Source organism: Scleropages formosus, chromosome 15 (genome assembly GCF_900964775.1).
Source record: "Scleropages formosus chromosome 15, fSclFor1.1, whole genome shotgun sequence".
Classification (NCBI taxonomy): Eukaryota; Metazoa; Chordata; class Actinopteri; order Osteoglossiformes; family Osteoglossidae; genus Scleropages; species Scleropages formosus.
Window position 1 is genome coordinate 9799558 of NC_041820.1, and position 144179 is coordinate 9943736.

Consider the following 144179-nt stretch of genomic DNA (forward strand, 5'->3'; position numbering starts at 1 on the left):
ATTTGAGGAATACCAGTTGTAAGCTGGATCAAGCTCTTGCCCCTGTTCAAGGTAATTGTAAACATGGTGATGTGCATTAGGTCAGAAAGTAAATTAACAGCCTTCTCTCTGAAGAGGCATAGTAATATTCCTTGTTCGTTCCAAGTCTGCAAACAACTACCTGTCCACTTTATTTGACAGAAGAGCAGAAATCCAATTAGACCAAAATTAATCTTATGCAAGAAGACATACCACAGGTAATGTGAAAAAGTTAATTTTAAATTGCTAGCTATTTTAACACACACACACACATTTTCAGAACCGCTTGCCCCATACGGGGTCGCAGGGAACCAGAGCCTACCCAGCAACACAGGGCGTTAGCAAATAAGCCATGGGGGAATGACAGAATTAAGACTGAAGTTCAGAAATATGAAGGCTTTCCACAAAAGGAACAAGACACACTACATATGTATATACTATATATCATACTGTATTTCAAAAACAATGTACACAATTTTACCGAACACATTTAAAAAATGCACTTTAAGAGGTAAATTCATGCCATCAACACCTTCCGAATGCAGTACTCAACGTGGCTGTGCAAAAACACATTACATGTGCTGTCTTATGACATTTTGTACAGGACTAATTTGAGAATTGATTTACACATGGCAACACGCCTACTGAAAAATGTTGTGGGATTGTCAAAAAAATAGTGCAAACCATTTTTGAGGTCAAACAAAACGCTACTGAAGGTGAAAGCATCCTCTTTGTGTCCCGAGTTCTGCTAACCAACAGAGAGACTTGGGCTGGAACTCACTGGCCATATCTCATAGCAAAAAAACAGGGTATGCAGAAAATACAGCGTAGTTGTGCCACATGTGGCACGTTGGCTTCACCAATAAAATCCTATTCACTGAAAAAACATATTCCATGCAATTAAAGTAACAATTGCATGTATTAAATACAACCTGCAACAAAAGTTCCTTCAAACATGATTTACAGTACTGTCTGAAATAAGTGCTACAAAACTTTTACAAGAATAATTACAAAAATTGGCTATATTTTCAGGGCATACAATATATATAATTTATGTTCTGATTTACATAACATTCTAATGGTAATATAAAACTGTATAATTGCTACTTCTGCTCCTAAATTTATTTAAAAAATTAAAATAATTTGACATTTTAGTGTTAAATTAACATGAGATTATCAATGAGATTTAAAAAATTCATACACTGTATCTCTTATTAAGCCTGGGTTTGCTAACATGAGGACTGTCTCTCAGCGATTCCCTAGTTAGTGTTAACATCAAAATTTCTTACAATAAACCATGCATAGATTGCTTCAGTCCTAAAAGTACCATATAGACTGCATTTCAAAACAGAAGAATCAAGTCAACACCAAACACAAAAAATTGATGGACAAAATCAAAAAGCAAAGAGCACTGTCAGTAAGCAAAACAAAGTTAAAAACTAAAGACCAGAACATGATTGTGGACAAAAGCAAAATACAACTTATGGTTCAGAGAAAATGGTACAAATACACATTTTTTCCACCTCCATGCTTTCATAGAACATTTTATATTCAAGCATACATGTACTATCATCATCAGTTATTGTAATTAATTGGCTACTTGCTGACATCATAATAGTTTCAGTGACTGCTGTGTTGAAGTCATATACTGTATATGTAAGGGTTGCTGTTGCTTTTAGCCCATTAAATTAAACTCTTCATATGTGAATAGACTTCAAAAAGGCAGACATGGGCAATTAACTTTGTTTCAACAACCATAGAAGCTGCTAGATGATAAAAATATGCTAACATGCAAACTTTCGCCAGGGAACAATATATTTTTTCTCCCTCTCTCTCTCACACACACATACAAACACACAATTCTTAACATATTTTCTCTTTGATGTTTTGCTAATATGTGCACTCATTAATTGTTTATCCTTTTATCCTTACATTAGTGGGTAACTATTTCAAAAGTGGAAGAGGCAGCAGCAACACTATTACAGAGGAATATTAAAAACAGTCTGTCAGGTGTTTTTGAAGTGCTGGAAATGGGATTTCAAATAATACAGGGGGTTATTCCTGATCTCTTGTTACCCAACACAGCTGGTAGGTTTCATACAGTTACTGTCCAAGATCATATCTTCTGTTAATTCCCCATCCAAAATGCAACATACTGCTTCAGGACCTAATCACAATGAATTCAGGTGGACAGCAGACCAGTACAAGAGTGTATAGAACCCAGTGTAGCACTGGGTGTAAACTTAGTTTGGGAACGTGACTTACAATTTCAGCCAAATTAATTACAACACAAATAGGCATTTAAATAACATATAAATGATAATCTTTTTTTATTTAAACAAATGGCAAAAAATTAAAAATATATTAACAAAATAAATAACTCAAAACAACTGTAAACAGTATTATCGAGCTGCACGATATCAGTGACCAGTGGTCAAAACTCCACAAGGCGGCTGCATAAGATTTCACCTCGTTTTCAATACTGGAGTTCAATGACAATATTTCCATGGTAGAAAAGAGTGACTGGGGTAACGGCTTGGGGGAAACTCTGCTGGACATCCTACTTGATGTTCTTAAGCAGTGCGGTGCGAGCATTAACCACTGCCTTGAAGGCATCTTCACTGCCTGGTGCCACGCACTTGTCTGGGTGAAGGAGTACGGCCAACTTCCTGTACGCCTTATTGATCTCCTCTCTGCAACACAAACCCACCAAAAATTCAATCTTACAAAAATTCCCCAACAATGGAACACTAAAACCTTGCTTTAACTCCTAGAAGCAGATCCAACAAATAATTTAAAACACTGATAATTTGTAATATAGCATACTGTACCCAAGACCAAGTCAGCCTCTTTATGAGATGTGAGCTAGTCCTGCATTTGAAGATGAGGGCATGATTAGCCTGGGAGTTGGACGTTAATGAGATTCTCACTGTTTTATAATCCACTAATTCACATGATTAGCCCCATGCGTCCCAGGATCACCCCTGCCTCATGCAGCAATGCACCCTGGGTGACACCTATCATCCAGCTATGTGACTAGAGGAAACTATGCAGAAACACAAAAACACAGACCTGTGTATCTTAGCCAGTCTGTCTGTTACTGAGTATTTCATTTAACTTACTTTCTCAAGCATACAGGACTTAGTTATAAGAAATCCTTACTACCAAAAGCTACCTACTGCCGTGTTTATGGACAAATTTCACTTACTGGTTAAGAAAACTGATGCTATAAAAATAGGTGAGATAATGAAACAAAAATGTCTAAAGTGCTTATATGCAGTCTTGCTAAAGACAAAAAGCAGTGAGTCTCGGTGGATAACATTCAAAAATTATAACTGAAGCTGTCCTAAATTTACATAGTAATCTCTAGCTGTTTGACACAAAAACATCTGGATAATGGAAAAAATGAAGAGCTTTTTATATATGCATGCCTGATATATATAATATGCACACACATCTCACTCTAATATCCAAAGTATTTTTGTATGTAGTTATAATATTGTACAATACTATTTTAAAGAAGTGCATTTTAGAGTTGAAATAAAGAGTGTTTTACAGAATTTTAGATAAAAAAATATATATATGCATAAAATAATGAAGCCCAAAATTATCTAGATACTGAAAGGCGTGTCCCACACAATCACTCACTTGGTGGCACCAGGCTTAACCCCGAGCATATCCCAGCTATCTTTGCTGCTCCGGATCCTGCGGATGGTGTCTGCTTGTTCCTTGGTGAACCCCAGGTTGACCTCCGCTATTGGCCGCTTGCCTCCATTCTCACACATATCCGCGATGGAGGAGAAGAAAACCTAAGAAAAAAAGACATCCCCACACACAAAACCACTGAACTTCAAGGTTGCTTTTAGTTTACATGTGTCTCACCTACACAAACAACCCAGAGAGTCAATATTCAAATTAACATCTTGTTATTTTCAGCAGTACCCATTAAATCTGAATACAGAAGATGGTTATTTTTTTATCCATATTTTCATTTTCTACCACTACTTTTCCAGTGAGGGTCATAGAACCAATCACAGGAAACACAACATCTATTACAAAAACAGGGCTGAAACAAAACCCTCAAATATGGACAGTGCCCAGATGTAAGATGATACTGTGTACCCTGATGAGCGGTGTTTATTTTTAAAGACCAAGAAGCCAATACAGGAAACTTAAGACCTGGTTGTGTGCAAGGCAGCTACTGTATCCAAGCGCACCTCAAACATCAGGGTTTACCTGGAACATTTCATTGATGCCCTCTCCGCTCTGTGCTGAGGTCTCAAAGTAGAAGAAGCCCCTGCTTTCTGCCCAGAGCCTGCCCTCACTCTCATCCACCACTCGCCGCTTTGTGAGGTCCACCTGTGGAAGAGTTAGCTGTTCACTTAGATCTGTGGTGGGCACCCAGATCGCTGTGGGTCACAGGATATGCCTTCTTAATAACCCTGCAGAACCTGACCATCCCCTACACTCCAGCAAGAGCACTGTGCTGCTCTTTCTCTGGCCACTTGGTGTTCTTACTCACATGGGGTCTAAACTCTAGTCTTCTAGAGTTCTTGGTTTTGGATCTAATGTGGTGAAATGAGCTCCCTCACACCCTCAAAGCTGCTGAATTCCTTCCAGCATTCAAGAAAGATCTCTAAAACATCTCTATTAGACCCACTTTCTTCAGGAGCTCCTAACAACGACATAAATTTACATCACTCCATCTGTTACGACCCTCATTGTATTTCTGACTTAGTTATATAAACAGATGCACGTGTAATGCGAATTGGCAAAAATGGTGGTAGCAGACACATTGAATTTTTACAGTTATGTGCCTGTATCTAAAGCGCTTTATTGGAAAATCCAGTTTTATGCATCCTGCATTGTATATTGCTTTGAAGAAAAGTGTCTGCTATTTGAATAAATGTGAAGATAAACAGATTTCATTGAATACACTACAGGATTCAAACAACATTCAAGGAAACACACTAGTTGAGGACTTGCAAATCTTTAAAGCTATTTTTGAAACAACATCAAAGAAATTAATTTTTAGTTTATCGGTCTTTGATATTCAGTTGTTCAATGTTTACGGACAATGAAATAATCACTGAGTGATTCAGTTCATAATCAATGATTCATTTTAAGTGACAAAGACACATCTGGTCATGACATAAACATACTACAGAGAAACACTTGAGACAGTGTCTGGGAGTAAAGGTTTCAGTGTAAGTTGAAGTGAGAGCTACACCCTGGAATAAAGTATGTTGGTGCTGAGGAGAGAATTCAGTGAGGATCAAACACTGATCTTCCACGCTGAAAGGTTGAGAGTTATATCAGCACCAATACATCAAGGTCTCTTAGCAAGACAGGACCACTAGGCTATTAATCTGAATTACTCTTTGAATCCATGAAGATGGATTAGTTAATAGTTATTCTAGTTAATCACCCTTCTAACCGTGGCCACATTGGTAAATGCATGCATCAAATGCAACAATCTAATGCAGGTTAACAGGATTAAGGAAAATACACATTTTCTGCTTTATACTGTACTGTTTCTGCTTTATATTGTACTGAAACTTACTGTTTGATCCACTACAGCTATGCAGGTCACTCTGGGCAAGTGAAAAATGCAAAATTCATAAGTAAATTTAGACCTTAGCTGTTACTATAAAGGGGAGCACGGTGGCATGGTTGGTTTGGCTTGTGCCTGCTCTTTGGGTGGTCTAGGGTTCACGTCCTTCTTTGGGTGTCTTGTGACGGACTGGCGTCCCGTTCTGGGTGTGTCCCTTCCCCCTCTAGCCTTGCGCCCTACGTTGCCGGGTTAGGCTCCGGTACAAGTGGTGTGTGTGTTGCTATGAATAGAGGAGGACCTTGTTAGCACACACAACGAAGACAATGCTCTCCATGTTGGAAATGGAGCCCAGCTCTTGCTTCATTTCATCCAGCCAGCCGTCCAGGGAGTCAAAGCTCTCCTTCTGGCCGACATCATAAACCAGGATCACGCCCTGGGAGTCTTTGTAGAATTCATTCCGCACCTGAGCAGGAGAAAGGATACTCAGACAAGGTATGTGTGAATCCAACAGGGATATGAATTTAAGCCTAAATCTGCAAGAAGCCTGTGAGTTTGTGAATTTCTGTGTGCACAGTAGTAAGTTTGCAGTTCTCTGAAATGTAAATTCATACGAAGTGCAAGAACAATAAAGAACTGGAGTACAATGATATACATACAGCTTGCCCCCAAATTTGTCTTAAATACACTAAAACAAAGCTCATTAGGACTGCCCTTAATTATAAACCCTTAGTAAAGAAAGTCACAATAATACCAGTTTAATTTTTCAGTTGATTTTAATCCTTTTGTTTTTTTCTGTTAAATAACTTGGCAGGAACTCTTTCAAGAAGTGTCTCAAAATCTCCTTCAGACCCGCTTCTCTCTCAGTTTCCTTAAGGCAATATAAATTTGTTCAGTTCCATCTGCTATGATATACAGAGCTAATCAAACTTTTGAGTATATTTGCTGGAAACTTGTTTTTGTCACAAACATACAGACAGGTTTGAGCAAGACATCTAACTGATATCTCTTCCTGGCTCTTCTGTAGCCGTTTCCAAAGATGTAGAAACTTGTAGGTTGCTTTGCTATTACTCTTCCATTAAATTCATCACATACGAATACTGCCCAGGTTGGCCACATGTACTCAGACTTCTTTTAATGTGCATTTGAATATCACGTCAGACAAAAACTGTATTTGTAATCATGTGCCTGTACTTGAAACTGTGCCTATTTTTTTGTGTCTTCAGAATTGTTTGCCTTTTAGAGGAAGCACAGCAAATAGCGTCGCTGTCTTACAGCAACCGGGGAGTGCAAGAGGACATCAATTCAACCTCTGCTCAGTATGTATGGAGTTTGCATGTTCTCCCCATGTCTGTGTGGGTTTCCTCCAGGTGCTCCAGCTTCCTTCCACAGTCTAAAGACATGCTTATCAGGTGGATTTTTGTGTATCCAGCAGTCCAAGTAACCTTGGGTGGATAAGGTGTGGACTGATAACACTACGTAGTGTTCAGTGGATATGTCACTTTGGAGAAAAGAATCTGCTAAATGACATAATGTAACATAACAGAGAAAAGCCTGCCAGGAGAACAGATGAAAATGTAACTCACCTCATAAAAGAAGGGATGTCCTGCCATGTCAAAAATATTCACTTTCATCTCCCTGTCGCGAACTTGAACTCTATCATTTGGGGGGGAAAGAAAAAAGACAATAACCCCTTGAAAGAAGATATTACATTGTTACAACATGAGTTACATTTAATGAATATTAGTAAACAGACTTAAGCAACACTGTACATCAACTGCATGGTCAATACATCTTAATGTTGTTACTGATCCATCAATTCATTATCAATAACCACTTGTCCAGTGTAAGGGTAGTAGGCTGGAGCCTATCCCAAAAGCATAAGGTGTGAAGCAGTGTACACCTTAAATGGGACCCCAGTTCATTGCAGCGCAATCTCTTGGACCCACTTACTCTCGCTTTCCTTCTTTTACACACACACACACACACACACACACACACACACACACACACACACACAATTTGTTTTCTCACCCAACCAAATATTAAGGGCAAGTCAGAGTCACTTGTCTGCTTGAAACATCTTTGGACTGTGAGGGGACACCCATTTGAACATAGAGAACACGCAAACTCCACAGTCTGAGCTGGATTTGAACCCACGATCCTAGAGCTGAGAGCCAATAGCGCTACCCAACATGCTGCTATAATGTTATGAAATAAAATGTATTACCTTAATGCAAAAAATATTCTAGTTTATCTTTGATCACACTCCGGAGCAGCTAAAGTCACAGATTTGTAACCCAAAGGCTGTCAGTCAGTTCAAACCCTACTCACTGCTTCTAGAACTTTAGTGTGAAATAGTACAGAAAAAAAGATGGCTGTATAAATGAGTGAAAGACTTCGGATGGGAAAACTAAAAAATGCAAAGTGAGCACATTTACAAATTTAATCATGTTAACGTGCACAACAACACAACAGACTAGACTGCGTGTGTGTGACCTTCCTGGATGGGCACCAGGCAGACTCAATTTCTCAATTTAATCATTAACATCCACTTACTTGGTAACGCCATAGTCTATTCCTATGGTGGCCAAGTACTTGGGGACAAACCTCTTCTCACAGTAGCGCTTGATAATACAGCTCTGAGGAGAGGAATACACAAATTAAATAAAATAGCTACCACAAGTTCAAAACCACGACCTTATATTAAAGCTGAAGTTCGGAGAAGTTTTATTTAAGTTTGACTCAGTTCTCGACTGCAGTGGTGCTTGTTTAATTGTGTCAAGAAATAAAACGGAATGGAAAAACGGACGGTACAACCGACCCACCTTTCCCACCTCAGCGTTCCCCAGACTTATCACTTTCACTCGCAGGGAGCGGGTTTCGCGTCTTTTCTGTACATTTGTCTCCATGGCCCAAAATAAAAACGTAATTAAAGCTTTTTTTTTTCCAACCAAGTATTGGCTATTTTTGTTCTGTAACTGTAAGTAGAAGACAGGAGGCGACGACGGACGGACGCCGGGGCAGCTGCGCGCGCCAAGCAAGTAGTACCGACCGAGTCCTCAGCGATCCAGATAGACTAAGACTGCCATCCCGAACACAGTGCGGGTGAGGCAGATGGCCAATAAAGCGGCTGGTGTGAACTACACAAAGTGTTTACATCTCCCCGCAATTACTTTTTTTCCACAGAGAAATCGCCTATCGAGTGTTTCCAGGTCCTTCACATTTTCAGGAATTTTCCTCTTCTCCTATTGACATCCCTTTTCACGATTCAAAATAGCAGATTCGTCGGGAAATCTCGTGAGATAAAACCGAAAGTCCACCAAAAAGTTACGAGAAAAAAAAATATTATACGCGTCTCTGTTTCTCATCATAGACGGAAAAATTGTGTATGCGATTAAAAGCGTACTAAAAACACGACGCTTATATGCATCCCGGAAATTTCGATCAGTTTCTATGGTAACTGAAAAATGGAACAAAATGAATTAGAAGATCAGGAACCGCAGATTCGTCACTTAAATATTTTCCAGCTAAAACACACGGTGCGCACAAATTATTTACGCTGTTACTGGAAAAATAAGAACATTTCAAAATGAGTAAATAGAGAATACAATGGGACTTAATAGTTGCATTCGGATAACGAAATGTTTTAAAGAAGAATAGAGTCGAGGGTTTACCCAAATTAAATGTTTAGGCTGAGATTTACAGTGTTGTTGCATAAGTTTAGACTTAAAAAACAAAGCGACAGACAAATTTTCAGTAACTTTTAATGTCTGTAAATTATTTGCCTGATAAAGTTGCCAAAACATGACAAAAATGCTTATTGGGTGAATTGATCAACCACTGGGATTGATTAGGAGGCTGTGGAAATGGTAGATTTTTGCTCAGTAGTCTTACATTGGTTTTAAAGTTATTTAAAGACAAATAAAGTGAAAAAAAATGAAATGGCTTTAACAGGGAATGTTCATTTATTAATGCTTTATCTGAGATTTTTACAGAACCTAACCAGTGAATAATGCCACTGAGGGACATCTGTATTATTAACCTTGTATTTATTGTAAATTAGTGGTAAAAGTGAGTGTGGACTGATGGAAAAAAAAAAAAAAAAAAAAACAGCCACAGTTGTGTTTGTAAGTTGAGGAACCAGTGCAGTATGTATAATTTTTATGGGAAATATAAAAACTAATAAGATTTAAAAGCATTTAATCAGCTTATATTTTTCCTTTCAGCTGAATGTAAAATTATGGGACTGGCTAAACTGTGCTGAGGGAATCTTTGTTTGCTCAGCAATTACGCTTATCCATCCTATTAGGTTTCTCCTCTTTTAAAAGCTGGGTTAACTGCCTTTCGGCTGTGTCTCATAATGGCACGTTAATCAAATGTGGAACTGCAAACAGTCAAAGGTTGAACTGCAACAGCACCATAAAATAAGGGTTGTACTTTAGATTTCAGTTAATCTTTCAATGTCACTCCATTTTTAAAACATTTTGACAACATTACATCTTTGTTGCCTGATGGAAATTTCACCATTGTTATCTTTTTTTACTTGTACTTTGCTCTCGCCTAGCTAATATACGGCACTTCTACAGCTATAAACATCTATAAATGTTGCCTTTCTTCCCATATGAGGTGTTAATGACATTTTTTTCTCAGTTTCTCCGAATGCTGGTTTTTTAAATCTAATCTTGTGCATTTCTATTGTGCGACACTGTTGTTGGCCCGGAGGGTCACACTGACTTTGTATGGTGAATCGATAATAAGCCAGGCTGTCACAGGCCTATGTACCCTGTCAGGCCGAGACAGCGAGGGCAATAGGGTGGGATGGGGCCGGGGGGCGTTGAGGGCGGGAGGGGCTCACACCATCTGTGTGAGGGAGACTTTGTCAGAAGCGTACGCCCACCATCCCATGAGTCTCCTGCTGTTTGAAACGGTGTGCCGCACCCTGGTCCCGAGCTGTCACGCACACCCCCAGAAAAGTCCCATCAGCCTCGCTGGAGCCAAGCTCCAGAGTGCGGGAATGCCCACCCTGTCGGTACCCAACCTGTCCGTGCCCCGCCTGCCGGGCCCTCGCACACTGGCACGGGACTGCAGCGCTCTGCTGGATCACCGCGTTGGCAGAGGTGAGCGGCTGACACACTCCTCTTCTTTTTCCAAAATTCGAGCGCATAGTTATTCAGATCGATACAGGAGAAAGTACCGGGCGTACAACTCCTCCTTTTTCACAGAGGCAGGCCAGTCTCTTCATCCATCTACTCACAGGTTCACTACTTTACAGATAAATAAACAAATAAAAATGTACATTTACGGTATTAAAAAAAATCAGTTATCCAATTTCCCTGAGAATGAAATGTTATTTCACTATATCATAGCATTTTTATGTCTACAGTAGCCATATTAATGCTCCTACTAATGATAATGTGTGTTTTCTTCTGGTACTTGATCACTAAATGGAATTATCACAGCATTTGGATTCTGCTTCACAAAGAAGTACTTATGCTTATATTAGGTCATTTAGGTCCATTTGACCATTATTTCTGGCGATGAGCTGTAAAATAATTCTTTCTACAAGGATTTTGGAGTACTGGTGTGATATTGTTGTTAAGTCATTGCAGATTTGTTATCATTTTTGCAAACCCTCGTACTTTAGCTTCCGATTTGCTCACACCCATTTCACAGACCAGAGCAGCTGCCTTCCCCATTCTCAACATGCCTACGAGTGAATTTGAATGCAGACCTGACTTTTAACATTTTTTCACTTAGTTGTCCCTTTCTGAATTTGCAAGAATGGTTTGTGATCATTGCTGTTCGGGACAAAATGGTAAGTTTCATCTGAACAATAATCTTGAAGTTTCGAATGCTACAAAACATGCTGGTAAAGTTTTTGGGTTATTTTTGAAAACCAAAGTGATCCTGTCTGAATCCGGAAAAGTTGGCAGACCTGCCCTAACTGGTTGGTAGCTTTCATTTCTGGTTTGCGTGGCAACGACTGACAGCGAGCACATGGCACGTAGAGACACTGTAGCCAAGATCATCCCAGTCAACTGCTTGTCGCGATCATTGTAAGAACAGACAAATGTGTTTGCCAAGCATTTTCCAGAACTTTGAGGACCGTCGCTGCTTCTTATTGATGCGTGTTGTCCGTTTGCTCTTTTATTATTTGGACCAAGGCAGCCAGCTGAGGTTTGGTGGGAAACAGGTTGATGGAAGAGCAGCAAGGATAGATGACTCATTTTGTTCACGATTTCTCCTCCTGATGAAGAAATTCTTCTCTTCCATGCTCCCTTATTTCCTGGCTGCATCAAAGCGATTGGGGGAGGTGGTGGTGACGGGATGGCAGCAAGCGCCTCTGTGTGTGTGTGTGTGTGTGCGCGCTTCATGTCGGAGAGGCAGAGAGGAAGAGAGAGAGACAGAGGGAGAGCCTGTGTGTGCATCTGTGTGTGAAATCACTGCCGTCCTTTGAAGGTTAAGCTCTCCACAGTGCAAACTGCGAAAATCCAAGGGCATTCAAGTCTGACCACATGCATCGTGTGTGAGTGTGTCTCTGTGTGTGTGCGTGTGGGTCCGAGCGCGCGCAGATGTAAAAATCTCTCTGGCTGCGACAGAAAAGCTCCAGGCAAGAGAGAGGGGTAACTTCATCTGCGTTTCCATCGATGTATGGTAAGCACAGTTTTTTTATCTGTGTCCGTCGCTTAATGCCTGTGTGTGTGTGCCACTGGGAGTGCTCAAAACTCTTTGATGATTTTCTCCATGTGCATTCAGCTCTGGACCACAATTAGGATGAGTTTTTTTTTTTTTTTTTTTTAATAAGCCTGCTTCTTTGTCTTTCTGATAGAACAGGTGCATGTGTTGGTACTGAAGGTACATGCTGAGAACAGTAATGAAGACAGTGTGCTGAATGATGAGATGCTGTCAAAGCAGGCAGTTGTAGTGAACTGTAGTACTCGAACACGCTGTGATCAGTTTTTAACCCTGTGTTACCCAAACAAGTGTAGGCACATGTCCATTTTTGTCAGGACAGTGACAGGATGCAAAGATAAAAAGATCAGAATCATCACGCATCAAAATCACCCAGCTCCTTGGGGGGTGTAACACTATCTTCTCCTTTTTAACTGCATTTTTGTCTGTTAATCTCAGCCAGTGGGAACAAATAACTTTGCAGTTTCTCTGAGAAGTGTTTTTTTTCTTGTGTCATAAAATATAAAATATCGATTTTGCCTTTTGTGCCAACATTCATACAGCACAATCCATCTCAAGTGGTTTGAGTCTTTGCACTTGAAAAATGACTTGCTCTCATGGTGAGATTTTTATGCTCCTTGGATGTGCCAGCTGGAATGACTAAACACCTTTTTTTTTTTTTCTTGGTTTGAAAATGTTCAGGGGATTTTTACAGAAAATTAATTATCCTGCTGTATTTAAGTTGTTCTTTCAAGTTAATATGTTCTATGGAGGGCAGGGGGATGTACACTTAATGCTCTCTCAAAGCCTTGTGATCATGTGGGCTGTGTGAGACCTCTTCTCTCTCACCTGTCACAGCTCTTTCTCCACTAAAAAGGAAGATGCGCACAATCTCCTTCATCAGATAATTTAACTGGAGAGCAGGGTGTTCTTTGATATGTGGATCACCTATCCGTTCATTCTGTGCTTTGGGTTTTACGTGCACTTGCTGTCATTGGCTTCTTGTGATTTGGGTCACTTTGTGTTGATGGAATCGCAGGGAGAGGCGGCAAGGAGGCTGGCATGCATACTGTTTAACTGGTGGGCAACCCCTTTCCCCCCACCACTGGACCCCCACTCACCCATTTGAAGGAAACAAAAACATTGTGTTGACAGTCAAAGCCCCAGCAAATTCCTGGGATATAACTGTGCTCCCGGGTGCCGAAAGCGACAGACACGCTCACTTAGACACCATCTTTCTCAAGACACAAGGGCACTGATGATGAAGTCACCTCACCCAGCCCTTTTCACCTGTCTGGACTGTTAGATTGTTCACACATAATTTGCATCACATTAACTATGGTTGAAACATATATACAGAAAGCAGTAAAGAAATGCAATGTGTTGATCAAGGAATTATGATAATTGTTAATATGATTTCGGTAGTGTTGTAGTCTGCACCTGTTAGTTCTGCTTTTTTTTGTTCAGTTTCAGCAGCAAGCAGCAGGTGGAGCAGTGGTTAGAGCAATTCGAATCCCTGCTCCTGCTAAAGGACCCTTGATGAAGGGACTTACCATGAACTGATAGTAAAAATTACTGACAGTAAAAATTAGCCAGTGCTATAAATGAGTAAATCATTGTACGGAGCTTAACATTGTAGGAATGAAAAGTGTCATGCACCATTTGGAAAAAGATGACCATATTTTATTCTGTGAAATAAATCAGAGTTCAGTTTTGCAGGGAGCTTCTTTTGACTCTGAGAGGGGGGCGATTAATTCATGCAGAGCTTTCTCTGTCACACGGAGGTCCAGAATTTACTGTCATATGAACCTCTTCCCATGCATTTAATCAAAGCTGGAATAACCTGTAATTGATTCCCTGCCTTGCAGTTCCTATTTCTGCAGAGTTTAAGGTCTTTATTTATTTAACTGGATAACTGCAAATGACCCATTTTTAATAAGCAAAGGTTAATTCACAGGGGAGCAAATTCACCTAGCGATAAAAGAGACTGTGACACACTCATTAGTCACAAGGTCCAAATGTGATGCGAGCACCATTACTGCCGCTGATGGATGATTTGTTTAAAATGGGCATTTCTACATTGTAATTTAAAATAAGTAGTAAAGTATTTTTATTGAATTATCATTAATCAAATAAACTATCATGTGTTAACCAATGGGCTTCCATGAGTACGACAAAGTCAATGTAATGGGAATTTTACACGTTTGAAGGGGTGCCACGAACCTCAAAGCAGGGACATGGTTTTAATTTTACCATGGGTGCTGGTAACTCCCATCACTCAACAGAAAAGTAAAAGATATTTGTTGGTTTTAAGAGACTAAGGTGGTAAAACTTGTATTTTGATTATATTTAGATTTTAGAAAGGATTGTCTCAGCCCTCTCTCTGTACCTCCTATTTAGTTCCCAATGTGTAAAACAAAGGGTTACTTGGACATGATTCAAAGAATGACCCCCTCACCCAGTCCGACCACTCCCGTCAGCACATTCCGGATTCAGGCGCCTGACTCCCATCGGATGGCTCCAATAATCTGCTCCTACACCGAGGGATAACTTTAACCGGTCTCTCCATGGCTACCTCGGGAGCCCGCAGAACCTGTCCTTTTCTCTGTGCCCTAAAACACCCTCTACTCCCTCCAACTCCAAATTCAGCCATTCCCAGATCAAAAAGAACTGCCACAACACATCAGGGTAACTTATAATTGGATGATAACAATACACAGGATTTGATCTGGTCATCTGTGGCTGATATATTTTGACAGTGTGACGTGCTGGGGGCATGTTCAGCATGGGAGAGATCAGGTGCGGGGAAACAGATGCCAATTTAAGGTTGTTATTTATATATTTTATACAGCCTTTAATTAGTTCCACCTGAGTAATTCACTTTAAATATGACCTCATCCGGGTGCAGCTGCCTGTAAACATTTCCATTTACGTTTACATTTATTCATTTAGCAGATGCTTTTCTCCAAAGCGACGTACATCTCAGAGATGTCGCTGGTGTCCCAGTTTCGCAGATTTTGCTCAGTCATACAAAAGTGGAACATAGTGATTAAGCTTGCTTGATGTGAACATGCTTTGATTAAGCATATACACTGATTTTAATTTGTCTATCAGTGTGGACTTGTGGATTTTGAAAGGTTTTCTCACAGGTGCAACAGAAGATCTTATTAGGACTTGATCCTTTGTCAGCAGTGGATACCCATCTGTTAAAGATAGCGGAATCCGATAATATGCATACTGAGGGATTTCAGAATGTGGGATAATTATTATACTGTATTAATAACCATTCTGATGCTCTACAAAAGCTGACATTTTCCAATAAATAAGACATAACTGATTCAAGGCATCCACTAGTGAATGAAGCCAAATGACATACTGAGTCAGCTCAGTAAGCTGTGCCAGTGGGGAAATGTCAGAATGCATAGAGAACAGACAGCTTTAATACAGTGAATGTCAACCATGCGCAAAAAACCTGTCCAGTGAGACCAAGAGACTGTTAGAGGGTGAGGCTTTATACCGACAGGAGGCAAAAAGGAAGCCAACTCGAAAACAGCCAAAAACCCGATATGACTGACACTGGAAAGGAGAGTGACCAGCAGCTCTATTTAAGGAGTGATGGCTACTATAAATACCATAGAAACATCACTCGTCCAGTGGTCTGTGGAATCTACTGCAATTATGATTTTAATGTCTATAAACTGTTGCTTGCTCCCTCATAAATGATAGATATGGACAAAACAGCCACACTGATATGGATATAAATACATGTTGCTTGCAGTACTTTAGGTTTACCTGTTTCATGTGTCAAACTGTACAGTAAGTAAATTGTGGCAGTGGCAGAGTAAAAAACAGTGAAATGCAAGACAATATTCTTAAAGAGCGTAGCCTTGTTGCTACATGCCTTTTTATGGGAGAATGGGGGGTTTTATTGTAAATTCAATTACATAAGTCCTTTACAAAATTTAAAGGAAGAAGTAAGGATTAAAAAATAAAGCACACCATTGGAGAACAGAGCAGTTACTCATAATGCCTAAAATAAAGAAAAAGGGTCCAAAATATCCATATTGAAAAAGAGAAATCTATCCTGTTATTCCAGAAACATTAATATTTTACTACCATGTTAAGTTTCATAACTAGTCAAACTTTCATCTCAGCTAAAAATAATAAAATTAATATTGGCAGACAAGCGCTGCAGTCATTTTTAATAGATTGCACTGTAATTATTCTGAAATTAACTGTTTCCAAGTAATGTATTCATAAATCATTTTTTTTTTCACAACATACAAAGATTCTTCTCTAAATCAGAGGTAATAACTGACATAAGAAAATTGTCATATGCCAATGTGCACGTAAAAATGTCAGATTTTTAACAAGAATTCTAGCATCAGAGCCACATGCTAAACTCCGCTGTAGTTTATTGGTACCGAGAAACAATACGCAGCCTAGGACATTTTTCTCATTTGGGAAACTGCACCAAAATATGCTCTGAATTGTGAAATGGAAAAAAAATATGGTGGCTGAGTAGTCCTTTTAATGGCTATAAATACCGAACAGGGATCCGGTGCATGCGCACCATCCTGGCACCCAAGTCCAAATATGCCCTACGGGATTATGTCGACCCAACTTCTTGAAACCAGCCAATGATATCATCCTACGCATTCTACCAAGATGCTATACCAGAGCCAAGATAACAGCCAGAGTTTGTTCTAAAAGTTGCTCTTAAGCATCCACTCATGTTTGATGCACAGCAATGTCAGAAAGGATGAACGTCTTTCCCTCTCTCTTTCACTCTCTTTGTTCTTATCCAGGCCATTTTTTTTTTCAATTTTTTCAATTTTCGGACAGCTACAGGAATCTAATTAGCAGCCTGAAGTTTTGCGATATGTCCTCCCATCCCAGAGATAATTTTCAGTTAGACAGTAATATTGACACATTCTAAAAAAAATTCCTACTTTGAAAAGACAACAAACTACCCATCAACACAGTACAGTCATCTCCTGGCTTTCTCTTTTATAAGCATCACCCCAGAGAACATATAACCATGGCATGGCCCTCCTGGGGGCTTAAACATATAGACTAAAGGCGGTTTCCTTAACCACTAAGTTCTCTCTATTGCCTCTTTATTATTATTCTATGTATTTACAAATCAACATCTATGAAAGCACTGTTCTTCTTTCATAGTAATACAACACTGTGAGATGTGAACCAGCAGTCTGAAATCTACACAGAAAATAAAGCCCTACAATACTGCAGCACTACAGTACCGCAAAGTTTATCCTCATGCCATCTGGAAGAAATGTCTGTATTCCTATGTTTGTATATTCATAAACAGGTCACAGGGTTGCTTGAGTGGAAGTAGGTGGCAGACTCTTGTATCAGGCCAACTCAGCTTGTAGACAATGCATACTGTATCTAACTGCGAGAATTAATTGCTTAATCACACTTTCTGCTAGAGGCGTATAAAAATCTATAAGGCGCTGCAGCCTCTTAAACCCCATTGGTGTGTTTCATAGGCTTAGCTGAATAATCCCGTGTCTTCTTCGATTTTGACAAATCCCCCTCCCCCATTACACAGAGGGAGTGGAGGAGATTAAGGAGGAGGGGGAAAACAAAGTGTCTGGACCTGCTGCCACTACACCCCCACCCCAAGGCCCCAGGGTTTGCACAGAACCATCTGAACACAGTCGGCCCCTTGCTGACTTGCTGACTCACACATACCACCCGCTCACTGGCCCAGGCCTCCCCTCCCACCCTTGGAGCCTGCCTAAGTATTATTAATGCACTAAAGACTCTTATCTTGAGGCTTGAGGGAGATCCTGCTGCTGTTTGAAGTGCAGAGACAGCGGAACAGAGCTGTTATTTGGAACACGTAACCCTCGACTTAGGATGAGAGCAACCCCCATCCTTACCTGTCACCGTCTTCTACAGTGAGAAACATTTTCTTTGCAGTAAGAATGGTCTGAGCACTAAATCCCTTGAGACAGTGTATTCAGTGTTGGCTTGATATAAATTTTGACTACATTTCATGAGAGAGGGATGTAACTGTAACCCTCAACTGAGTTTGTCACAACAAACTTAAGTGTTACACCATAACACATGATCATTCCTTACACCCCAGTAAGGTCACTGTGCTTCTTCTGCTCCGGTTGCTTAGTGGTCCCACTTACAAGGGGTCCACAATAAAAGTCTTTAGGCCTGTCTGCAGTGTGGTGGAATGACCTCCTTCAATCCCTCAGAACTGCTGAATCCCTCCCAATGTTCCACAAATGTGTTTTGGACCCACTCAACCTCTAATCTCCTATAATGCTGCATCACATCAGTCACAGTCATCTTTGTATTTCTTATATGGCTTTCAATTCTATAAGCAGCTGGTCACGTAATGTGTGCTGGCAAAAACAGTGGTATCAGATGAACAAACCGTGTTTTGATAATCATGTGTCTGAATCTAAAACGGTCTATTGCATGAGAAATGTGAGCTGCACTGTTGCACATCCTAAATTGAATGTTGCTATGAACAACATCGGCTCAATCGATAAATGTTCATTTTGACATGGTATTCAAACAGCCTTGATGCATTTCTCCAGCATTTCTGAGAAGTAGACTTCTGCACGGCCATGTCTCAATGCCCGTAATGCCCAGTGTTCAGCAGACAGTTTGTACACAACCATTATCTACTCCTTGGCTCAGAATGTGTTGGCAGGAATTCAACCGACTACTGTCCGCAGTCCATCTAGATACGTGAGAAAACCAAATTATCGTGACCATAAAATCGTTTGCACTGTGCCCTAAAGTGGGAAACGATGTATGTTTATGACTGTGGAATATCAAACGAAGCAAGGACATGCCGTAATAGACGTTTATTCCATTACTTGGCTGTCACACAATGCGCTGTAAACATGTGGTCTGCAAGGAATACCGTCTGTTCCCTGCTGCATATCACCACATACAGATCCAAGGCTGCGGTTCTAGGGTGTTTTACCCAATGCTACATTACATAATTTGCTTGGAAAGCAGATGCTTTTATCTAAACTGATTTACATCGATTTGTACGTTGATGCACCTCATTTGTGCATCCAAGAGATTCTACTGCAATGATTCAATTCAGGAGCTGGACCCATAGAGAGGGCACAAGTGCAGTTCCTTACTTGAGGACTGACCTTGATTTAGGTGCTTTCTGAGGTCCAGATCCTTGTGACATATATATATATATATATATACACACAGTATGTTACTGGAAATTGTACGAAAGAACATTTTTCATAGTAAAACTATGGCTCGATGTGCCTTGTAGCTTCCACATTTTCTGTTGCAGATTTTTTTGAGGGTATCCTGGAGACTGTGCGGCGAGTGTTACCTGACTGTGGCTCACCGGAGTTTTGGCAATTGTGTCTCTGAGTTCAAATATAAATATAGCTATCAAGCTGGTTGAGCCAGAGGCTTCTGGGAAAGAGGGAGGCTTCAGAAAAAATGCACAGTGCAGTTTGGACACCTGCCCAAAAGACCAACAGAGCAGGATTTGACAGCAGGATAGATGCGTAACTGGACATCCTGGTCCTTGGGTTCCTGCTCAGACAGGCCTGCAGGCACTGGACTCACGCCACGGGTGATGAGCTTCATGTAGTCTGCTTCTGCAGGCTTGTGAGTCATCGTTACAGAGGGCTGAGGATGTTAGGTTTCTGTGGGACGAGGCTCGGGGAGTGCTGCCTTTGGAGCTGTCAGACCAGATGGACATTTCCAGAGGAAAATCTATTTATTTTTTCTCCCCAGAGTTTCCAGAAAGTTAAATCTGGGATCTGACCTTTTTTATTTTCGTTTTCTTCATCACAGATTAATAATACATTTTAAATGCTTCAGAAATAATAAACATGTACAGTAGCCTTACCTTCTGCCATCAAAAGCCAGTTGTCATTTACATTTACATTTACATTTATTCGTTTAGCAGATGCTTTTGTCCAAAGCACATCTCAGCAAAAGTACAATTTATGCATTACATTAAGAGAAGTAGATGTAGCTGCAGACTTGCAAGTCTCAAGCAAACCTAGTTTGTTCCCTACCACTTGCTGCACCGAGGTTCATCGATCGAGTAGGTGCATAAAACACAGGATAGACAAATCCCGATACCCTCCCACCAATTTTTTTATTTTTTTTTAAACATTATAAGATACACAAATAAGCAAATACAATGCCAGAGTAGTGGCTGAATAAAGGTTGTATCTGGGGATGCTTCTTGAGGTACGATGTGTGAACAGTTACACCATAAATGAGCTGGAGAGATCTTGGGAGAAGTGGATCTGGAAAAGGTGAGTTTTCAGGCCCTTCTTGAATGTAGACGGACTTTCAGCAGTTCTGAGTGACAGGGGGAAGTCATTCCACCACAACGGAGGCAGAACCGAAAACCTCCGTGCTTTATCTTTGGTGCGCGGGACCATCAAGCAAGCAGAAGTAGACGAGCGAAGGGGTCTGGGGCTGGGGTGTAGCAGTTGATTAAATCTTGTAAATAGCTGGGAGCAGTTCTATTGATGCTTTTGTACACAGTAACCAGGGTTTCATCAGTATTACAAAGACACTGCAGACACTTGGTGGTGGTAGAAGGATGTGTTTGGGTTAAGTGCAATATGTTTATAGTATATAAAGAAGAAAATGTATGGAAGGGTTAATCATACAATATATAAAGAAGTAAAAATGCCCAAGAGGAAGTAGATGTTGATCCTACCAGCATCACCAGCTTCTCTGTGCATCAGAATATGTACCCTGCCTTTCAATCCCATTTCACAGGACTGTTGTGACACTGTGTGAAATATTACCATATTTTTGTGTTCTCATATTCAGGGATCTGCGGTTGCTGCGGGGCCTTGAGACCCCGATACAAGAGGCTTGTCGATAACATCTTTCCAGAGGACCCAGAGGTAATCCACACTTCTTGCATGTGCGATATCATACCTGCCAAAATAAAGATGCGTTAGGCCACTGCAATACATAAATCCTCTATAAGCTCATACCAGACAAGTTTTCACACATTTCTGTGTTTTGGCATTTTAAATAAAAAAGATCAGTAATTGATTATTATTGCAATTTTTTTTTCATAGACTTAAAAGTTAATGTTGAGAAAACTGAGAAGATTTTATAATATACATGCATACATTATATATACAGGTATGTATGTAACATATATTTAATTCTAGAGCCAAAATTGAAAGTACAAACGGTCATACCAATGTTTGCATGTGTTACACTTTTTCATTTTACCAACACAAATCTTAAAACTGGAAAAAATAAAATAAAATAAAAACACTACATTTTCAATCGTGTTCTTCTGCTGTGTAATGGATTTCTGAAAACTTGAAATCGTATTTGGAAGCACCTGGACATAAAATTTTTTTAAAAAAAGAAAAATTCTAAAAAAATTTAGACAATGTATTCTTGTTTGTTGCAATGCCACCTGTACTCTGGCCCAAGTATACATTTTCAGACTCAGTACATCCCTGTTATTAACACCCTTGTTATTAGTGTCCCTGTTATTAGCATCACAGCCTACACTTTTTCTCTCTTTGTCTTCGTCTTGGACACAGCTTTAGAAAACCGCCTACGCATCCTCATGACTTGACAGAAGAAGTACTTCTCAAATGAAAAAGCTTAAATTTACAGAGGTGGAATGTAATACGCAATGGAAAGCAACAGCACAAAACTTTTTTTTTCCTCAAATTTTTTCACATTTTGCTGCAGCCAGTAATTTACATACAGTTGTACACAAATGTAGAAAAAAAACAAAAACTAGGAAAAGGGTTACCATTTGACTTCATTTTCAATATCCTGCTCATTTTAGCAGACTTGGACATCAGCCAGTTTCCATATTGCTGCTGAACACTGGTATATTATCAGCAATCTTATGGGTTTCAAATGACATATAATAATTTTCCCATTAAATTGTCAAAGAAGTACTAAGTGATTAATTTTCCATGGATGTAGAGTTATAGATTCCACTCTAACTGTGGCTGATGAACCCAGACCATCATTAATCTCCTGTTTCCAGGATGGCCTTGTGAAAGCCAACATGGAAAAGCTGACCTTCTATGCGTTGTCGGCCCCAGAGAAGCTGGACCGCATTGGGGCCTACCTGTCCGAGAGGCTGTCGCGTGATGTGGCCCGACACAGATATGGGTGAGCTGTAGTATTCCCACAGAAACAGGCAATACACAGCTCTACTGCACAAAAACCAAATATCCTTCTATCAGCTGTATAACTGCATATTCTTGAAAAAAACAGACTAGTCAGAGTTATGGAGGTTTATAACCTAATCCACACTTAATTTTTGGGACAAAAATGATCTATCAGTGAGTAAGATGGTTGACTGTTTCAGCCAAGTTATTCAAATGTAATAAATGTAAATATACATTTAACAGACACACCTGTTCTATGCTGTAGGTACGTGTGCATCGCCATGGAGGCCTTAGACCAGCTGCTGATGGCCTGTCACTGCCAAAGCATCAACCTGTTCGTGGAGAGCTTCTTGAAGATGGTGCGGAAGCTGCTGGAGGCCGACAAACCCAACCTGCAGATCCTAGGCACCAACTCGGTGGGCTTCTATCAGCGGGCAAACCCAAACCGACTGCCCCTCTCCCACACCCCCCAGGGGTCCTACTCACACATACACTCTCAGAAGCACGGCGAAGCACGGCGAAGCACGCCTACATTACCACATCCAACTGACGCGCTTAGCAGATCCTTTTATGCAAGCAGCTAACAAAGGAATTATATAAAGGGCAAGGAATCCATAAATTCTAGTGCTGCATTGCATTCACCTGGCACATCGGAGGTGTGCAAAAAAAAAAAAACACACATGAGAAATATATACAAAATGTTCAGTGTTGCGCTAATAGACACTCCATTATATCTGTTAATGTGAGATGATATGAGATGTCAGTGACCTTGACAGTACTTACCTTAAGATATCTGCTCAAAGAGATGAGTAAACTTTCCTGACCTTCTGACTAAGACAGAATACACACCTTGCTTTATAGAGGACCATCACAATATTCTCTGCACATTGACCACATTGAGGACACAGCTGGTGTGTTTCCTTCTTTTTTTCATAATATGGAGAGCAAATAGAAGTTTGGAAGTGCACTAATTTCACCGCATCTTTCACTCCAGCGTGTGAGACACTTACCTCGCATTTCACGCTAAACTAGTCTGATAAATATTGGGCAAATATGACAATGTTGATTTTTCCATGTGCACAAAATCCATGAAGAAATCCATCTGTCATTCATATGTCTCACTCTGTCTTTGTTCTCTCTTGAAAGTGTGAAATTACCAAAGGCTGATAGATTATTCTGGAACAGTTCCTATGCCCTAAAGTGTCTAGAGAAAACCTTTCCGCAGAAGAGGGATTGACATTGTCTGAATTCAGAGTTGCCTCATCTGTCCAAGTCCAGGCACTACTTATCACAAGGGACTAAAATATTAAGGCCTGAAGATTAAAGAGAGATTACGTTTGTGAACCAGCTTTTGGAGAGCTCACAGTTACATTTCCAATAAGTATGAGGATCTGTGTTTTCATGTAAGTAGGCAGTGCATATGTCCTTTTGGAGGGGCACATTCCATTTTGGCAGGGACACTGCTTCATGCTGGTGTTGCAACACCTCTTGATAAAGCATCACCTCATACATACTGTAGTTTGAGCTCTGGAGACATTTTAATCATTCAGTTCAGTTCAATTCACCTTTAATGTCATTCTACAAGTATAATGAAGTTGTTTCTGCAACTCGCTGAGTGTGATGCAATATATAAATACAGAATATGTAGCACTGCACGATACAAAAGAAAATAATAGAATAAATGCAGAAAAAAATTCTATAATAAATTGTAGCAGCGAGTGTAAGTAGATGTTAACTCCAGTGCTTACAGTATATTTTGCAAGTCTACAAGGGTTCAGTTAAAAAGAAAGGACAACAAAATGCAAGAACAGTGCAATGATACCAGGAGTGGAGCAATTACTGCACACAACAGTGAATAAGCAGTGATTGGAGGTATTGCATATGTTAACATAAGAAAACTCTTATCATTTCCAACATTTTAACCAGCACTTTATGATGCATCACTAGCCAGCAAAGAGTTCACTCTGAATGTTGAGAAATATATGTACAATACAATGTAATACGTATCAAATGAGTATTTTCACTACTTGCTTACAACCCACTATTTAAAGAGGAGAAAAACAAATGTGGAAATGTAATAATCCCAGCTCGAGAAAAATATGACTATTTTGTAATGTCTAAACATTTTATAATACAAGTGGCCTTTTGTCTTCACTGCAGAAAAGAAAATAACTCAAACATTGAAGAAATATCTTGAAAAATTAGTTTATAAAATATTTGTGTTACTTGGTTTCAAGATGCTGCTTTATTAAAGAAAATAGGTAATTGAAATTTATTTGGAGTGGTCTATAAAACAATGGACGGGGCTGAAATGCCAGCCTGAATTAATACCAAGAAAATGCTTTGGTGAGCTATATATGCATGCAGGGTTTTATTTGTTTAAACATGGATACTGAGCCACTTAAAATATGGATAGTGGGTCGGTGGGTAGTGTAGCAGTTTGGGACACGGATGTGATTGCTAGTATGTCCCAGGAATGGCTGTGTAAAAATGTTCCTCTATATAAACAGTCAAAACTGTGCATAGTTTTGTGAAAAACACTGATGACACAATGAAACAATACCTTATGCAACACCTTCACTGATGCACATACTCCGGTTGACATGATAACCAAGTAGGGTGTACATTTTTCACTTATCTAGTTCGTGAAGTTCGCCAACATAGAGGAGGACACCCCTTCCTACCATCGCAGCTATGATTTCTTCGTCTCCCGATTCAGTGAAATGTGCCACTCTGGCTACGAAGACCCTGACATTCGGACAAAGTGAGTTGGAAATGAGAATTTGTATTCAGACAAACAGGTTGATGTGAGAATGTGGCTAATAGGAATTACAATCAAATACAGGGGGCTACTGGTGGCGTTAGAGCTGCTGGCATTGGACCCAAAGGTCACAGGTTCAAATCCCACCTCCAGCTGTAGCACCCTTGAGTAAGGTACTTACCCTCAATTGCTCTTGTAAAGTTACCCAGCTGTATAAAATATTTGAAAAGTCACTAGAACAGACTGTGGTCACCTTACAGTGATCCCAAGAAGTAAATGTTTTCTACCTGTAACTTGTTCACTCAGGGTCTTCTGAAGAGTGTGTTTGGGTTGGAGTCAGTGAGGTCTTCCTGCCTGTCTCTCAGGATCCGCATTGCGGGGATCAGGGGCCTGCAGGGTGTAGTGAGGAAGACCGTGAACGACGAGTTGCAGGCTAACATCTGGGACCCACAGCACATGGACAAGATTGTACCTTCCCTGCTTTTCAACCTCCAGGAGGAGGGAGGCAAAGAGAGGTCAGCAGCCGTCACACCATCTTAGCAAAGTCACCCTTACCACCCGTGTCCTTTGATGGAACCTTCAATGCACATCACCATTTTAGACAAATTTCATAAGCATTGCTTGGTGCGTTAGTGTTGCACTCCCCCCAGCCAATAAGTGATGAAAGTCCAGACTAGTCTAGAGTGCTGCACAAGAAGATGTCATTTGGCTCACGGTCCTTAGGGACCAAAATCCAACAGGTTTAAGACTTTTCCCAAACCACGAGAAGCTGAAAGAAGTTGATTAATGAGTTAAACCCGAACAGTAAGTTAAATGATGTTGTTCACTGTCCAGCTGCACTAACCTCATTGAGCTGCCCTCTCATCTATTGTCTCTTCAGTCTGGCATCTTCTCCACTTGTGAATGTAGCTGAATAAATCTGTAGTTAAATATAATGTGCAGACTAAGTGCAATATTATCTTTTCCGCATCCCAGGCCATTCCTCTGAAACTCTTAGCAGGATGCTGTGATATTCAAATAAGTTCGGTAGACTTTTAACCCTGGAAGAGCTGGAAGCATTTTACTGGATATTTTAAAAGGATACAAGAACTTTGCAAAATGTGAACTGCAAAATGTAGGTTTTTGGTTTCCTTATGAGTGGAGAACAGATGCATTCCAAAAATTGCACTGCTTTGATTAATGTACATGGACTTTGTCAGAATGAGTTCATGATGGAAATGGGCATAATTACAGTGAGCATGGTGTTAATACGCAGCATCATTAGTTAACTGTGTCAGTATACCCATGGGGGGAGGGGGGCGGGGGTGTTATACTGACAACGTGACTTTGAAGTGAGGTTTTGAGGGCAGTCAGCTGACACGGTATTTTTGGCTGATCAAAGGAGATGAAATTAAAAAAAAGGCGCTATCAATAATTAATGTTGAGCAAAAAATACCCCAAAATTCAGCACCTCTTAGATGTTTAATAATATATGAGACTAAATTTAGACATACATGTGAACACTGTAGCTGCTTTACATTGCAAGTGTGAATCGGTAAAGAACTGAACAAAGCCTTCCACTTATATAATAAAATTGACCTTTTAATGTTACATTTACATTCACTGTCTTAAGGTTCACGGAAATATCTAGCAATATTATCCCAATAATAACAAACAAAAAATTACCAACCTGTATAAATGGGTAAACAGTTGTTAGTAGATTAACAATGTAAGTTGCTTGGGAGAAAAGCATCAGCTTAATGAATAACTGAAACTAAAATGAAACATGCCAAAGTAACAGGGGTCGGAGATGGGAGTTGGAACTCGACTTACCCTGCTCTTGTAACCACTCGAAGAAAATGAGTACGTGAACGATGCACCATGGTGATGACAATGCCGGCACGCCAAGGGCCTCTCGCACGTGGGCGATCAAATGAGGGTGACTAAGTGCTTGTGATCATGTGACGGCTGCATATTGACACGTGTGTGGGTGGTGTGTATGCATGTCTTCTCTCCATGCCCATGCCCATACCCCGCAGCCAGTCGACCGCCCCGGTGCCACTACAGGGTTCTGAGAGGGAGAAAGAGAAGGACAGCCCGGCTGAGCTAACGGAGCGCTGCTTCCGCGAGTTGCTGGGACGCGCCGGTTATGGCAACATCAAGAATGCACTCACACCTGTGCTCATGTGAGTCTTCAAGGGTGTGTAAAGGAATATGTAGGGTGGGGGGTTTGAGTGTGATGGCAGGGTGAGGGAGGGCTGTTGGGTGGGTTTAAAAACCATTCCAAGGGAATGAAGTTAGTGCAATAGCTGAGAACTCAGACTTGTGACCAGTAGGTTGTTACTTCAATGCCCAGGAGAGACTCTGCTGTTATAATCTTTCATTCAATAGGATATATAATTCATTCTTGAAATTAAACATACAGGTAAAACAGGGAAAGCTATATTCAGTAGTTTCTAAGAAAGGTTTTGTTCGGGTGATACCATAATGGCTATAGCTGTTACTTTGTCATCAAGGGTCCCGTGTTTGAATCCCAGTTCCTGCTGTAGTACTCAAGATCAAGACGCTTATCGTGAATTAATTGCTCAAGTAAAATACCCAGCTGCATAAACAAGTCATTGTGAGTAGCTCTGCATAAAAATGTTTCTTCTGAGAAAAGTTTCACCTAAATGATAATAACGATAAATAGCGCAGCAGCTTGTGTAGTACCTCTCTCGGTGGTATCAAGGAGAATTGGAGACCCTGCTAGACTCATTCATGGTGGATGACAAATCCTGTTGGTTTCTTTCTAGGCATCTTGACAATCATTCACTCTGGGAGGGCAAAACCTTTGCATGTCGTTGCTTCAAAATTATTATGTATTCGATCCAGGTTAGTGGTGCATGTCCTCATATACCTTCTGTAGGTCAGCTACATTGCTGCTTATACTTCACATTTAGGTGGTCTTGGTATCTTCCTGGATTGTTATTGTATGTGTGTGTTCAGATATTGGCTTTTAATATGTTTTTTGCAATTACAAGATCATTTTGCTCTAGACAGATGAACATGGTGCATGCCCCTGTGTGTCCCTTCTTCTCCTCAAGCCAACGGCATTTTCTTTCATGTTCTTTTCCTTTCACTTCCAGTCCCAGCACTCGCACCTGGTCATCCAGCAGCTCCTGGGCCACCTGGATGCTAACAGTAAGAGCCCGGCCACGGTGCGAGCTGGGATAGTGGAGGTGCTCTCTGAAGCTGCTGTCATTGAAGCTAGTGGCTCCATTGGTATGTTGTCCGTGTTCTGGCGTATACACCGAGTACCTTAAGACACCGAACGTGACCGCTATGACGCAATATAAATTTAGTGTGAGAATAAGTCACTTCTTCATGACATTTATTGTGTGACCTTTACCTTTGCCTTGAAGTAAAACCAAAGCAAATGAAATACCAGTGTCATCTGTAACAGTGCAGCAGGAGACTCATCCATCCATAATACTCTTTTCCAGTCGTCCACAGTCCAATATCGTTTCTTTTGCCCATTGTATTCTTTTCTTTTTATTTACCAGTTTCAGATACAGCTTTTTCTTTGAAACCCTGCCTCTAGCAACCCAGAGTTGTCTTTTCACTGCAGATGACACTGGTATTTGGCGTATACTATTTAAGGAAGCAGCCTAGTGAGGACCTGTAAGGCATCTGTTTCTCAAACTACAGACTCTGATGTACTTATCCTCTTGTGCAGTTGTGGATCTGGGTCTTCCACTTCTTTTTCTACCCTAGTTAGATCCAGTTTGCCCTCTTCTCTCAAGACAGTAGTGAACACCTTTGCATGAAAACTTTTTGCAGTTTCGCAAAATAGACTGACATGTTTCTTCAAAAACTTTTTTTGCTTTGGCTGTTTTTGAGCTCTGAAATTAACTTTCCAAAATTCCAGTACCTTGCAACCCAAGAAAAGACAATTTGCTTGCTTGCCTGTTTTAGCTCTGTTAACGCAATTACAAAGGTTTCTCTACAATTAGGACCATTACCATAAGAGTTTGCCAGTAGGACGCTGGAGTAATAGCTGCTGAAAATGGGGCTTTATAGTTCTAAAACAAATTTCCTGGTGATTCCAAACTTTTGGACGGTAGTGTGCATCCCACATCGCATTATTGAACACACCAGCAAGCAACAGAGGAAGCTCACTTTGATTGAATCAACTGATCACGTTTAATGAGCAATCATCTTTTTTTATTCATTTAGCTGACAATTTTCTCTTACAAAGATAAAATACTCACAGTTAAGTACCCATTTATACAGCTTATTCATTTCTATCAAAGCAATGTGAAGCACCTTGCTTAGGGGTACTACAGCGGGATGCTTTATTCTAACCAGGATCCTTCAGAACCAAAGGCAGAGGCTCTACCCACTGTGCTACCTGTCACCCCATAATCATAATTTTTGAAACTCACTTACTGCTTTAGTACCCTTGAGCAAGGTACTTACCCAAAATTGCTCCAGTAAAGACTTTTCCAGCTGCATAAATAGGTAAAAAGTTGTAGGTAGCTTAAAATTGTGAGTTACTTTGGAGAAAAGCACCAGCTAAGCGATTAAATGTAAAGAATTATGCAGAAAGATTTGTGTCAGTCACTTTGTGGTATCCAGCTGTTTGAGTCTCTCAACCTCCGCAGGTCCAACGGTCCTGGAGGTGTTCAACACTTTGCTCAGGCAGTTGCGCCTCAGCGTGGATTACGAACTCACGGGCTTCTACGATTCCTGTGGATGTGCCAGCTCCAAGGTCCAAGAGCATGAGGAGAGGCAGCTGCAGGAGGCCGTCATCAAGACCATCGGTCAGGGAGTGAGCCCTGCGCACGCTATGTGTGTTTGCATGTAACACCCCCACTCCTTTTCTCTGCCACATGCAACTTTGACACTTCACTAATTTATATCTGTCAATATTTGGTAACACAGCGAATAGTGGCTGTACTGCACATCGTGCATGTGTACATTACTTGGAATGCATAGTTTTATGAACAGTGTTACATGCAGTTCATAAACCTATCATATGCAAAATATAAGCCTTACATTAATTATAATCCTGTCATCATAACAAGACATGTCTCCCTCCGGTTCTCTCTTACCAGAGGCACGAATGCTTAATTCATCTTAGTAGCCTTTGACAAGCCTGACTGACAGTGTCCATCACTGTTGTTTTTCCTCATTTACTTTACATCCATCTAACTTTTTCCCACCGCCATCGCTTTTCTGTATCCTACTGTACAGTCCTCTCAATGTCCTTAACAATTCAGATTCAAATGCAACATCTGCGTCAATGCTATGTCAGAACATTTAGTTTTGCCAAAGTAAATCAAATAATTCCTGCCACATTAATAAATTCTAAGAATTAAAATTAAATTTCTTAAAACAACAGTAGCCAACCTTTTTCTAATATATCTTGTATACTGTGTATCTCTTCCTCTCAGTTCAGTTAAATTCAAGGGTTTATTGGCATAACCGTGTAATTTATAGCACTGCCAAAGCAGCTCTCTGAACATAACGTAAAGAATATTTTCTAAATTTACTGTCTCTCCCTCTCTGTCCACAGGGTCGTTTGCCAGCAGGCTGCCTGCCTACCAATGCTCAGAGGTCATGCTATTCATAATGGGCAAGATTCCCATTCCTGGGATGAACCCTACCCTGGGCACAGCCAGCTCAACGTGAGTATCGGAGACTGAATATTAAGCTCTTGGTGACCAGCAGAGCCAAACCGCAGATAATCCACTGATGAAGTAAATGGCAGCGTCCCCATGTTGTTCACAAGGCATCCGAATGCTTATAGTTTTATAATGAGCTGCTTGTCTAGCTGTACAGCTGTAAGCCTCCATGTCTGTTAGTTTCACCTTTAAGTGGTCAAATCCACAAGCGGTTTCTCTATTCACTTTTCACAATGAGTAACACTCACTACGTTTTGACCGTAGGCTGGAAAGTAGCAGAATGATTCAGGTCATGCTGCTGAAGTCCTTGTTGCAGGTGAGAAGTAATGCTTTAAAAAAACTCACAGTATGCATGTTCATAATACAAACAGCACCGTCTGGCTGTTCCGGGACTGCTTCCCGTTTCACACGCAGCCTACCAAATCCACCACACAGCATGTTTCAAGTTTATGAGACTCTAATTTACCTTAGACCCACCAGCAAAAGGCTCTGTTGTTTCCGGTTGAGCGGATTCCTTAAACTCCCTCTAGAACACCACTAGCTTTAAAGACATGATCACACTGGTGGTGAAGTGGTTAGAGCTACTACCTTTGGACCCACAGATTCAATTCCCACTGCCAGTTGTAGTACCCTTAAGCAAAGTAATTACCCTGAATTGCTCTAGTAAAACTACCCAGCTGTATAAATGGGTAAAGAATTGTAAGCATCTTAACATTGTAAGTTGCTTTGGAAAAAAACATTGGACAAACGTCATTTATCTTTACTATAAATGTATATTTTAGCTGCCCAGCCCGTAAGTCCTCTACTAAGAAAATATTGAGTACTTGTTTCAACATTCTCAGCTGTGATGCCACTTCAAAATACAAAAAAGAATGAAGGACTCAATTTAAATTTCATGGTTTTATGTATTCAAACATTAACGCTCATCTGGTCCTCACTAGAAATCAAAACTGATAACACATGAATCAATTTTTCCAACTAAAAGTAACTCAAACTGTCCTTAGAAAGAAGGACAGAATTGTATGGGATGTCTGGTACACACTACTCACGTGTTATAGTCCCCCGTTCACTTCCTTTCTCCTCTGTTCATGGCTTCCTCCAGGTCACCACTGGCTTCAGGACCACCAACATGCTGACTGCACTGCCCAGCTCCTTCCTGGATCCGCTGCTCACCTATACTATGACGGAGGATGCTGAGATTCGCCTGCTGGTCCTGGAGATCCTGGTCAGCCTCATTGATCGGCACGACAACCGGCCCAAGTTCTCCACCGTCAGGTTGAGTTGCACTTCCGTCCGGGAGAACACTCTGCCTGTGTGTTACCTGTGCTCGGCTCTATAGGTGTATCAGCAGCCTGTCAGTGTAAAAAATAAATATTGTCCATTAGCTCAAACATTTAGTATTTTTGACATACACTGAAAAAATAGTTGATCAAAACCTGTTAACTATTAACCCTAAAATAGCGTTCTATGATGTTACTTATACAAAAAAATACTTGTAACAACACGAGCAACAGGGGCTGGATATCTGCACATGGACTGAACATTTTTTTGGACTGCATTGCTCCTTTTTAAGTCTCTTTTAGTCTTGGACTGATTTCCACTTTGTATAAAAGGATGTACCCATCGTAGGGCCTACTGGGGTGTTTAACTGCATGAGTACGGTTCCTTCATGAGATTTTGACCTGTAGTATAAACATGCATTCACGTTTTCTTAACACAGTCACTTTTTTTTTAACACAAAGTGCATCTTCTGGTATCTGAAAGTGTGTGTGTGAGCACTGAGAGCGTAACCACTGGTCCTCGCTCTTTCTCTCTGCAGCATCATTTCTGACATCTCCATCCTGAAGCTCAAGCTGGACAAGTGCTCTCGGCAAGACAACCTGTTCATGAATAAGGTGATCTTTCTCCTCGTATTTTTGTTCCTTACAGGTGTGAACATCATGGCTACGCAGCGTATCAAAAAAAGTTAACTTCACTCCTGATGTAGGAGGCATCATTAGGAGATAGTATCACACAAGAGCAGCTTTCTGTAATAGTAATTCTGGATGTACTTTAGATCTTAATGTGATGATCCATCTGGGCTGTGTTTGCTCCTCAGCACTCCCAGCGCCTGTACCGCCACATTTTCTTCTCCTGCAAAGAGGAGAACAGTACCCAGCCACACTTTGAGGCACTGTATGCTCTGCTGGCACTTCTCAGCATGGAGCTGGCCAACGAAGAGGTGGTGGTGGACCTCATCCGCCTGGCACTGGCCCTGCAGGTAGAAGCTGATGTAGATGCTGGGGCTCCTTCCACCCTGGCCACCTCAACCACAGTCCTCCTTAGTGGCCTTCTGTTGTGCTTGTCTCTTGAAGGACCTTGCCCTGACCAATGAGGAGACACTCCCTACATACAACCGCTGTGCCGTGCATGCCCTCTCTGCTGCCTACCTGAACCTCATCAGCCAGCTAACCACTGTGCCCACGTTCTGCCAGCATGTTAATGAGGTCAGTGTTGGTCCAACAGCCGGGCAGCATCTGAATGTTTGCTGAAGAGCTGGGGATGCGATCAGATTTCAGGACCGAAATCACGCAAGGGGCCACATCTGAATTTCATTGGCAGAACATCCAGTAGTATAAACCGGAGAAAAAGTTAAACAAGTTGTAAAGGTCCTCACGGATCAACATCAGCTAAGTGAAAGACGAGCTAAGGTGTGTGAAAGGCACCACCGTAACAAGGTTGTGATAATATCATTTCTCTCTCGCCAGGTGATTGAGACGCGGCAGAAAGAGACTCCTTTTCTGCTGCCTGAGAACGTGTTCACAGAAGAATCGCGGTCAGCATATTCAAGTCTCTTTTTTTTTTTGGTTGAAACTAGAATTCAAGCACATTTATCTCTTTGGGGTCGTATTCACTTAGTAGACCATATACACAACACTGTGCTATTATCTGTGTGACAGGGACGTGAAACAAAGTACAGGTAGCAGACAGATTGACTCACTGTTCAAGAATCCTTTCTTCAGGTAAAGATGTGACCTTTTTGCTCTTTTTCCTTCATTTACCCACCAACAACAAGGCAGCGATTCAGTTCAGAAGCAGCACCCTTTTGTATTATCTGTAGCGCCTTCTGCAGATACAGAACCGCATGCAGTCCTTTAAATAATCTAAATAAATTCACTCACATTCAGAATCCCTCTTATAAAAAGGCATGACTCACTTGGCTCTTAAAAAACATCACAGTGATTTTTTTTTTCATGCTGGAATTCAGACAAGTTTTCATTCTGACTCATTTCTCTGACACTTGTGCGTTCAGTGATTCGCCTCCTTTATTTTTGTGCTGATTAAAGTGTGTGCATCAGTGCTTCTCAGTAACAGACACTTAGAGATGGTCTTATACACACACACACACACTTTCAGAACCGCTCGTCCCATACGGGGTCACGGGGAACCAGAGCCTACCCGGCAACACAGGGCGTAAGGCCAGAGGGGGAGGGGACACACCCAGGACGGGACGCCAGTCCGTCGCAAGGCACCCCAAGCAGGACTCAAACCCCAGACCTACCGAAGAGCAGGACCCGGTCCAACCCACTGCGCCACCGCGCCCCCCATGATGGTCTTATAGCGTATACAAAATTGTTAACTTACTCTCATGGAGTAATCAGAACATTTTTGAATTTAGCTTTGCTTTCACGTGTGCTAAACAGAAGAAAAATAAAAACATTATATTTTTAATACATTTTTCTATTAAAAAGATATATGAATTTCAGCAATATATATCCATACATATATATATATATATATATATACATGTACATACAGTATATCTATATAATACATATGAACCTGTTTGTGAACACACACAGACACATATATATATCGTTGATCTACATTAAAACTGAACCTCATTTAAAATCACTGAAAATAAAAACACATTGTGCGCACAAACTCTAATTCATTTCTGACTTTGGCCATTTAAATGCATAAGCACCGTTTCTCATCTTGTCTTTGATCACTGACACTTAGGAACCCTGGAAGTGAGGTGAAGTGAGTCAGTCCCATATCTATTCTGTTTGGGTGCATTTTACTGCCAACTAGTGGCTGAGTGTGAAAATGCAGATAGCTTTTTTCACACACACACACACACACACACACACACACACACACACACACACAGAGTAATACCTCGCCTTACGTCGTTTCGTGTTGCATCGATTTCGACTTTACGTTGGTCAGCCGAAAATATTAAAAATTGTTAAAAACTTCAAAATCACTTAAAACAATAAAAAAGTGTAAAATCAAATAAAAATAAATGTTAAAATATATAAAATAATATATTGTGATCTATAAAATCAATGAAAAGTTTACAAATAAAAAAATGGTCTTATTTACCTACCGTTCGGCGCCGATAACATTGAGCTTTTTTTTGTTTTGTTTTTTCTTTACTTTAGCATTAATTGAAGTGTATACACTTAAGGGGAATGCTTATTAGGGGTTTATGGGGGTCTAAATCGGTTTTTTAGTGGTTATTTCGGTTTCCGTCATTTTTTGACTTAAGTCGCGCCCTTTGGAACCAATTAATGACGTAGGATGAGGTATTACTGTATGTACCTGTATATACAGTACATCAGACTAATCTATAGGCATTTTATTGCTGTAAATTTGGCTGTTTTTTGTTCATGCCCCATCGTAGAATCCCTAACAGCTTGGAGAATTTGGAAGAAGGGGTACTTTTTCTCCAGTCGAAAATCACAGAGGTGCTCCGAGGGAGTGGTTACAACACGGAGAGACTGGACATCCCGTACATCCCGGAGTCGACTGGTAACACGGATTTGTCGTAAGATAGGCAGAACTTTAGCCACAGTGTTGCTGATTCACACTAAATTGCATCATGAATGATGCAGAGTGTTTCATACCTGAAATGACTCTTTATCTAAAATCTGCAGATGAGGACAGGCTCTCAAAGAGGAAGAGCATCGGGGACACGGTTTCCCTGCAACTGGAGATGGAGTCCAGGAACAGCCCAGAGAAACAGGAGGTGAGAAAGACAAAAATCAGGAAACCCTTCCCTCTTAGAGCATTAGTCCACGTAACAAATAATCATAGCTGCTCACTTTAACCCTAGATGCCAACTTGCTGAACATTTATTTGTCCTTGATCTGCAATCTGAACAGACTCTTACCTTTTTGGTTCATGTTGCATTTTTTTCTCATTATTTGCAGAGAACTCCTGCAGAGGAAATCACATTTGAAATTTTGAAGAAAGCCATCGGTGAGTTGTAGCGTTCCACAAGAATTATAGAGTAAAAATAGAACTGGTCAATAGTTCAAATTCACTTGGTGGAACCTACTTTTTATTAAGAGACATATGGTTAACAAGTTTCATCATTTAGCTGATGCTTTTCTGCAAAGCAACTTACAGTGTTAGTCTACCTACAACTATTCACTCAGTTGTACAGCTGGGCTATTTTACTGGAGCAACTTAGGGTAAGTACCTTACTCAAGAGTACTACACCCAGGGGTGGGGATCAAACCTGCAACCTTTGGGTCCTAAGGCAGTAGCACTAACCACTATACTACCAGCTGAGCAGGAAATGAGCCCATATCTCCACAGCTGTCCAGCAGCATTTCCAAAGATGTGTGTTGATTTACTCTTCTCTTCAGTTTGTCAGATATAGTTATGGCCCAGGTTTCCCAGGTGTACTCAGACTTTTGACTGATACTGCGTGTACTGTGCAAATGTGGTGTACACTGCTTTCAAAGGGCACCCATCAAGGTCATTGAAACAACAGGACCTATAATGCTCTATGCAATTTTACCTTCTGCTGGTATACTGAATATTTACCACACTTACCATCCCATGTCAACTTTTCTCCAGTGAACAGTGTTGGTATGGAAGAACTGGAACGAGAACGGCGAAAGCAGGTAGTCGAGAAGTTCCAGAAAGCCCCCTTTGAGGAAATAGCTGCTCACTGTGGTGCCAGGGTAGGTTTCTTACCATGTACAAATATTGCAACAAGACACAAAGTCTCTCATAGTTTTTGATATGATGGAATTATGACCAAATTTGTATTCCTACCCTGTAAGGAAACTTCTGTTAAGGAACTTGTAAAGTATGAAAAGTCAGATTATCTTCGTTTATCTACATAGTGCAATTGTTTTCTCGTGATATTTTCACGGTATTGTAAATAATTCTTGTTTTGCAGGCTACGTCACTGCAGAGCAAGCTTAACCAGATCTTTGAGATCACCATTAGGTATATATTAATAATCTACTCAAATCAACATGCAGTATAGCGGCTGCTGGGTCCAGTGCGATGGTGCTGGTTCCAGTTTGTCATCAGAAGAAATGTTTCCTGTCTAAGTGATGTTGGATTCTTTTTTGGACACCCAGGCCTCCTCCCAGCCCCTCCGGCACCGCTGCAGGGAGCCACGGGCAGCTCCAGAGCCGTTCTGTGCCAGTGTATGAGATGAAGTTCCCTGACCTCTGTGTCTACTAATGTTTACGGCAGTGAGACCCCCAGCCAGGAGGTCGGGATGGAGCCAGCAGGTGATGCATGTGTCCGGAGAATTAAAAAAGAGAACATTCCTCCTTCTTTACCCTTTGTTGCACTGCCGATCAGCAGCTTGCATTTCTCTATACATTCCTCTTTACACCGTGTCAAACATACAGGGAAGTCCACAATAATCCGACAGTCCTTTCTCCTAAAAACACAGTAATACTTGTTATACTGGTAACACGGGAATATATAACAAAAGAGTGACCACAAGGGTACATGATAATGCAAGAGGTGGAATAACATTATTTTATAGTAAAAGCATTATATTTTGACTATGTAACAATCCATGCTTCAAATATGAAGAATAACGTCCCTTTATTGTGGGAGGTCTAAACAGATTTTCTCTGAAACTAAAGAGTGACCTTATTTTTCTTGTAATAAAAGTAATTTATATTAAGAAATGAACTTATTTGATGCGGAGCACCCTTTGAAGTATCTTTCTTTTCATAAAAAAACACCTTTATTGGCTCTGCTTTACAGAACAGCTGGTCTTCACTTGAAGAAAATGATTAATTAACTGAATATTTATTCATTTTAAGGAATTTAGCTTGTCACGAACATGTGCCGGATGTAAGTGTCAGGAGGTTTCTTTTGAAATTGTCAAGGTTATCCCGACAGAAGAAGCAGAAAACCATAGAGTAAATATGTGAGACTATGTCTTTCATGCAGGGAGTTTTAAGAACGGAACTTCTCATCAGACGTGAACCTTGTGACGGTTACAGATTAAAGTAACCACCAGGATGTCCTGCGGCCCGGCGGGGCTCCGAGAACCAATAACACATTCATTACTTTTTCTTGGGGTTTCCATCACAGTTAGTGACTTCAGTATGAAGAGCTATATGTTGTTTGTGATTACGTTACTGATGTTATTAAAGTCGTACAGCGTTCCGTCCCCTGACAGTGTTGTTCGTCTTACCTCTATATTTAAGTTATTGTAGCTGGTGCAAAAGTCGAGAAACTGGCCCTAGGCCAAAAGACACTACTTTTCCGAAATCCCAATAAAATGCGCAATGCCAATAAACTCGGTTGGGTACAAGTCATGCTTCTGAATTCGCTGTTCGAAATGTTGCCTTTGGTAAGTGCGCTGTGCTTTCACACAGAAAGTGACTCTGTACTGGGAGGTAAAGTGCTGACATGTGGCAGTACAGCTGGTCCCCGATTTACGATGGGGTTACGTTCCGTGAAACCCGTCGTAAGTCAAAAATGCATTTAATACACCTCACCTGCCGAACATCATATCCTAGCATATGTGCGATGGCCATTACGGGCTTGCCACCTTCATGCTGAGCAATTATCTTGAGTTTCTCCTCAAGAGTAATTGCCTTCCTCTTCTTATTCCCACCGGTAGCAGGAGACACAGATGAGCGTTCCTGTGACATTATGGATGCAGAAAAATAATATAATGTAGAGACAGGGGGGTATCTGTATAGCGACCGCGTGACAGACTGGGAGATGCGGATCACTGCCGCTGCCCAACGTCGCGAGGGAGTATCGCGCGTGTATCGCTTGCCAGGGAAAAAAATTAAAATTCAAAATCTGAAGTACGGTTTCTACCGAATGTCTATTGCCAGCTCGCCGTCGTGAAGTCGAAAAAATCGTAAGCTGAACCATCGTAAATCGGGGAGCGCCTGTAAAAGGAGGCGCATCGCAACCACAGCCCATGAGCGTCATGTTCAGTCTTTTGTGTGGCTTACAGCTGTGTGCTCTACATATTTTGTATACTGAACGTGGAAAACTGAATAGTCCACTCAGTTGCATTGTTATTTATGTTGTGCTGGAAAATGACTGTTTATTTTGTAGTGCCAGTGAAAAATTAAATCTATTTAAACATGCTTGAGAGTGTTATGCATTGTCTCACTTTTTTTTTGGAAAAAATATGTAAAATGCATAGTAAAATGCAGCTGTTTTCATGTGTATACGTCTGTTCCACAAATAACGTTCCAAATTATCCTGTAGACCTTTCGCCTGTCACTAATCCACATTTTCATTATGCTTCTGAGTCATGTATAATCCTCAAAAGTGTTCTAATTATTTGCTTTAACTTTAATAATAATGTCCCGTTTTTTTACTTCTTATGAGAGAAAATTTTTTTTTTCCTTTTTTCAATTTTGTTTTTAGTGTACCTCAGTTTCTATATATTTTTTTTTCAAAAATTCACTCGATGAGGTATCCATACTAGGCGTGTGGAGTATACGAAAATGCGCCAAGCACTTTTCCAGCCGAGAATCACCCACAGCTGATGTGAAGTAAAACATAATAGCAGCAGCTCTAATCCAATTGGAGAGAGAAGGAATCTGTACTCTTGGGGATGACTAGATTTGAACCAGAGACCTCTCGGCCGCTCCATGATTGTCGGACCGTTTTGGAGGATGGTGAGATTGAATCACCCTCCGGCCGTGATGCTCAGCAAGCGGAGCAAAGGTCTCAAAATGCCAGACAGCCGGAGCAAAGCATACATCGCTCCATACACAATAATCAGCATTATGTGGCTTAGAGCTTCAAGACCCAGATTGTTTACTGTGCCAACATGAGCAACGATGACTCCGTTTTACCGGTGTACGTCAACAGGCAGTTCAGTCGTGCCGCAGGGTGCTGAGAACAGTTATTTCATTTTCAGGAAGCGAGCGGATGAAAGAAAGCAAAAACTGTAGATTGCAGAGGCATGAAGAGCTGCACTGAACTAAACAACCTCATTCACATATTTCCAAAGTGCTCCGTTTTGAGCGAGGGCATGAAACATTTTGACAAGACATTCATATAATCTGTGGACTGTTCATGTTTCTCTCATTACATCTAATTTCACAAAAGGGATGGTCGGAAATCAAAGTTAAAAAAAAAGTCTCAGGTTTTATGTGAGTGCGTGCCTGTGGTGTGTGCGTGAGTTTACGAACCCGCAGAAGAGATTGCACCTTGTCCGGTTCTGCAGAAAATGTGCGCGACGTGCAGGACAGCGGGAGGTGTAATGTTTCGAGCCGGATGTTCACCTTATGGAAGAACCTGGGTTTGAACCCCTGCTCAAACAGCAGTGCTCCTGATGAAGATAGTTACCCTGAGCTGGTACAGTGAAAATTGCAAGGCTGTATAAATTTGTAAATTGCTGTAATTAGCTTAGTGTATAAACATAACATTTATTTATTACTTTTATTTACTTAGCAGACGCTTTTCTCCAAAGCGACTTCCAATGAGCTCTATGTAGTGTTATGAGCCCACACACATTATTCACCGCAGTGACTTACACTGCTAGATACACTACTTACAATGGGTCACTCATCCATATATCAGTGGAACACACACACTCTCTCTGTCACTCACGCACTATGGGGGAACCTGACCAGCATGACTTTGACTGTGGGAGGAAACCAGAGCACCCAGAGGAAACCCACGCAGACACGGGGAGAACATGCAGACTCCACATAGACTGAGTGAGGATGAAACCCACGCTCTCTCGCACCGCCCAGATGCTGTGAGACAGCGGCGCTACTAACCCTAACACTGTACTTTGCTATGGACAAATATGAGGGGAATATTGTGTGTTTCAGTAGACACGATGCACAGTGTGCTAATGATATTTATCTCATGAATGTGGTAGCAGTCGGCACAGAAAGCTGTGCTCAATGATGTGTTTCATCAAGTAGTTTTCAAATGAGCCTGCGAGCAGGAGCTTAGTGCCCTGTGATTTAAGTGTGAGGTCAGTTTTAAGTGACCAAAAGCCTACCCAGTATTAATAATGGTACAGTAACTTCTTCCTTCAATGAATTATTATATGATTGTTATATGAAAACTGCAGCATTAGTGCTTGCACAATTGACCGTTTGCCATTTTAATAGGATTTATAAGGCCAGGGAGATTTTTTTAATGTGCAGTATCATATATCCCTGTTTATCACCTTTCATTACTCTATGTGAGGCATTTCCAAGAATGTAGTTCTCATATGAAGCAAATACATATGAATAATAATTTCTATGTAAAATGCTATAATCAAATGTTCTGAATATTACAGTGATTATCAGTGTTTAATATAGTCATGGAATAGCCAATTTTATATGGAAATAGGAATCTGAAAAATATTATCCTTTTGGCTGGTGTAAAATGTAAACGTCATGCCTGAGCTAAAATTGTTAAACATAAAATTATGCATGAACCTTTCTACTCTAAATCTGAAAGCTATGTTAGAGATACGGTGCTCAGTGCAATACTCAAAATGTTTTGTTTTAGTTACCAGAAAAGGGGAACTCAGAATATATTATAGTCTGCAACATTAGAATATTTTGTGGTCTGCAACAATGTATAATCTGTTTAATATTTCATTCATTTACAATATAGCTCTGTACATCTCAACATATAAGAAATAAATCTGTTCCATTTAAAAATACTCTGCTACATCCCTTTACGTTTTACGTAATCACAAAAGCGTTGTTATTTACAATATTCGGAATTTATTGGTAACTACATTGTATGTTAAATTTGTTGCTGGCTAAAGAACAAACTGCCTTTTATCGGCAATACTGCGACCACATGTTTTGGGGACCATCAAGCAAACAAACAATCTGGAATGACTGCTATCTAAAAAGTTGGAAACATTGACTGGAGGGACACAGAGTGTTGGGCGTCCCCCGCCTGTCGACGCCCGTCCGCCAGTCCTCTCCTCTTCTGCTACTGTACGTCTGCCGAGTTCTTCTTCTGTTGGCCATCCTTGTTGATCACGTTTCTGAAGAGGGTCAGAAGGGGTTTCTGGTCGCGGTCTCCCCACGACTTCATGAATCCCCCATAGCGCTTGGTGGTCGGGGCTGGCGGAGCATTCCAGCGGAAATGGCCCATCTTGTAGCGCTGGTTCTTCTTCTCCTGCAGGCTGGACTGCGGGTGGTCCCCGGCCAGCTCCGTCTCACCCACTGGGTAGTCTAGGTCACTGCCGAGTCCACGCCGCACTTCAGTCGGATAGGCCTCGGTGGAGTCTTCCTCGGCGGTGCCGGCAAACACCTTGATGGGCCGACGCTTGCGACCCACTGGCTTGCCCCAACGGAAGTGCTCCATGGAGTAGGAGCGCTTGTCCAGGTGCTGGGATCCCTCGGCCCTGTCCTCCGGGGGTACGCCCTCCACCGGCAGGGCCAGGGTGCCGAAGGCGTGGCCATAGTGACTGTCGAGTGGGCTGTCGGATCCTGAGGGGGGCTGGAGGTGCCCGATACCGGGGTAAACAGGGGATTCAGCTGTGAGGTCAGACTTGCACTGCTGTATACAATCCTGAGTGACAAGAGAAATAAATGGTATTTCATTAAATATGACACAGGCAAAGAACAGCTTTTTACCCAATAATTTTGTTCAGAAGTAACACGGCACATGTTCATTTGGTGGAAATCTTATCAAATAAAAGGGAAAAAGATTAAAAAGGTTTTAACCTCAAATGGCAAATTCAGAACAACAACTATCAAGCCATATTTCTACCCTAATCACTAACATATAGAACTTATACTGTACCCCAAAAATCTGTAAGCACCCATCATATTTTCTTCAAAAAAGTGAGTTATAAAATCTGAATCCTGCTTGGAAAATGTATCTCTTTCAATACAAATCATATTGTAATAATAAAATGCAACAGTAAAGGTACATCTATATATATTCATTTTGCGGATCCTTTTCTCCAAAGCGACGCACAGCTCGGAGGAAACAAAAGTCAGCGATGTAGATGCTGCTCACCAGGATGTTCTCCTCGGAACTCAGGTCCTGGCACCGCGCGTGCTCCCAGCACTGGCCATTTGCCTTGGGACACCCCACACACAGCATGACCAGGGCCAATGCCCAGGCTGGAACCAGCATCTTCCACAAGGACAGGGACTCGAGCTACTGGCGAATGAAAAGGGCCGGTTTACCACCATCCTCCAGTGCCAATGCCTGACTCTCTGGTGACTCAACATGTTTATTTCACTGTGATGTTGCTTCATAGTACAAGACACTGACATCGCCTGGCAGAGTGATCAACTTTCTGGTCACAGTATTATAGTGGATGTAGTTTGCAGGAGCAGAATATGGATTTAGTTCCGATTTGTTGACACGCATTCAATCAATCACTCAATCAATCAGTCATTTCTCTCCTCCTACTTTCAATTACCAAACTCTTTTCAAATGTGCCTTAGAGAAAAAATGTATTTAGGAAAGGAAGGCAAACCAGTGTGTTGGGGTCATATTAATCAGATGATGATGAAGAAGATGAATGTATCTCCTTCCAGCCAACCTTCTGCCCTTGGGTGTTAGTCACAGAGATGTCGAACTGAGTGGTTATATATCTGTACTCTGGATAGCAGAATACATACTGGTCCATTTATGTTTTTCTGCTGTCAGTCTCACGCTACATATAGACTGAAGAAATGCCTGGGATGGATTCTGCTCATTTGCTTCAATAATCCAGCAGACTGAAACAATTTAAGAAAGGTGACACACATGGTCTCATGATCAGTTATTGTAGAAATGTCTTTAGAGTATATTTCTCAAAAGAATTAAAAAGCTGCTGTATGTTGCATTCAGATTGAATTTTTAAAGCGGTTTGACTAAGTTCTTCAATGAAATGAAGCAACGGTCCCTATCATTACAATCGTAATGAACAATTGACATATAGTGACAAGTGGAACAACACACTGGACCAGCACCAGGCGAGACCTGTTGATTTTCAGCAATAACAGAATGGAAGTTACACCACAAATACTGAAGCACAAACATTTTTTTCACGAAACATAGTTACCAACTGTACAGTCAATATGTTACCTGTCTCACAGTGTCTGGCGTTCGCCTCCGTTTGTCCCTTCAGCGGGTCTGCAGGTCTTTCCTGTCAGTTCCCTTCTCTGTTCTTCTCTTCTCCTCTGGGGGGGTTGAACCTGTTCCTGCGCTGGTGTTCGACCTTCCCTTTCCCTGACTCTGAAGTCCGAACTCCTGCACTTTCTCCTTTTATACTTATACCTGCATAGCAACCTTTTGAGAAGAGCACATTGGAAGAATTGTCCTTTTGTGTTCCCTAAGACAGGGGAGGTGCTAAGAGCTTGCAGCGCCGGCTTTCTGGGAAGATCACGAGCCTCTCTCTCATCACAGTGACTCTTGAACGTCACACGCATTGGGTACGCTGGATTATTGAGTGGTCGCAATTTCCCCGCACTCATCAAGTGGTGGGGTGTAAGGTTACGTGACCTTAATGTGTAAATGCCGGGCCCACATAAACCAGACGTAAAGCAATTACTGGGCCCCATTGTAGCTGACTAAACGGTGAAGAGATGTGAATTTCGGGCTTATTCCAATCTGTTTATGGAGCTCCGGTGACGGAAAAGGTGTTTCTGGGAGCTCAGCTGGAAAGGGCAGTTATGGAAAATTGAAGCATCAATTAAGCTATTATATCTGTATTCACTTATCTAAAAAGCCACAATGCGGGTCAATGTAATTAAACCACTTTGCTCATAAAAAGTCCTTTAATTTTAGTAGTTTTATCTCCTTGTTATTTTCGCAATTTGTTTGGCCGTTGAATCCAATAATGGTAATGAAGAGTAAAAATGCAATAAGTATACCCTCTGATCATCTTTGGAAAACCAGCTCAGACACAAGACACGGAATGCATATACATATGCATATACTGTACATATAGACACTTTTTCAGACTGGTAACATCAGCCAGGGGTGACCGTGGGGTGAGCACATGTGTGTTTTTATCTTGGCATTTTTAGTGTGGAGTGAGATTTTCCACCCATTGTGAGTCAACCCTCCTTGACACCAGGGCTGAAAAGTCTCCCTCCAGATTGAGATTCTCATCCTGGGGCAAAAAACATAAGTGTGAAATGATCAGGGTTAAAATAACCCTTGAGGTTCCTCACACACTGTGGTTCGATAGTTGCCAGGACAACCAGAACAAAATTAAAGTTTTTTTTCCCATAGCCACAAATACTAACAACACACAGAACTTGGTCTGATTCCAACAGAGTAAATTTTTTTTTTATGGTGTTGAATTTGCAATTTTCCTTGTGATGTCAGGATTCATCTCAAAGTCCTACTATCATTCTTTGTGCAATGTAATAAAAGTACATGCTGCTAAAAAGCAATGCCAATGTGAAAGACAACTGAACGCAGGTGACTCATTTTGGTCGTCATACATTTGATGACACACTCAGTCATTACACTTTTGACTACATATACCTGAATATGGTCTCATTTCTTTCTTTTTTTTTAAAACTGTACTCATTTATGACTTGTGTGTCTCTCCCTGTTTTTATTAGTAACGGAGCTGTCCTTATGCAGTCTTGGCAGATCTTACGTTGCACACTTGGAGAAAAACATGTTGGAAAGGGCACTACCGTAAAAATAAAGTACCGAAGATGGTATTCATATTTAAATCAAGAAGATCCATTATTTTATTTGGACATTAGATGAACTAAATCTTTCTTAAGTGTACAAGTAAGCTCTAAGATAAAAATCACAAACTAATGACACAATATAAAAAAAAACAGTTATGTATAAATACTTAAAATGACCATTATGATGAGAAAATACAAACACGTTTAGCTCAAGGAGCACTCAGTCTGCGTCACATTTTCATTTTGAGCTGGAAAATGTCTTAATAGAGCTAAATATGGCCAGTGGCCTTCAGCAGGGCAATTCGTTCAATTATCCCAACATACTACCACAATGTCAGCCACTGAAGTCAAAATGGTGTACTTTAAGGGGCATCGCTTCATAAAAGTCTACCATTAGACTGCGGAACTAACCTTGGTTTTTTCACTGTCATTTTTTCCTTTGTGACGGCCTTCGGAAAGCGATAACATTTGAGTGCTTTGCTGCAGGAGACTGAAGCTTTTAGCTATAAATCACATAACGATCCAGTGGCCAGATTATATTTCAGATGTAAGAGACTTGTATGAAGCGTTCATTCTGAGGGGAAAACATGTTTTGCTGAACAAAAGTTTTTGCCTTTTTTAAAGTAATATTTGGAACAATTGCACATTCAATTGTACAATACAAAATGTTGTATACAAGTGGCATAAAATATTGCCATTGGCAAAATTTAACAGGAATTAAAAATTAAAAGAGTAGAAAAAATATTATGATAATGAATGCATCTATCTATCTATCTATCTATCTATCTATCTATCTATCATTTTGATTAAGGAACATCTTTTCCAAAGCAGGGTCACAGTAATCCAGAGCCAATCCCAGAAACAATACAGATTTAATATACAGTATTCAAAGTACTATATACAATGAAAAATTGTAGAGAGCCAACAGCATCATACTGAACTGGAAAAAAAGGAAAAACTGCACTAAAATAAGAGTTACCCTTGTTTTTGTTTTTTTTCTTCTTTTTTTAAACGACTGACATACATTTTTTGATTCTGGATAGGACTTTATTAAAGACACTTTGTTGAAGGTGGAGGACAAGCTCGTGGTAGACAATAAGTATCATTAACCAGGAAAGAAGGTAATAGCAAGAACCTAAAGGGAGGTTCAGGATCATCAGCAGCTGGTGCAGTAAGCTGAAGAGACATGCTGAAGCAGAGGGAGAATGAAGACAAATACAATCAATTGTTACATTGATTAATGAGTGAAAAGGAAAAACGGGACAGAAGGGAACCACAGACAGATGTTCTTGCAGATGAAGAAAGGTCGTCTGGGAAAATGTACATTTACATTACATTTATATCACGTGCAAAAAATGTGTTCATGATGGATGGGATGGATGGGAGAAATGTGTCTGTTGGTTGAAAGTAAGCTGTGAGCATCAGTAGTGATCCAGGTGATGAGGGGATCAAATATTACAGCACAAAGCAGGATGAAGACTCTCATGGAACAACATCTGGAGATGGAGTGTTTCCAGAAGCTGATCACTGAATGCCATGGTGGTGGATGAGACCTGCATATGTGAATTGGGGCATCAACTTATTAGCTTCTAGTGATCATAGTACTGTCATAAATTACTGTTTAAGTTGGCTTAAAAGTCTTTTTCAATCTAGAATGCCCAGGAGGGGTGGACAGCCCACAAGTTTTTTTTTTTTTTTTTTTTTTTTTTAATTGCCTTTCAGTTTGGAGTTTTTTGTTTCCTCCTTGGCCAGTTGGCCAGTCTTTGTACCTTTAATAACTAATACAGGTATTGCAGTAATTTAATGTATAGCCCAACTTTTATCTAAATTATATCTTCTAATCGTCTGTTCTGCACTCTGTGTCACTGTGTGAGAAGAGTGATCTATAAAAATCAACTGAATTGGATTAAATTTAAAAAAAAAAGACAGCAATCAAAAGATGCAGAAAATTTAAAAAAAAAAAAAAAAAAAAAATTTATCCCACTGAACCCAAAAACATATGCATCCAATGTTGTATTTCATGAAATATTGAAAAAATTGGAGCAGTAATGTGCAATGAAAGTTCTCAATAGCACATAATGTCACGGTGGAGGAGATGAACCCAGTAGAAGTGGAGCTCCAGTTTTGCTGGGAGGTGCACCCAGCAGGTGGCACAATTGGCTTGGTGGACCCGTCCTCTGCTCACCTTTCCAAGCCTTTAACCCAGACCGTTTGTAACAATTTCACTCTGAAATAATGAACACCTCTATGAAAAAGAAAAAAAAAAAAAGATTCCATATAGGCGGGTCTGGGGTTCGAATCCTGCTTGGGGTGCCTTGTGATGGACTGGCGTCCCGTCCTGGGTGTGTCCCCTCCCTCTCCAGCCTTCTGTCCTGTGTTGCTGGGTTGGGCTCTGGTTCGCCACGACCCTGCTCGGGACAAGCGGTTGTAGACATTTTGTGTGTGTGTGTGTGTGTGTGTGTGTGTGTGTGAGAGAGATTCCATGTAACTCATGTCACAAGTATTCCAGCTGCACTACATGCATGTTGTCGGACGGTGGTGAGGTGAAGGAAATCAGTACTCCTTGGTGGGTCTAACAATGAAATAAATAGGGTTTTCTCATCCTTTACTGTCCAAGTTTCGAAGAATAATGTAACGAAAGCGACTGAAACAGCTTCCCACTTGCTGAAGGTAAACGATGAACTTGTTGAAAATGCCGGCAGTCTTTACATACTACAAAAGGGTTCCTTCAAATGATGCAAGTGACCCAGGTTATGCTAAATTAAACTCAGTTACTGTATATCAGACTCATGAAATTAAAAAAAACATAAAAAATTACACTAAAAACTCCCTGTCATAAGACCACTCTTGCCAATACTGTAATCTTTTGCTTTTGTACTGTATTATGCATCGGTGTACATCTGCCTTTTCTCTCTACACCGCTTGTGTCGTTGCGACCCAGTTCTCTTCCGTTGTGCCGTCAATTAAAGGAATTTTCAAAAAGTCATTAAAATTATGTCCAGATGAAGGAGATTAACCGATTAGCATTTTAGCTAGTGCATTTAGCATCTCTTGCCATTCTCTGAACCAGAAATCCCATTAGGAAGGATTATGGGATAGAAGATGTCAGGCACCCTGCTCCACATTGCGACTTTACTCTTCAGGAGGGAAATGTGTGCAGCAAACGCCTCACGACACTCTTCCTCTTTTCACCGAGGAGGGACCTTACCGCGGTAAACAAGGTAAATTCTGGTCTGTGAACTAGTTGTAGCGTTTTGAATGAGGTCTGGCTCAACTTTTGCGGAGACTTTGAATGTGGATGTGAATGGTGAGTGACACATTTTATTAAAAAGGCTCTTTGCTCATCTGCGATAAAGGAGAGAAGTGAATCCATCATGACCCGCCTGACATAGTGCGGCAGTGTTGCCCTCCAGGAGTCTTTCACTTGCATAAAAGCTGCTTGGTGAACCTCAGACTGAATAAAAATCAAGTTTGCAGGATTACTGTCCAAACATATTCCTCATAAGCCCAGCAAAGAAAGAGATGAGTTTTCAGTAACTGATGAATGCTCATGGGAAATGACCGCGCAAAATTCATACAAAATAAATTTTATGCTCAGTGAAGTTCAGAAAATGCAATAAAATGAGAAGAGAATCTTGATAATCAAGCAATGAATCATTTTTTTTAAATCCAAAAAACATATGTAAAAATATTGCATAAATAGACATTTTGGGGTGAAGTCTTATGAAATGCCATATTTAAAAAAGAATTAAAAAAGCAGTTTGTCGACTCTAGTGAACGTTGTTATAAAGATGTTTCTATAGAGCGATATTAGTCGGACAAATCAACCCGACACAGTGTAAAACATTATTCTATAATTTTCTGAATTACTGCAAGTAGATTTGTCAACAAAGTGTGGCTTAAAATTGCCAAATACAGATTAATGATGAGTTGTCGCGATTCCATTAGAGCTCCGCAACCAGTTTGCAGCTGATGTGTTTGGGATTCACAGCCTTGTGACAGAATAGATTTTATGAGAGTCACGCAGGAGAGAATTAACTTCCATCACGTTGTGTTAATGAGTTAAGCATGGAGGTGAAATTAGCATAGAGCATTAAACGGTTTTTAGGATCTCTCTCGACAGCTAGGAGCTCCACTGAAGAAGAGTGCAGGCGAAGATGAAAATCTGAAGTATGAAAATGTATGACATATACAGACACCTCTTCTGAAACAGCTGCTCGTCTCTTAAGCAACGGGTTGATCACCGTGTTGCATCTTCTGCGTACTCTTGAGAAATGTAAAGAATTGCTTCAGTAAATGTCTAGCTCTTCAATGATATAGTGTACTTTTTCTGGATATCGTCTGCCGAGCAAAAAAAAAAGACCTTTTCTGCAGAAAAAAGAAAAATAATTTGTGCACTCGTACATCTGCATCCAAAGTGATCCAGGAAACAGGATAATGTTACGTCCAATGTGACGCCTTCTGTTGAAATTTCTATTTTATCTAGAGGAAAAATTACGATTGCTGTGAAGCAAGTACCTTCGAAGGATCTGTAAAGGGGACCAAAATCTGAAGGAGATGCCTGCATTAAGGGTAAAGGCACCACGCCGTCAGTGACGCGGAGGCGTGAGGTCGGCAACCTGCTCCCAAACGTCACCAGCGGGGATGAGGAGCACAGTGCTCCTGAAGCTACTCTGGACTCCCCTCTTTCTGATACTGTGGGGCACCTGGCCTGTCCTTGGGGACAATGACACGGATGTGCGCCACCCGGTCAGCGGTCTCACCCAGTGCGGCGAGTACAGCAACCAGGTGACGGCCAACGGAAGGTGCCACTTGGTGGCCACGCTGCCCCTACTGGCCGAGCAGCGCTGCCCGGACATGTTCCGCTGCACGGACGAGGTCTCCTACTGGCTGCACGAGAACGAAGAGCGCAAGCAGCAGATGGTTGACTTGAAGGAGACCATCTCCGAGCTGCAGGAGGAGCTACGCAACCACAGGCATCGCATCAACGTCCTGGAGATGCAGGTGAGGCCCGGAGGCGGTGCGGCCAACTACGAGGTGCGGAACTCAGACCCTGCCGGCGTTCATTGCCTCCCAGCGCTCAAAAGAGCGATCGGAGTCATCTTTTAGGTAGGGAGCACCGTTTCCATTCTCCTCCTGCAATTTTACAGGTGTGAATAATTCGACTAACAAGAAAATTTTCTAGACGGCAGCTAATTTTACAGCTGCAAAAGTACACGGAACGACAACTTTGGATCAGGCAGCTTTAAAAGCTGTTTGCATCAAAATTTGAGCTTGACGTGGAAAGCGATTCAAGGCTTCGCTTACGTTCATTTGGCAAAATTGTGTAGAACTAGTCGACGTGTGCGAGTTGGAAGTATGCGAACTTGGTTTTATTGCGAAATGCTTATTTAATGAGAAGCAGCATTTCTCATCTGAAATAGTAGGTGTGTAACAACCAATGTCATATGTTCCTTTAGAGGAATTCATGTATAGTAGTTCTGTCAACAGAAGTATTGCAGATGCAAAGGTAAGTGAACCCCAAGTTGCACTGGTTAAACCAAGTAGGGAAGTACAATCAGGTGTGTAATCACAGTCATTTATCCATTATATAGGTTCATTTTAAGATTTAACAAGTTTATTTTAATATTTCACATAAGAATAATGTCCATCCCTACAGGGTTCACATACTTTCAAGCAGCACTCCGCAGGTACAGCATCTTACGGATAGGAAGGAATACGAGGTGTTTCCGTAGGCTTTAAGAAAGACAAAGCAAAAAAACTGCCTTTTCTTACTTTTTCTCCCCACATGTACACATTTTTACTTTGTTTTTACTACCGAAATATCTTTTTTGTGTTATTGTACATGGCCAGTAAATGAGACATTTTAGCATGGAATAGTTTTAGAGTTTCAGAGTGTCAGTTTATAGAATGATTTCAACGACTTCTTACACTTGGAAGGTTTGCACTACTGCGCTTATTATGTTCTGCAATGTTCTGAAGTTTGCTGGAATTAGCACTGCATTGTCCTCACAGCACAGGCTTAGCAAAACATATCTGTCTCCTCTTTAGATCCAAAAACAGTGGTTGCACTGGAGAGATACCGTATATCTTTATCTATTTGACCAGATTGAAAATTAAACTTATCAATAGCAGAGCTACCAGTAAGACACAGCCAGCTAGGGGCCAGCAGGTGGCATAATGGTTACAGCTGCTACCTTGCACTTGAAGGACCCAGGTTCAGATCCCACCCCTGGATCTAGAACTTACCTTGTAAAAATGACCCAACTCTTCAGATAGGTAAATCACTGTGAATAGCTTAATGTTGACAGTTGTTTGGAGAAAAGCATCAGATAAATGAATACACATATTTGTTACTTTATATTCCTCCGATAGGGGGCGTGGTGGTGCAGTGGGTTGGACCGGGTCCTGCTCTTTGGTGGGTCTAGGGTTCGAGTCCCACTTGGGGTGCCTTGGGACAGACTGGCGTCCTGTCCTGGGTGTGTCCCCTCCCCTTCCGGCCTTATGCCCCGAGTTGCTGGGTTAGGCTCTGGTTCCCCACGACCCCGATTGGGACGAGCGGTTCAGAAAACATATTCCTCCGATTGTTACTTTAGACTGTTTCCAGTTACTTTATGGTTCCGTAGCACAATATGCAAATGCCATTTTATGTTCAATAAACTGCACACTGAAAATACGGTGTGAAGAAGGGAAGAGATGCACTCAGAGGAGGCGTCTGACAGCTGTTGTGGTGATCTGTGCCCTGCGGTGCAGTCCATGGCCATGATGCTCAGGAATGCAGGTCTCCCCTAATGCTTCCTTAACCCTGAGCAGTAATAAGGATTAGTCTCGCCAGGCCTGTAAAACCTCACCTGTCACCAGGACCCGTCAGAGAGAGCTGCGTGAGGTTCCCACAAGGCCATGCACACACAGCAGTCTGAGCCTGTCTCCTTTGCTGGAATTATTAATTGATAAAAACTTGATTCATCCCAAAGAAAACTGCATGAGCAAAACAGAGTTTAAAGAGGAAATAATAATGCTAAAAATAAAAATGACTGTTTTGTCCCTGTAGGGGGCGCGGTGGCGCAGTGGGTTGGACCGGGTCCTGCTCTCCGGTGGGTCTGGGGTTCGAGTCCCGCTTGGGGTGCCTTGCGATGGACTGGCGTCCCGTCCTGGGTGTGTCCCCTCCCCCTCCGGCCTTACGCCCTGTGTTGCCAGGTTGGGCTCCGGTTCTCCGCGACCCTGTATAGGACAAGCGGTTCAGAAAATGTGTGTGTGTGTGTGTTTTGTCCCTTGAAACGCTCCAGAGTCTGATGGACTTTTTCACTGGATTATCTGACCACTGTTGGACATGGATTCAGTTTACAAGAGACGAGCAGGTCACCGTCTCACTAGTCAAGCAGTGACAACAGCAGAAGCTTTTCTGTTAAATCTGCGACTACAACTTAAAAATGAAAGTTTTAAAAAAAAAAAAAAAAAAAAATGGAAAAGACAGTTAAGGGAACTCGTTTTAAATAAATCATGAAAACAAAAGAAAAAAATAAAATTAAAGACATCTTTGAATTTAATGTTGCGGTTTTACAGGCGTTTGCAGAAAACAATATTACAGCTCTAAGGTCACTTTTAACTCCTAAAGTGAAGTCAAAACACTGTGGTATGGAAAGGGCACTACCAGCAACCTCTTCTGTTTCAATACAACATGCCCGAGGAGACAATTACCGACAAGAAAAGGTTCCGGATTGGGTTGACATTTCATTTGCATCTCATATTCGCGTGTATGACCCACTGTGTCTCCTGTTTGAGGTTTTGTGGTGTGTTTTACTAGTGCAGCGGGTCAAATTCCACCTGCATCAGTGCCACCGAACCAGTGCTTGACCAACGGTGTGTTTGCAATGCTATGCACACACTTGACTCAACTGTCGCACGTTTCAATCCGCTGTAATCACCGCATGTTTTGTCGGCGCATCAGTTTCCCTTCCTTGTTGTTATTTGCAGAATGTCAGCATTTCTCAGATCTGGGCATGTATGTTACTTGGGGGGGGGGGGGTTTCATTACTTGATTGGAGCCTGCAGCCTCCCTGGGCCCAACGTGGACTAACTGTGTGTGTGTGTGTGAACACTAACGGGCCTCTCCTAAGCCCGTGGGATGTGTCTCCTTGGCAGAATGAGGATAAGAAGGGCCTCAACTCATCCCTGGAGCACCGGTTCCGTGTCCTGGAGCAGCAGTACGCTGAGGCCAGCACGCTGCTCCACATCCACGGCTCGCTCATCTACGACATGCAGACGCAGATCCACAACCTCTCCGTTCTGGCGGAGAAGGTGCGCCGCAACCCCGGCTGCATGATCAACATCCTCCGCACGACACCCCTCCTCAGCACCCAGGAGGCCCTGCACCCAGGTCTGTGCGAAGCTCTTCGACTCTGGTCTGGGGAAGAAATACCGACGCGATTCGTACCAACTCTGGTGATTTTTGATCATGTGACTGTACAGAGCTGTGAGCCCAGTTGACCCCGTATTCTTTCACTGAGGTCGCTTTCCTCGCAGAGGTCCAGCATGTGAGGAACTGCCCCATCGACTGTGCCTCCCTTTACTACAATGGGGTTCACAGGTCTGGGATCTACATCGTGGTGCCCTCGCTGGGAGCGGTCCCTGTCGAAGTCTTCTGTGACATGGACACAGAAGGTGGGGAAGCCGGTTCACAACACCTTATAAGACTAAAATAATGGTGTAATATGACTCCTACATTCTGTGCAGCTTGAAGGTATGTGAACCCTCTAGGGATGGTCATTGTTCTTGTATAAAAGACTAAAAAAAAACTTATAGGATCTAAATCTTAAGTCGTAGTCTTACAAAAGGAATAAATGATTATAATTTACACACCTGATTCTACTTACCTACTTAGTTATACCAATGCAACTAGGTGCTCGCTTATTTTCCACCCCACATGATTTATTCTAAAGCAACATATGGAATTGTTCATTACACACCTGTTATGTCAGATAAGGACTGCTTCTCATGAAATAACCATTTTGTGGTAAAACTAAGTGCGCATACTTTCAAGCAGCGTTGTGACCTGTCATTTACACATGACTACACACACAGGGGTGCCCAGTCTTTTTTTTTGACAAGACCCCCAGTTATTACGAACCAACAGCCATGTGTGTAAGAATCATAATAAGTATATTATAAATATGTAAAATAAATATTAATTCAAAATGATAAAATAAAATTTAAAATAAAACATTTTACGGTATTTTCTTTAGGTGCAATGTGTGTTCAAACACATGTAACTGTTGTCATGTGATTCAATTAAATTTATGGTGGTTGTTTGTAGGTATAGTTACAGTATTACGAATTTTACAAATGTTCTTCCACACCCCATTACATGAAGCAACAGGTCTCATGTTGGACACCCTGGATATTTATCACAGGCAATATTATGATTCTTAATATTCTCTTGCTGATCACTGCACACACACACACACACACACACACACACACCATCTGAAACCATTTGTCCCATACGGGGTCACGGGGAACCGGAGCCTAACCCGGCAACTGAGGGCGCAAGGCCAGAAGGGGAGGGGACACACCCAGGACAGGACACCAGTCTGTCGCAAGACATCCCAAGCAGAAGTTGAACCCCAGACCCACCGGAGATCAGGACTCGGTCCAACCCACTGTGCCACTGCACCCCCCCGATCAGCACATACTTCTGTCCAAAGATGCATAGATGCAGTATATTACATTGCCCAGATATTCAGAGTCCAGAAATGTGTCCCCTTCAAGGGTCCCTCACAAGAATGAAGCCACCAATCTTCTGTAAACACTTCCATTTCCTTAATCACTTTGCTACCTGCTGCCTAATGTAGAGCACAGCTGCTCAGCTGCCCCCCCCGCCCCCGTGTCTACCCCGCCTGTTCCCTGCATTAGTGGACTGAGTCTGTCTCCTCTCATCAGGTGGAGGTTGGACTGTGATCCAGAGGCGCCAGGATGGCTCTGTCAACTTCAACCGTAGCTGGAAGGAGTACAAGGAGGGCTTCGGGGACCTGCACACAGAGTTCTGGCTCGGCAACGAGCACATCCACCAGTTGTCCAGCCAGGGGGACTACACGCTACGCATCGACCTGGAAGACTGGAATAACAAGCACAAACACGCCCTCTACGAAAGCTTTCGGTAAGCAGGCCATGGGGGTAGGGCTTTCATTTTTGTTTGATATCCATGCAGACATGGTTAAGGTGAGGCAAGACTCACTGGAGAGACTGAGTGAGAAGGTGAAAACAAAACTAGAACTGGCAACAAGGTTCTGTATCTAATCAGCTCCAAACAAACATAGCTTGACTACACCCATCACAAACCGTGAAAACTGTACTGAGAGGACACACACGTGCTGGCTGAAACCGCTCATCCCAGGCGGAGTCACGGCGAGCCGGAGCCTAATCCGGCAACACGGCGTGTAGGGTTGGGACGACACACCTCCAGTCCGTCGCAAGGCACCCCAAGCGGGACTCTAACCCCAGACCGACCGGAGAGCAGGACCCGGTCAAACCTGCTACGCCACCGCGCCCCCTGTACTGAGAGGAGATTACGTGAATTACACAAAATACACAAGACAGCAAAAATAGTGAATGGTAAAGAAACTCGGGGGGGGGGGGGGGGAGCCACGATCCATGCAAGACGTCCGAATAAACAAGGAAAAAAACAAAGGAAATTGTGACTGATAAAATAAATCACTTTCTTTAAACAAATGTGCAGAAGAGGGATGGTGGTACAGAGCTCATGAAGTGGAGACCAGCAAACAGGAAATGGGCCCCTGCTGAGCTTCTAATTCACGCCCTCGTCTTTGGAGGTGTGCACATTGGAGTCATCGCAAGATTCTGCAGGGACTTATTGTCCCTGTCCCACCTGTTTCAACTGTACACACACATGGGTAGGACAGCACGGTGACTCAGCAGGGGGTGTGGTCACATGTCACATCGAGCCCAGTCCTTGGTGTCCCTGTGTTTGTTTATATTTCCTCGTGCTTTCCAAAGCCATTGTTGTCCAGGTGACTCCGTGACTGACCACGGGGTGGACTGGTGTCTCTGCTCAGTGCCCACCTGACATTAAGTGGCCATGCTTTCCTTGAGTCACTGCAACCCTACCTGGAAATGGTTCAATCAAATGGATGGGTAAGTGCACACCACAGACTCAGTGTGTCAGATTTAAGTCTGCCATCATTTATTCCATCTCCCCAGTACTGAGAATGAAGAGAGCCAGTACCGTCTCCATGTCACCGGGTTCAGTGGGACTGTGGAGGACTCCTTCAGCTGGTACCACAACAAGCAGAGCTTTAGCACCCCAGACACGGGCAACATCTGTGCCGAGATCTCCCATTCCGGCTGGTGGTACCACCAGTGCTTCTTCGCCAATCTCAATGGGGTCTATTACAAGGTATGCTCCCAAACATAGACAAAAACATTATGGATATGGCCCTAGTAAGTGAAGCAGATGATCATTTTGTCTTGATTGCCTTAGAAAACCAGTTTTGCAGAGCACAGAAGAGTATGTTGTGTTTACAACCTGGCAGGGAGGTCGTTACTCGTCCAAAGGCAAGAACCTCCTGGGCCCTGACGGGATCGTGTGGTACAGCTGGAAGGACTCTGACTACTATTCGCTGAAGAAGGTGAGCATGATGATCCGTCCACGCACGTTCCGGCCACGTCTGTCTCCATGACAACAGTGATCACATGGTGTAAAGGTGGTTGCAGAATTGACTTCACTGTACATAAAGACTTTTAAGCCTCATACTGCACAAAACAAATGACACAAAATGCAACTTTTAAACCTGCCTCCTGCCCAATAACTCTGGTAAAAGATATAAAAACACTTTTACCAGTTACAGCTTACTGTAATATAGCTGGATTGTTTACATTTTGCCTCTAAACATGCCTCCAGTCATTTTTCCTTATTCATAAGCACCCTTTAAATCCAGCATGTAATAGCGATGCGATATTTCTTGGACTGAAAAAGAAATCAGACTGGGAATGATGATCAATATATACAGAAAAATGGAAGCTGATATGTGGGTGCCACTCCTTTGTAAAATTAATTATTGCAGTATATATAAAAAAGAAGGAGAGTTGAAGAAAGGATAGTATAATCAATAACGCCTAATCGGGGGGTGGGGTGAGTGGTGGTAAAAGAGTGAATGGCAGATATATCCTGTAAATATAGGCAAGAACCAACTGTATACTACATTTGATGATGCTGATCTGCAGTAAGACGTATGTGTGGATCTGTGTGGGATAATGTAATTTTTACTCTTGTAAATGTATTTATTTTGACTCAATGCTATGTTTACTCACTTAATACTGCACTGACATGTAATAAACAAGTTAAAAAATGAGACTGATGTAGTACTACTTTACACCATTTGCAAAATGTTGCTCTCAATATGTGTAAAGAAATTATCATTGACATAGAAAATTCATATTTTGCTTACAGAACTAACTTGTAGTGCAAATTCACAAATAAATCAAGACTTTGCTTACCATTTTGCAATAGAAAATGCGAAGGACCTATAGTGATCTGACGGTGTCTAACTCATGAAATCGACTCTTTGCTTTAGCTGAAGTACAAAGTATCATTCACATGATGGCCACCTTTTGGTGATAGGAAACACATCACTTATCTTCTGCTTTTGTGCACCCCCTCAAAAAAAAAAAGAACTAAATTTTTTGCGGCTGATAAGGTCCTCCAGGTCCTTTATCTGTACAAGTAGCTGGTCAAGGAGCCTCTGCACCTCCTTTTCTGCCCAGATAACAGTATCTCCCCCCACTGTGGAGGAACCCTCACAGTGCAGCCGGGTGGAGGTGTAGGACAGGCAGGGACACTCCTGTGTGGGGACGGGAGAAGTGGCCTGACAGCTAATCTGTACCACATGACATTTACCAGACTGGAGAATGGTTTCCGGACTGAACCTGCTCCATTCTGGTCTGCAGGAGCATCCTGAGAATGCAGTCGTAGAGACAGATCCCTGTAACAGAACTAGAATGAATGATGTTAATAGAAAAAAAAAAAAAAAAAAAGCTTTAAAATGTTTTCAGACAAAGAACAAAAATAAACATACTTAATTTTATTAGTTCGCTAAGAATGGGAAGAATATGTACATGGAATCTGAAATTTTGGATTATGCATCTCAAAACAGATTTAAAAATAAAATAACTCTCTGGCATGTTCCACATAAAATTACAATTGGATGATCAACATCTCTCTCCAATTATGTAGTTTTACACAAATTAATGATTCAAAATTTTTTAATGTGACAAAAGATTGAGTCATGTTACATAAGACTGTATAAAAACATTTTCAGAATGATTCAGATTACTATAAATTTACCCTTATTTAACAAAGTTATTCAGAATATTTTACAAAAAATTTACCTTCAAAGTGAGGAAATGGTGAGGGAAGAGTGAGCAATGGAATTAAAAAACACACACACACACAGAAATGCAATGAGCAAAATTACCAAAATGTGTGAAAAACACACCAGTGGGGGAATTTGAAAACATTCTTATAGAAATGTTTTGGAGTTAAAGAGGCAGGGAGCCGGCCCTGTCGCTCTCTTCAACTATGTCCTGTTGGAGGACTGCTTCCAGCTTCCTACCACAGCAGCCCTTTGAAATGACACCTCATTGTCATTCCGCTCACTCCGAGGGGACCCACGCGGGGCCATGAACAGCTGCGCGGGGCACGGAAAACAGAGATAATTAATGTCATTTTACAACTGGAGGGGCATGAAAACAACGGTCACATTTCCCCTCTTAAGTAGTGAGGCTGCAAAGATGAGGAAGTGCAGAGAAGGAAAGCATCTGAGCAACATTTATTTCACCTTATTTTTGTTGTATTTATCCTCAATGGATGAATCATCATACTGTCAGCATATACTTCCATTTTATTTTCAACATAGTAAGAAATGGCTTAAGGCCAAGTGATCATTGGTGATGATGTCATAACTGTATTACAATACGGTGGACAAATGTAAACAAAAGTGAATAAAACAATGTGCAGAAAGAAGCTACAAAGGAAACAGATACTGGAGACATTACAGAAATGCAGAAATGGCAAAAGTTTGGAAAAGCTTTGGAAGACTCCGGTCTGATGCATCATGTGATATTAATAATATCAAATCCCACATCTCTGTTGTCCAGCACTCCCTGAGCGCTAACTTCTCTGAACATTGACAACAGATGTCAAAATCAGTATGACATTTAAACCCAAAAATGAAACTCATTCATTGCATGTAAGGCACTTGGGGGGGGGGGGGGGGGTTGGTGTTTAAATTTTATGCCAATCTTCAAGATGGACCCCACCATTAGTGTTTATGTGGTAAAGAACTGATGGCACAAGAGGTACAAGTCTCCGGTGCGTCATCGGCTGGTTCTTACGGTTAGCTGTCACTCTGCTTGCTGAAGCTAATATAAACATGCAATTTTTAAAGCAATATATCAACAATAATATACTCTCAAATACAATCGCTCCAAACACATTCATATATTACTCAATTTTTGTCATATTCTTAAATAAAATATATACTGTATTTTCATAACATTCCCAACAGTAATTTGTAAAGAGTAGTAAAGGGTATTCCTCTTCCTTTAAGTATTACAATTAACCAGTAAATCTTGGAAACTGTTGAGCAAATGCAAAGAAAACACACAGTTTTGTGACACAGTAGCTTCATGGTTCTGAAAACAGCATAAGGCCACTGTTTCCAGTACCCAGTTCCAGGTTACAAACAAGGGAAACCCAAGAGCAGCTACAAGAACAGTCTGTGGTTAATTTTTTAAACCTGTGACCTTTGCGACCTCTGTGCTTGAACGTGTGCTTGGCATCAAGCTTCCTGTCCATTTCATCTGTGTGCAATCTCCCCAGAGTCAAGTGTACTAATTAGGTGAACTGCACACCCTCAAGAGTAGGCACAGCAGACAGTATTTTTTTCTTCCGAGAACAGATTTAGTCAGATGTGGAATGTCCTTAGTGTTTAAAGCGTTGTGTACTGCTGGAGAGCCGCCCTGAGTTTCCCAGCAATCTGCAGGAGGAAACAGTAAAAACCCTGTGACTGTGAGTTAAACAGGAATTAGAAAACGTCAACACACAATCAGAACAGCAAATTAAGAAATAAACAGAGGACCTTAGAGTGGCTTATTATAAGACAATTATTAGTGTTATCACTTATATTACTAATACACTAGTATTACAGTAGTATTATTATTATAGTCATAATTTATTATTATTAGTAGTATAATATAATATAGTATAGAATAGAATAGTATAGACAATTTTTTTTTTTTAAAAAAGTGATGCAAGTATAGAATTAAAATGTGAAATTCCTACTGAAATAGACCTGGTGGATAATAATATTTGCACAGATACAAATAATATGTAACAGTGTTGCTGCTGCTTGCCTGGCTCTCTTACTGAGCTGTTAATCTACATATGGGTTACAAGACTAGGCTTGTTCATTATATGCAGAAGCCTTTAAGGCAAGTATCTTTTGCGCTTATGGAAGTGCGCTTAAAAAAAACCATACTGATGAAATTCACAAAAGGCCAAAAACTTTAAGAGACAGTACTTGCTACATGTTACTGGTAGCTAGTAGCTGTCACAATGTTGAATTATAACCGCAGTCCTTGAAAAAGACCCTCGAAAGCCAGAACAGTTTAAAGAGTGGATAATGGATATTTCCAGCAAAAGATGAATCAGGAAGGAAACTCCAGGCCTTTACTAGCATTGTTCTGTTTTTAGTTAGAGCTTATCATGTTACCTCTTCCCACCGAACAAAATGTTTTCGTTCTTAAAAAAAAAAAGAAAAAAAAAAAAGGCTATAGTTCTTAACTCGTTGGAGAGTTGCATTTACACCTTCCCTTTAAAAAGCAAAAATGGTTCAGATTAAAGTCGATTAAACTATGAGGTTTAATACTGTATACTTTTAATACCTGACTCCTTTAAATGTTTTTATTTTTATATGACTGTGTTCCTGTCCTCCTATTAAACATGTTCCTCAGTTCTTTCTTGTTCATTTTGTGTTGGCACTGCGACATGCTTTCTGTTTTGCGTCGTTTTCTGTTATTGAGACAGCTCTGAACATGTCTGCTGTTTAGACACACTTCCCCTCTTACCGTTTCGTAAAGTTTCACCTGCTCCTCCAGGTAGAACTGCATGACTCTGTTGTAGTCGTGGATACGGTTGCTATGGAAGTGGTTCATCTCGGCTGGAGAAACAAAGACAGATAGAGAGAATACAAGTTTACGTATGTTTATTGACAACTAATGCAGTTAAAAGGCTGCGGTGCTGCTACTTGTATCCAGTGGCGGCGATGCTGTTACACCTCAAAATGTACACTTACTTCTGAGGCAGACTAGGCGTAAGAACTCTGAAATTCTTTTATTCTCTAAATAAAATCAGGAACAACTGAACATCTGCTTAAATGTAACCAGTTCCTTATTTAACTAACACCTTTGTCAAAGCAAACTTACAATGTTAGATTTTTTACCAATGTTTCAAACATTTATATAGAAGATAATTCCCACTGTATCAATATTATCAGTATTAGTATGTAATAATTACTAAATGTGCTCCTTTCACTGCTTAGGAGCAAATATGAACAGAAGTACTTTGGTGGGATTTTGGACAGAACTGCGTCATACCTTGTAGCGCATATGACATGTTGCTGACACGTTTCGCCATGACTGGCTTATCATGTGGGCTGATCTTGTTGGTGGCCACCAGCTTATCTGCATCCTTTAGCTTATCGATTGCTGCCTGATGGAGAGATCAGCAAGCTATAGATGTACCTACTTTGAGCTATGTGTAACTATGAACACACTGGCACTTTGGTTGCTATTCTGTGTAAGAAAACACAAACTAAAACAACATTTTAGTAAATTAATGTAAATTCAATAACGATCAGCACCTTATGGACAGTAATTGTCTCTGGAAAGCAGCCCAGGATCCCCTTGTATTCAAGGTTTGTCTCCACAAGGAAATGCAAATCTTTCTTTGGCTGTGAAAGAAGTAGGAAACAAGTAGAGAACAATTCTCAGGATGGAGCAGAAATAGTTCATATTTTAGGGTCTATTTCAATGTTTTTGCACAATACTTAAGATTAACAAATTAAGAAGATGACACAAGTGTCTGTTCCTGGCCTTAGAAGTCTGTGTTTTCAGATACCATGCGGGGACCTGAAGGATAAATTTACACTGAAAACATAAGAGCTACATTGGATGTGTAAGAAAGGCAAAGAGTGCCTCAAATAAATGGCTACTGTAGTTTTCTGGGAAAAAAAAAAAAAAAGAACAAAGCACAAGTGAAAATACAATGTCTGCATTGAAGCTCAAAGCACGGGGCTGCTGGTCAAAGCCCTTCTGTTTTGTTTTTCTTTTTCCACTTCTGATATATCTCAAGTAGAGTGGCAGCCAAAGACCACAAAGTCAGAGAGTTCTGTAAACACAACAAAATGGTCACACTAAGCAAACAAGAGGGTTGTGGTGTCAACACAAGGACAAGGGGAAATAAATCACATCCAGGCAGTAACACTGCCATCAGCTGAAGAAGGTGGCGGAGCGACACATCTCTTGTGATATTCTGCACAGGATGGCCGATAATGGCAGGAACCGCTGACAGCAGTCAACCAGGTGGCCATGCCATGGGAAGACATTCCCAGCCCTAATAACCAGGGACTTAGAAATTATCGCTGGCTAAAGTAAAGAAGAAGCATGTGCAGACAGCTGCGTTTGTAGCCTTGGGGCCCACAACAGGATGTCATTGTTCCAAAAATTACAAAAGCTCAAAAAGAAAAGTTTATTTTTTTTAAAAAAAGGGAATTTTACACTTCAATATGTCCATAAAAAAACATGTTCCTTCATTTCCCTGTATCCTATAAAAGTAAAGATCTGTAACCAAGGAAACAGAATGCAGAGAGAAAATGTTTTTTTCACTGCTTCTAAAATTACACAGACAAAACTTCCTAGACCAAAGCCTATGCATCGTTTGAACTCCTCCTACCCCGAAGTCAGGGACCATAACAGAATCAGGAAACATCTGCTAAGGGCAGCATTTGGTGTCCCTCACACTAGTCACAATATTTATACAGGAGTGTGATTTTCATTTCTGATTTTTTATGCATATCATACCACACACAGAGAAGGCACGGAGCCCTTGTCCCATGATGCCCTGAAGTCAAGGTAAACTATGTCAGTCCACACATGCAGACAGCCACATGAAGGCTCAATTGTTATGGGACAATAACAGAACAGGTTACCTGCTCTGATATTATGGTTGCTATTTCTTCATAGGTTTTCCCCGTTGCAGTTAAAGCATCTGTGAGAGTGGATTCCCCTATGAAAACAGATTTAAAAAAAAAAATATTATGACTGAAACTGAATCTTCAAGTTTTTCATAAGAATGCAAGTCTTTGAAATCTGCATTTCTTAAAAAACAAAAAAGAAAAACACCTATTGTATACATGTATAAGGTGCAATCACCCCTATGCGCCTTGTACAGTAAATGCATTTTAGTTTTGAAAATGGAACATTGTGTTTATTAACATATGCATTTATTAACCATCAGTATCTATAAGTTACTACATTAAAAGATTATGCACCTTACTACATTATGTTGATACTAAGGGCAGGGCATTTTTTTTATCAAATATAAGGATCATTACTGAGGTACACAGCTATAAAAAGCAAATCACATGACCTGCTGAAATAATGACATTGATATAGTCAAGGTTATATTTGCTGCTACCCAGGTAGGTTTAAATTTTAATCCATATAGGGCAAAATTTAGGTCAAAGAAAACTTAAGGGAGTATATTACCTTGATATCCACTGCTGCTGAAAACTGTAGACAAATTCTGAAAAGCTTTTGCAATCTTTTGGTATTGTTTTGGCAAAGCTGAAAAAAAACAAAAAGCCAAAAATTTTCTGAAAATGAAAAACAAATTAGAATTCAAGGTCTGGACGTTCAGCTATGCTTATGGCAATAAATTTTGGAACTCGCCTAAAAGAACAAACTGGAAAAATATTAAAGCTTTTTATTTTAACAGTGTCTTACCAGTTAAAAACATTATATTAAGCATATTGGTAATAATGGGGGAGGTGTGGTGGCGCAGCGGGCTGGGTTAGGTCTGGCTCTCTGGTGGGTCTGGGGTTGAAGTCCTGCTTGGGGTACCCTGTGACGGACTGGCATCTCGTCCTGGGTGTGTCCCTTCCTCCTCCAGCCTTGCGCTCTGTGTTGCCGGGTTGGGCTCCGGTTTACCGCGACAAGCAGTTTCAGACTCTGTGTGTGTGTGTGTGTGTGTGTGTGTGTGTGTGTGTGTGGTGTTGGTAATAACCACCTGCACTGCCATTCATCTTGAAGGGTGGCCGAAGCACACACTTACGTCCTGTGCACCTTTTCCAGTGGTCATGCCCCACAGCCAGCAGGTCTTTCACCTTGTCATCCATGGCTTTCGTAAATCGGCTGAATGATTCGCATTTCCTCTCTCTTTGCAAACCAAAAACAGAGTATTTCTCAATTTCAAGGCAAATATTCAGACTAACAATACTGTAGATATTATTCCTAGTTGGAAACACTCGACTGTATTAATGACACTCATGTCAGGATTCTGAATCCAGATCAAAACTTGTAATTTTTAACATAAGTACTCAATAACTGTTTAAAAATGTGTCTGATTTCAGAAAAAAAGGTTACACTTCATCCAGTCCAAGTTCTGGCGCCTCAGCCTCTATCTGGGAAAAGATCATCACTCCTACAGTCTCGTCTTTCTCTGCTTTCCTCTTGCCCAATTTCCAGTCCTATAAGAACAAGTAAGAAGGACCTTAAAAGACCAAAACAAACCCTTTGTTCAGAATGTTGCGCAAGAATTTTGGTGAGTACCCCTTCCACAAAACTCCACCATCCATACCTTCTCATCCTGGTGATTGAGAAACAGCTGGAGAACTTCACTGTTAGACACAATGGGATGTCTGCACATGCGTGACATCCAGCTCTGGAGACGCTCCATACGTAGTTTGATGAAATCCTCATCGAAACGTCCTGAGAGGTGGACAAAGAGCAGGAAAGGTGCATTTAGCTGGGACAAAGGTAAGAATTTATGGCAACATCTTGTAAAACCAATGATAAAGTACAAAATGTACAGTTCTTTTTACTGAAATGTGCTTTCATTAATAGCAACACTAGTCTTCACAGGACAGTTATCCAAATATCAGCAAATAATATGTAATACTCAATAATGATTACATTTCATTGAAGAACTTTATTTCGTATTGTATGACAAATCAACATGTTGCTGATGACTGAGATAAAACTTTTTGTGTCACTAACCCAATTAGGCAGACTCAAGTCATCTGTCTTAGTCATTGTTTACCTGTGACCTGTTTGTCGGGTAATGAGGGGATGGGAATGGCTGACCCATACTTCTCTAGAAGCCTCTCATACAGCCAATCAAAGTGCTTGTAACGGTGATTGACAGGTCTGTTTGTTGTCTACAAAAACAAGCATTTTGAAGTTTGTGCAAGAAACAGGAATGTGATTGTGAGATGAAAGCAACTGTTCTGAGACAATTTTTTAAAAAAATCTATTCAAAATGATCAGACAGCTAAAAACTACATATATATATTATATATAAATAAATAAGTACATACAGAGCAACATATTAACAATCGTACAGAGTCATTTCTTAGTAAAGTACAACTGGTTCCAACAACCAAGTGACAGTTCTGCTGTTATGCAATGAACTACTGTCACCAGCCGTACTGGTCAATGTTTTTATATTATACTGTCTAAATGGGCAACATTCAAATCCATGGTCATTCAAATGATTTTTCTTTGAAAACAGACTACGTGCTAACGGTTACACACAAGAGGGCTCGGACATGCAAGCAACTGTTTATATTTCAGTCACACAATTTACAGGGCATTAAATTCTAATTATAACTTACACTGGGTGTGACTTGGTATTCAATATAGCTCTTGAGGCCATACATTTTTGAACCCTTCTTTGGATCTGCTACAAGGCACTCCATTTGCACCTCAGGATACAACCAGACTGGACCAACTTCTCCCATCTAGAAAACAGAAGCGACTCAAGGGATGGACCGCAATTCTCAGCCAGGCTGCAAGGTTAAAAAAACACAATGTTCAGATGAAAATGACGGGAGAAAAGTATTTCTTACATAGACTGATATTTTCTCTTTCCCTTTCGGTAGCATCTTCGCAAGAAGGTAAAGCTCTGGACCAGACTTGGAGAAACCAGGGAATCTGCAATTATAAGTTACATGGCTGAAGTACAATTACTGTTCTGTGAGACTGGAGATTGTGCAGTGCATTGTGGGAAGCACAGCAGGTGGTTTGCCTTACTTGTTGAGTGTTATTTTCCTTGTGGGCCCTTGTACCTCTGTCCTATTCGTAGCCCCTTCCTCTGCTGCCTCCAGGTCCACCTCAGCATAACACGCTGATGACCGGGTGTCATCCCACTCGTCATCCCACTCATCATCATCCATTGCCGCTGGAAAGGATGATGAGAAATTCTTTCAGAAGCTAACAGCTACAATGGAACATCTCGAACCCTTAACCAGACAGCGTTCAGGAAAGTGAACCCAGATCACTCAATACAACCTTCACATTATTTACAGTGGATACCTTTAAATGATTGTAAATCTAACTCAGTAAAAACAAAATCAGAATTTCCTTATCCTATTTTTATTTCTTTTTAGTAAAATGCTAAGCCATGCATTACATTTAGACTCCTTAAAACCCCAAATGTCATTTGGTGCTTATTGTAGAGCCCTTCCAACAATCTACTTTCTTTTTTTCTGGATTTTTTCTGACTTGGGCAGGAAGTGTATTGAACTTCCTCCATCCTTTCTGGGGTCAGTCACTGGGCAAATGGCACAAGGCAGCATCAGAGATTACATCATACACATCATGAGATTCCCGGAAAGATAGCTAACAGATAAACACTACATGACTTTAGTTTACCAGTCTGACTGTGCCCATCCTGTTTCTTGATACATCTTTAAGGCTATATTCTTCCTCAGTAGAGAGCCTAAGTGTGGTCAGTTCCAAAAGCAAACATATCTTTTAAATCCATGCAAAGCCACGTTAAAAAAAAAAAAAAAAAAAACTGTTCTAACTGGTAACCCAGCAAACATGTTGGAGGACTGGTGAAGATTCAGCATTAAATGAAAAACTGGACAGTAGAGGAGACCTGGAGAAAAAAAAAAAAAATCTATAAGATACAAAACTGAAAGCCCCTTGTTTCTTAGTCTTGTTTCCAACATGGTGAAAAACAGTCCTTCTGTCCCTCAGAACTGCTGAGTGAATCACAGTTTCATATCACATATATCAAGTGTAACAACTGGAGGGGGGATCTGCAAAGCAATTTTTAAGGAATGTATTTAAATTAAAAGAAAATAAAGTGGTTCCCAATGGCTCTTACCTGGCCCCTGATAGGCCTGGGGGTGTTCCTGGTCTGTGGACATCCAGCTGTTTCTCACGGAGGCCAAGTTTTTTGAGGTGTCAGAGTTCCAAGCGGTCCAAGGGTCATTGCCATTGCTTGTCTGTGAATGGAGGGACCAACTGCTTCTTAAAAAACAAACAGAACTGGATCTACTGACCCTGGGAAATTTGTTCTAGCAGGTCCCCAGAGAAATGGGGCACAGTCATACTCCATGAATTAGGGCATGACACTATAAATTTCAGAGGGATTTTTGCTGAGTAGAAAAACAATGTGGAAATGGAATTTTCCAGTCTTGTCAATGACAATTACAATCAAAAACCAGGGCTTCCTTTTAATGCCTGTGGTAACTTCCATTATTAGAAATTAGGTTCATAAAAAAAAAAAAAAAAAATCCAGTCAAACCATTACTTTGTACGTCACTTTGAGCAACCAATGATGAAAAGGTCACAGACACCCATCTCTGTAGCGCTTTTAAGGCAAAGAGATGTAAGGGCTGCAGACAAGGTCTCCAGATCTCCAACGCTCATCGACGACAAAAGAAGAATTCCTAGTATGTGACTTCACTTTCCCCCAGTGTGAAGGGGCTGCATGGAGTGCAGCTTTTAGACCCTTCCAACATCCGTCTGTTTATGTCATATGTTCTTAATGGCAAGCCCCTTCAATGGGTTTGACCTTGATGCATGAAAAAGGCAGCGCATAGGCTGCAGAGACAAAAACTTTGTCTCTTCTCAGCATGTGAAATGAAATGTACAACAAATACATATATAGTAAGGGCAAGGCCGATTTGGAAATAAGACTAATTTACGATGTCATGGTAAAGGCGATAAGGATAAGCTTGTAGGAAAGGATTCGTGAATCACAATTACACATGTGGACAATTACAGACAATCACACAGTTGGTTTATAGAGCTGACAGAAACTCTTAAACACATAGACAGTCTGCTATTCTGAAAATGAAATTATGGCTAATGTTGACATGCAGCTGTAACGTATTTTGAACGGATGTCAATATCCGAGTGTGAGAAAAAGTCACACCAAAGCCTTTAACATATTACAAATTCAGAGATACTTTTGTTTGTGGTGTGCTGTGATCATTTAACTATGTGTCTGAACTTGGGAAAAAAATTCTATATATATGATATAATTTTTATATATATATTTTTTTTTTTTTCGAGGGGGTGCGGTGGCGCAGTGGGTTGGACCACAGTCCTGCTCTCCGGTGGCTCTGGGGTTCGAGTCCCGCTTGGGGTGCCTTGTGATGGACTGGCGTCCCGTCCTGGGTGTGTCCCCTTCCCCCTCCGGCCTTACGCCCTGTGTTGCCGGGTAGGCTCCGGTTCCCCGTGACCCCGTATGGGACAAGCGGTTCTGAAAATGTGTGTGTGTGTATTTTTTTTTTCGAAAAACAAAATTGTAAGTTTTGAAAAAGAGAATAAAACTGAAACTAATGTAATATACAAAGGGGTGATACCTTTCCATTTTCACTTACACATTTACAAAAATATTTAAGATTTATGCAATTCTTTAAAAACATCTCTACAATTTCACTTTGAATAATAAAACCAAAGCCCAATGCATGTAGGTGCACAATGAAGCACCTTTCTTTCATTCTCTGTGCCAAATGAATATTCTTTTTGTTACAATCAGCCATTATTATAAAATACAAGGATGAATCAAAACAGTAATTACAAACTTTCCCAATAATGAGTTTTCTTATTTAGTGTCAAATGAGCGTGTGCACCATAGAAACGGGCAATATATATAAGGCCACCTTAAACCTTACCTGGTTTACCTAACCACAAGTAACATTTAAAATGACATATTATGCATGCCATTCACATATAGTAACACAACAAAGGGGGAGACGAGTGTTTGTATGTCTTTTTGTCTGTATGAGCTGAGTGTTTGTATATGAAAAAGGGGCCAAACAAGTGCATGTATAAACTAAGTTAACTTAAGTGTTTGGAAGGAGTGAGTGAATTTCCTGCAGACCTGGCAGACCTGCTCTCTCACAACAAGCATTCGGAGTGCAGGTGGAAAAGTAGTGTATCTGATGGAAGGTTATCATCTCTCACATCACCCCTCAAAAGAATCATATTATTCAATAACTTAAAACTTTAAGACATTAAGAATGTAGGTGATCTTCACATTAAATTTATTCTGCAGCAAATGCAAATAGAAAAATGTGCAATCCTAAATAAAAACTGAGCATATCCGTTATCATTCCAATTACATTGGAATAAATCCTCACTGCATATTTAGATGTACAAAGGAATATTTACATTAGTCCAGTAGTATATTTATATATACCGCCCTACAGAAAAAAACAAATGTGTCTATATTTAGGGTACTTCAGTCTGAAACGCTGATTAAAAAAATGACTGAACACGTAAACACAGTAAGATGATGTCATACTCTCTGTTATATGTTATCTATTTGCATACTTTCAAAACAGATAAAATTTTGCAGCTCAAGTCAGGGATATCTCGAGTTGTGAGTGATGAGTGATAATCTCTTTTCCTTGCGATTACATATTTTAACTATGATGAGCTATTGTGTTAAGGGAAGATTTCTTCCACCCATTTTCCTGCTGAAGAAAACTGCAGTCCACGACCACAACGGGGAAACAGAAAGTAGACCTCATTATAAGTGAAAGATTATTAACGTTCTTAAGAGGGGAGAAATATATACAAATGTAGAGTCAAATCAAAACTGCTTCAAGGGTTCTTGTTTATATTAGCAATAACTTCTTTTGATTTTTATTTTTTCTTGTTTTAACTCAAATTTTTTTGTGAACAGAATGTTAAACTGGAACATGAATCCTTTCAACCCGTGCATTTGTTTTTCTTTTACTGCATAATTAAACAGGTTTAATTGGTAGTCCTTAACCTGCATTTCATATGTTAAGAGTGAACTAATTGGACAAAAACAGCTTAATTTTTTCATGAATGTGGAGTGTAGTGGAAGTAGCTATTTTAGAAACATCCGACAGCACTGCTGAACTCAACCTGTGTGCTCTCCTTATCATTTCAGCAGGAAGCAAATCAGCATTTTCGTTTATCTAACCATCCAGTTTTTAAAAACACTGCATAAAAAACACACACATATCATGAAGTTATGTCCTTTTCATATAACTCCTGTAAACATCTTTCAAAATGTTAAAAAAAAAAAAAAATTATGTGCATGTCACAACTCATCTTATGGGTGCTTGACCTTAAAGCCATCTAACTGAATCCCGTGTTTGGACTAGTTTCAGTACAACAGTACAAAAACATGGAGCCGACTGGTCAAATGCACAGTGAGAAAACTGCTTGACCATCCAGTCTGAGACTCTTCCCACAAATACACTGGCAGCAGTAACTCAATTCACGTGGTGAATGAAGGACACAGTAAAAACAGTGAAGATGACCAGGCCTTAAAAGCGTGGTTTCATGTTTTTTTAAATAAAAAAATGGTACCTGATTGCTGGTGGCACTGCTAGCCGTTGCAACTGCAAAAGGATTGAATGCCTGTCCTGAAGATGTGAAACTGCCACCACCTCCATTTCTACTGCTGATCTGGGGGGAAAAAAGTCCAACATCACCCCATATTAAAGCTGGTTCATGTCAAATTTCCACACTCAAGTTAAATTTTCTTTCAGCATAAAAATAAAGATGTGAAATTGTAAGTAATGTAAAACTATTTCTGGACAGGCTGACAAAAATAATTAGCTTTTAATCAGTTAAAAGAATACAGTTTTGGAAGTGAGACAAATATGAAGGAAATGGAATCGTTGCATTTTGCAACTTCTACTTTTTTCCCCCCCCAAGTAAAAGTCATGTACTGCTAATGTCACAGCTTTCACTGAACACAATTAAATGAACTGATTACTTTTCAGACTGTGAAGTGATTAAATAAGGACATACAATACTGAGTAATGCAATAAGAATATTACTGACATCACTCATGCTTTAGAGGAAGCACTGTTTATATTACTGTTTTTGAAGCCCAACTTTCACCTCACTTTTTAGCCTTGACACTTTAATCAGCCCAATAAATTGAAACCTACTGTACTTGAAATATATTATATACAGACAGAAGTTTGATTAGATGAGAGATATTTGGCTAAAATCAGTTAAAAGTACACAGACACAGAGTCCTTGTAAACAAAATCAGGCCAAACAGCTCGTCCACAGCGGTTCCTTCCAAGGTAACATTTTTATCGCATTGCATTCATTAAAGAGGAAGAAAGAAGACTTTTCAAATACACTTGATATACTTGCTGCAGTGGTTAGGTTAAGTACATGATAACTGTAAAAAGTACAGGAATGGTTACGGGCCTTTTCAATCAGTGAAACGTCACAGAAAGTTAAAAAATACAAGATTAATTCAATATACTATATTACACATGAATTAAAACACGTTATGTGGAATTTCTGTGTGAGTACTTGATCATTAAAATAAAGCATGTTTTCTCATGAAAACACTATCAGCAGGAGCTCACTGTAAGCAGATAGTACCAGTCATTTCCACAGCATGGGTACACAAGATTGAGATACACATACACTTACCTCAACATACTCTTCTGGAACTAGTCCTGTTTCCCCATGTGAATTGCGTGCTTCTATCCACCCCCCACCTATACTCTGAAATAAGGTATGTGTAAGATGCTCAGGTAAACCTTGGCTGGTCATTTTTCAGAGAACATTTAAATGTATTATATAGTGTTTTTGGAATATTGGAACAACACAGCTTTAAACAGATTTACACAACATGACAATAAAATATGGGAAAGGGACACAGTGGCCCTGTGTATATGACCTCAACTATCCACAACAGGCAGCATAAATGATTCTCTCACAAATGCTATGTGTCTTGTAAAAGATTAAAACACCAGTTGCTTTTGTGGGTTTTGAATCTTTAACCAGCTATTGACCCACAATGGCCATTTGCTCTTCTGCCAGCTCGACTTCGCTCTGTCATAATTCTAATGTCAGTCATTGGAACCGTGGGATATGAACACACGTTTGCAGGTAGGGTCTCACACTCACCTGGTTGGTGATGGTGATTGTCTCTCCCTCTTTTACCGTAAGCTCACCGTTTCCAGGCTCGGCCGTAAAATCATACAAAACTTGAGCCTGGCCATAACGAAGATGGAGAAAGAACACAATCTGTATGTAAATTATATAGCTCAAAATTATAAAAAGCTTAAATCAAAAAGGGTAAAATTTGAAACTGATACATGATCATCTCAGGTAAGAAGCGTATTTATCAATGTTGTGCTTATTTCAAAAACTATTTTGTGGGCATGGAAACTCAGTTCAGTAAAATGTACGAAAAGCTACCACCAAGGCACAAACCTGTTAACTTTACTGTTAGTTAAAGGAAGCATCTGAGTAGCAAACCAATAATCTGACAATACAACACCTGAGATGCACTTAAGAAACAGTTTCCCCCACTCATTCAAAAGGAAAAATACTAATCGTAAAAGCTTCTTTTATAAACAATTATACATGAACTTCTCATAACCAATGGATTAACTTTTCATGAATCCATTTATTTGCCTTTTGCAATGTTTCTAGCCATCACAACATAACAATGAAAGGCTGTGTCTACAGAATCATTTTTGCTGCAACTAAAAAGTGCGCATGCGCGCGCGCACGCACGCACACACGCACACTTTTACCCGAGATCAGAGTTTACACCAATACAAAATGAATAATGACGTTCTAAATGTCTTTCCCACAACAACCTAGACCTCTGCTGAAGACATAACAGATGAAAACGACACTGTTCATTGCTTACTGAATTATACATGGAGAGCTAGTCAATGGCATCTATTGAAAAACACAGAGCATGGAATCACCTGATAATATGAGCACAAATAATAGCCTGCCGTTTAGCAGCTAACATGCTGTGAAACCCAGGAATACAGGTACAGTCTGTGAGTGAAATAATGACAGCACAAGCCTCTCTAATGCAGTGAGAAGAACTGGTAATGAAAAAACAAACAAGTTTAACTGGATAACCCTTGAGAGTTACGACATCAGTACACACCGTAATGTGCAAGCTCCCATCGAGCAATCACACACAGTCCGTAGGGAAAAACAAACAACACAAAGCCCTACAGACCTATTTTGAAACTTTACTCTGCTGTAACTATCATTCTTACCTCATTGATTAAGAGACACTCACTGGTTCATAAAAAGTTAATTATATGGCCAACAACCACATAATGTCTTTAAACTATGGGGGAGGTATATTGAAAGAACTCAGCTGAGTACATACTGCTTCTTTCAAACCTGAAACAAAAAGTGTCTGGAGTCAAACTTCTTTGGTGCCACTCTACCCACTGATGTGGGTTTTTCACACTGTTAGCGTGCCATTGAGAGCCACAGCACTGTATGTAGACAGGAAGGGGGTAATAAGCCACATAGCCAGGTACAAGGCTTGGAGACGATGTGGCTGGCGTGAGGGCAGGGGGGACGTTGGTGGAGGAAGCAGCATCCCGAACCTCATGCAAAACCCTGTGCCGTGCTTCTTCCTGAAAAATCTCAGACAAAAACACCGTTGCTGTGTGCAGAACTGCGCTGCCTGCCACTGAAAGCACCGATAAATCTCACTTCTGACTGCCACAGTTAAAGAACAAGGGCAAAGGCTGCAGATAATCATCTTTAAAATATATATTATTATTGTTCCAAACTAGTACTTTTCCAAATATTCTGCATGAAGGACCTTACGTCGGAGGTAAACAAGACCTCAAATGAATAAATGCAGAAAACAGTTAAAACACAACACACAATAACTACAAATAATACATAAAACCATTAAGAGAAAATTACCAGTACTCAACTACTATATACTATAGTACATTTACTTCATTTAGCTGATGCTTTTCTCCCAAAAAACAATTATTTACCCATTTATACAGCTGAGCAACTGTAACTACTCCACTACCAGCCACTTGCTAGACAGAATCGTGGTTAAGGATCCTGCTGCAGTATACTTGAGGAAGTTACTTAAAGTGAATTGCTCCTGCACAGTATTATAAATTAATCAGAATTGTAAGACACATAGGAAAAAATTAATAGCTAATAAAAATACAGTAAAAAGCAATGAGCTGTGAACATAAGAGATGCTTCCCTGACTCCTCAGTATGAAACCTAAAATTTTTCCTTCTCATGGATGTTGTAGTAGTCAGCTAGACACTGTCAGAACCCATCTGTTCAGACACCATTTGCAGACAAATCAAACACAGTACATGCAAAATTCTATAAATTAAATCCATTACTTTAACCTTTCTGAGATATAATTATCCATATTAAAATAAAAAACAAGCAATATTTTCTAGCATTAAAAATTTTGCATCACTACAAATCAATATTATGAATGTAATGAGGTTATTAAACTCCATTACTAAACTGCAAAATTAATGTCTCCCAAGAACTCAGTACTGTCCCTGTCTTAGGCTTTCTCAGCATATCATTAAATGTATATCTATACTAAATCGTTAAATTTCACCATGTTCTGGAAAATGTATTAATGCAAAATATTAACATAAATATGTATAAAATTAAAACTAAAGAGAAAAGGTCCTACATCATTAATCCCTTACAGGTTGATTTTACAGGTTGTATGCTCTCCCCAATGTCCTTCAGATCTGAAATAAGCTGACAACAGAGCAACATATGACATACAGTATATAATATATAATATGACAGTAGTATCTAAATGAAGTCTTTTTTCCAAGCATTTCTTATATCTGTAACATGACATTCCTCTTGAACTACTGCATCCTGTGACAACGGTATGCTACAAAATGTGACAACTGCTGAAGCATCACGGATGAGACAATAAGTATTCACTTCCAAGTGTTACTGTCCTTCTTCAGTTCAGTTATTGATGGTGGAAGAAACTGCACGGGTCAGGTTCAGATGGTAGACAGGAATTTATAACAGACGGGTGCCGGTGAAACAAGAACATGCCAGGCTGAGAATGATCATATGTCCTAACACTCTCCTATCAGTGTTTCTGTTTTCATACTTATTTCACTACTAAAATGTTTATCCAGTATAATTAATGGTATAACAGGGATATTAGAATTAGATATTTTAGCAAGTCAAGTATGTACCAGTAGGATCTGATGGGACTCAAAACCCTAGAATTTACAAGTTTTCAGTTTTTACTTGCCACACTACTCGTATGTCCTACAAGGACCTCGTTGCATTCTAAACGTCAGACCATAAAAACTACGTATGACACCCAGTCTGTAGGACAGCCAATAAAGAGGAACAATGAAAAATACTCTTTGCAATGTAAAACGGACATTCACAAAACAAAAAAAAATGATGCCCAAAGTAGTATATAGGGATTAAAATACAAAAAAAAAAACAAAAAAAAAAAAAAGTAATTTCAATCAGTCATACTGCTAGCATACAACCAGTAACGCACACATTAAAACTTAAAACATTTCAGGTAAGTAAGATAGTCAGGGAAAGGCAGATGATTATTGGTCACTGGATCTATTCCCAAAGCGCCCACTTACTCCATGAGGTCATCCTATGGAACTACATTTCCCAGGTTTCCTTCTGTGACGCAATTGTAGAACGTCACCGACATATATTCCAACTTTTAATAACATAACATAAGCCAAAGTAGTTCTGTTACTACAGTTTTAAATAACCACTGAAATTACACAGCCCTAGAGTTCAACACTAGAGCATCTAAACACGTTTTTGACTCGAAGTGTCCTTTTTTTTTAAAAAGAGAGTCTTTTTGGTTAGGGACATGATTAATGCACAGAAAAATGGTAAGGGAACATGATAATGCACAGAAAATAATAATAATAAAAAGCAGTAAAGACTAAGAATTCCTACCTTAACTGCCATCGTTCGTGCATTTATCACACGTATCTCTTCTCAAGCTCCGTCGAAGTCTCGACTTCTCAACCAGTCATTTCTCTCTGTCAATTCGACGGGAAACAAGGTAGTTTGTTTCTTTTTTAATATTTTTTCCAGGCTGAGAGTGCGTTGGCTAACCGAATTAAAACAACAATAAACACAGGCTGACGTGCTTCCGAAGGGTAACTTTTTCGCACTTTCAGACACTTCTGTCGACTGTGATCGTCGCTCTGTGGCTTCGGCGCGATCAATTCGTGTTTTTCCTCAAGTTTGCTCTGCGCTCCGTCGCGCCTTTGGCGCGCGGACGAGGAACCCGGAAAGTCGCGCGACGCCGCGAGCGGTGCAGCGCGCGGCACTCATCGAGTGCTTATCGCGCGCGCCTTCACTGTGACACACACACTCACACGTACACACCGCCTCCGCCGCGCGACAAATCACTTGTGTTCCGACAGGACATTTTGTTGAAGAAATTAATATACACAATCTAAAGTTTTTGTTCCGAGCTCTGGGAAAACATGTAAATAAAGCCAGAATCAGAAAAGGCAGCGTCTGAGAACGTCAATTGAAAGATAGATTTTTGCACAAGTATTGCACAATGAATTATTATATGTGCTTAATATTAATATTTTCATTACAAAAAAATATCATCGGATGGATTGACATATATATAATTTGTCGGAGGAAGTAACATTATCATTAATGATTAATGTCATGATTAAGCATCATTGTGCTCATCTTAATCAGTTTTTCGCCCTCTCGCTTTACAGTATACTGCAGCGATTATCTTTTTATTTAAAATGTGGCAAAAGTGAAACAGCAGGATCGCTGGGTGGAGCCTCTCCATGTTCCCACCGGGAGCGGGTTCAACTTTGAGGCAGCAGTACTACAGCGCCCTCTACCGTATAAACATGGCCATTACAGGTACACGAGTTCCTCAGGTTATCAACGGCTTAAGTTCATTTTTTCTGCTCTAAAAACATCCAGACTCTTCTCTTGCACACAATAGCTGAAGCTGCTTGTCCGGAGCAGGGTCGCGGCAAGACGGAGCCTAACCCGGCAACACACATCCACGGGACGCCAGTCCGTTACAAGGAACCCCCAGCGGTACTCGAACCCCAGACCCCTCCCCCAGCGAGCAGGACCCGGCCAAACCCGCTGCGTCAACGCTCCCCCGCCGAGCTCCTGTTACCTTTCCGGAACATTTATAGTGGAACGAACTCAAACCTGTGTTTACGCCCCCAGCCGATAGATGTCAGTAAGTCACACCCAAGCCGAAAACTAGTTTAGCATCGTCTTCGTTCATTCATTGCGCTTCCACGGTGTTTACAGCTGCTGCCTGCTGTTTGTCGGTGTCGCTGATTCTCATAGGACCAGTAGCAAACGGCGTCTGGTTACCATGGAGACCAAGGTGTACAACATAGACGACATCATTTTTAAGAATAGTAAATGGTTTGTTAATTAAGTAAATAATTAATAGTATCTATTATCTATCTACAACAACAATGATGATGATAATAATAATAATAAAGTTTTTCAAGGTATTTTTTATTTATCAAAGCTATATGAAAGATTTTCGCAGCAGTAATCGGAAAATAAAATGAAAAGATATCATTAGGATTTTACTGAGTGTGACTTCCCGGTCAGATCACATTGGGTTTATGAACAAAATGATTAAGGATATAACTTCTGGTCCCAGTTGTGTTCATAAATTGAAAAATGATGGTATTAAATATAAAGAATCTTTAAAGGCAGGAAAGGGACACATTCTTTTTTTTTTGTTTCTGGAAGCACTGAGTCATTAGGTCAGTTGTCCTAAGTGGTCCAAATCGGTTGTTGCTTCCAGTATTCATGCTGTTTGCTGAGAGCACATAGAGCTACAGGTTCCTATGCCATACCTTTTACCGTAACAAATTTACCTTATTTCTGTGAAATCTAGTAAGTCCCTGTTCTCATCAGGAAGGACAGAATGGCTTTGCTATGTGTTCTGGAGGCAGGCAGTAGCTGAAATTTATACCTGACATTATATATTAACTGTGCTAATGAGCCCATCATATATAATCCAATGAGTGATATGATAGTGTGTGTGTCTATGTATGTTGTCTCACTCGTATTTGAGGGTGGTTAAGATACTTTGGTCTTTATACCCTCATTGTTACGGAAGTGCCCTCATTTTTTTTTTTTTTGGGGGGGGGGTGTTTCTGGTAAAGAAGTGGGGCAAAATTAACATGTGAATGGGTATGGAAGATGTGTGTGTGCACGTGTGTCGCTGTGTGTGTTTCCAGTGATCCGCTGTCCCTGTAGGATTGATTCTGACAATGTACAAGCAGGGGCTCGCACCCTGTTCGACGGGGTTACGGTGAGGCCAGCTGCCGCGTGCAGACTGCGTGACACACGTGTGTGCTCTTTGGCTTAAGATGATTCCAGGTGGGGGGAGTGCGGCGGGAGCCCAAGGGGGATCTACACAAGGTAGAGTAAATGCACATATCCAGAACGTGTCACTCACCACCTGAGATTTCAAAGCCATGTGAACTGCGGTAAGTTCCGGTTATGGGTAGTGGGAGGAACTGTATATGAAAAACAGAAACTTCCAGGTACATGATCTGCTCTGAACTTTTTTTTTTTTCCACCGTACCTTAACAGGTAGCACAGAGGTTCAAGGTGTTACGCAGTCAGCTGGTGTGGGTTTCATCTACTACTGTAGTACCTTTGATCAAGGTACACACACACACACACACACACATTTTCCAAACCCCTTGTCCCATACAGGGTTGTGGGGAACCGGAGCCTACTCGGCAACACAGGGCATAAGGCCAGAGGGAGAGGGGACACACCCAGGACGGGACGCCAGTCCCTCGCAAGGCACCCCAAGCGGGACTGGAACCCCAGACCCACTGGAGAGCAGGACTGCGGTCCAACCCCCTGCCCTTTGATCAAGGTGCTTACCCTGAATTGATACAGTAAAAATGATGCGGCTGTGTAAATGGAGGAATCACTGCAAATAGCCAAGTGTACACATCTAACAGGATAAGTCATTTTTTCAGAAAATTTTTCAGCTAAATGAATTTAATGACAACTACGTTATAGCTGTATCATGTGGGACCAGAGAGCAAAAATCCACGGATATTTCGTTTTCGTTAATCAGCCGGCGACGGTGTCTAATGGCTGGAACATCCTTTTGTAGCCATAAAAGACACTGGGAACTGGTTTCAAACAGGTTGCTATGGTAATGGAAACGGTACTCTTTAGCTGACCCCTGACAAATATTATCTCTTTCTATCACAGTTCATGCCTGAGAGTTTTGAGGGCTTTGGCAGAATATGGACAACTTGCTAAAGAGCTAGATTTAGTCAGTACAAGGTCACAAGGTTCAGATATTCAAAAAGACAATAATTTATTGTTGCAGGATTTAGAAGAGGGTTTGTGCCCAGCAAAAGTAGAGTTAATTTCCATAATCACTATTCGTATCTACAGGTGTAATAATAAAATGATGAATGAATAATACTGTCAGTCAATAACTGTTAGGCAGTTGTTAGTCTTAGACAACATTTAGAAAACGGACTTGTTCATTCTCTGCCTGCCTGGGAGCTGAATACTAGGACACGTTTCTTCGAATCAGATGTGTTTTTTCTAGCCATTAGCTGACTCTCATCATTATGGATGTCCTCAACACTATAAGTAAAAATTGTTCATGTTACTATGAAATGATTTGTCGCTGTTAACAACAACAACAACGACGACAACAACAATAACAGTGCACATATGGGAGCTGCACATACAGTATCCTCCACAAAGTGCTTGAATGAATTTCTTCAATCTCTTTTTGAGATGTGAATTAACAAACATGTTAAACGGGTGACTTAGAGAAATGAAATCATAATAATAATAATAATTATAATAATAGTGTCACATCACACATCATCTGAAGCCGCTTTTCCCATACAGGGTCGTGGGGAGCTGGAGCCTAGCCTGGCAATACAAGGCAAAAGGCTGGAGGGGGAGGGGACACACCTAGGACGAGATGCCTGTCTGTCGCAAGGCACCCCAAGCGGGACTCGAACCCCAGATCCACCGGAGAGCAGGACCTGGTCCAACCCACCATGCCCCCCCCATAATAATAATAATAATAATAATAATAATAATAATAATAATAATAATCTGCTGTAATCTATAGTTATCTTAATGTATCCTTGTGGTCTGACTTTCGGGTGAAAGTGTCTCTTCTTGTTTCTGATCCACTGATGTGGAGGCAAAGATGTCCTTCTGTCCATCTCTCCGTCTTCTGCCAACATCTTTTGTCCCCCCCCATGTTTCCTGCCCCTAGAGCACTTTTTCAAGGGACCGTTGTGGGAAAATTGTCTCATGTCAGTGTTTGGAGGCTGTGAAACCACAGGCTTGGGGGGAGGGCTTGCCCCTTAGTGTTTCTGTGTTACATCTGAGGTCCCATGTGCTCTCTCATCATGTGCACTGATAAGAGGCCGATCAGTTTTTACATAGCTGAGAAACTGCGCAGAGGATGTCCAGAGCGGGAATATGTCCACTGCACAATGCATGTGGATCCAGTAGAGGTCCCTGTGGCATAATTTAATGCACTTGTGCCACACTTAGAGGAAGACCCGTAGTGTGTTTCATGTGATAAACCAGCTGTACAACTGTAGTCTTCAGCTATGAGATGCTGAAAGTATTATTCATAAGAAGCCAATGGCTGATGGAAAATGAAGAGGATAATATTCCCAATAATATGACTAAATTAAATCTTTAGTTCCACGTGTGTTAACTGCATATGTAACCATCATGATTAATTTCCCAAGTAAAGACTGAACGACAAAGTTAAATAAAAATGTGCTACTTGCGAGAACCTTTCCCTCTGTGCATTAGGTGATGACTTCATTCATAATAAATGACATCATCAACTGTACTTATCCGACAAATCACTATTAAATTCGCTTCTGAGTGCTTTCGGCTTTTACGTTACGTTACACAGTCCGGTGTTACACTGATCCCAGACAGGTGCATTTTTCCCTACATGCTGCTCAACAAAATGCTTTAAAAAAAGCTTAAAAAGGAAGGAAACAATTGTGTTTCCACTGCGTAAACAATGTTTGACGAATAACCATGGTACGTTGCCATAACACATTCTCTGTACTGTACACATAAATACAATAGGAACATATGTATAATAAGAATACAATAACACACACGCACATACTGTATACATAATGTGTCATTGTATTCTTTTTATATGCATTCTTGCTGCCATCCTTAGTTGTTTTTGAAACAATATTTTGAAATATGTCAATTAATTTCTAAAGGCAAGAAAAAACTGCATGAGCAGCAGTCAGTAAAAACGCACTTTTGCTGCAGTCTTCGTACCTTTCACCTTTCCCCCTTTGCTCCGGGTACCATTGTGAGAGGACTGTGTTATCCCCTCCCCCCCCCGCCCCGATATCCACCAGGCCATTTCTGACTCAGACGTCTCGCTCGTGAACAAAAGACCATTAATTACGTTCACAACAGCAGTAACATAGGTAACCCTTTTTAATAATGTGTGCACATTCCATTAAACTGTAATTCGAACATCAAACATTAATTTGAGTGGTGTAAGACCACTGCCCCCGAGCTCCCAGGGAATTCCACGCGCAATAAAGGCAAATTCCTCTGTGTGTTGCGGTTTAATCTTGTTTGTGCACGGCACAAAGGATAATTAAGCAAGGGACCGGAGCAGAGGGACGACTCTGTAACACCAGCGACGGGCAAAGAGCTCCGAGAGGGAAGGTTTCAAACTCGGAGTGATGGAAGACGGCCGCCTGGTTTCCAGTTGCTGGGATATTGGTTTCCTTAATTCTTTTAGAATGCTGGGCTCGGAGTCTCTGGGATTTTCACGGTGCATCTTCTAGTCTCTACAATGAGTTTGCATAGTGAAAAAGGGTTCGCAGATTAGGCAGCTGCAGGAAGCGCAGGGGTTTCGACTGTCACCTTGCAATCAGAAGGGCCTGCTGTAGTAGCCTTGATCAAGGTATTTCATTTACATTTACAGTAACACACATGGTCGTACATGGTCAAGGTGTTGATGCTGGTGCAATACAGTAAAAACTACCCATGTTTCTATTTGGCTCAGTTATTATAAATAGCAATGTACAGACCTAAAATTGAAATTTTCTGTTATATATATATATATCTATACAATATATAAATAGTGCTGAATTGTCATGCATCATTTTACAGAATTGAATCCAATTACTCTTTCATTCTTGTGTCTTTTTGCCCAGATTAAAGTCAAGGGTTACTCGAGGTGTTAAATTCCCTGGATGCTTGTAATGGAAAGCAAACACGGACGTGGAGTACAGTAAAAGGTGGTTGTGGGGGGTATGTTTGGGGGGGTTGGTTTGACAGCTGTTACTCAGAAATAAGGCCAGTGTCACCCCCAACCTCCCCCCCAACCCCCGGACCCCATGCCGGCCTGTCTCCCTCCTCCCAGTACATTGTCCTCACTCCAGCACTGCTGTAAATGCAGGACTTTTTGCTGACCTGCGTTGCGTCACACCGCTAAGAGAACACGGTGACCCGTCCCCTCAGCTGCCCTCTGAGAAGAAGCCATATTTAGAGTGATTAAGAGTCTCGTCCAAAGGACCTGGGCGGCATTATGCATATTATGCAAGTACTGGGGAACTCTACTAGGGGAGTAGAACTGTCTTACACATTGTGCTTAAATTAGTACTTTGTTACGAATCAGCATATTTAAAATTGAAATTAAATACCTTTCTAATTTACAACGAAAAGCAATAATTGCAAAAAGAAGAATTTTCATAATTCCGTTTCCATTGTATTCAGAACTGAGCCGCTGAATTCGGGCTGCATCAAAGCCAACAAGTGACTAGGCTCTTATTGGCTACATTAAATTATTTACACTGCTTTGACTCCCCCCAGAACAGTCGGCGAAGCACCGCAGAATTGTGCAAAACTATTTAGCTCGAGTTAGTTTACCATAACCAGTTAATTTTTAATTTATAGGTGTCCTGCTGCTCAGTCGAGTACAGTGAATTGAATTCCCAGACGTGGTTTTACGGTGTTGGCTGATTACAGGTTTCTCATGTACAAGTTTCACGTGTGTAAAGCGGAGATTATGGAAGCTGCTGCTGTGTGCACAATAGGCAATCAACAAACACAAATTATACAAATAAGAAAATTGAGTCTGATGCTGTGGCATAAACTGTTGTTAAATCAGAGTCGGGAACCAGCAAAGGAGAAAGAAAGAAATGGAAAAAAGAGACGGGGCTATGGAGCAAAAAATCCCAGAGGGTAGATGAAGAAAAACTATTTTTTTTAAATTTGAAATTAATACATGCTAATTATTTGCTTATTATGTAAAAATAAGAATGACTGTATATATTATATTACAAATAGACTGTATGTAGTGTATTTGTAATATAATTTTGAAGCACAAAAACATGAAGTGAATGAAATGCCCTTTTCCATTACTTCACCCTTATGTTATCTTCACCGCATCGCATGGAATCTGTCTGTATTTTGCATTTATTAATTCATTTAATTATTTATGTATTGCAAATTCTACAACCAAGGAGATTTCAACAATGAGACCATTTCTTTATGAAGATGTCTGAGAAAGGTATTCCTGTGGAATTTGACTTGACACTTGTCAGCCAGCCTGAAAAGTGGAGTTATGATACCGCCATCTGTTCACAACTGTAAAATAATGATTGCAGTTTTTCCATTGTGAGTAATGAAAATTCAAAAAAGCAGTTATAATTCAGTAATTCATTCAGGAGCACATAAGTGTGTTTAAAATGTCCCTTTTTAATCAAGGCTCCTTTATAATGCTGGCTGTGGTCCTGCAAAGGCAGCCTACATGGTCACTGTCTCCTCTTGCCATTTTATTCACCCGTTGGCTCGATTTATTCCCAGCACTCTTTCTTAGATAAACACAACTCCCTCAAGTGTTCCCATATTGACTCTGTCACTTCATTATACTAACAACAGCCGATTAGCATTACCTGCACTGAAATATGAAGTCCCCCTCTTGTTGTTGACCTGCACTTTATTGCTGTCGCATACATAATTTATGTACAGCATGAGTTTTCATTAATGTGGCCTAGACCCCAGTGCTTATGTGTTGTGCGACAGGAACAAGGAAGCGCCATTCATCATATATACATATATAAACAGTTTTACATATGTATACTGTATATACAGTATATATAACAGTTAGATATATACTGTGCATATATACTGTGTATAAGTATATATATGTATATATCGTACAGTACATATCTAACTGTTATACAGTATATATGTATGTGTATATATATATATATATATATATATATATATATATATATATATATATATATATATATATATATATGTGTATATATAAAGCCTGCAGTCAGGCAAACTATGTAAGAGATGTAAAAAAAGCCAGTGCGTTAGTGTATAACATTTCATTTCACAACAAAGGGGAATTCTCACTTCTGAAAGAGGGACCAATGAGTTATTTCTTCTTTGTAAAAATAAAACAAAAAAGATTTGGGTTACCATAGAGTCATAAGGAGATGTTTTATGCTATAATGTTATTTACATTGAAGCAAGTTTTTTTTAAAACAAAATTCATATTTTGATTAGAGCAAGGCAACTTGAGAATCTCTACAAAATGTTCTAAATGCGATTTTTTTAGGTTTTTGAACAGGTTTTATATGATACGTATTGTAGTAAGTGTGAAAAGATGCAAACTTTTCTTGAATTTCACCTTCCTACGGATAGTTTTATTGCTTCTTTCTGTTTTGTAATTAGACGTTGAAAAATGAGAGAAATAATAAAAACAGGAGAAAACAGCTAGAAAAATAAAAAAGTAAGTATAAAAATTTTGTAAATTGTTGCAGTGATTTACATACAGTGGCAGTTTGACCAGTATCTCATCATTGAGCTCAATCATGTAAGAAAGACATGAAATCAACATCCAGATATCAATAACTTCTAAAAAACATAATGCCGATAGAGAAAATTCTTTTTACATGGATTTTATTTGGCTCCACATGTGCTTTATGGGTTTATGGTAAGCATAGGCCATGGGGTGTGAGGGAATTAACAGAAAATGTATTTATATGCAGGACTGAACCAAGATACAAGTAAAATGTGAAAAACAGACGTACTGAAGCAGACTGATGAAAAAACCAACAAAAAAAAAACTGTTTAGGAGGCCTTCCTTATTCACTTTGTTTAAAACATGTACTTTTTCATCTACACAGGAACACATCAATCCCTCATCCCTGATTCGCTGCCCTGAAGTTCCTCGGCGAGCTCTTTGTCACACCGCTGACTGTTGGCATCATACGATTGTGCCCGTGGATGGGCTGCTTTCTGCTACAGAACGACTCTTTGTCATTTGCACAGTGTCACCTGGCAACAAGCTGCCACCTGCTGACATCTTGGCTGTACACAGAAAGATACGCACCTCCCAGCACCTCCACCGCCGCAGCCGTCACTCGCCACACCGTAAAAAAAGGCAACGCGCTCCTCCGCCTCTATGCCCGCCGGGTGCGTTCGCGGTCCTCGTTCAGAGGCTGCAGCCCCTTCCAAGCAATCCTCCCTTCGGGGCGATGGAGAGCGATCCCGCCCTGGATGTTGGGGGAGCGAGAGGCGGGCAGCCGAGATGCGGGTATCCCGCTGACCCTGGGAAGAGAATATAGAAGGGATCGAGGCAGGGGGGGCGCCACACTCGTATGCACCTGTTTGTCTGAGGTTCCAACCCGGGCCACTCCAGCGAACGGGATTAAACGCATCAGCAGGATGCATTTTAGAGCTTTGCCCCCCCCGATCCTCCACCCCACCCTAAAGGTACATCAGGTGTGAGACACAGTGTACCTTTACGCTGGAGATCTTTAAAGAAATCACTTTTACACACTGAGGATTGTGGTAACATTTGTAAACATCCAGTAGATAGATAGATAGATAGATAGATAGATAGATAGATAGATAGATAGATAGATAGATAGATAGATAGATAGATCGATTGATCGATTGATCGATTGACTGACTTTGTGCATATGGCAACCTTCTCCAGTGGAAAACATTCTGATCTGTAGGTTGCCTGGCCTCAGTGCCACCACATGGCCTCATGGTCCCTGCCCTGACCACCAAGAGCGGCCCCAGTGACATTTTGCCTCTGTCCTTCGGAGTGGCAGGACTCCCCGCCACTTTGGCAGGGCCAGAGAGGCTCCCCGGGGCAATTTTGGACCTGGAAGTGAGCAAGGAATTAATGTCTGCCGTCCCCGAGGCATTTGCTGCTAAACCCTTGTTTACACTGTTAATTATTTTTCACTTAAAACAAACAAGAGGAGCGGCGCGCCGCGCAGCCTGTCCCTCCTCCCTCCACACCGACGTGCTCCCGCTTGCTCGCGTTTTAAAGAATTTCACAACGCACACTTAAAGTCAGGCAAAACGAAACAGGCAAATTATCACATTTGTTGAGATGCGGACAAAAAAATGATTTGGCATCCTATATTTTTGGTGGACACAATTATCCCAAACAGCCTTTGCTTTAATGAAGAATAAAAAAAACCCCCTCTGTCACGAAATGGAAAACATTACCTTTGGTCATCTTTGCATTTTCCTCTATTCTGTGTTTTTGCAATTAACTGCCGTATGCGGCAGGTTTTCAGTTTTTTTGTGTTTTTTTTTTTTTTGGTTCTTTTTTTTTTCCACACTGAGTGAGAACGTAATGCAATATTTCGCAGCGAAGAATCGGGAATCATTTTAGAAGATTGATGCAAATGACTGAATGGCAAACACCGAAGACGGGGGCCGCGATTTTCTGTTCAGCGAGCGCTCACCATGGCAAATGCATCTAAATACATACTTCACAAATAACCACTTACACGTTACATGAAGCATTATCTAACAAATAATCATTTACCAGAAAGGGGGGGTGGGGGGGTGGGTGGATGTTGGGGGAAGAAAAAAATGCTTTATAATTACAGTCGGCAAAGCATAGTCTCTGTATAAAATGCATTAGTTTGGCTTGACACATTAATTACCTGTTTTTGCAGATGTTTTCCAGCATTGTTGTGCAAACAGTTTTGGGGAATAATTACAGGAAAGTGAGATGAAAATGAAATAAGTGGGAGGTTTCTTGTGCCTCTACCTTCATTCATGCAGATCGGTATGCGATGCAGCTGGGGATTAGCAAATGGAAGAAAAACAAGAGGACAGGCCCATCAAGGTTGTCATTAAGACCCGCTTTCCCCCTTTTTCCCTTTTTTTTTCAATCCGTTTTTCATCACGAATTCACATCTCACATTTGTTTTGGGGGTATGGCTGCTTGGGCAGGGCGGATGGGTTTGCGGGGAAGGATGTCAGCAAGGTTTTCCATTGAAGCCTCGCAAAGTGCCCTAATCAGGCCGATAAAGGAACGGCACATTATTGATTTCAAAGGAGGACGCGCCGTTTGTTTGGTTTTTATTATGCTTGTTTGCACAAATAGCAGGACCCCATTGAAATGCTTCGTTTCCAGTGGATTTTGTTTTCTCGAATTACAGTCTTTTTTAAGGGATTCTAATCACAGCGAAAACAAGTCTATGCGAGTGTGCGTCCACCCCTCTGCGCCCCCACCCCACTCTGATGGCTAACACTTCCGTAATGCGCTGCACAAAAGGGAACAGATTGTGCTTTTTAGCCTTTCTCTGCCCCTTCGTTGGATGGCAGTACGCTACCCCCCATTACTGCCCCCCCACCCTATGGATTTTTAGATAGTTAAAAGGAAGCAGGCAAAAAAAGGTGGTGAATTGCCAAGATAAATGATAAAAATGAGTCAAGGCTCTTAGCTGCATAGCTTTATGCGAATTTAAAAAAAAAGCATGCTGTCGGAAACAGCGGCACGGGGTCTCGGCCGAAGCGCCCGCCTGGTTTAGCGCACACACGCATAAGGACAAACGTTTGCACACACGTGCATTTTCGGGGAAGGCCTTTCAGTAGGCAAGCGCCGATGAGGGCGGGACCTTAACACGGTAAGGCGTCGGTGCTGTGCATTGGGTCGCTCGTGTCAAGAGTGGCCTTTCCTACTCAGAGATGGACATTTACGTTGCTTTTGCCTTGTAGCCTTCGTGCAAACGGATTGCACAGTTGACTGGGCTTGAAGAAGTTTACCAGAAAAGGTGAGGATGAAAATTATACCCTAGCTGCAACGAATTGGGCCGAAACTGGTTGGAATCATAAAAGTGTGCGATTGAGTGCATTATTTTTGAACGCACGGCCATCGTGCATTTGTCATCCAGAATGCATTTACAATCTGAGCCCCTCTGTACCGTTGGCTCGCACCCTGGTCTTTGGCTCTTAAGTTGCGGGCAAATGCTGCACAACTTTCCTCACTCGGTTTTCAAGACTTTCATTCGCATGCCAGATTCAATTAAGTGGTGTATTTTTTGGTGTCTTACTGCCACTTTGGAGGCCAAACATGAATTTGAGCTCTGGGGATGACAATTTGAAGCAGTAATACATGGAATACAAGTCATAGTTTAACTGATGAAAAATCTGGGCCCAGCGAGAAACGATGAGCTGCAGTTAATGAACAGCTTGCAAAGCTCTTTCTACCATCGGACTTTACCATGTTTTTCCTTTGGCACAGCAGTCTGGTGTAACACCTAGATGGTATCACCATTTCTGCATCACAAGAGCAAGCCTTATTATACCTGATTATTTTCAATGAGCTGTTTTCTTTTTCTAGTCTTGTCAAATACCTGAACTTGTGGTTTAGAAGAGGAATACTGACACTTGAAAATAGCCCTAATGTTAGTGGTGTTTCCCCAAATACTGGAAAATGTTTATTTTCAATTTTTTTCATTATTTATATCACATGCTGTACATCTCGAGAGAATTTTGATAATGCCTCTGAAGTGCATGTTATATGAATAATGAATATGTTATAAAATGTATTTAAAGTAAATTTCTCCACTGTCTCTCTTTTGTGTAGCAAACAGATTCTATGGACATAAATATGTCAGGCCAGTTATTTATTTAGCAAACTCTTTTCATTTGAGTTGGTGACTCCATGTTACCATTTGAAAATTTTCAATTAGTTTTTTTAATTTCCTTCCTTAAGGGTCCCACACCAAAGCCTCTTTGGCTATCAGGCTTCCAAGGAACTGTGAGAAATGACATTTAACAAATAATTGTTTTTATTTTTTATTTGTTAAGCTGCCACTATTCTCTACAGTGTCTTTACCCATTGATACTGCTGGGTAATTTTGACTGGAGCAGTTCAGGCCAAGTACCTTGATCAAGGGGAACTGCAACAAGAAGTGGGATTCAAAGCTGATTCCTACAAGGCAATACTTCTAACTAGTACAAAATTATTGTTAACCATAAGAAAACAATCATTTACCATGCGTGAATGCTGTTGTGTAATAGGACTTTTAAAAAATACATTTTTACCAATTTCATACATTATTAATGTTAAAATAAAATTAAAATTTGATTCAGAGCTGTTGATATTCTGCTAAAGTTTTCTGCAGCTACTTGCGTGATGAACGTCGGTGCACGTGGTGAAGGAAACAAAATAACTGTACTTAAGAGTCACACATCTGTAGCCATGTCTCTTTCTCCTAATGTAATGCACACATTGTATTTTCTATGAGATGTACATCGCTTTGGAGAAAAGCGTTTGCTAAATGAATAAATGTGAATGTAAAAGTAAAACAATACTGAAATGTAATGATAATAACAAATCCAGTACAGCGTTATAATTATATTTTTATACTGCTCTATTCACTTCTGTTTGTAAATGCACTCCTTCACTTTTTCTTTTCTTTACCACCAACAATCACTTGTTCACTTTCTAGCTTTTTTAAAGAAAAACTTGAAGGGAATTCCAAGCAAAAAGTTTTGCAAACAGCTACACACCCACAAACTAATGAGACCCGAACAATCTCAGATATGGCCACACGGCCAGCCAGTGTTTACATTTATTTACATTTACATTTACAGTGTTATGAAGCAGCAGGTGGAGCAGTCGTTTTCAGACCTTATTATCAAACATCGGGACCCAGAAATAATATAATAAAGTTAATGGGACAGTCATCATAAGCCCAGACGGCTGTGAGTTGGATATGTCGTAACTCGATGACCACCTGTACTTTAAATAATAGGTGTGATGTTATCTCTTTCCCAAGTCAAGTGAAATGGGTGCTTTTGAATTATTAGGGCCAAGACATCTATCTTGTGAGGTCGAAATGAAAAAGGAGAGGAAAAATCATCGAAAGACCCAGAATACCCACTTGCGATGTGGTTCTTCTGGATGCTTGCTGGACTTCTTTTTTGTGTGCTTTGTGGACAATGTTGAGGTGAACTGCACCACCATGGCCCACAGAGAAAATAGCACTTTCCCTAACTCAATCCAACATTTCCTCATCGAAATGTAACCCAACGTGTGACAAAATTCTGATTGCATTAAACAAGTGGTAGCATTAGAGTTCCTATTCATTTCTTTTCCAGCAGTAACATCAGTTGTGAGACACTCTGCACTTGTGCACCAGAGACCCAAAGTGAAGCAGAATAATCATACGTGGTGATAAATAGTTCTTGGCCACTTTTTAATATAGTACTGCTCTGTGATCAGCTGTTGTCTCATTCATGGTGTACCCTGCTTCATGACCTATGCCTCCGGGATAGGCTCCAGACCACCTCCACCCTGGGCTGAATCAGCAGTTTGGATTATTAATGGATGAATTGTGCACTTATTTTTTTTATAAACGTTTCACTTGTTGCAGACATGTAACATTTCATTTTAAAGAGGAAATATTCTACAAATTAAAACAATTTCAGTTTAAAAATGTATGGTTTTAAAAAAACAAACGCCGTTTCCTTATTTGTAGGGCAGGGAGGTAGTACAGATTCTGGATAATTTTATTAGGACATTTGGGGAAGGGTATCACAGCTGCCATCATTAGGGCGAATGTGAAATGAAAGACGCTATTAAATTTCCTTCTTCTAAAAATGTTGGGTGGTTCCATTAAAATAAAAAATAAAAGAATTACGCCTGGTCTTTTGCTTTCATGTCCGCCTGCGACTGAGGACCAATTCGCCGCATTTGTTTTCTATTCCTTTGGTGCGGCCTTTGCTGTGTCGGGACCCGCTTCCTTCAAGTGCCTGTGATTGATGTCTAATCTTTGATATGCTCCGGTAGGTTCTGAGGTTCCGCGGTTCAAGGGCCTCCCGTGTCCACCGGAGCCCCACTGAGGAGCTGGAGGTGTCCCGGTGGGGGTGGAGTGTCCCTCAAGGCCTGGGGGGCCCGGTCGTTCTTGGGCGACACTTGGAGTCAGGGGTTCAGGCTTTGAAGTGGTGAGTCTCTGGGATATGAAACAACACTGGTGCAGACCGGGGGTATGGGGGGTGGTGGTGGGGCTGGGGGAAGGGGCGAACCAGCGGAAAAGACCCTTTAATCCAAACATATCTTGTAAGGTCATGCAGGGTTCACCGCACAAAAAGGTCAAGCCAAAGGTTGTGTTGTTTTATTCAGCAATTTATTGAGAGGGAATTTACTTGGATTTGTGCTTGTTCAAAAGGGCAGGTAAAGGATTGCCTGTGCACGAGGATCATAAAAGGAATACGGAATGTGTCGTCCGCATGGGGCACAATAACTCGAGGCTTGACCCGTGGACCTCAAACACAACAACCAGTTGGCACAATAGACTAACCGGCAAAATCGTTCATTTTTACTCATTTATGGAATGAATGGTAACAACCTCCCGTAAGTATCGCTCTGTAATAAACCCCTTTCAGCCAAGTGCCATGGCTTGGATGACATTTGGATATCTGATGAGTTTTATTCAACACCTGACAGCAGGAAAAGGTTTTGAAAAATATGTTTTTTCTAAAGGAGGGGGCATGGTGGCACAGCGGGCTTGGCCAGGGCCTCCTGTGCGGTGGGTCGGGTGTTCGAGTCCTGCGTGGGGTGCCCTGCGGTGGATTGGTGTCCCCTCCTGGGTGCATCCCTGTGCCCCTGAGCCAGGCTCCGGCTCACTGCGGCCCCCCTGGGGACAAGCAGCCGTAGACATTGTGTGTGTCTGTCTGTTTAAGGAAGCAGCCAACCAGGGACCCTCAAAGTTTCTTTTTCTCAAACTACAGACTCTGATCTACTTATCCTCTAGTGCAGTTGTGCATCTTCTTTTTCTATCCTGGTTAGATCCAGTTTGTCCTCTTCTCTCAAGACAGTAATGGACACGTTTGTATGAAATCTTCAATTCCTTGGCAATTTGATGCATGAAATAACCTTCATTTTGCAAAACAAAGCTACCTTACACAGTACACACCTAATACCAGTGCCATCAGCCAACTGAGGTATTGAAAGCTGTCGCCTTAGAACTGAAGGTCTTGTGGTCGAATCCCCAGTCTCGTGGTAACAACCTTGAGCACAATGTTGAATTACCGCAGCAAAAGTTACTAGTGTGTGAAATAAATGTAACTACCTCAGTATGCAAGCTTAACATAGCAATTTGCCTTTGTGTCAGCTAAATAACATCTTAATCAATAAAGCAATATATTATTATTAATAAAGCTGGAAAAATGTACGCCTTCTGGTATTCGACAAACTGATTGTGGTACAAGAACCAAATTTCTCTGACTCTTTGACTCTTTGTCCACCTTTGCTTACGTTGTCTTACGTCACTTCAGAAAAGCATCTGCAAATTTACTACATGTAAATGTCTTCTTTTTTCGTGTTTATGTGTGAGACAGAAACCTTTTCTGAAATACTATTAAGTATGCACTTTCTCTCAAGACCTTAGAGAGCATGTGAAGTTTACACTTGCACACCTGCCTACATAAGAGAGCAGTGCAAATCTGCAAAAGAAAGCAGAGGCTTGTATTGTTAATTTTTACTAGGTTTAAACGCAACTCTCTTGGTGAGGAGGGACACAGTGGTGCAGTGGGTTTGACCAGGTCCTGCTCTCTAAGGGGTCTGGGGTTCAAGTCCTGCTTGGGGTACCTTGTGATGGACTGGTGTCCTGTCCTGGGTGTGTCACCTCCAGCCTTACGCCCTCTGTTGCTGGGTTAGGCTCTGGCTCCCCGTGACCCTGTAGGGGGCAAGCGGTTTCAAAGAGTGTATGTGTGTCTGTTGGTGATGCTGCTAATTTATAGACAGAGAATATATTAAATGCATCAAGGTTGTCGCAGTTTATGAGAATGATGGGGAGCTATAAGGGGATATAGTATACAGCTCTTGCCCAGCCTTTTAGAAAAAAAAAATTCATCAGATTATTTGGGAAAGCTTTTCTTAGAACTACTAGAACTTTGTATAAATTGATAAAGTATTAAAAACCCAAGTTTCCATATAGCTGGTACTTGTAAAGTTCTACTTTTCAATTATTACTTTGTTTTTTCACTCTTAATGAGCACTTTCCTGTTAAAATCATGACAAATATTATATATATATATATTCTTTAAAAACTGGTTGTACCCAGCAACACAGAGAGAAAAGAAACAAAAGAACAAGCATGTAAAAACATTTTTTCCAAGTAGATTAACATGACTCCTTTGTAATTCAAACCAATAAACCCACCGCTGTGAGACTGTGAGATCCCCCCCAGCCCCCACCTGCCCACCCCCCTCGTTGTGCTTGTTAGTAAAAATGAACAGGATGAAAGCAACGTGCCGCTTTTGCCCTGCTCTTTAAGCTGGCTGCGGTGGAAGATGCCCCGGGGCAGTTTTTCGGCAAGCGGCAGGGCGGGCATCTCGGTGACTGCCAAGCCCTGCCACTGCCCATACCCCCCACCGCAGTTTCCATAGCGCTAACACAGCCTCCTCCTTTGCCGACTCTCCCCGGTCCTCGGTGGCGGCTGTTTGCCGTGACCCCGCAGCGGCCACCGGGTTGTCTTCCTGGTGGCTGCCCGCTGGCCGCCTGCCCCCCCTCCCCCACCCCAGCCTTCTGCCAGCCTCCTGCCAGCCTCCTGCAGGACTCCTTGGGCCGCCTCACCCAGGGCTTCGTCGCATATGTTCCGAAGGTGGCCACTGTGACTTTGGATGGTGGCAGATGGCAGACCTTCAGGCTCCCACCGGCCAAACTGGTGCTCGTTTCCTAACTTTCTCCCGCCCCCCCTCTCTGTGGCTGAATGTTTTGATGAAGACTCGGCGGTACATAAGGGCATCTTCCGCTCACAGCGAAAGAGAAAAAAGGAACGGGAGATGACGAGTGTTGGAAGCGCTGGGCATTGGATGGTGGAGGGAAAAAGGAACAGCGGGGTGACTGAAATGAACAAATGAGTGATCACTGTCTCATACTGGGGGACAGTGATGACTGGTGCGTGCAAGTGCTCCGCAAACTCAACACCGGCCCTCTTGAGGCTTCTAGATAAACATCTAGGAAAACATCTTCAAACCCACCCAATACTCTCATATGGGTTTTATGGAAGCAATATACTGTAAATAATACAGTATACATAAATTAAAGTTGCAGAAATTGAATTTTGTTGTACTTCCCCCATCTATAATGGCAAAACAGATGAATTGACTCGAGCTGAATGCTCTTTCTGATCTATTCAATCGTCCTGCTTGCCTAGTGGAACAAGGGCAGACCTTAGTGGGACCAGACTAGTAGAACCGAACCAGTAGTGTCCTTGGATGGTATTTGAGATTCTTGCTACAGTTAACCCTTGGGATGAGTTCTGGTCAAATGTGATCCATTTGTAACTTTTATCCATCATAAACATGGTTTATTTAAGTTAACTGTCATAAGGTTTCATGACATTCTCCACATCGGATATCTGAACACATGAAATTAATGATCACCAGTTTTGTTGATTTTTATATGTTCTATGGGTGAGACTATAATAAAGAGCAAAGTGCATTTAATGCAGAATTAAGAGACTCATACACACACACACACACACACACACGAGAACTTGTGGTAATGACTAGGGATTAAGTTGTTTGAAAGGTACAACACACCATTATGTGATAATGCATATTTCACAAATGCTGTGTAAGCAATTATAAAGGGCTGCCCAGTTTTGGATGGGTGATTAATAAGGATTAAATGTGCTCAAAAGTTCCTGCTCAACATGAGAGTTTGTCAAAAACATATCCACTCTTGGAAATGTTCATCGACATTTAAAGGATGAATTTCAGCAGATATGTAATGGGGCTTTAGCTGTAGGACAAGGTGTAACATTAGAGTTTCCAATCTCAGACCACATTATCAGCTGCCAAGCAGGATGACCCATAGATATAACAGTCCTTTGAGAAAATGAATTATTTATGATGACCCTACATATAACAGTCCTTTGGCAAAATAAATTATTTACGAATTTTGCTTATACCTTTCTCTAAAGGAGAATTGCAGTGTTGGGTTTCCATAACAAACCACTTAATAATTATTTATCCATTTATACACCTGGGTAATTTTACTGGAGTAATTCAGGGTAAGTACCTTGACTGAGGGTATTGCAGCAGAAGTTAAACATGGCTCATTTGACTGCAAGGTGACGGCAGTACGCAACCCACTGCCCCGAATGAGAAAGAACCGATACTAAGGGGTCTTCGGAAGCCATTCAGTTTACTTTAAGCACCCTTGTCGCAGGTTTAAACTTCACATATATCAAACTGCATATCTTATTGCGTGAGTGAAAATGTGAAATTGTGGCTGGGCAGCGCTATGTACAAGTACAGCACTCACAGCAGGATTGCAGCTTTTACAGAGGGAAGCTCAGCAGAAGTGGCAGGACAAAAAAAAAAAGAAAAAGCGGCACCATTCTGCCCCGGTTGTCCTTGAGACCATGTGGCGGGGGCAGGGGGGGCGGGGGTTGCCGTGGCAGGGGCACATCATTCCTCCAGGCGGCTCATCTCCGTCCCTGCTCCGCACGGAGCGGCAAAGAGGACATTCCTCACATTCTCTTCCAGACAATTACAGACATCCTACAAGACGCTCGCAGGTACGGGCGAGCTGCCACGCGCCGGGACCCTCCTGCCGTCTCCTTACGCCTCCTCCTCCGCCAGGCCGACTGACGTCTCCTTGCGCCTCCTCTTCTGCCGCCACTGCCGATAACGAAATTGGAACGTCAGACAGATGGAGGGACTTCAGCGGCCTGATGTTCGTGTTCTAATTACATTAGTGCCAGCGCCGCATGGATTCACGATGAATGTTTATCCAGGAGCCGATTTATAATCATTTAGCCAACACCTGTTAGGGGACAAAAAACTGGGGTCAGGTTCTAGGCAGGGAAAAAAGTCACTGCACGGCTACGTTCTCCTCCACAGAATCTCTTTTCTGTGTTCGCGGGAAGCGTGACACTCTAAGCCAGCGGTGGTGATGATGCCAGCGCTGTCCTTTATGTGTCATTCTTGGAGAAGAAGGGACATTTCAATAGGAAGACATTAGTATTTTTTCGCTCCTATAATACATCATTCTTGGAAGGAGCCGGAAACAGCGAATCACCGCACTGAAGTGTTTCAGCCACCGGGCCACAGTTACCACATTTATTAGTTCAGGATCCAGAACGACCAACAAGTGATCTTAGCGACATATTCAGCGTGAAAAGAAATCAACGTGTTTCTGGGGAGGCAGCAGTGCGGAGGAGAACGGAGACGTCAGACTTCTCGAATGGTACGTTTTCCCCCAGAATAAGAATTAATTAGTTTAGTTGATGCTTTTCTCCAGAGTGACTTACAATGTTAAGCTGATTACAATTACTTACCCATATTGCCTTATATTGGAGCACTTTAAAGTACAACCGAGGAGGGGTTTGGGTTCAAACCTAGACCCTTCAGCTTCCAAGGCAGCACCCCTAACCATTTTGTCACCTGCTGCCTACCTCTGATTCACCCTTGACTTCCCATGGATGGCAAATGATGAGCCAGAACCTTTCTTAGTTGTCAATGTGGACGAAACCTCACAGCATTCTGGATGCAGAACCTTCACTTGTCTTCCTCCTCTCCCTGTGCTCCAAGCCCCCCTGGTCCAGCTGAAGCTCTGGAAAGGTCAGACACTAAACGTGTCTTTCAGAAGCTACGTCTCTGCGTGGAGGTCCTGGGGTGGCATCTGTTGTGGGGGAGGTTGTTCCTCTAACACTCTACCCTCTCCGCTCACTGGGAGTAGCTGACACTGATGGCCCCCCAAAGGCGGGCTGCCCACCCCAACTGGAACGCACCACCAAGATACTGACACATGTAACAGACCCAAAAATAAATATACCTCAATAAACACTCTTTCACAATATTCGCGCTCATGAATGAACTGTAGCCACATTGCACTACGACTGGTATGGATAACCTTGAGAAATCCTTTCTACGAACACCGAATTACACTATACAGGACTTATACGTGAAATGTTCCTGCTTGCATTAGACATAATAACTGGAACAGTATATGTTATTATCGGCTCATGAAATATACACTGTGGAGAATCGAAAAATCCTTACGTGACACAAGAGCCACCTGCTCCGTTATGCTCGTTGGCTTGGCCCCTAATTGCTTTAGATTACCTTCCCCCATCCTTGTGCGGAAAAGGTCGCGGGAAAACAAACAGCAAGTTGCCATCCTGATGACTTAGTTTGAGAAATCCTTTAATAAAAACATTGACCCATATAATTGAATTTAATGGCAGCTCCGTGCCATCTTCCTCGCACCGTGAGCCGGCCAGATGCCATCAGCACACTCCCCCGGGGTTGATGGGGATGTGGTTGGGTAGGTGGGGGCGGTTGATGGAGGCGGCCAGCGGCTGCGATGCTGGGCAGGGGGTGGGGGTGGTGGTGGTGGGGGGGCACAGATGAGAACCTCCCTCTGAAGTGGAGAGTAACAAGAATAGATTAGTTTGGTGGATAAACACGGGGCGCAGCGTGCTGCAAAGGCGGCCGAGGGTACGGCTGACCTTTTTGTTCTCCGTCAGGGGCTCGGGGTGGGGGGGTCGGGGGCGGGGGGAGGCGAGGGTCGAGTGCGGCGGGAAAACAAAACGGCTGGCCCTTCCCCGCCGCGCGCCCGACATGGTGTGCCCGCCAGAGTACATTGTCTCGAGGGTCTGCGCTTTCGCCGAGCTCCGTTGACGTTTATCAAGCGTTTCTCTCAGACGTTTTCATTTTACAGTTTTTTTTCCTTAAATTAACCTTTTTTAAGAGGTTTTCCTTCCTGGAGAACCAGGCTTTTTGTTGCGCATTAGACCTGACCGGGAGGAGGAGAACGCTGTTTGGGGGATGGTGGGGAGAGGGAGTCGTGGCGGGAGGCCTTTATTCCCTCGACTTTCTCCCGGTACTTCCACCGTCTTGGCAGCTTTTAGCCGAAGGGAAGTGCGCCCCGTGCGGGAAGCTGCCCTGCTTTTAAGTGCTTCACACTGTTTGTTGACCGAGGCCTCCTCCGTGGCTTGCGGCAGGCCGAGCACACTTAAACGCACGCTGTGAAAAATGAAGGTTAAAGCCGGTCCAGGCTCCGCGGTCGCGCCTTCAAGACACCTCGACTCTGCAGGTTTGACACGATGGACATTTTTACTTCCCGGGCTGGGTTACACTTGTGCGCTCGATCCTTTATCCCCAGATCCCTGTCCGCTGAGCCCTCAACCGCAAAGCGGCAGGGGGCGCAGCGGTTCGAGCAGTTACCTTGTATTCAAAGGACCTGGCTTTGAATCCCAGCACCCTCGACAGCGGTGCTTATCGTGATCTGCTCCAGTACAATTCACCCAGCTGTAATAAAGGGGTGAACAATTTTAACACCTCTCAGTTTACCACCGCGACTTTGCGATTTGCCTTGGAGAAAAGCATCAGCCGAATGAATAAACGACAATAACTGGCAAGATCGGCGCCGTTGCATTTCCGAAGACGTTTAAGAATAAAGGCCGTACCGGCGCTTTGCGGCGCGGTTGTCTTCTCGCTCTGTGCATCATCATATCGTGGCTCTCTCTGGCTAATCTGAGTGGACGCGCTCGTCCTCCTCGACTCTGTACTTCAAAAAGATTTTTTTAAAAAAAAAAAAAAAAAGCAAAAGGTTAGAAGCGTCCACAGAGACCACATTATGAGCTCGAACGCGATTAAGTCATTTTCCTCTGTTCACGGAGCGATTCGCGCGCGCGTTTGGAAGTTTGCGAGTGAACTTCAGTGTTTAATTTACCCTGCTGAAGCCTGCCAGATGTATGCGAATGCAGATAAATTGGAGGGAGCCTAATGCTCACCTTACAAATGAACGCTTTCGTGTCACATTGGAAATTAAGGGCTGGCCTCGCTGCCAAACCTTACAGGCCACCCCCCCCCCAACCCCCACCCCCACCTCCACCTCCCCATCCTTGTCACACACGAGCGGCTAGATTAAGGTTTCAGCGTGCGCATGCAGAACAATACCCCCGTGCGCCAAAAAACTGTGCTTAATTATATTAATTTACTGCACTGACAGCACCGAGCGGAGAGGGAATAACAACAATCGGGGCCGTATCTGACAGAAGGGGTTCTTCTGCTCCCGCTGAGGTGCGGTGAATGCATTAAGGCCCCTCCTTATTCCGCTCTTGTGCCTCTCCCCTTGTTGCCCTTGGCCAGCCAGATGTTTGGGGGAGAAGGTGCCGTGTCACAGGTTACGATTTCCTCTGGCGGGTTGTGCCGCGGGTCGTTATTAGCGCGCTGACACGCGGGGGCCTCCGTTTTCTGCTCCGCGAGCGGGTCGGTGCGTACGAGCTGCCTAATTGGATGCCAGGTACTTGCCTGATAAGATTTCTTGCAAGAATACCTACGCGAGCGCTGCCTAATTAGTCGTCTGAAAGATGCCTTTGAGCGACCCCTCCCTCCTCCGCCAACCCAGTACCCCCCTCCCGCCCGGCCCCTGGGGCTACAGCCACCGTCGCAGAACCAGGCTGCGCCGCCATGGTACAATGCATGGGACTGGAGCCCATTTGCGCCGTTGCATTGGCTGTCAAGGGCACTTTGGAGGCCTGGATAAGCCTGTCGATGTGTAATTACGATGTCAAAAAATATAAACCCCTGCTGCCCGTTGCTACTGTTTTCTTTGAAAAACTTACATGAAACGATGAGGAAGAAAAATAAACAATCACCAGAATAATAATGTCTGCCTTTACGCATAACAGTTTGGTAACGAATCGTTCTAATAAATTGTTATTTTTATCAAATAAGTCAATGTAAATAATGGAATCAAAAGAAACACCGTGCATAAGAAATAATATTAGTATTCGATGAAAGCAGTTGGGGTGACGGCGTACAAAACCGGAGTGTCACTCGTCCCCGCAAGTCCGTGGACAAACTGGGCATTGGACCGATCTGGGTGACATTTGGAATGCACTGTTCTCAAAATTATTAGACTGAGACGCTGTCATTATCATAGCAGTGCCGGGCCAATTCATTTTCAAAGTGCACCAGATGTGCTCTTGAATTCATTCAGGCGGACACCGAGATTCCGACGTGTGCTCGGACTCCTGATCTTTTTGGAGCCGCCTCTCGCTTCCATTTGGATTCCTGCCTCCGCGTCGCTGTTTTTTTCCCCTTCCCCGCCCCCCCCAGACTTTAGTTTTTAAAGGCGTATGATGCTTGTTCCGTCAGTATCCAAACAGTGCTTTAACTATATGGAGGAATGGATGGATCAATGAATGGATGAATCAATGGATGGGTGGCTGGATAATATTTAGTTCTACAAATCTGGGATAGATATTTTTATACTTTCTGTAAATGCAATAGATTCCACAGATTCCATATTTGTTATTATCTTTAAATACCATGAGCTACAGGTACAAGCTGTGGAAGTCGAGCAGGTTTTGTAGCAGTTGAAGGTGGAAGAAATGTATAGCTTGTAATGCATAGAAGCAATTATATAGTAGTAAACCCCATACAATATGGAAACTGAGCCTTTCTCTCTACAAAGAGAGTTTCTTAGCCAGCATGCAGCCTCCTTAGTTGGTGTTCCCATTGTCCTGGAAGATGTCCTCAGAAGCAGAAATACACCATGGAGGATTGTTGGGAAGGAACCGGTTTAGGTTGGCAGGATTCTGCTGGGAACAAGTGGGGAGCTTATGTGCAGACAAGATGTCCTCCTCTACAGGACGGACACAACGTGGGCCCCATCTGCGGCTCGGCCAGCTCACAGGACCGGTCACTGAAAACGTCTGCAGAGATCTTCCAGGCCGCTGGCATCGTCCCTGCTGTCAAACGTGCAGGCCCATCGCTGGAGGACAGGCTGAACGTGGGTCCCTTCAAGTCCCGATCCCCTTCAATCCGTGCCTCCTTGGAACTGGAGCGATATGTGATAGAGGGCGTTCAACGTGCCAAAGGATTTAAGACGGTCCCTTGGATGTTGGAAAGTGACAGGAGCTGAAATGTGTCTGGCCGTCTCCTTCAAGGAGGCTTAGAAGGAGGATGCGGGTAGATGTAATGAAAGCTGGCTGCCCGACCTTCTCTCGAACTTGCCAGGAGCTCTGGGTGGACGTGCTGACAGGAGATGCTGGTCTTTGCCAGCCGTGCTTTGATGCCCAAAACATCTCCAGAGTTTCCAAAGCTGGACTTTCTACAACTGCGCTGCATTGTGGGAGAAAATGTGGCTGTGGCTCTTATCAGCGAAGGGCACGGTTTTGCTCCCTGTGGATGACGTAGTATGTGCTTAGCGTGTACAGTGGCTTTGGAAATGTCATCACTTTTCTAGAAGTGACCGCAGAGTCGGTCTCCTGGAATCCAAGCATCTGATGAACTCCTTGGTCCTAATAAGTGTCCATTATAAACCACTCCTTAGAAGGCTGAGCCTCATCTGAATTAGGACCAGGTAGTGACAAACGCTGAAACACATGGAAGCTATAGAGTAAAGTGCCAGTAAAAAGTTTGGGTATGGTGCTGGAAACTAGTTTTATTCACAGGGAACTTGGTTAGTAAGTTTCATGAGGACATGTCTGGGAATGTCTCCAGAAGAGCTGGGAGGACAAGCAGGCATTCGCTCTTCAATGCAGTTCATCCCATGCAGGTGTTGAGTAGGTTGCTCAGGTGAACTCACACTTCTTACTAGAGCTGTATATTCTTCACAGTAATAACGACATGCCTATCTATATCCAACCAATGTCAACAGCTGCTTGTCCCGAGCGGGGACGTGGTGGGCTGGAGCCTACCGAGCAATGCAGGGTGCAGAGGTTAGGGGACAAACCCAGGACGGGACGCCAGTCCATCACAGGGAACCCCAAGCAGGACTCAAACCTCAGACCTGCCGCACAGCAGGCAATGGCCAAACGTCCCGTGCTGCAACATCCCCCTACTATTGGCTTCTTATAGATGATTTTGCTTTTCGCCTTAAAACATACTGTCAACATATGTAATTTGTTATTTAGGCCCAATGTACTTTTTGATGCCTTTTTACGGACTGTAGATCCTTGCCAGGCTTCATTGTCACCACACCGAGACCTGGAAACCTGCCCCTGCAAAAATAACATCGATCAGGACCGGAACCCAACATCTTAATGACTGACGTGTGGGATTTTCCTTCCTTTATTTTCTTTTCTTTTCTTTTTTTGTGCAAATGCATTTCTTTTCTGCTCGCTCTTGCTTCTAATTAACCGAGTAGGCGTTTTATCCCGTAATTAGTATCTTCATTTCCTGTCTAAAGCCTCATTATCAACACGGCAAATTCACCCGCAGTAATAGCTTCTAGTACTTAATGATGCCATTATTCTTAATGATACTGTTTTTAGCTACAAAAGAAATAATTACTGTTCACTTTTACTGGAAATGCACAGGGAGAAAAACTGTTTAGATTTCTCCTTTCGTTTTGTTTTTGGACATGTTCAGCCAGCGTCTGTCTGCAGTTGGACTTAAGTTGAAAACTCCTCTGACAGCGATGCCATCACCAGATTGTGTCCTGGACTTTGGGTCGCTGTGAAAATCCTCTCAAAATTTTACCCCTATTTAGTTCTGTTTGTTCCGTTTTCATTCCATTTCAAGTTAATTTCCCCATCAACATTTCCAGTTCTTTATTGCTTTTCGAAAACTTTTGAGCTACAGTTATGGACTTTGCTATGTATTTACTCTTTATTTAAGACGCATTTTTATCCCTTTTCAGTTTTTCTGAACGCATTTTGGTACCTTTTCCCTCCATTTTTTAACGGGCTAATGCACAGTGCTCTAGCTGTACTTGAATTCATTTTTTTTCTGGGAAATTAGGCCTTTCAAAACGCTCTTGGTGGTCTGACAGTACAACTGACTGTTTTCAAGGAATGTTGTGACAGCGGAAGGTCATCAAGGCTGGTGGCGCCTTCTTTAAACTCAAGGCCCGTCATCAATGGCTTTGGGTATTAATTACACTGTTCCGCTCTCGGTATGCTGTACTTCCCCATTGTTCTCCCGAACAAATTCTTCATCGTTACATTATTATTGTGTCTTCCTGAGCTCACTTTGGACACTATATCTACACTGCTTTGAATTACAGGGTCCAGTACTGGCTTCGTGTGTGTATTTAATTTTAACGATACATATATCATTTATATTTTTTTATTTAGCTGAGATTTTCCTCCAAAACAGCTTACAGTTATTTACCCATTTAGACAGCATGGCAATTTTACTCAAGGAATTCAGGGTAAGTACCTTGCTCTATGATACAACAGCTGAAGAGGAGACTTGAACTTGTACCATTTGGGTCCAAAGGCAGCAGCACTAACTCCTTTGCTATAACACATACAGTGTGTTCTTACAGTGAAAGCTCAGCTAATGTGTGTTTTTTTTTTGCTCTTTGCTACACCCCACCCTATTTTTCACATTGCCAGCTGTGTTGCGTGAAAAAAGACAAAGACACACACTTTCTGAACCACTTGCCCCATACAGGGTCGTGGAGAGCTAGAGCCTAACCCAGCAACTCAGGGCGTAAGGCTGGAGGGGGAGGGGACACACCCAGGATAGGACGCCAGTCCATTGCAAGGCACCCCAAGCAGGACTTGAACCCCAGACCTACCGGAGACCAGGACCCCATCCAACCCACTGCACCACCACTTCCCCCCGATAAGGGGCAAATAAATGAAAACAAAAAAAAGATTAAATACATGCAGTCCACCTGCTCACATATGTCACTGTTATGACATCATCATCAACAATTGGCTAACAAGACCCTTGAATGATTACAGTTTGGTCAGGTTTGCAGTGTCACTAACGATTCTGTCAAATGGGCAGCAACAGTTAGAGCTATTAGTTTCCAAAATGCAATACAAGTGACACTGCATTCTATTTTTGAAGAAAGACCGACATCACAATCATATGTTTACAGATAAAAACAAACCGCAGACCATCACATATTAGTAATAATTATTATATATGAAAGCTAGAAATAAAAATAGAATAAAAAAACACAAAAGCACAGTTAAATAAAAACAAAGGAATACTTCAATGAGAAATCAGTCATTACTGATGTACTTCATGGTGATGAAGGGATTGGTGAAGTGATGATGGAGCAACTGGCTGGCAACAGAGGAGAGGAAAACAAAAACTCCAGACAGACACCAAACTGTAGAAAACTGGTTGGCAGGACAAGGTCACATAAGTCAAATTTACATAGGTCAGGTGACTGTCCACCTACCCTGGGCAAAAGTCTTCTTATAGAAAGTTAAATTAAGTATTTGACATGTGTAAGGTTTATTTCCTTATTCAAGTGCACCTGGTGGATACTGGCTGAATACTCTACTCAGTGCACAGGCCACTTACAAATACATAAAAAATACACCATTAAAGGGTTAATTCATACATTCCATCTTTCAGAATCTCACAAGACAATGGTCTCCTTTGTGTTTTGTCAGTACTTGAAATTTTTAATGTAATTTATTTTGCTGCTTCACTCCTCTTCCTATCAATGCCTTGATTTTAATTTGCGGATAACGTGCATTTTACTCCATTTATCCTTTGAGCGGTAGAGGTGGTTATGCCTCGCTGAGGCCGAAAAAACGTAGAAGTGCTATGACGCAAAAAGCATCTGAAAAAGAACAGAGTTAGCAGCAACTCGTGGAAGTTTCTCTGAAAATAATGCCATTAAGCAGGGTTAGGGGCGCTGTTCGGTAATTGTCTCCGAGCCTTTCGTTAGACTGCTGCCAGATGCTTTCTTTGGCGTAGAGGCCGCGCTTCTTCAGCGAATGGACTTGTGCTAAAGACGAGGACGCTGTTGGCCCGCAGGTGCGATTGCAGGTACTCGAAAAAGCTGCGTCCCGCACGCTTTTGTTTGTGGAGAGCTTGTTGTGCGAAGGAGCACAATGGTGGCGTTTCAAAAGCCCTCCCCGTCATCTTGTCTGACCGCGAATATGTGACAAAGTCTGCATTTGCATTGACCCTTATAATTAGCCGTCAATATTTTGCCAAAATATCATGGGCAACAGTTAGCAAGTCCGCATTTGAATAGCTTGTGCAAACAAACAGCAAAACAGCGAGTTCCTCAGTCGATCAGGTGCTTTCAGGAGGTATAAAGAATTTACCTATCAAAGTACCTTTTTGAATATCGTGTCCTTAGCTGCATTATTGTTTTCTTAGCAACACGCGGGCTTTTCAGCTCTGCATTTGTAATTGTGGAGCAGGAGTGTGGATTGAAACCCAGACTCAGGAAAGTATATCCAGCTGTATAATAGGATGAATAACTGAAAGAGGCTTAATATATACAGCTCACGTTGCAATTCACTTTATGGGAGGCAGGTGGCGCAGTGCTTAAAGCCATTTCCTTGGCATCAGAAGGCTTAGGTTCAAATCTGACCTGCTGCTGCTGTACCTTTGAGAAAAGTACTTACTTGTACACACACACACACACACACACACACACACACACACACACACACTGTCTGAAGCCGCTCATCTCAAGTAGGGTCATGGCGAACCAGAGCCTAATCTGGCAACACAGGGCTGGGGGAGGAGGGGGCACACCCAGGACAGGGTGTCAGTCCGTCACAAGGCACAACAAGCAGGACTTGAACCCCAGGCCCGCCAGCGAGCGGGACTCGGCCAAATCCGCTGCACCACCATGCCCCTCATTACTCACTTTTATAAAAGGCTAAATAATTTTAATTAACTAAATGAGTTGCATTACAAAATAAAGGGCAAATAATGACAATTTGTTAAAATGCTTGAATGTAAATGCAATATACATAATGTAAGGTAAAGTATACTGTTACTCGGTACGGTTACGGTACATCTGAGCTGATAGGACATTTATCATTTTTCATGAGAGGCACAGTCACCATTTAAACCAATGTCCAGTAAACGTCCATGTCCATGTACAGTAGACATCAGTTTTCTAACTAGGTGTGGCAGAAGAGTGACTTCAATCCTTTCCATAGCGATCACAAATTTCGATGCCAAAGGAGGCGATCTTTCATAGGGACGTATGATTTTAGCAGAGATTCTTATTGTTTGATGTATTAAAGAGGTGCATTTGGTGCTTAAAGAAAAATCTGGTGCCCTGTGTGAAGGTCCATTCTGACCCCGTCCTCCTCTGACCTCATCACTCCGCCTTTCGTCTGCTATCGGGGGTGCGGGAGGTGGGCCGAGCCGCGGAGCGCAGTCCCATGGCCTGTTCGCCAGCCCGCGGCTAACGTGCCACGAAGCTGTGTGGCTGCGCAGAGTGCCGCCGGTGCACCTGCGACCCCCCCTTCCCGTCTCACACACACACTGGAGAGACGCACTCTGGTCAGGCCCAAAACTGAATTCCCAAGTAATGTGTCTATTTCTAACATGTCCCTGATATTTTCCCTCTGTTTTTAAAACATTCTTAAGCTTTTTTTAAAAATCCAACTCAATCTACTTTATAAAAAATCATGCACAACACATTGACAATAATGACTTTCACAAGAATTAATTTCTAATTCTTCCTATACCCACACACATTGACTGAAACCGCTTGTCCCATACGGGGTCGCGGGGAGCCGGAGCCTAACCCGGCAACACAGGGCGTGAGGCTGGACGGGGACACACCCAGGATGGGACGCCAGTCCGTCGCAAGGCACCCCAAGTGGGACTCGAACCCCAGCCCCACTGGAGAGCAGGACCCGGTCCAACCCGCTGCGCCTTCCTATACCTGACTTAAATGTTAAGCATAGTGAGATATACAGTGAGAATGAGCATAGTTATAACCAGATCATAGCAAGCCAGTAAGTTATATTTCTTCTCCTTGCTCTGGTTTTCTCCCACAGCCCAAAGACATGTTTCAGATGAACTGATGACTCTAAATTGACAGTAGAGTGTGTGTTTGTGTGTGTAAGTGAAAAGTCTATGTGATTGTCCTGTAATGGATTGGAGTTCCACAAAGGATGTTCCCTGTCCCTGTGCCTCCAGAATAGGCTCCTGACCACCATGACCCTGCAGTGGACTAGAAATTAATAATGATAATGAATGAAAAATAATGGATAATGAATATTTAGTGATAAAGAAAGAAAAAAATGATACTTTCATGCATAATTTACAGACTTAATTGTATTTTTCAATGCAACTAATTAGAAGGAAATCCTGTCTCAGTGTCAATTTTATGCGAGTCATGTCTGGTTTGGCAAGAAATACACACTTTCTTTTATCTGTGCACCAACTAAATTGAGGATGAAACTTTACAATTTTTCCTGCGTGCCAACTTGAAATTGTATTTTTATGCAATATCTCGCAAAAAGAAAGAATCTCTAAGTGCCAATTGTTCAGGACTTGTAAAACTTGTCGATGCACGATGAGCGTTCACTGCAGCGTAATCGACGCGACAAGAGTCCTTTCATTTAGGCATAAAGGGCGGAGACACAGACACATAAAACTAAAACAATAAGAAAAAGTTTCTGCCTCAAAAGTGGATTCAAAATCCTTGCCTTTCCTTTATGGAAACACTGACTGGATTATTTTAAGACAGAAATAAATGAAATAACATGTGATGAAATGAGAGGATCTTAGACTGGCTGAACCATTAGTGCTTTGCTGTTCAATACTCATCCTGTCGTCGCCCTTCTCCATAGGTGGGGGGGAGGTATTTGAGAAAGGGTTGTGAAGCTCTGTGTCCCTCATTGAAACGGTTTAGGATCTGCACTGGGGAAGGAAAACACTAAGGAGGAAAGTTGTCTTGGACGCATTTTCCACCCTCATTCCTCTTCAGTCAAGGTCGCTACTCCGGTTGTTTTAGAGGCTCTCAGATCTGTAACCTTGGGATGAACGCACAGTCCATTACTTAGGTAGTCTCCACTCATCTGCTTTTCCATATTTGTCCCTAATATTTTGGCACTCCAATCTTGTTGCCATCATTCATTTGGAAAACGAATCTGACGAGCGAATGAAATTAATAATTAGCAACAACGACCCTGGGATGTTTTTTTTTGTTTTTTTTTTTGGGAATGTGGACATATGTCATTGGATGTGTCTCGCTGTTAGGATATCAAAGGACAAGGCTTCACATTATTCCAAAAAAGTGCTCACATTATGGATACATTTGTCACAAAGGAAATGATCCTTCATGCCAACGTGGGCGACACGCAGGGCTTTTTCCGAGGTCCCCGGACAGCGAGGACATTGGAGGCATTAGCAAGCGCACATATGGCCCGAGAGAGGGGTCAGAACCTATCCGAGTGGCATATCGCGCTAAGGCTTATGGAAGGCTTAATGTATTACATTAAACGACAGCTTCCCTTGGCCTTCTCCCCATGCGGCCGCCGGGGTGCAAGGCGTGTGACGCCCAGCAGATGGCGCTGTGTGCTACCACTATGCTACCACTAGGGCACTTCAGGGGCGGCTCATTGCGGCATTTCAGAACATGACAGAACATCCACCTGTCCAGGACTTAGGACTTAGCGTACTCTTGAAAAATTTTTCAGATTTTTTTTTTAACAACTTTTAAAGCAGCTGTAGCCCAAAATAGGCAACAACTTTACACACACACACACACACACACACACACACACACATTGCCTGAAATCGCTTGTCCCAAGTGGGGTTGCGGCAAGCCGGAGCCTAACCTGGCAACACAGGGCGCAAGGCTGGAGCGGGAGGGGACACACCCAGGATGGGACGCCAGTCTGCCGCAAGACACCCCCAGCGGGACTCAGACTCCAGACCCACCAGAGAGCAGGCAGAGGCCAAACCCACTCCACGACTGTGACCCCCTACCGACAACTTTGCGCTACCTAAAAAAGTATGGAGGCCTTAATGCTTATTTCAGTATTCTTCATTCACCCGACACCTGTGACCAAAACACATGACAATGCTACATGATAGACTTCACAATAATCTATGCTTTTAAGTAGCAGAGTGTTCCTATTAGATTTCACACATACACACAATTACTACGACCACTTGTCCTGAGCGGGGTTGCGGCAAACCGGAGCCTCCCCTGGCAACACAGGGTGCAAGACTAGAGGGGGATGGGGAGGGGGGACACACCCAGGATGGGACACCAGTCCACGGCAAGACAACCCGAGCAGGATCCAAACCCCAGATCCACCTCCTATTGGATCAGTTCAGGGTAAATACCTGTATCAGGGTTAATACAGCAGGAAGGAGATTCAAATCAACAATCTGCAGACAACAAGGTGAGAGCTGTTACGAGGGCACCACAATTTAAATTAAATGCTAAATGTGTCCTTACTTATGGGGTGTATAATACACCTACTATATGAGAAAAAATCTGATCAAATATAATAGTCATATTTTTTTTTATTACTGCTTCAATAAGCAAGTTCTTCCGGATATATGTTCTACTGTACTGTATTTGGGGGTGCAGTGGCGCAATGGGTTGGACTGGGTCCTGCTCTCCAGTGGGTCTGGGGTTTGAGTCCTGCTTGCGGTGCCTTGTGACGGACTGGCGTCCCATCCTGGGTGTATCCCCTCCCCCTCTGGCCTTATGCCCCCTGTTGCCGAGTAGGCTCCGGTTCACCGCGACCCCGTATGGGATAAGCGGTTCAGAAAATGTGTGTGTGTGTGTGTGTGTACACTGTATTTATTTAGCAGACACTTTTCTCCAAAGTGACTTCTAATGGACTCCGTGTAGTGTTACCAACCCACACACCTTATTCACCGTGGTGACTTACACTGCTAGATACACCACTTACACTGGGTCACTCATCCATACATCAGTGGAACACACTCGCTCTGTGCACTCACACTAAAATATAACCCATGCTTAAAAATGCTCCAAAGTTGAAAACTTGCAGATTTACTTTTATCAATGAGTTTCCAAAGTGGATCTGATCTGCAGCAACAGCTACATCGTCAGCAGCCCTGAGAAAGGAATGGTCCGGGATACTGATAATTGAGAGATGTTCTGTAAAACATTCAACCAGCCGTGTCCTGATTTGTCTGTAGACTTAGCTGTGTGACTAAATAATACAACCCATCATTTCACTCAAAATGCAGGCAAAGTGAGGGGGCGCGGTGGCGCAGTGGGTTGGACCGGATCCTGCTCTCCGGTGGGTCTGGGGTTCGAGTCCTGCTTGGGATGCCTTGTGACGGACTGGAGTCCCGTCCTGGGTGTGTCCCCTCCCCTTCTGGCCTTACGCCCTGTGTTGCCGGGTAGGCTCCGGTTCCCCGTGACCCCGTATGGGACAAGTGGCTCTGAAAATGTGTGTGTGTGTGTGTGCGTGCGTGCAGGCAAAGTGGTTAATTTTTTCTGAACAAATTTATTAAGAAATGCAGTTGTTGAAATACCATTTTGTGTTGCTTGCTATGGTTTTTACTGGCAGTCAAACCGCAGAGCTCCACTCATAATATGTAATATATGTTTATACTGAGTGATAAACATATTATACTCCTTTCAAGAAATATAATATTTTGTTTATTTCGTCCATTAAGGAATTGCTTAAATAATTTTTTTCCACAATGTGCCATGGGCAACAGGATCAATAGAGGACTGGGGATCGGTTTCTACCCCTGACAGGTTCGACCAGTGAACCGAACGATCCTCGCACTAGAGCTACTTCTGTTTGTTTGGGGATGACTTTGCATCGGGTGTCACCCCCCCTGCTGTTTGTCCTCCGCCTCAGCTCCGTGTCGCTGCCCCCCCGGCTCCCCGGGCAGACACTTTGGGTCTGTGTTACGGTGTGATTATCTCCCGCTTTCTGGAGTGGGTGCCGCGCACTTGGGCTCCACGGCGCGGGCCGGAAAGCCAAACAAAGAGCCGACACCATTATCGCTCCCTCCGCAGTCCGGCAAATTGGCAGCAAGGGGGAAAAAGCAAGAAAAAATCAGCGAAGAGATTTCAAACCTGACTCAGAAATACAGAATTGAAGACAAAAGCAAACACCTCTCCTTAGAGCCAGCAAAAGTGTCCAAATAAGAATCCAGTCTGTTATAAATCATGCTTTTCTGCCTTATGTCATTTTGAAAAACAATGAAAAGCAGTCCCGAAATCTGAGACACCTCATCAGCAGCGAGTTGGAATGAATGAGATCGAGTAAGTGCTGTAGGACCAAGGACAGGAATGTTCTTCTCCCATGAATCTGTGTGGTAAAATGTTTTAATTGCTGTGGGGGTGGGTTAAATGTAAATACAATATGGTGTGATTTTTTTCCCCTCTTTTTCCCCACTGCATTGCAGAGCCCAGGAGTCTTCAGAGACAGACGCTTCCGCTCATCATTAAGCCCGTGCATCTTGAAATCAACTTGGCCGGACCCTGCGGAAGAGGGGCTGTTTATTGCTGAAATTATTGGCTTTGGTTTGGTTGGGTCTTCCACTGCCTCTCCCCAAACAGACACACACACACACACACACACACACACACACCATGCCCTCGTGAAACACTGACCTCCCGAAAGCATTCGCCACCTGCTTGGCTCTTTGTGTCGCAGGCGCCCTATCTCCTTATCTTCCTCCTACGGTGAGCGGGGCTGGGTGGAGGGGGGTGGGGTGGCCATTCGGGGATTTCAGAAACAACTTCATTCCTCATGACAGATTTATGAACTTATGCCAGAAATCAGCAGGGTGCCTGTTGCCGTGATCCTATAAATATCAAGGGGGCGAAACAACATGTTTTCAACAACCGGGGCACTGCACGCTAAGCTAGATGGACCGGAAACAACAAGGTTACATTCTTTTTGCGAGTTTTTCCTTGATTTTGTTTTTGTTTCAAATGGCTAGAGTTCTGCAGTTTACCATTTGAAAAGGGTCCGGTTGGCTAGCAAAATGCATTTTCACTTCACAAAGGACAATAATAGGTGATTTACTTATCAGGGTTTTGGCTGACTGTGAGCCGCGACACGCCGTGCAGTGGAACGACCTCAGTCCTTCATTAACCAAGATTACAAAGGCATAAACTGTAATGCACCAGGTATTCTACTGAAGGCGGCTGACGGCTTTTAGTTTCCATTTAGGCAAAATATTCGTATTTTTACAGTCAACCTGATATCCTCACGGCGCTTTTAAAGTCTATGAGATCAGGTTTCAGGTTACGGTATCGAAAGGAATAATATTCTGGTCTGTTCTCTGTGTCGCTGACCCTGTTTTTGTCATCAGTGTAAAAGCTCTATTCACTGGCGAATACAATATTCTAGTACCGCGATGTTCACAGCATCTGCGGAGTTTAGACCTCCACTCTACCGCGCAAATCTACAACCCTGTCTCGTCTAAGCGGTACCCCTGGAAAACTGTTACCGGAAGAATGAGGATCAAAATGCACGTAAGGAGAGATGGCGAGGAAGGAGGAGCGCGTGTGTGTTTCGACTAGGGGTGTTTCAGGCCCACTGACGCGCAACTCTGCACCTGAGCCCAAAGCCTGGCGAGGCCCGTCTCTAGTGGGACGTCTGCAGGGATGCACCTCCGTGCTCATTAAACCCACAGCTATCCTTCTGCATCATGACAACGGCACTGGGGCTCCAGGATCTAGAGCAAGTGGTAAATGTGGTAAACGTTCATCAGAAAAGAGCACTGCTGTTCTCCCCACGCCCCCGAGGTTTGCGTGCTTTCTCCGTCTTTGCTCTTTGCATAGCGCAGACTTGTCAAGTTCTCCACAAAGATGGGATTCTTCTCTCCGGACTGATGACAATCAATGACTTCTCTGCACACACAATGCCTCTTGGTCACATTTTGAGGAAGCGCTCGGTCACCTGGTGCTTTACGGGGAAGAGAGACGGTTCCCCTCCTTGTCTGAGCCCATTTTTTCCTTAAAAGACAGAGGAACTCCTTTTCTTGTTGAAGAGGAACAATGGAGACAAACGGCAGAGCACCTGAACGCATGACTTCGCTCAAACAAACCAAGCCGTTTCCCTCTTTACTGGCAAAGGTTCCTTTGAGTGGCGAGGGGGATGTTCACACACGCTCACCTGTTCAATGGAACCATTATGTCACTTTGCGGTTTTTTACACCTTTCCAATTTGTTTCACACCTCGGCCGAATAAAGATCAGCTGAGCGGGGATGTTAAGACACTGCAAAGTGCACTACAGCAGGTGGTGTAGTGTGTAGAGGTGTTGCCTTGCACTTGAGAACTGCAGGTTTGGATCCCACTTCCAGCTGTAGGATCCTTGGTCAAGGTCCTTACTGTTGCTCCAATAAAAACTGGACTGCTGCATAAGTAGGTAAATTATTGTTCAAAGCTTAACTCTGTAGGGTGCTTTGGAAATTCTTGACATAAGTAAATGAAAAGCAGGTACAAAATGTGGAATTTCACTTCTGATTAATTTACCTACATCTGGGATGGGCTAGTTGGGGTTGTCAGTGTGATATAAGGAGGCAGAAGTATACACAGTAAATGAGTTTGATATGGGCAAAGTGTGACTATGCTGATGAACTGCTTGAAGAAATGTATTACCTTCAAGTATTTAGAGAGAGCAGTAACTTAGTAAAGAAACCTCACTTTTTAGACAGCGTCAGCTAAATGGTTAAATAATAATGCAGTGGGTGATCCAGCTCCTTTTTACCCTTTATTCTTATACTGTGGAACATAAAGGTCTTTTGGTGCAAAGAAGCCTGAAAATTGGGTTTCTCTTTTTTGTGTTTTTCCTGATTTCTCCTTGCAGATTTGGAAATGTAAAAAGTCTTAACTGTGGCCTTCAGCTGTGCGGAGTGCTCACTTGAGCACTGGTGTAAAGAATTTCCCAAAAGCTGGAGAAAGTGTGCGAAAGTCATGCGGGGCCACCAATGAACGCACGAAGGGCAGTGCTGCTGTAACATGCAATACGTGCCCTTGAAAAAGAGGAGCTCAGGGTTACTGTTCAAACCAGGGCAGATTCAAACACAACAATGCCCCTTGGATTGTCTTGTAACCTTGGCGTGAAAAGAGCTTACACCCCCACCCCCTACCCCTCAGAGCCTGAAGGCAAGGGGCTTCATCCCAAATCACCAGTCAGCGGAGAGGTCCAACTGCAGCCACATAGGGCCAGGAGCCACCGCTCAAGGGCTTCAGGCTATTGTACTTCCAAACGATTCCTCTGCACAAAAAAGAGAAGTAGAAGAAAAAAAGAGGGAGGAAAAAAGGGAAAACACAACAAGGGCCATCTGGCAGCCCTAGGAGCCAGGGTTTTGACCTCCCTGTCACTCTCACTGTCTGTCCCGTCTCCCTAAATGGTTCTGCAAGACCGAACCCACCGGCACCAGCCAGGGGAAAGTGCGTCCTTTCACCTTGAGAAATTCTGCTCCAACGTGACCTGACACATCCCAGGGTTAAGTTCTACCTCCGAAAAACAAAGGGAGGGGGGTGGGCGGTGGAGGTGTAATTCTGTTTGTTTTCCCACAAGGAAACGTCTCTCCGGTTGTCCAACATGAGCAAATACAGCTTTGCTACAGTATCTCATCTACTTGTTGGGGTTTTTGAAAGAATAACAGGGAGCCAAAGCAGCTTTTCTGCGGGAAAAAAAAAAGCCCAGGTCTATGTTTTACTTCCCCTTTTGTGCATCGTGCGGGGCATGAATATGTACGAGGTTGAGAAGAAGTCTGGGCAGGTCACGCAGATGGCGGCTGCGCTGGAGTTTCCACCCAGGCGCCCATCTCAAAGCGATTCCCTCAATTTGACTACATTTTATCATGCAAATGGCACTTTCGTTCCTTGCTACCGGGGGCCCCCGCACTTGTCCTTTTCAGCGGGGGGTTGTGGTGCCAACAATTAATTTGGGTAACTGTATTTTCCGTTAAAAAGTCATTCCGAGAGCCATAAGGTGCCCTTCCCGTTCGGGGAGAAAAAATGCATTGAAGGGTACAAGGGGGAGTGATGGATCTAAAAGAAACGGCCGAGGGAAAGGCCTGCCTGGACTTGAACACGCTGCGCTTTTATTTGTTCTCTCTCCTGACAACAAAGGCAACTTGCCGCTACCTTAGAGGACGTGTGCAACACGCATTCATGTGAGAACTTTACAAGTTTAGACACTGACAGAAAAATCCCTCGGCAACAAAGTCACTTGTTGCGTTGGTTAGATGCAGTTAAAGGAAATAAAGGGATCAGAGTCTGGCTGAACGCCATGGTAACTGCAGAAGAAACAAGGCTGTCGTGTTATAGCTGTGGGGAAATAGACTATTACACATCCCGAATATATGTCTAGTTGCTGTTTAATTTTCGTGAGAAACATCGGACGTGGGCTCGCTTGCGATTTCGCTACTAAGGACTATCCGGGGCAGCTGGTAGCGTAGTCATTACAGCTGCTACCATTTGGACTTGCAGGTCATGGATTTGAATTCCACCTCCTGCTGTAGTACCCTTGAGCTTGGTACTTACCCTAAATTGCTTCAGTTAAGAAACAAATTGCCCAGCTGTGTAAATGGGCGAATAATTGTAAGTAGCTTAATGCTGCAAATCGCTTTGGAGAAAAGTGTCAAATGAATAAGTGTAAGCTGGAGGTCTTTGGTCAGTCAGCAGGTACAAGAGCTGACCGGTCTTTATAGACTGGGGAAGCAGAGCGTCTTTAAAAGGTACTTACTGCCAGTGCACTTTATAGAAGTGACCGTGGAGTCAGTCTCTTGGCATCTATGCATCTGAAGAATTTTTTTGGGTCCTAGGAGTGTGCCATATTCAATCCTAACCACTTTCTTTCCCTAGTAAAAAGAAATATTGAGCTTCATACAGCTTTGGACTAGGTAGTGATAAAGGTTATAAAGACTTTGATATATAGATACTGTACAGGAAATTACCAGTCATAAGTTTAAGTACGGTGCTGGAAACTAGTCTTGTTCACAAAGTACGTGGTTAGCCAGTTTCATGAGGACATGAGCCCATGTGTCTTCCTAGCTGTCTTTTAGCCATTCTCAGACATGTAGGACACTCGCGTGTTGCTTTACTTTCACTCTTTAGTCCAGTTCGTCCCATACAGGTGTTACCGCGGTCGGCCAGGTGTCCTCACACTTCTGACTAGTACTGTATATGCTTCACAATAATAAAGATAGGGCTACATCTACATCTTCTAGGTTCAGCTTTTAACATGAAACATTCTTTTCACTGTCAATATGTGTCTTTTATTGACTTTTAATGTTTTTTCTGGACTGTACATCCTGTTCAAGCTGCCCTGACACCATTGAGACTTCCAGTCTGGAAACTCCGTACTGTAAAAAATAGCATCGATGAGGACTGAAACCCAACATCTTAATGACTGATGTGTGGGAGTTGCTTTCTTTTCTTTTCTTTTTTCTTTTCTTTTCTTTTCTTTTCTTTTGTGTGGTTCCTCCAGGTCAAGTATCACTGTGAAGATGCCCGTTTGGTTTGCTCGTTTGTGATCCAGCTCTTCTGCACCTGGTTCATGAGCTCATTCGTGGAACACCATGTGGCAGTCCATGCCTATATGCCACTGTTTGCTCCAAGTATCACTTCCTTCCTTGGCTTTCACGGGTTATTCCATCACCCCAGTAATAATTAACAGGTTTGCAGAAGTGGAATTCGTGTTGAACCGCACATTCAAATTCCATAGAGTTGTGCTTACATGATATGATAATGTTGACTAACGGTTACTTAAGGTAGCAGTATGTTCCCTTAAAAAGCTGTCAGTGTTCAACCCAACATGTCTGCAATCTCACAAAGTGTCAGCGTGTGAAAATGACCCCTTTCAACCATCCAAACCTAAATTCTGTGGAGCCACGTCGTCTAGCCAGCGGGCTCAAATGGAACGGCGGCACAATTCCCTTCTTTCCTGTCTTTCATTTCGAAGAAACACTTGTGTCCCAGCTACACTTCTCTAACGGCCAAAGACGTAATTCTCACACTGGAAAATGAGGGTGACTTGTACGTGTCTTTGGGAGATTTTAAATGCTTCACTGTACACACGATTGTTTCGACCTTGTTATGGACAAGCTGTGTTTGTCAACGCCTTCTGGTTGACATCTAATCACATTTACAATGCAAAACAATATAATAAGCCAAAAGGCCAGATAAAAATAAACTGACTAAGATTGAGCAGATCAGTAAATAAATAGAGAAATGTCTGAATGAGTGTTTACAGACAGTTTTCCCTTGAACTGGGCAACAGCAGTGTACGTTTTGAAAGTTGAAGCATTTAAATAGCAGATTAAATGCGTTTGAAAATTAAAATTTTGCCTTATTTTAGTCATGCATGAGGGCGCGGTGGTGCAGTGGGTTTGGCCTGTGCCTGCTCTCTGGTGAGTCTGGGGTTCGAGTCCCGCTTGGGGTGCCTTGCGACGGACTGACATCCTGTCCTGGGTGTGTAACCACCCCCTCCAGCCTTACGCCCTGCGTTGCCGGGTTAGGCTCCGGTTCGCCATGACCCTGCTTGGGATAAGCAGTTTCAGTGTGTGTGTGTTTTAGTCATTTTAAGAAGTTAAAGATTCCCCCATGTAATTATGAGGCTAAAGTTATTTTGTAGGCTGTATCACTCACGTAGTGTAAAATAAATGGTTTTAATGTTGCATGTGGTGCCGGATGCATTTCAGTGCCTTCTTCATTAAAGAGAGAAAGTAACAGGTTTTCATATTCATGCAGAGACATTTTAGATGTTTATATTTCAGAAAAGCTAAAATGATTAAGACCCATTTAACAAATACCCTTAACACGGACACTTTACTTATTGGATCAGGCAATACACAGTAGTCCCACTTAGCACAGAGGCAAAATGTTCAAAAACAAGAATAAAGTGCAAAGTTTCTCAGCGTTATATTACCCTCTCGTGTCTCATCTTAATCAAAGGACGGAGTTTTTTTGCAAGGAAGAAAAAACACAGCACGAAGCACCAAACAAATCCAGCGGGGGAGATGGGCAAATGAATGTTTGTTTTGTCAATAGCACCTCTTCCGCTTTGCCCCTCGCCACAAAGGCCATTTAGCCAATTATCAAGCGTGGGGATGGAAAGCACATCCTTGCGCTGCGCTCTGCGCCATTCCTCAGATCCGCTGCCGCCATTTACCTTCCCTATTAACGTCAGCCTGCGTTGGACTTGTTGGCAAATGTTGGCGTAATTATCTTGACAACTCCAATTCCCCAGAAAAGGAAGCTGATTGCCGCTAATTTTCCTCGGAGAGGACGAGCGGGCCGTCTGAGTGGGAGGACGAAGGAGCTTAAACAGGGCTGCTGCTGCTGGTGGGGGGGTGGAGGTACACTATGGGGGCTGATCATGGAGAGGTACCCCTGGAGACATTCTCAGTAATACTCCCATTTCCTCGCTACGTGGACAGGGACGCGGGGGAGGTTCTTGTTAAATACTCACCCGACTAGCTGCCGGTTCACACACACAGTGAGGGAAAAGAGCACTGCAGCACCAGCACATTACATCTTGTAGGCCAGACGGTTTTTGAAGCAAACAAACCTGTTTTACTGGCATTTTGATATCTGTTGTAGAATTTCTGCTATTATTATCTTTCATTTATTTATTGTCTCATTCAGTTTCTCACCTTCACTTGTGAAAGAGACTTGACGGTTGGTAGACACAATAAAATAAAAACAAAATTAATGTAATACATTTACATTAATTACATTTATTCTATTAGCAGACAGTCTTCTCCATCATGATATGCGATGATTACTAAGTACTTTTTAGTTGACACCTTTATTAAATGGAGCTTAGAATGCATGACACACTGCATTTGATCACCAATTTATGCTGAAGATTAATGTAACGCTGCACAGTCATATCTGAATCCACGGTCCATGAGCTGTGAGGCACCACTGTAATAACATAATAAACACAACAAAGTGAATAGAAGTATTTAAAATGGATCTATGTGATACAGTACATGCATATAATATGATAGGGCAGCACAGATGCCGAGTCTTCCAAATTTAATGCACCTTTAGTATCAAGCTAAGTCTATGGGTCAATACCTTCTTTGAATATTCTGATCTGACTTTTGAAACAGAACAATATTATGAAACACATTGATAATGTTTAAAAAAATTAATGTAATTCAACCTTTTTCATGTTATTTTATAGGTTAGGGTTAGGTTCTTTTATGGATGCAAGAACACGAACACCTGACTTTGTCCCTTCTACACTTGAGGACCGAGGGCAGATTTACACCTCCGACATGAGGTGTAGGGCTGTTGGACGTCGAAGGCGGAGCTTGAACCTTCTTCTTTTTGTCCACCTTGTTATTTAGAAGCTGGAGAAGCAGGTGCAGGGAGAGCACGAAAATCATGGGTACGCAACCGTTGGAGTTGGGCACCGTTATGTTTGAGGCGAACCGAGCTGAACGTGAGGAGCCGGTTGGAAATGTAACGGTGGCTCTCGCACTCCCCCCCCCCCCCCCCCCACCTTCTCCCGCAACCCCCCCACCAACGTTCTGCTTGAGCCTGAATGCGAATGGCAGGTGTCTGGCCCAACCGCTGGCATCCCTTCCCTCGGCTAATACCCATCGGAGTGAAGCACCAAGAAAGTGATCCGAAACCCGTTGAGCACTCCAACTCCCCCTCAGCGGGTGAATTCAAAACTATTTTGTTTTTTTCTTCTCCTTCAGAGTGGTAAGGAGTGCCAACTGTGTCTGCTGCGTTGCTGGAATGCGCACACCCGTCTCGCTCCTCGGCAAAACTGTGTGTCTGGCAGCTTCACAGACAGGTGGGCTGGCAAGGGTCTCATTCCAAGGGAGTCCTAGATCTGAAAAAGCCGCCCCCCACACCCCCATCACACAATTTCCACTTTGTCGTGAAGCATTCATATATTTTACTCAGAGATTTGTGATTCTTTGCTGTATTATCTTTTTTTTTTTTTTTGGTAATCAAAGATAAAGAATTAAACATTTTTGCTGAAGTCAAGCTAGGACTAATATTATGCTGAACTTACAAAGAGCAGGAAATGCAAATAAAACATGTGAAGCACAATGTTTGTGCTTATAAGCAAAACGTCTGTCTCCCATACTGAATTTGTTTTATTTAAAGACTACATTTTTTTTTCTTGTTAGAAAGGTATGCTCACTGATGATGGAATTGTACTAGTGAACATATGTAAATATGATTTACAAATACAATGGATTTCTGGATTCAAATCAGACTCAGTGTGTGTGGAGTTTGCATGTTCTCCCTGTGTTTGCATGGGCTTTTTCCAGGTGCTCTGGTTCCCTCCCACAGTCCAAAGATACGTGTTTCAGGTGAATTGGTGACTGTTACTCTGAATTGCCCTCAGCGTGTGAATGAGTGCGTGGGATTATGTGGCGATGGATTGGTGCCGCATTCAGGATGTACCCTGCTGCACATGTTACATTGCTGTGATAGGTACTGTTCCAATGTGGCCCTGCATTGGACAACATGTCATTGACAATTGATGGATGATGGACATCTAGCGAAGAGAATTGAGGTGAATTATAATCTATGACATTTACATGTGCCTCGGTTATTCCCTTTGTATGCATTATTTATCATGCTGTAAAAAATTACAAGACTGTAAGAAAATACAATGTGATCAGGAAGCCTCAGCTCCAGGAGTGCAAAAGAAACGGGCGTGTTTCTTTCTTTTCACAAATTAAACGTAATACAAATACAGCAGCAGACATAAAAACAACGCGCTTCAGTAGATAAACTAGAAGATGCTGTCAAACATTATGAGAAGCGTAACACAGACAGCCCATATGTACAAAGCAAAAAGGAACACTAACAAAAACGTAAATAACAGCGAAGAACCCTTCCCGAGTGGAAATCATGGTAAAAGCACACAGCAGTACCTGACCGTACATCACAGGTCTAAATGGAATTCTCAGCAGAGCATCTATAAAGAAGTAGGAACAGTTCATTAGGTTGTGCAGAGCATGTAAATGGAATATTTGGACGATGACCTTAACTGGGGTAAGTGTTAGTGTTTAGAAAATGATGTGCTGGTAAACGTAACCACTGAAACGATATAATTAGGGGGTTGATGACAGTAGAACGGTGTCCTTGGTTGGGAGATATTAAGTTCATACATGGCTGAGAGTGTGTCTTGAAACACAGATACTGGGAAGTGACTGAGCTGAGCAGCACTAGCTGGTGTTGTTAGTGAGAGCAGTATATTATGTCGTGCTTACGGTCTTTTCCTTACGACCGGAAGCAGGCGGCTTTGAATCCCTGCTCCTGCCCCTTCAGCTGGCTACTTGTCCTAAATCCTTAAACTGTAAGTTTCCTTGGAGAAAAGTACTGGCTGAACAAGTGAACAACAAGGCGAACGACTGAAGAACTCCAGAAACACACACATTCACTCTCAAATATTCACACATATTTATATATATACCACAATAAACATAATAAACACAATAGACCTTCTACAGCATTTTTTTTAATGATATTTTACCTATACACACACACACACACACATACAGAGAGAGAGAGAGAGAGAATGCATTTCGGATGAGAATTTCTTTACCAATTAATTAATTTATTCATTTATTTAGCTGATGCTTTTCTCCAAGGCCAGTTTATACAGGTTTACACTGTAACAGTTATTCACGCATTTATAAAGCTGGATCATTTTTACTGGAGCAACTCAAGGCAGGTACTTTACAGCAGCAGGTGACATTTGAAACCAAGGCCTCTTCTCCTTTTTTTTTAATTCTTTATAAGTGAGAAACAAAGTATAATTGTTAAAAGACTTAATCATTATGCTTCTTTACCAAAATACCTGGTTAGCAGATTTTCTGTCCCTTCTTCTCAACAGAATGGGTACAAAGTGGTGGTAGATGGGACCTAAAAACCAATGGAGAACAGAGACATTGCAATATGGGAGGAATCTGAAGACTCCTCTAAGTGTGACTTTGAAGAACCGATAGAGATTTCGGTAAGAGCACAAGGAGAACAGCCAGAGACACGTCGCGGTATTCTTCGGAGAATAGCACCATCCGCTGAACCAGGTGTTTCGTGGGATGAGTGGATGTGTTGCTCCCCAGGAAAAAAAAAAAAAAAAAAAAAAGAACCAGCAGGACTCCTGATAATGCAAACATTTACCGAGGAAATGCTTTGCGCATCTTAAGACACGACGTTGCGCCTGGAGGGATCTTAATCGATGTGGGAACGCAGCCACCGCCTCAGCAGGCCCCGCGTAATTGTCTTGGAAAATCACACAATCGCTCTGCTGGAAATCTGCCACCGAAGATGTTTAGAACAAAACGGCGTTAAATAATTATTCGCCACAGCACCCTGTCCTGCAATCTGCTGCTAGAGCCTAATGATTTGTAATACTTTCTCCGACAGTAATTTCAAAAAACATTAAGAAGAAAAAAAAAATCCCATCGTCAGAGGTTCTTCCGAGCCGGCGTCGTGTCGCATTTCGGCACGGTGAAGGAACTCGGGGGAGCTCTGCTGGAGAAAAGTTGGAAGTCACTGAAATAGCGGGGTTTTTGACTTTCGGATCATTTCTGTAGCGCTCTGAATATACTGGAGCACATTCTCAAACGCAAGGCATTTTTGGTGCTGATCGGCATCAGACACCAGCTGGTCCTTACTGCAGCACCGTTTGTGCCACGATCTCTATCGTGCGTGGCAGTGCATATAATGTCATTTACCTTGTTTAGTAACCCATGTCTATGCGTCCTAACAGATTCGTGTGTGTATGTGAGCGTGTAGTTCAAGAGCGAAAAAGCAAATCTCAGTAGCTTGGTGCGCGGCAGCTTTCTGCACATGGACCCCAGCACTTGCACGCTCCCCTGGGTTTCTGCAAGGCACATTTAATCTTTCCGAGTGTCCTCGCCGCGCCCGGCGGTCGGTGGGGACGCAGGCGGACGACGATGGCAGCGGAGGGTCCTCCGCGGGGTGCCCCCGGGGCCACGGCGCTCGGTCGTCAGGAGGCCAGCGCGCTCCGCCGCCTGCTCTCGGCACCCGGGTCGGGCCTGCCCTTGTCAGACGCTATTTAAGACAAACAATTACCCGCCGAGTCTCGGCTCCCTTTCATGAGCCGCCGGGAGAGCCGTTCCTCCCCTCTCTCCTCTTTAACTCCGCTGCCTGAAGCGGACGCTCACCCAGACGCACGCACACACATGCACACACATACGCACACACGGGCACACACATGCAGACCCACACTCAAAAAAAATAAATAATTCATTAAAAATTACCCCTTCGGGACTCGCTGTCCATTGTTGTGTCATTAATTTGGTGTTAAATAAGCGGTGATAACTAAAGTCTGTCCCTTTGCATACAATGGCACGCACTGAAATGCTTGACGCCGCGCGAATGAGGTGAAGGCTTCTGTACTTAGAGGACTTCCAAGGTAGATAAAGCTAAATCAAGCTGACGTTGTGTCATTGAGCAGGGAGGTAATGTGAGATGTAGGCCGAGAGCTGGCCGCGAGATTGTATTTCCCTTTACATTAGCAGAACTATATTTTTCACCAAGCGCTGCCTGAGTCTGTAAATCTAATCTGCCTGAAAACAATGTTAATTGGGAAAAAAAAAAAAAAAAAGAAAAAAACTATCCCACAGTACGCTATGCTTTGTATACATCGGAATTAAGCATGCGGTAAATGAATTCCGGAAAGACCAACGTCTCCAGGTGATTAGATCAGACTAAAAATGAAATGGCTTTCCGAATAAAATGATAAAATAAAATAGTGGCGTTCTTTTTTTTTTATAAGTGAGAGAAAAAGTCAACCAGACACACACACACATTATCAGAACCGCTTGTCCCTTACAGGGTCACGGGGAACCGGAGCCTACCCGGCAACACAGGGCGTAAGGGGACACACCCAGGACGGGACGCCAGTCCATCGCAAGGTACCCCAAGCGGGACTTGAATCCCAGACCCACTGGACAGCAGGACTGCGGTCCAACCCACTGCGCCACCGCACCCCCGTCAACCAGACAATCTGAAATAAAAGATCCTTGTAGTTCTTCCACAGTAATGCTTTTTTTCACTCATATTTCTGGCCAAGCCTTCAATGCGCACCATTAAGTTTCCAACTGACCAAACTTACATATCAATTAAATTGTGTATTGAAATAAATATTCCAAAAAAATAAAAAAGAGGAAAGTTTCTTAAGCGTGTGTTTTTGCCATCTTAAAAGGGACCAGGCTCCACTTTAACTGCCAAGGATCCACCTAATTAAGTTTTTCTTGGAAGGAACAAGTTAGGCTGGGATGCTCTCTTGAGGAAGCCGAAGCGCTCAGCTCAGTGCCCGTCGGCGGCGGTGCCAGCGCGACCCACGCTCTGCGAGCGAAGCAACCTCCCGGCCCGCACCACCCTGTTCGCCCGCCCGCGGAGAGCCGGGCCTGGAGGGAGAAGAAGAGATTCCCTCCTCTCCTCGGGGCCTTCTTTCAGGTAGCTGGCGACCACGTTTCCCGCATCCCTGGCCCTTGATCCGGCGGCTCTACCTGCGCCTTCCCCATGGAAGCGGCTAAAACGCGCGACGCAGCACGCCAGGCCTAGCGAAGCGATAAGCCAAATCTTTGGTCCCGTAGCTAGGCAGACATATGCCGCCTGGGATGAAAAAGGTATCTTTTCTTTCATACCTTTTTGTTGTTGTTTTTCTCACTGGTTTTGTTTAAAAAAAAAAAATTTAAAAAAAATTGTATTATATTCAGTTGTATTCCATTCCCTCCAAGTCCTCGCAAAGTCCTCACCCCGATTTAATGGTCTTGCTTCTTTATTCGACTTTCATTTCGAGCTCAACGGCTGAAAAGCAGACCGCGGACGTCCGCGCGTGCAGTATGTTTTCTAATAATGGCTGTTTGAGGAGTCGAGCCTTAACAATGGCGAAAAACACGCTCGTATTGGAGTAAATATTCCAGGCATGCTTTTCAAAGCGGCCGATGTCATAAACGTCCTCTTAGTAATTAAAAAAAAAAGAAAGAAAAGAAATTATGTCCCTAAGGAGCAGGCATTTAACTAATGAAAGCGTCAGAAAAAGCGTAAGAAAAAGCTTGTTCATTATTAGGTGAAGAATGCACTTAAAAGGACCGAACATAGGGGAGAATATGTCGCGCAAACAGACTCCTGATGAAAGACTCAAATATAATGGGGGGAAACCAAGATCCCTGCCGAACAATTGAAGTTTCAAGGCCAGCAGAAGATGAGATTAAACAGAATTCGAAAGATTACAGCATTGCAACGTCAAAAACATCCACGTGTACAAAACAGTAATTAAAAGCTCCCGTTGGCTAATTTTGCGATGCCTTTTATACCTCCAACATCAGTTTTCTCTGTGTACCGAGTGTGTTTGCGTGTGTGTCATTTTTAATTGTATTTTTCAAATTGCTATTTTAAACAAAAGCAGATTAATCAATTTCTATTAATTAACTGGAATAGTTGGATTGTAGTGAAAATGCAAGTTTTATTTCAGATATTATCTGCTGGTTTAGATGAATCTTTTTGTTTTTTTTTTTTTTTTAGTTTTACAGGTTAGCTCTCTTCAATTTACAGTTTATTTTCCAGTAGTAATGGATGCAGTAATACATTTATTTTTACTGGTCATCCTTTCATCATACTGTTCCCTGGAAATAATATAGTGAGAGTCCAAGGTTGCTGCTCAGAGAGGATGTGGTTTAGGATAAACACGGACAAAGAAAGAAATATAAACCCCAACTAAAGTGTGCTGTGCTTTACTTCTTAATCTCAAGCATGTGCTGTGTGTAGACAAGGGATAAACAAGACAACAACTATGATGCAAAGACAAAAACTGGAATGTTGACCATGTTGGTTATCGCCAATGTTTGGAAATAACACTTAAAATGTTGCTCAAAATAAAAAAAAAAATATATATATATATATATATATATATATATATATGCATATATACTGTATATATATATATACACATAATTCCCAAATGTAAGAAAAGAACATAATTTCTCTTTTTAATCTCAATGTAGTCCCCATGATCCTGAGTTTCCAAACGCTACTTGCAAACGAGCTGCCACTTTTTATATAGCTTTACCTTTACATGGTCACCAGAGTTTTTTTTTTTTTTTTTTTAACTATTACTTTAACATAAACAAATTGGAAGCTGCATTCATGGTTTTCCTTACGGTACTAGCCATGTGCTAATGCAGGGGTATTAAGCATTAAGCTTCGGGAGTGGATGAATAGATACTTAAGGTGTTATTGATTTAATAAGACGTGTGAAGGAGGGCTGCTGTCGCCGTGCGGAGCCAAGCAGTCGGTGTAATTGTACGGAGGGCCTGTCAGGTGACAGGAAGCGTTAAGTGCCTTTGTGTAGCGATCTGGGGCGGAGGCGGGTTTCTGCCCGGTTGAATCAGGGCCAGCCTGACAGTCAGCGCTCTGGATGGGAGCGCTTCAGCGGTATCATGGCTTCCGCCATCCAGGGGAGCCCCGGACGCAGCGTGCCGGAGGCACCGGTAGTCTTGCGATAGTTACATGCTGCCCCCCCGCTGCCGGCAGCCAGCTACCCCTTTGGCCATTGTCGTGCCAATCGCCCCCATCCCGCCTCACTCAGAGACCTGTGCCATGCTGGGAACCTGTGAGCCAGGAGAAGCTCGCCGTGACTTGACTCTTCCGCTTTTCCCATTTCCAGGTTTCCGAACATGGTACACACGCGCGCGCACAGTCTGAAGCCGCTTGTCCGAAGCAGGATCGCTGCAAACCGGAGCCTAACCCAGCAGCACAGGATGTAAGGCTGGAGGGGGAGGGGGCACACCCAGGATGGGACACCAGTCCGTCGCAGGGCACCCCGCGCTGGACTCGAACCCCGGACCCACCAGAGAGCAAGACCCGGCCAAATCTGCTGCATTTGTACAGCTAGGTAATTTTCATGGTGTGGTACCATCAATTCAGGTGCGGTACCTTGAGCAGAGCGCTACAGCAGGAGGTGGGATTCAAACCGGGGTTTTCAATTTGAATTTCTGTTCTGAAGCACTGTGTGCCCGCTGCCCCAAATAACAACGGCTAAGCTGCCATTGTACACATGCATGTAGAATCACCGTGGTAAATTCCTGGAGTTTTTAATTACTCTTGGCTAGTAAAGTCATTCTGATTCTGATTCTGATTATTTTAAAAAAAAGTTTTAAAAAACCCTCACAATATCACGTTTCATTTCAGAATATTCATGCAGGGGATGATAGGCGGCTACACTTTTTTATTTTATTTTTTTAATTCCTTAAAATTTAATGACAGCTCTCAGTTTTCAGTGTATCAGAGAGGCTCTCTATCTCCCGGACAAGTCTCGCAGACGGTGACCTCCCGGACGAGCGAAGGACTCCAAAAAGCGAGCAATCTGTCTTTGCGAAGAACGGAACTCTATTAGAGTAAACAACACGCCTGGGCCGTGGAGCCTCCATTGCTCACGAGGCGAGGAGTCTGTCGGGCGAGTGAAGGACTCACAGCGACACGGACAGGCGGCGCACCCGCTCGCTCCGGACCGACCGGCACGTCGCTGGAAAGGCTTATACGACCCCTCGCCGTGGCCTCCTTTCTGGCAAGAGTTGTGATTCATGTTGCCGGGCCCTTTCTCGCCCTTTCCCTCACTCACACACACACACACAAACGCACGCGCGCGGCTACACGCACAGCCATACTGTTTGACCTCTACATAAGAACGCTCATGGTCAGGGATCCCCCCCCCTCCTTCTGCTCTGTCCTACATACTACAATACCGTAGCCTTAAGTAAGGGCACAGCTTTGCGGTGAAACCATGGCCATTGTCTCCAACCCCTGTCATTGCCTTAATGAGGACGGACGACGGCTCTTCTTGTTCCTCTCGCGCTCCTTTTCGAGCGGCGTAATTAGATTAGTGTCAGGGACCTGGCGGGGTCGCTCAGAGCGCAGTGAGACGGGTGGGAGAGATGGGAGCAGACAGGTGGGCCTCCTCTCCACACACCTCCCCTGGGACTGCGAAGCGAGCGAGACAAGGTAGGCCCCCCCCCCGACAGGTGCTCCTCCAGCGCAGGTGCTGCCGAGACGCATCCAGACCTATTGTGCGCTCTTCCCCGAAAGCTCGTGCTCCTATTCAGCGTGGACCACCACGTGGTCGCTCCCGCAAGTTTGGCACAATGGAGAGGGGTTTTGAAACAATGTTCCGAAGGAGAGCATCAGAAAGGTTAACCTTATGACCCGGCCATCTATTGAACAAGTTCAAGGTATAAAGCAATTAACACATTTGCGCCATTACTTGTAATGACAAAGGCACCACACATACAGAGTGTGCAAATCACATAATCATATAGCATCATTCATAATTAGTTGTGTTTCAACTTTGAAAACATATTTTATATCCCTCTATATAATTTTCCTGCTGCTTTTCTTGGAACCCTCCCAAATGCTTATTTCAGATATTTTTAAAAAGGATTACAAAAATACTATCTGATATTTCCTGCTGAATAGAATAAAATCTCTAAAAGAAAAGGGATTTTTCCAATGTGCCTTTAACCTTTCGGGATATCTGCGGATCTCTCCTTATCTTTGTTTTTTCTCCCAGTACTTAAAGGTATCTATAAGTCATTTAAGATATCTGAAATTGACTGTGCGATACAAGCTATCTGATCATAGAGATCTTAAATGGTTGAGAGACGTGTTGGAATAATAACCGGTGAAATAAACGTTTGAAAATATGATGGGATGGCGCTGATTTGGAGGAATACAATAAAACTGATACAAACTGCAGCGATGTCTGTCCTATTTGTTTGCTTAGCACCAAATAAACGTTAACGCTAGATAAAATAAGTTCAGCTTAAGCTACGGTGTATCGATGTCAGAGTGCGATGGAAAACGCGAGTGGAGGCAAGTCTGTCAAAAGCAATTAAACACACAGGCAGCACTTTCAGATACCTTTTTCTGTATACCTCAGTCCAAACTAAATGATACATAAAGCACAACATATACATCATGAACATCATGCCCAGCATACATTAACTTTATGTATTCTTGCTCTTAAACCCACACACTCTTCGTATCTGTTGAGGCCTCGAGCATATTAGACATCAGCAGTATGTCCAGGTCCAGCTGTCTGGATTCCTTTCCTTCCGTCGAGATGAATCTGCCTCCTAAAGCATTCATCCCCCTCTCTTCCTAATAGGCTCTTGGACAAAACTAAGATACTGTATCAGTGGTGAAACCCCCCCCCACACACACACACACACACACACTCACTCCCCCCAGCGCTGTGAGCTGAGCTTGACTTTGAGGCACAGTCCTTGGTTCCAGAGCCATTAAGCCCACTTCTTCTTCTGTTGCTCGGGCCCGAGGTGCCTGAGGCGTCCGGCTGCTTTTTCAAGAGCCATCGCTGAACGCGTACACTATCCGTTTGGCGTCCTCCGAGGCTCTGCGTCCTGGCACCGAGGAGCCGCCGTAACAGCTTGCATGAGTAAGGTGACATTTTTTTCTTCTTCTTTTTTTTCCTCCCGTCGCACTGCAAAAAAGAATGGGCACAGAAGTGTTGCGGGAGAGGAGGAGCTCCTCAAAGCCCTGCACCTTTTGACTTTGCTCGGAGTGAAACAGATGCTCGCCGCCTTGGCCGCGAAAGGAGACGGCGTGGCGCGTGGCAAGCATGAGGAGGTTTCCTAATGAAGGGTTTGTCGTGAGGTGGCAGCTGGGGGGGGGGGGGGGGGCAAGTCTGGAGTGACGCCCTTTGGCAGGTGAATGAAGCTGTCAAGGCTGGTTATCTTTAACTTGGAACAAGTTACACGGTATTCTTGAAAGCATCTATGCACCTGTCGTAGAATACAAGGGACAAGATGCAGAGCTTAGTTTTCGTTTTTAGAAAAGTGGGCCCTGGAAAAAAATCCAGCAGTTGGCTTAGAAAGTAAAGTTAGCGGTAATTTCCCTATAGATGGACACCCGTTCATTTTGCAAAGATTCTTCTATGTGAAGGTTTTTTTGATGTAACTAACGATGTAAATGACATAGACTTCAATAACATCCAACGCTAAACTTTGAGAGACCGTAAGTCCACCTCTTTCCTTGTGTGGATGGCACACTCAAACACACTCACTCAGAGTCATGAAGTCACGCGCTATGAGCAATCTAGGGTTGCCGGCTAAATTTTTTGAACTCTGGGGAAAAGCAGCAAGCAGCAGAAGAAAAAAAAAACATGAATATGGGAAGAACTTCACACAGAGAGGAAATTCAGACCCTCGAACCTATAAGCAGAATGGTAAGGACAGTACTTTCTAGCCTACTGACACCCAACATCGGTGTATCTAAAAACCACTAAACTGTATGGGGGCAGGAGGTAGCATAATGGTTAGAGCTGCTGCCTGGTACTTGGAGGAGGTTTTAATCCCACCACCTGTGCACTACCCTTGAATAAGGTGCCTACCCTTGACTGATACAGTAAAAATTACCCAGCTGCACCAAATGGGTAAATCATTGTAAGCAGTGCAAGACACAAACTCAACAATCTAAGCTACCGTGGAGAAAAGCATAATACAAATGAATAAATAATGAAATTATATAAAATTAAGTAGAACACGGACTACACTTCATGAAACAATGAGCCAGAATGAGCAATATGGGGATAAGATGGTAATTTGCACAGAAAAGACAGCTGGGAAACTGCGTGGAACAATCTTATTTCAAAAAATGGGACTGAGAAATTATCAGAATCCCATTAGAGGGGATCAAGCAATACCCTCCGAGAAAGGGTTGGGCATTGCCATAGAAGGCTCTCAAAATAAAACGCATTTTGAAAATGTATGCAGCTTCAGAACAAGCAAACAAATGAATAAAAGTAAAAATTAAAAAAAAATTGTTTTAGTAAAGCAGACAATTAGGCAAGACATCTATGTGGGCTAATTATAGTAAACTATTCTGTTATTCAATTATTCATACATGCATTCTTTGTGACATAAGTGATGCCAAAATGTCTTGCATTAGTGCTAAGACTCTTTCAGTATTACTGAGCACAACTGTCCTCTTACAGGTGTAATCTCAAGAGTCTAATTTCTGCTTTACTGCCTGAATCTAACATTTTGTGTGCTAAAAGTGAGGAAGATGTGTCAGCCTGTAAAATATTTTAGTCTACCAGGCTTGCAGTATTTGGATTATTAATTTCCCATTCTCCATTTCATGATAAACACACATAAACTGCAAGAGAGGCACGATCTATCACGCATCATAGACTGTTAAGTTTGCTTACCTTACTACAGTAGTAAGTGCACAGTATTTTACAGTCCTTTGATAAAACATACAATTCGATAGTTCACTCTAAAATGTTCCAGAAGCAAGTTACACATAATACACTGTATATTACAAAGCCAAGGCCTTTACAACTGAAAATGAAACATTTTTAATTAATTATTGTTGCACCTTGAAATTAAGTTAATTCTTTTTGACATCCCCTTCTAGATCAGTCTCATTTACTTTACACACTCTTTCATCTGTTTTTGTTGTAAAGTGAATATTAGATATTTCTTCTGCTACTGCACTCATGCCTGTAATGTTCTATATCTAACCACTATTCAAAGGAGCTCTTTATTAAATGGCCTACATATGAGAAGAATAAATATATATATACTGTATATGCACAGCTAAAGAAGCGGATGGTTTAATGGTTGTGTCCGGTAAGTACTGCAATGCTATTTTATGTGGTGTTGTACTACGGAAATGTTACCTGCACACCATCTCCCACAACATGCATTATACATATCTTGTATATGCATATCTTATATTTCTTGTATCTGCATAATATAAGTTAATTTCATTCAAAGTGCACAAATTAATCAATTTACCACTTCAACCTTATAATCGATGCGAAAATTAAAGCAAACCTTGATTCATCTCGGCTAACTCCTCTTGGTGAGCCGAGACTTCTATAAATGCATGTTAGGAACAAAGACCGCCATAATGATCTCTTACTCTCATTCTTTCTCCCAGTTTCAATAACTGGGAGCATGTTGTATAATTTTTCAAATCGCGCCTGACAGTCACTGAATGTTGTTTCGATTTTCCTTTCCTTTTGAGCCTTAAGAAATCAGGTGTAGCAGAAGACGACGGAAGATCATCTGCTCAGCTTGACGCTAAATGAAGCTCTAATTTTGAAGACGTTATCATTAGGAGTCAGAAAAGCACGTCTTTGAAATTAACTCTGTTTGCAAGGCACTGTAATTGTATCCTTAAAAGCAGACATGATATGATGGAATTACTGTACCAGGCAGTACTTTTTGAAGCTTGTGCTTCTCACCGCGTTTTTCCTTCATGACAGTGACCTCTGGTCACGTCCAACTCAACCCCTGGGGGTAAGGGGCAGGGGGCTGAGTTTGGAGACGCCTCGTTTCCGATGCACATTGCCACTTGACCTGAGGAAAACCATCTGTGAGGATAAAGCAAATCAGGCAAACTTTTTTAAACCTTTGGTTTAAATCTCGATTTTACCGAGGGGCATCCCATCCGACTCGAAAACCGCTAAGCTCTGTAATACCTGGACTCGGAATACCGAGTTTGCCAATCCCCTTTGTTTCCTGTCCATCCCCTTTGATTTTGCAGAGTTCCTCGGCGGTGTAGGCCTACCACAGCTTGACCGCGGTCCCTGTCGGGCTGTTTCAGCGCTCCTGTGTCTGGCCGAGATTAAAATGTCACCGAAGATCCCACCCTCTGGTCTGCGCTCAAACCCACCCCCACTTCATGGAACTTGCACGGGGGCTGACTCGCTTGACGAGAGGCGGGAAGGTGGCGCGCCCCCCGTGGAGTCCGGGCAGGTGAAGGGAAGTGTGGGTAAACCACCGTGGCATGTCCGCGGGGGAAAGGGGCGCTAGGCATGCACTTGCCGGGCAACTTTAAGCCTCTGTCCGGCCTCGGCAGCCTGCGGAAACGGATATCTCCTTAAAGCGTACATCCGTCCGTCCACGGTGTCTTTCATGTGGAGCGGACACGCCTCCACACACCCCGAGCTGATGTAGGGCCCCGTGCCTCGGACCCCTCGCTGAGCTCTGCCTGGGCCCGGCGTGTGGAGATCACAGGCTCCCAGCCGGTGGGCCCGGGTCCCACTCCCGCTGCAAGGAAACCTGCTTCTGAGGCTCCTCGCTCGGCAAGGCTGCCTCCTGAAAAGGGATCGGCGGGGGATAAACCGGAGCTGTTTAATTGGATTCCTGTCTGGGGATGGTCCGGTCCAGGGGAAAGGGGTGGCTTTCCACATTAATTCCTCGCGCGGATCGTAAGCTGCGCCTTGTTGTCGAGCGTGTGCGGGAGAGGGTGTTTGTGTGCATGCGTGCGTGTGTGTGTGTGTCACGCTGATCACTTCTCTCAGGCCGCTTTGACGGCCGGGCTTTTGTGCAAACAAACAAACAAACAAACAAACAAAACAGAACAAAAAGAGAGCAGCAGCTGCCAGAGAGCCCAGTATCCAAACCCAGCGACCATCAAGCCCATCAAATCCCACCAGTGTCCCTTTCATGGTGGAAACTCCAACCCAGGAAGGGATCATAGTCCTGCTGAACTGGCAAAATAAGAACGCCAGCACAAAAAAGAAAGAAGGTAAATACTGACCCCACGGAGTACCATCTTTGTGTGCATGTTGTCGCCTGTGTGTGCAGTCAAGATGTTCCGATCTCGGTGGTCTTACAGTTTCACTAGGCATCTCCTGCTGTTTCCATTGCTGCTCTTCAAACTGTGAGTGTGACTGAAGTTGTTCACAAACCTTTTCAAGGTTTTTTATGAATCTGTCAGATTTGAAAGGCAGGTTAACAATCTATTAGCTTCAAGAACATTTTCAAAGATGGAAAATTCTGATATCTTAGATCTCCGCGAATGAGATCTCCCATGGTATTACTTCATATCGTAATACATACATTGTACATATATTGTATACATACAATAACTGCAATATTTGTCATTACCCTTTCAAAGAACACTGAAATATAGGAAGAAATTCATCAATATAGACACATCAACGGATAAGCATTGAGGAACATTCATGAATTGCATATACATTTATAGTTGTTCCTATACTCTGTTAAGTGGATTACCTCTATACTGGACCAACACTGAAATGAATGAAGAAACAAAGACATCTCACTTGGAAATGTTTCCCATTTCTGTGTAGAAATTAACCGAGAAAACTATGTGTACGTGTATGTATGTGTATGTACATGCATATGTATGTATGTATGTGAAACTATATGTCTTTTGATGCCATTAGGTGAGGCGCAAAAAGGAGAAATCGTTTTTACAGCTGTACTGGGACGCTGTTAAACCCTGAAACAATGTTCTCCACATTCTGTTCAGTGTGTCAAACAAACAAGTGAAATTTTTATCAACGGGGGAAGAAAAACTGCGAGAGCAGCGGTAGTGGCCATCAGCACAAAGTACACCTGCTGACGTGACCTGTAATTGTGAGAGGGCATGGAGCAATGATAATAATAATAATAATAATAATAATAATAATAATAAAAGAAGAATACTGCAATGTATACATTTTCCCCCCAGCTTTCTTTCACACTTATACCCTATGTCTGGCTTCTGGATGAAGTAAAAACATTTTTATAAATATTAATATCCTTCAAGCTTTATTCCCATGTCCTAGTCTTGTAAAGCTTGTGATCCCTAGGCAAAACACAAGAGACAAGATGTTTCTTTTTTCGCTTTTGCAATGTGAACCAGCTGGAACATGCTGAGATACGGCTTCTGTTCAGTGAAGGACATTTGGCCTCCTTACTTTTCACAGAGAAGCATTCTGATGCCCCGCACTGTGCTTTCGTGCACCTATCATATTTCATTTGCACTGAGCGTGTCAAGGTGGGCACCGGTTGTGTTGTTTCTAAATGCACCTTATAATAACTTGTATGCATCCCTTTTGTTTTAGAATATTTCTGAAAAAATCGGCTGTATACATTTAAAAAAATTTTATTTTTTTTTTTTAAATTTTTCATTTAAAGGACAGTCTAAAGCAGCTGGTGTGTCAGTATGCAAGTATTACAAAGATGACATATAAAAATTTAAAAAATCCTGATCTTTCAGTTTTTCAAGGCGTACGGGCATTTAGCCAATATTTTTATACACACATACACGCATAGCAGCTGTGAGGCTTTCATTCACTAATGCTATGCATTATGATAAATTGCTGTCTTTGTATCTATGCTTAAAAAATGTAAAAATCGCAGGAACACATTGAAAGTAATAACTCAGAACTGTCTTGAACCCTTTAATTCTAAGGCCTTTTCATCACATTATTCAAAATTCAGAAGCTATGCTTTATGCATTTATTTTAGTGATATATTAATCCTGTAATTGAAGTATAAAAATTTGGAGCCACGTGTGTCTTCAGGTCGTGTGTTACATAAATTCCTTTCTCACACTCTTCTAGCATTGATTAATTACAGACAAGAAAATAACTGCTTATTCCGAGCGAGAAAAGATTTTCTTCCTTTTTTCAGAATCTTCCAGATCACTTCCTTGTTTTTGCGTGACAGAGTTGACAGCCGCATCTCATTACCATGGAAATATAGGGTTTGTAAGTAATTATTCTGGGAAAATGAATAGGAAACATATCTGGGCACACTTTGTGGTGGCCTCTAACTGACAAGGTAAAACACTCGCCTCAGTTCCTTTTGTGATTAGTAACTAACTGGCTATGAACACCATAATGTGCGGGTTTGTTTGAATCCTGTTATTTTAGTGTGAAAGATCTATTCTTTCAATCTAGTCAATTATCCCTCCCCGTTTCTCCCCGTCAAGGCAGGAGATGTAAAGGTGCTCCAGTTAACTCCATTTCTGTCTTGCTGTGCCCATTTCCAGAGCTGTGATACGGGGAGCAGGCATTAACTAATTCATCCCCAGGCGGTTCCCAACACGTTCATAAATATTAAGATCGTTCATATTTGCCTTCATATTGCCTCATTTGCCATATTTGCTGTTTCGAGATGCACATTTAACTGCAAAGGCCATATTGTGAAAAGAAACAAAGAGAAAAAACACTTTGTTATATATTTTAATTAAGTAAAGAAATTCAGAGAAATTATGAGAAAAAACACTAACTACACAAAATGAAATGACTTAAGCCATGAAAGGCGTTTTGATTTTTTTCATATATTGAACAATATTTGCCACAGTATAAATTACCTTGCTGGGTGCCAGCTATAGAGGTCATTTTTAGATTCATGGGATTATAGGTTATAGACCATTTCAGATGTGTCAATGAGGAGGATGGAAAGCCTTGATTTCAGGTTTTTATTTGACCCGTATATTAAATACATCTTGAACCAAATGGAACAGAGACTGGTTTGGAAGCAGAAGAAGAACCTTTGCTGATGAGATCTGACATCTTAACCAACAAACCTGTCACACAATACATTAATAGTGAACTTCAGCAGAGAAAAAAAAAAAAAAAACTGAAAAATCAGACAAACAGTACCATTTCAGGGAATGATTATTTTAAAATCTTTTTTCTTTTTTTCCTGGACTTTTTTCTTTTTTTTTTAAGTGGAAGTAACCTGCTCACCCATCTTTTGTGAACCAGCTAATGTTTCGGAGGTACCTTTCGGTTGGTAGTACACTTTATCTTTGTCCATTATTGTGTGCAATTTGCTACTTCTTGCCTTCACTAATAGGATACAGTTAGTCACTAATGGTGGTACACACCCCTCGCAGTACGCCATCGCCAGTAGCCTTTCCTGCGAGGGGAAAAAAAAATACATAAAATTGCCTTAAAATACATAGATTAGTGGTGTGATAAAGCACCTTATTACATGTTATTTGTTGCTGAAAATTCCTTGCATGGATGACCCCAATTTGCCTGAGCTGGCTCTCTATCCCCACAGTGCCTTGTGTTTTAGGAGTACATCTGTTTTTTTCCAACCCCTCTTTCTCTCACTGCATAGCCATACAATTGAACTATCCAGAGAATGTGTTGACGGATTTAATGACGTCCAATTTCTACACTCTTCACATCCATTAGTGCCAATTACCTTACCTGAGTTTGCATTAGTGTTAATATGACATTCTTGCAGATGGGGGATAATGAAAATAATATGACCGTTAGAGTCCAAAACGCTGGATCAATTTTTCGAGATTCTTCAAAAAATAGGAATCGGAATGTCTTCTTCAGCATGACCCCACCCACCTTGACAAGAAATTATCGGTGGAAGAAAAAAGTGTCGCTCCTGAATCAAAGTCAAGAGATTGTGCTTCTTTTATCTTGTGCATATTAGAAATTTGCTTTGCAGTTTTGCTAAAATCACATAAACCATGCAGTACCAGAACCCGGTAAAAAAATAAACCGATTCCTCTGAAGAGACTTTGTTTCCCGTACTTCTGTCTATGCCAACCATACTTTTTCATTGCTGTCTGACTATAAACTATTATTCTTTTCTTTCTCAACCCAATCTTTTGTCTAAAACGACTTACAGTTTTACCCATTTATACAGGTAAAATGGGACACGATCCCATGTCCAACATTTCCCCTCCAACTGTAGCAGTTGAACCAACAAGCTTTAAGACAAGTCACTGTGTGTTTTTCTCCACCAAGGCACTTCTTGCCCAGAATTTCATTGCTGAGGACTGTAATTAATGACTATCATAATCTCAGAGAGAAATTAAGTATGTTTTTGGAAAAAGGAAAAGGGAGACGGCAGATGGCCGTTTCCTGTCTCGCTGTCCTCTCTTGACCTCTCCAAGATCAGTCCAGCTATGTCTTCCTGTTGGTCCACAGAATGGCGCAAGGTAGCCCTAAATTTTCCAGGACCACCCTGCTCCCCCCTTCCTGGTATACCCCCAGCCCCTCCTTTACTTTCCTATTCAGCTATGCCAGAGGTTTTTCTAAGTGCAGCTCCAACAGTCTGTTCTGTGCAAATCTACGACGCAATTGTGCTTCAGCACTTTTGGGTCACAGCCACCGCATAGCGGTGCTTCAGCACGTTCGGCGCTCTCAAAAATAATGCTCAGTCCAGCTTCAGCGCACATGGGCGTGCTTGTGACATGTTGAAAGCTCATCTCCACACCGGCACATTCGAGATACCAAACAAAGGCAAAGTGTTCTGGCCATGCACATTCTTCACAGGAGAACCAATGAATAAAGTAAAGCAGAAAACGTGTACTCTAAATGTCTAGTTGCTACGTTTTCCTTGAATTTTCTAAAGCGATTCAATTTATCTGATGCTTTTCCCCAAAGCAACTTACAGTCTGACGCTACCTACGATTATTTACCCATTTATACAGGTGAGTACATTTTTACTGGAGCAATTTAGGGTAAGCTCCGTGGTAAAGGGAACCACAACAGTAGGTGGGATTCAACCTGAAAACCTTTCGATCCAAAGGCGGCAGCTCTACCATTAACCGCTACCAGTCAGCCTATCGGTAGTTCCCCCCCAACCATTATTCTTATGCTCCCTCCTCAAATTTTAGCACCAGTGCCAGCTTGGGAGGAGTTTGCACTGGCACACATCTCCTCCGATGTGCATGCAGTCATCCTGCTGCTTCTTCTCGCCCTACAGGCAACAAGCTTCATGGGGTGATGTAACAGGCTTGGAACAGAGGGCTTCTCACCTCATTCCACCTGTAGCCCTGTCGGTGTCTGGCCAGACACTGGGAGATGCTGTCAGCAGTGCTGGGGGTAGAAGGGCTAATGGAGCCAGGCTTGAGTCCTCAGCCTGGATTATACAGCAAGTCTATTTCCCCATGCAGTTCAAAGGCTGTAAAGCAGTTATTATTATAATCTCGCATTTAGCTGGCATCTTTCTCCAAGGCAAAGTACAGTGGTAAATGCTCTACACTAAACTCCATACAATCATTCACTGTATATACTGTGGGAGGAAACCAGAGCGCCTAGAACAAACTCACACGAACATGGGGAGAACATGCAAACTCCACGCAGACTTGAACCAGATAGGTACACGAAAAGCCTCCAGTACCAACACCAGCACCAGCACAAGGCACCAACGCTACACACTGTGCCACTGTGGTGCCCACTTGTGAACCCTTTTGTAAATTAGCGATCAAAACACAGTAGGTGTGACAAAATTTGAGATCCTCCAAATCTCAAAGTTATTCTAAGTCTCAAAACAAGAAACTGAAATGCAAGTAACCCTAACGGCCATAAAACGAAATGTTCCAATAGGCTGAAACTTGCTCATGTAGATGGATTAACACCATAGCTCAGTCTAACCCATAACCCAGATATAATTTTAAATATGTGCTGTTAACTGAGTATGAATCTCCCTTTTTGACTCAAAGTACATATGTTCTTATGTGAAAGAGCACAAGCTGGGTGGTTCCATTCATTTTGTTTCATCTTATAGAGTCTTCGCAGGCAGTGAGCCAATGACACATGACAAACGGCATGCTGAACATCGTGCAAATGTGCGGAGAACAAAAACAGGCTCCACACAAAAGTGCAGCGCATTCACAACAGTGCCATTGACTGAGTCAGCCTTTTGAAGCGGGGCAATGCAGGTAACTCTTAAAAGCCAAAGTCAATGGAGTCAGAGCCTTGGGAAATGCATTTGCAGTGAGGGGGCTGTCTTTGTAGAGGCGGGAAGGTGTGCTGGATGTCTCCGGCTCCTTGTCAGCCAGTTTAGCATGTTATTAAAGGCAGTCTCTTCACATTTCGTACGCGGTAATGTCCTTTGCAAGGCGACAGGGGAGCCGGGCTAAGTGACCTACCCCGCAGTGGTCTTCTCGAGCACGCTTTGTTGCCACGAGTTTTGTCCATTCCTTCAATCCCTCCATGAGTCACCTGTACACCCATGCGCACAGCAACAGCGGGCACCGCACACTTGCTTCCAGATTGCATCGGCAGCACACACACTTCTGCCGTTTCAGACTGAGCACCTCTGAAATGTATTTAAAATGAACAAAAAGAAAGTTGAAGGATGTGTAATTTTCTAACTTGCAATGCAGGTGAACGGGTGGCACGGTGGCACAACGAGTAGTGATGCTGTCTCACAGTGCCTGGGTGGTGTGAGAGAATGTGGGTTTGATCCCTGCTCAGTCTGTGTGGAGTTTACATGTTCTCCCTGTGTCTGTGTGGGTTTTCTCTGGGTGCTCTGGTTTCCTCCCACAGTCCAAAGGCATGCTGTTCCCATTCCCCCATAGTGTGTGGTAGTGTCATGGAGTGAGTGTGTTTCATTGATGCATGGATGAGTAACCCCTTGTAAGTAGTGTATCTAGCAATGTAGTCACCTTGGTGAATAAGGTGTGTGGGCTAGTAACACTACATATCATCTGTTGTAAGTTGCTTTGAACAAAAGTGTCTGCTAAGCGAAAAAATATAAACTTGGCTTAGGTGCTGAAAGTTTGCACATTGTACTTTTCAGTTAAAATGTAGTATGTTACAAACTCCCCCAAAACAAATGTTTTACTTTAATTTGAATGTTAAGTATGGGTGGCACAGTGGTGCAGCAGGTAGTGCTGGTGCTTAATAGTTTCTGGGCTCTGGATTCAGACTTGCATTCGAATTTGTCTCAGTCTGTGCAGACTGTTTTTCGCATGTTGACATAGCATTCCTCTAAGTGCTCTGGTTTCCACCCACAGTCCAAGTACATGTTACAAATGAATTAGTGACTCTAAATTGCCAGTACTGTGTGTGTGTGTGTGTGTGTGTGTGTGTGTGTTTGTGAGTCTAAGTGGATGTGTGAATGGCAGCCTTTAACGGACTGGCATCCCATCCAAAGTGCGCCCTGCCCGAGTAGGTCCCTCGTTGCAAACTGGACAAGCAATTATTAATACGAAATGGATGAATAAAAATTCTAACTTTGCATATTATATTTACAGCCTTTTGTTTTAAATTTTGAGGGAGATATCTCAGTGAACTTCAGCTACCACTCCAAGTTCAGCACCTTTCGAAAAAGCCATTAATGCTATGATGCCTTTCTGCTGAGATAGAGGTGAACAGTCGTGCAAAGGGGCTCTAAAATACTGAAGCACTGAACATCCGTAACAGTCTTACTTGAACCTGTAATTTCTGTACATTTATCTTTTTTTTCAATTATCACATTTATAATTATCAGCTTTCTCAAGTACAGTGTAATAATACAGACAAAGAAGTGATTGCAATTAGGCAAAATTGGGGAGAGCCCCAAAACTCACACCACCACCACCACTACCACCCCCCCCCCGGCATAAATGTTATAGAAAACCTTAAGGACTTTAGAGATATTGTACAATCTAAAGGGTCTTTTTAATCATGGATGAAATTATTGCATTATTATACTGTCTAATTAAATGTGTTACAGCTCAGTCATTTCTAGAGGTTTAAGTAGTTATTTTTACTGTAGCAGCATTTTTTGAGTTAAAGGGTAATTTTCATAATTGTCCAAATTATACTCTGTCTATAATTAAAAACTTCACTTTTTCCCACATTTTACTTCCATTCTTTAGTATAAATATTCAAGGTGTAATGGAGATATTCTATTACATTGCACACCCATTTGTGATAGATTTTAGTTTAGAAGGAAAATAATGTGTCAAAATTAATTTCATTAAGTGTTTTGTGATAGTTCCCTCATTTCTGGCATGCAGTTAATTTTGCCCAAACTTCAATTAATATTGTTTGTTCATCAACGACCACTGTAAAAAACTATTCAGTTTTAACTGGCTTTAGCATACATTTCACAAAGGTAATCTGAGTACATCCGAAGCATAATTTCAGCAAACTGACTGGCATTTTTAACTCAGTCCAAAAATAATTCTGTGCATTTATTGTGTTATATAATGAGAAATCCAAACCGGAATGCAAATACGTCAACTGAAATACTCCTGTAACTCAATCCCCATACTACAGGATGTTAACGTAAGAACAACATGAATCAGGCGACAAATGAAGACAGCGGAGCGAGAATAATCAAATGAAGCGTATTTCAGAGAGTGCAAAATGCATTATGACCTTTGGGGAGGGGTAGTGGGGGGTAACAAGAAAACACGAGCCAAGAGTGAGCCTTCTGAGAGTACTATAAGCTTCATTTTCTGCGGTAAAAAAAAATAACCTAAGTATCTATTGAGCAGTTAAAAAGCGTGCAGCATTTTCAAAATGCCTGCGTCCTCCAGTGGTCCGGATAATCCTCACCTTGCCGAGTGTTCAGGTGTCCACGCAGTGCGATATGTGACCGAATTCGGGCAGTAAACAAATTAGACGGTCCTTCCGTGAGCCTGAGCTTCGTCCCCATCTGCGAGCCGTGCTCCCGCCGCGGTGCAAAGTCGGGAACCCGAACCTACCCGCCATGGCACCGGAGTGCCCCACAACAGTGGAAAAAGGGCCCCTCAGTTAAGACACTGCCTAGGTGGTTTTGTAATGCCTATAAACATGCAGAACTTAGCAGAAGACCAGAAGACAGGCCATACCTGAAAAACAGAGTCATTTTTTAAACTTATGCACTACGTAGGCCAGATATCTGCCAGTTAATACATTTTACAAATCTCAACTAAATTTCACATCTACTACTATTGTTATTATTATTCTTGTTGCCGTTGCTGTTGTTTGATTCATGGACTAACTGCATAAAATACATGAATGTATTAAGATCCTCTTGCACAGAAAGAAAAGGGAACTTTATTGATATTGTAGAACCCAATATTTTTAAATCAGGCTACAAAAGCTTTTGCACTTTTAAAATCTGTGCAGTTGATTTTAGGGGTCACTGTAAGCAGTTATAGGCAGTGCATATACTTGTTAATATTTTCAAATCACTGTTTATTTGGAAAAACAGGTTGTAATGACTTCTGCATGTGTCAGTGCTTTTCCTTTCAGCTGCCTAATTCTATATTAAAAGACATAAAAACTGTGCTTTTTATTTTGACCTTCTTCTGAATATCTTTTCTAGTCAATTAGTGCGCAGTACTTACATATCCCAGATTTATTTTATTCATATGCAGAACAATACAGACTATTTATTTTTTGAAAAAATGTGCTGATGTTTGATACAAAGATTAAGGTATTATTTTTTCAAATAAATTATCTATCGGATTTAACTACTTTTAAATCTAAAATATATTAACTTAAATAATGCAAAAAGTGGGAGTTGTCACTATCATATTTCTGGTACATTTCTAAAATATCTATTTCCATCCTGTCTGTTTGTTCTGTGTGTATGATTTT

General features: G+C 42.2%; 5 protein-coding genes across 6 annotated transcripts; 2 read left to right on the forward strand and 3 right to left on the reverse strand.

Annotated features, from left to right (window-relative positions):
* Positions 1 to 465: 465 nt before the first annotated feature.
* dnajc27 (DnaJ (Hsp40) homolog, subfamily C, member 27) lies at positions 466 to 8969 on the reverse strand. Its single transcript, XM_018752922.2, has 7 exons — positions 8398 to 8969; positions 8129 to 8211; positions 7156 to 7225; positions 5871 to 6035; positions 4255 to 4377; positions 3667 to 3827; positions 466 to 2711 (listed from the first exon to the last, which is right to left on the reverse strand). The coding sequence occupies exons 1-7, from the start codon at positions 8479 to 8481 to the stop codon at positions 2579 to 2581; spliced, it is 819 nt and encodes a 272-aa protein (XP_018608438.1). The 5' UTR covers positions 8482 to 8969; the 3' UTR covers positions 466 to 2578.
* A 2345-nt stretch (positions 8970 to 11314) lies between these two features.
* On the forward strand, positions 11315 to 37536 carry efr3ba (EFR3 homolog Ba (S. cerevisiae)). The gene is made up of 23 exons (XM_029258622.1): positions 11315 to 11387; positions 21074 to 21150; positions 22275 to 22402; positions 22667 to 22817; positions 25044 to 25165; positions 25528 to 25677; positions 27181 to 27327; positions 27934 to 28012; positions 28267 to 28402; positions 29785 to 29943; positions 30699 to 30810; positions 31072 to 31123; positions 31910 to 32082; positions 32627 to 32702; positions 32906 to 33067; positions 33162 to 33293; positions 33555 to 33622; positions 35477 to 35604; positions 35730 to 35821; positions 36006 to 36054; positions 36661 to 36767; positions 36989 to 37038; positions 37176 to 37536. The coding sequence occupies exons 1-23, from the start codon at positions 11354 to 11356 to the stop codon at positions 37279 to 37281; spliced, it is 2490 nt and encodes an 829-aa protein (XP_029114455.1). The 5' UTR covers positions 11315 to 11353; the 3' UTR covers positions 37282 to 37536.
* A 4076-nt stretch (positions 37537 to 41612) lies between these two features.
* Positions 41613 to 44231, reverse strand: pomca (proopiomelanocortin a). The gene is made up of 3 exons (XM_018730535.2): positions 44095 to 44231; positions 43033 to 43179; positions 41613 to 42579 (listed from the first exon to the last, which is right to left on the reverse strand). Exons 2-3 carry the CDS (start codon positions 43150 to 43152, stop codon positions 41995 to 41997), a joined length of 705 nt encoding a protein of 234 aa, XP_018586051.1. The 5' UTR covers positions 43153 to 43179; positions 44095 to 44231; the 3' UTR covers positions 41613 to 41994.
* Positions 44232 to 50306: 6075 nt separating this feature from the next.
* On the forward strand, positions 50307 to 57597 carry LOC108918647 (angiopoietin-related protein 7). The gene is made up of 6 exons (XM_018726154.2): positions 50307 to 50666; positions 53805 to 54039; positions 54186 to 54323; positions 55602 to 55818; positions 56880 to 57075; positions 57212 to 57597. The coding sequence occupies exons 1-6, from the start codon at positions 50307 to 50309 to the stop codon at positions 57356 to 57358; spliced, it is 1293 nt and encodes a 430-aa protein (XP_018581670.2). The 3' UTR covers positions 57359 to 57597.
* A 2346-nt stretch (positions 57598 to 59943) lies between these two features.
* On the reverse strand, positions 59944 to 78377 carry snx9a (sorting nexin 9a). Of its 2 annotated transcripts, XM_018733699.2 has the most exons (19): positions 78252 to 78377; positions 77004 to 77089; positions 73179 to 73265; positions 72699 to 72773; positions 71607 to 71705; positions 68131 to 68251; positions 67050 to 67197; positions 66866 to 66950; positions 66632 to 66757; positions 66058 to 66175; positions 65596 to 65726; positions 65382 to 65485; positions 65071 to 65174; positions 64506 to 64583; positions 63947 to 64023; positions 62600 to 62689; positions 62334 to 62448; positions 61806 to 61897; positions 59944 to 60715 (listed from the first exon to the last, which is right to left on the reverse strand). In XM_018733699.2, exons 2-19 carry the CDS (start codon positions 77013 to 77015, stop codon positions 60668 to 60670), a joined length of 1710 nt encoding a protein of 569 aa, XP_018589215.1. In that variant the 5' UTR covers positions 77016 to 77089; positions 78252 to 78377; the 3' UTR covers positions 59944 to 60667. The 2 variants fall into 2 exon arrangements, with proteins under 2 accessions (XP_018589215.1, XP_018589205.1); XM_018733689.2 differs by lacking the exon at positions 78252 to 78377 and having other exon boundaries at positions 77004 to 77430.
* Positions 78378 to 144179: the final 65802 nt, after the last annotated feature.

Bases quoted from the DNA above. Each gene is read 5' to 3' on its own strand.
- dnajc27 (XM_018752922.2), bottom strand. From the start codon at position 8,481: ATGGAGACAAATGTACAGAAAAGACGCGAAACCCGCTCCCTGCGAGTG. The intron at 3,828-4,254 runs GTAAACCCTGAT...TTTTTTTCTTAG, and splicing joins GCATCAATGAAATGTTCCAG to GTTTTCTTCTCCTCCATCGC. The intron at 2,712-3,666 runs GTGAGTGATTGT...TTTGTGTTGCAG, and splicing joins GTTAAGCCTGGTGCCACCAA to AGAGGAGATCAATAAGGCGT.
- efr3ba (XM_029258622.1), top strand. From the start codon at position 11,354: ATGGTTTGTGATCATTGCTGTTCGGGACAAAATG. The intron at 32,703-32,905 runs GTGATCTTTCTC...TTTGCTCCTCAG, and splicing joins ACAACCTGTTCATGAATAAG to CACTCCCAGCGCCTGTACCG. The intron at 35,605-35,729 runs GTAACACGGATT...TAAAATCTGCAG, and splicing joins GTACATCCCGGAGTCGACTG to ATGAGGACAGGCTCTCAAAG.
- pomca (XM_018730535.2), bottom strand. From the start codon at position 43,152: ATGCTGGTTCCAGCCTGGGCATTGGCCCTGGTCATGCTGTGTGTGGGG. The intron at 42,580-43,032 runs GTGAGCAGCATC...CTTGTCACTCAG, and splicing joins GTTCCGAGGAGAACATCCTG to GATTGTATACAGCAGTGCAA.
- LOC108918647 (XM_018726154.2), top strand. From the start codon at position 50,307: ATGAGGAGCACAGTGCTCCTGAAGCTACTCTGGACTCCCCTCTTTCTG. The intron at 54,040-54,185 runs GTCTGTGCGAAG...CTTTCCTCGCAG, and splicing joins CCAGGAGGCCCTGCACCCAG to AGGTCCAGCATGTGAGGAAC. The intron at 54,324-55,601 runs GTGGGGAAGCCG...TCCTCTCATCAG, and splicing joins CTGTGACATGGACACAGAAG to GTGGAGGTTGGACTGTGATC.
- snx9a (XM_018733699.2), bottom strand. The intron at 68,252-71,606 runs GTACCATTTTTT...CTCCATTCACAG, and splicing joins GCAGTGCCACCAGCAATCAG to ACAAGCAATGGCAATGACCC. The intron at 62,449-62,599 runs GTGCTGATCGTT...TCTCTCCATCAG, and splicing joins AGACAATTACTGTCCATAAG to GCAGCAATCGATAAGCTAAA.